This window comes from Gopherus evgoodei, chromosome 1 (genome assembly GCF_007399415.2).
Source record: "Gopherus evgoodei ecotype Sinaloan lineage chromosome 1, rGopEvg1_v1.p, whole genome shotgun sequence".
NCBI lineage: Eukaryota > Metazoa > Chordata > Testudines > Testudinidae > Gopherus > Gopherus evgoodei.
The window spans coordinates 159,333,182-159,452,272 of NC_044322.1; the positions used below are offsets into that span (position 1 = coordinate 159,333,182).

Genomic DNA, 119,091 nt, shown 5'->3' on the forward strand with positions numbered 1-119,091 from the left:
ATTCTACTGAATATAAATATATAAATTTCCGCTAGAACTAAGGAAAAAATCCAAGGAAACACTTTTAATTGGCTTGCTTTCATAAAATCAAAAGGGACATTATCAACTTGAAATCTACTTATTTTCAACTGAGTTAAAGGTTTCAGGTACTATACCCACCGAAGTCCCCCTGCCAAAAAATCACATTTTCCTATTTTCTGAGGACTCAGTTCTGCCAGCTTTACTCGTATTGTCAATACATTATTCTACTCATGTATGTAAGTATTTACAGCTCTGTGGCTTCAACTGCTACTAAACATGAACAAAGTTTGCTGAATCTAGCCCTAAAAATATTTTTCCTCTCACCTTCTGTCGTATGAAAAACATACACAGTACAATAGGAAAAAATGGCTCTACCATGGAAACACTGAAAATAAAGTGCTGGCAGAAGCAAACGGTAAACAAAGTGAAAAGATAGAGAAAAATATTTTTGCTTCCAATTTCTGTCAGTTATATTCATCTTAGGTATTGCTTGTAACAATAGTAGGCAAAATGTTTTCATACAGGAGTTTGATTTTTAAAGTTGACTGTGCCCTTTTAATTTTTGGGTCAAATTGGACTTGTCGGTATGCCTTAAATCAATTACATTATACCAGTTTTCATAATTAAATCTTTCATTATACATCTTAGTATTTTCTTTAAATTGCTCAGTACATATGGAAAGTGTATTAGAGGCAAAAACAGAGAAAATAGATTAAAACAAATACTTTAAAAACTTTAATAATTCTAACCATAATAATACCTCATTACTGCAGTTGAGTCAACAGGCCCAATTCATCACAGGCATAAGTAGGTGCTACAGGAGCGAAGTCAGCTGCTTATGCTAGTGGTGAGTGTAGCCCAGTGCCAGTAAAACAAAGTTTTTTTAAAAACGGTAACCTCTGAAAAATAAATTTGCCTTCTGTGTACACAAAACAATTTTTTAGCATCTCCTGTCAAGGTCTCTCTTCATGCTGCCTATAAATTGCTCAGTAAAGCAGACTTTAAAGCCCCAGTTCAACAAAGCACCTAAGCATGTGTTTAATTTCAAGTCCATGGTTTAACCCCACTGAAGTCAACGGGATCTAAAAAGGCCTGGTCTATACTACGCGTTTAAACTGATTTTAGCAGCGTTAAACCGATTTAACGCCGCACCCGTCCACACTATGAGGCCCTTTATATCGATATAAAGGGCTCTTTACATCGGTTTCTGTACTCCTCCCCGACAAAAGGAGTAGCGCTAAAATCGATATTACCGTATCGGATTAGGGTTAGTGTGGCCACAAATCAACGGTATTGGCCTCCGGGCGGTATCCCACAGTGCACCACTGTGACAGCTCTGGACAGCAATCTGAACTCGGATACACTGGCCAGGTATATAGGAAAAGCCCCGGAAACTTTTGAATTGCATTTCCTGTTTGGCCAGCAAGGAGCTCTGATCAGCACAGGTGACCACACAGAGCTCATCAGCACAGTTAGCAATGCAGTCTCCTGAGAATAGAAAAAGAGCTCCAGCATGGACTGCACGGGAGGTACTGGATCTGATCACTCTATGGGGAGAGGATTCCGTGCTAACAGAACTCCGTTCCAAAAGACGAAATGAAAAAATATTTGAAAAAATTTCCAAGGCTATGATGGAAAAAGGCCACACCAGGGACTCAGTGCAGTGCAGAGTGAAAGTTAAGGAGCTCAGACAAGCCTACCAGAAAACCAAAGCAGCAAACGGAAGGTCCGGGTCAGGGCCGAAAACATGCCGCTTCTACGCTGAGCTGCATGCAATTTTAGGGGGCTTGCCACCACTATCTCCACCCCTGTCCGTGGATTCCGAGGTGGGGGTTGTAATCTCAACCATGGCTGAGGATTCTGCAGAGGGGGGAGATGAGGAGGAGGAGGAGGAAGAGGAGGACTGACCTTGCAGCGAGCACACAGCACTCCGTTAGCCCCAACAGCCAGGAGCTTTTTGTGACCCAGATGGAATTACCCTCCCAGCCCTCCCAAGCCACTAGCCCAGACAGTGAAGCCATGGAAGCGACCTCTGGTGAGTGTACCTTTGTAAATATAAAACATGGTTTAAAAGCAAGCGTTTTTTAATGATTGATTTGCCACGAGGGCTTGGGATGCGTTCGTGGCCAGTAAAGTTACTGGACAAGTTTGTTAACATGTCTGAGGATGGAGCGGAAATCCTCCAGGGACATCTCCATGAAGCGCTCCTGGAGGTACTCCAAAAGCCTTTGCAGAAGGTTTCTGGGCAAGACAGCCTTGTTCCGTCCACCATGGTAGGACACTTTACCACGCCATGCATGTAGCAAGTAATCGGGTATCATTGCATGACAAAGTATAGCTGCGTATGGTCCTGGTGATTGCTGGCATTCAAGAAACATCCATTCTTTATCTCGCTGTGTTATCCTCAGGAGAGTGATATCGTTCATGGTAACCTGGTTGAAATTCAGGAATTTAAGTAAGGGGACAGAGATGGCCATTTTCCTACTGGGCTGTTGCTTAAAAGAAATCCTTCCTTGCACATAGCCAAGTGGGGGGAGGGGAGGAAGGATAGCACTGAGCTTTTTTGCGTTTGGCTAGCAGGAATCTTCCCAGCTACCAGCCACGCACTGGGGGGCAGAAAGGGAGGTGATTAGCAGCGATCTTCCATGATACCAGCCATGCGGTGGGGGGAGGGGTAAAGCAATCATCCTAGAGAATTGGATGGGCAGGGGGTTGGCTTCTGCTGCTGCATGTTAACAGGAAAGAAGCATCAGAGGGCACTGTGTATATGAAGGCTGGAGAAGCCGAAAGACAATGGTTTACCATGTCCGCATGCAAGCTGAATTCTGATGCCCGGACCTGCATCTGTGAGATCTGTAACACCAGAGTCGCAGGCACTCAATATTAAGGTGCAAAATGTGACCTTGTAGTGAAATCACATGTGCTATGTAAGGTGAATAGTGTTGTTCACTGTGAAAGCGTATAACCATTGTTCTGTAAAATGTATCTTTCTAAATACTTCTCTCCCTTTTTTCCCTCCCTCATGCAGCTGCACATTTTTCAAGCCTCCCTACTCCATCCCGAAGGCTATCTCAGATAAGACGGAGGAAAAAGAAGACGTGAGACGAAATGTTCTCGGAAATGATGGAAGTAACCCGCAATGAAAGAGCTCATTTGAATGAGTGGAAGGACGTGGTAGCAAAGTACAGGAAAGATGCCAATGAACGTGAGGGCAGGACGGACCAACGTGAGGATAGGAGGGATGAACGTGAGGACAGGAGAGACACTCAAGATGAGAGGTGGCGGCAGGAAGATCAGAGGTGGCGGCAGGAAGATCAGCGGTGGCGGGATGCAAAGCTGGAGCTGCTGCGTAATCACACTGATATCCTCTGACGTCTGGTGGATCTTCAGGAAGAGCAGCGGGGTCACAGAGTGCCGTTGCAGGCCCTGTGTAACCACCCTCACCACTCACCATGTTCCATATCTTCCTCACCCAGAGGTGTAAGAACGTGTGGGGGAAGGCTTTGTGCACCCGCCCACTCCACCCCTGTGGACAGTCCAACCAAAAGGCTGTCATTACTTTGAAATGTGTTTAATGGCCTTTTCCTTCCCTCCTATCCTCCTCCCAAACCACACCCGGGATACCTTGTCAGTTCTCTGCCTCTTTTTATAATTACTTTTTAATAATGAATACATGATTTTTAAACTATAGTGACTTTATTTCCTTAAGCAAGCTGTAATCGAAGGGGGAGGGTGGGTTGCTTACAGGGAAGGAGTCAATAAAGGGGGGGGAGGTTCTTGAAGGGGAAACAAAACACAGCAGTCACACCGTACCTTGGCCCGTGATGAAACTCGTTTTCAAAGCTTCTCTGATGTGCACCGCTTCCTGGTGTGCTCTTCTAATCGCCCTGGTGTCTGGCTGCGCATAATCAGTGGCCAGGTGATATGCCTCAGCCTCCCACCCCAGCATAAAGGTCTCCCCCTTACTCTCACAGAGATTGTGGAGCACACAGCAAGCAGCAATAACAAAGGGGACATTGGTTTGGCTGAGGTCTGAGCGAGTGAGTAATGTGCGCCAGCGAGCCTTTAAACAGCCAAATGCACATTCTACCACCATCCTGCACTTGCTCAGCCTGTAGTTGAACAGCTCCTGACCACTGTCCAGGCTGCCTGTGTATGGCTTCATGAGCTATGGCATCAAGGGGTAGGCTGCGTTCCCCAGGATAACTATAGGCGTTTCAACATCCCCAACTGTTATTTTCTGGTCTGGGAAGTAATTCCCTTGCTGCAGCAGTTTAAACAGAGCAGTGCTTCTGAAGACACGAGCGTCATGAACCCTTCCTGGCCATCCACGTGGATGTTGGTGAAACGTCCCTTGTGATCAACCAGTGCTTGCAGCACCACTGAAAAGTACCCCTTGCGGTTTACGTACTGGGTGCCCTGGTGCTCCGGTGCCAAGATAGGGATATGGGTTCCATCTATCGCCCCACCACAGTTAGGGAATCCCATTGCAGCAAAGCCATCCACTATGACCTGCACGTTTCCCAGAGTCACAACCTTTCGTAGCAGCAGTTTAATGATTGCTTTGGCTACTTGCATCACAGCAGCCCCCACAGTAGATTTTCCCCACTTCAAATTGATTCCCGACTGACTGGTAGCTGTCTGGCGTTGCAAGCTTCCGGAGGGCTATTGCCACTTGCTTCTCCACTGTGAGGGCTGCTCTCATCTTGGTATTATGGCGCTTCAGGGCAGGGGAAAGCAAGTCACAAAGTTCCATGGAAGTGCCCTTACGCATGCGAAAGTTTCGCAGCCACTGGGAATCGTCCCACACCTGCAGAACTATGTGGTCCCACCAGTCTGTGCTTGTTTCCCAGGCCCAAAATCGGCATTCAGGGGCTAGAACCTTCCGCATTGCCAGCAGGATCTCCAAAGCGCAGGGGCCCGCGGTTTGAGATAACTCTGTGTCCATGTCCTCATCACTCTCGTCGCCGCGCTGCCATAGCCGCCGCCTCCTCCTCACCTGGCTTTGCAGGTCCCGGTTCAGCACAGACTGCACGAGAATGGGCGAGGTGTTTACAACGTCCACTATTGCGGTATTGATCTGAGCAGGGTCCATGCTTGCTGTGCTATGGCGTTTGCACAGTTCACCCAGGAAAAAAGGCGCGAAATGATTGTTTGCTGCTTTCACGAAGAGAGGGGTGAGGCTGTACCCAGAACCACCCACGACAATGATTTTTGTCCCATCAGGCGCTGGGCTCTCAACCCAGAATTCCAAGGGGTAGGGGAGACTGCGGGAACTATGGGATAGCTACGGGATAGCTACCCACAGCGCAATGCTCCAGAAATCAACATTAGCCTCGGACCATGGACGCACACCATCGAATTAATGTGCTTAGTGTGGCCGCGTGCACTTGACTTTATACAATCTGTTTTATAAAACCGGTTTATGTAAAATCGGAATAATCCCGTAGTGTAGACGTACCCTAAGCACATGCTTGGATATTTTGTGGAACAGGAATGGCTTTAAGTAAGTGCTTACAGTTAAGCACATAACTAAGTGCTTTGCTCAATCGGTGCTTCAGATTTGAAGGTCGCACCCTTCTTTTCTTCACACTGTCCTGCTACAAGACTTCTTGAGTCTACTGTTACTTGCACTTAACAATGGGGAAAGACCAACTTTTTCAGCATGAAGTGTCAATAACAGGTGTTCAGAAATAACAATACACAACTCAAGATCTGTGGATAAACTGAAATGAACCATTATCACAAAAAATCTATTTTTATCACTAGTTCTGAGTTTGTTAAAAGACACACAAGGATTTTTTTTTACAAGCCTGTTGTAAATTCTGGTAGTGATGTATGTATTTGAAAAGATTCTTTATATAATCCATAAATTATATTTTTTGTATGTGGAAAAAAATTTCAAATTCAATAATATAACTGGGGTGGAAAAACTGGCCAGTCAGTTTTTCATTTTTAAAAATCAATCAGACTGAAAAAACAAACTATTAAGTTTCTCTGTTGATTACTAGAAATTTTGTGGATAATTGTACTTACTTACCTGAATACTTATTTAGCAAATATCTTCAGATACAGAGTTAAATGTAATTTGAGCATTAGTTTACACATATATAAACCAAAGTTTGACAATATCAAAATCCCATCAAACTGTGGCCCCTTCTTATGCTATTATCAAATATACTATACCACTATGGGATAGCAGAGAACCATGGAACACTAGCATTAGGCATGTTTATTAAATTTGGTCAAATTTTCAGAACCTTCCAAATAGGAATACTAAACATTTATTTTCCCCTTCTGGAAATTTTTCTCTCATGCTCAATACAGTTGTCATTCCAATTCCTACTGAATTTATAAAAATATTTTTTTTATCCAATAATCCCACCAAGGTAAAAATAGGAGTTTTTATAGCAAATGATAAACAAGCTCACTGACTATGAGAGAAATTAAACTTATTTAAACTGTCATACATTCGCTACTGAATCACACATCTCCATTTTCTTTGTGGGTGTGTGTTGTTGCCCACTTCAGACTGGCAGTTTTTAAGGTGCAGATGCATCTTTCAAATGTGTGTCTAACTTAATGATCAAGTGCCATATGCTTTGAATTTACATCGTTAGTCAACCAAGAGCTGTGTTAAACAACAGGTCTAATTGAAACTGCATAATTCTTTACAAATTGTAGCATTTTCAATTTAATGAGAAAACAAAAGGGGCATTTATGTGGTCATTATATTACTAGACACAATTTTTTGTAATTAAAAAAAACCAAACAAACCCAACCCCTCTTCAAATTCAAAAACACATTTGAAAGAAGTTGCTGCACCTGCAAAGACACTCTTTAAGCTTACTATGAAATACAAAAAAGTGCACCCTTCTATATCTACATATAAAACATATTAGAAATAAAACTTGTGTAAAATGTTTGCTATGCAAACTATAAAAACAGTCAGTCCATTCATTTTCCTACATATTTTGTCACATTCTCTTGCTTCCTACTGCAGAGAATCACTGTTATCCAAAACAAGCCCGCTGATGTTTGTTGTTGAGAGGTCTGCTCCATCATCTTCACCACTATCCACAGATTCATCCTCACTTTGTCCTGCCATCATAACTTGCTGAACAGCCAAAGTAGCACCATCAGATGACAGAGACTGGAGACTGTCTACATTCATGTTGACTGGAGCTGTAATTGTTACAACAGCTCCTGGAGAGGTGAAAACATGTATACAATTAGTAAACTGAAAACAATGATCAAATCAGAATTTAGATTTAACATTACACAAGAAAAAAAATGTTTTTAATAGGATACCTTGGAAATTACATATAACAACTAACTATGTTATTTAGGTTGCAAAGTCAAGCACTCAAAAAAGTTAGGAAATGTCAGAATTGAGATTGCAAGACTCTGTTTGGTCCCTCTGTGTGCATGCATGATACAGTCTTTAATTACATGACCACAAACTAATATTTCCCACTGTACCCCTACCTCATTCAGTGTACAGGCTGGAAGGTGCTCAGGGAATGAATCAGGGTTACTTAAACGGATGAAACTCCTGCCTTATTTAACTCCCATTGATGTCACCAATTAATCGCAGCATTGTTGTAGCAGTGTTGCTCCCAAGATATTAGTGAGTCCAGTAAAAGATATTACCTCACCCACCCTGTCAACAGTTACTGGCAGCTTTCCTATTGACTTCAGTGGGAGTCAGATCAGGCCCTTGATGCAGACACTGCAAGGTGAGTAGGGACCTGAGGCAGGGGACTGCAGGAAGGGAAAGGCTGGTCCTGTGGTTAAGGCAGTTGGATGCCACCCAGGAGCGACAACTGGGTCTATTCCTGCCTCTGCCACAAAGTTCCTATGTGATGCTAGCCAAGTCATTTAAACCAAAAGTTCAGTGATATAGTCCTCATTTCTCAGTGCCCAATGAGAGACTCTTGGGACCTGATTTGCAGCACTGAGCACACAACACTACAAGATAATTCAATGGGAGCTGTAGTACCTTGGGCAGTAAGGCAGGGTGGTCTGCAGGAATGAGAACAGCGTGGAGAGTCAGGAGGCCCCATGTAACAAGTTTGGCTCTTCCACTCTGGGAAAAATAATACATGATCATGTAACTAAAAACTATATCATAATATATATGCACCAGAGTGAAGAATTAAGGTTGCATGGACAACTTTAATTCTGCCATTTCCTAACTTCCGAGTGTTTGCCTTTGAGAAACCTAAACAACATTCTTGAAACACATTTTTTCTAATTATATTATATTATATACCCAAAATCCAAGTATTTAGCTAAAATTCTGAGAGAAATTTCTGTCAATTTTTTCCAGACTATCAACACTGTGGTTTAGCTACATCAGGAAATGCCCCAAAACATAACAACAAAAGCCACTTTAGTTCTACGCAATAAAGACATTTAAATAAGGAATTCATTTTACTATACATGTTCCAGCTAATTTTTCTTACCATCTGATATTGTAAGTTCATTAGATTGCTGCTGAGCAACTCCTGATGCAATGGAATCAGGCCAGAACCTCTGAACTGGTCTGTTTTGAGCTGTTTTCTTCTTTGTTTTTGGAGTTTCAGAACAGCTGGAATCTAGCATCGGCTGAAGAATTCGTCTTCTAGCATTGATAAACCTAAACATGACCAACAAAAAACCCTCACAGCTAATGACCAAAAAATGGTGAATGCATGCACATGCACGTACACACTGAGACTGTCTCAACCAATGTTTTATGCAAAAAATAAAAATTAAATAGAAATTAATATTTAAAATGAAAAATGCTATTTCTTAGCAGCTTGATTTCACTCTCCATGTTAGGGATGCACAAGAACCACTGAACCACACCACCTGCTCCTGGAGCACTGAAGTCTTTTGATATTGCAAATTTAACTAAGGAAGCAGCTCTCTACTTCTCCCTGGTTGGCAGGCTCTTCTTCCTCCCTCCTCTACTACCAACTGGTACAGTTCTTCTTCTAGCCAGGTGCATTCCAAGGTCCACCCACCCAATATAAGCTGTGAATCGTTGCAACACGGCCCAGGTAATGGACGTTCCTCTAATTAGGGTCCTCCCAGATAGGGCTCCTACTTAGGTCATTTGCTCAGGTTCCCTGCTTACCTGGCTCTTTCCTGTTTATCTCTGGTTTGTCCTTAGCTCTTGCCTGACATCCTTTGATGATCCCACTAAATCTCTCATGCCTGGCTCTTGCTCCAGTCAATCCACTCTCTTGTCAACGGTCTCTACCAAACAGATTCTCCACCTTCTTCCCAATTCCCTGTAACTACCTGCTCTCCTCCCGTTTACTTCAGGCCCCTCCAATTGCTGCACAGGAACCATCTTTCCCTCTCTTTCTGCTCCTGAACATAAATTCAAAAGCCTGACAAGTCATCAGTAATTAATTTCACTGTAGTTAGGTAAGGAAGGATTTTCTCATGACAAAGCATAGGGCTGTGAATGAGACCAGAGCTCTGTGCCAGATATGACAAAGAGTCCTGGTTTGTTGGACGGGTCATTAAAGCTCTCTAGCCTCAATTCCTTTATCAGCAAAATAAGCATATTACTACTTCCATATCTCTCGGGATGTTATGAGGTGAAACTCCTTAGTGCCTGTAGAGTGTTTTGAGGTCTTTAGGTGCTTTAAGTTTGCAGGAGTACTATTATAGGGAAGACATCCATTGTTTCCAGGCAAGTTTAGTGTAGAACTATAGATTTGACTCTAGATGTTCATGATTTTTTAGTTTAAGTTAGACTCTGAATTTTATTTCTATGTATTGTACACATGTGAATGGCACTCACATACACAGAGTGTACCTCCATACCCACACTCCAATTATGGACGTTACGCCAAAGTTTTGGATCTTACCAATTGTTAACCTGCAGTAGTGTCAGATTTGTCTGGGCTGCAATCTGCTTTTTCTCATCTTCTGTTGGATATGGATGCTAAGGACAAAAAAAAAAAAGGTATGTAAACTTTTTGCTTTCTTTAAAAGAAAATAAAACTTTCTTCATTACTATTGATTAAAAATTGCTAGAATAAAAAAAACACACCTGTTTCATTAACAAAATTTTTAAAACAAATTTTTACTGATACAGTCACTTAACAAGCAAAACTTTACTAAACAAAAACTGATTTTATCTTTATAAAGTGTATATGCCATCATTTAATTGCCAATGTCAAATTCAGAAAAAAAAATGCTTCTCACAGCTGCCAGACCCCTTGTTAGACAGTGTGATCCTTCACCAGCACAGCATGTGGTAAGATTTGATTAGTTACACTGTCTGACGGCCATGTCACATGAGAGTGCTGATGAGCCTTATGCGATTAAACAACAACTTCCCTCCCTCCCCTCCCCCAAATTAAACAGGGCAAGGAAACTGTATGTAACATAAGAAATGCATGTGTGATTTTCAGGCATAATTTATCAGTTGTAACATTGGTTAGCTAAAACAGAAGATAGAGCACTATAAATTAATGGAGTATTTATTACTAATAGAGACCTATCTTCCCCTTCCAGCGCAAGTATATGTGCACAGGGAAGACACTGTAGAATAACACAGAGAAGTTGGCACAAAGCAGTTGTTGGAAGGATTGGTGAAAATTCAATTCCCCATCACATATAATTTATACGTGATTGCTCCTAAGTAAACCATGCATTGGAGGAGTACCTGGCACTAAATCCTGGGCATCACTGAAAGAACAACTTCTTCTAGGAAATTTAATAAGATCTTGCAGTTCAAATGTTAAATATATTCAAAATTAGGGCTGTATCCAACTCAGATTAGAGTCAATGAAAAACTCTAACAGACTTCAGTGGAAGCTGAATTGGGCCCTTAATGCATATAAAGTAAGGCCAAAAAGTTTTATCTTCCTCAGGAAGTCTTCTCTGAATACTTATGACTGCTGATGATGTTTAATCCTTACCCCTATGTGCTGAAAGAGCCACGATCTCATCACATTAGTAGCGTGCTTTGGAAGAACCCCTCTCTTATTTTTTGACGAGCCATCATCTTGATGCAAGATATTTAGATCTTGGTTTAACTGTAACTGAAGCTGCACAAATAATTTGAGAAAAATGTAGACAGTTATAAAGTTACTTTAATGAATAAAGATATTGCACAAAAATTGTTTTTATCATGTGAAAGCAATGAAATAAATTAGCTCTATAATCTGTGTCAAAAAAGGGTACTTTATTTACCTGCAGCGGTAGTGGTGGAAGTTCTCTTGCAGTATTATCCTAAAGAGATCCATACTCTGGGTTACATATTATCAGGTTTCTGATGTTTTAGCATTTTCTAGAACCTCTTTCAAGAATTGCTGTAGTTGCCAGGAGGCTGTATTCACCGCATCACAGCTACCAAGTGCCAATTTATTTTCACTTACAATAAAATTCATTCCAGTGCAGGGGGCCAGGCCTAAGATCCTCCTTATCCTGTAAACACCATATTGAGAATCTGATTCTCTACTGACTTGCAAATTCATGTAGCCATTTATGCGTAGTGCACAGAGAGTGCAATATGCTATGCTTATTTGGTAGTTTTTCACACAGGTGTGACTACACAAGATGCAAGGTTGTGAAGAATCAGGCCTTAGGGGCTTAGCATGGAGCATAAGTAGCGTAAGACACCTTGTGCGGGTCTTCTGCACTGAGGTGAATTTAACTCTAAGACTCTTACTTCCCCAGCCTAAAAAAATACATCAAAACTCGCACAGACCTATTGTGCTTTGAATGTGCCTCAATACGTCATCATCTAAGAAGACAATAATGACAGCTCTCACTACTTAATGTTTCCCCCATCCCCACCTCCAGCCTCTAAAAACTACAAAGCTGAACTGGTGAGAGGTGCACACACCAACTCCTTAAAGAAAGCTATATAACAGATACAAAGAATATATGTATGACAACTAACTTTGTAAAATGAACAGCTGTCACCAGCTCCACTCTTAAGAGAAAAATTGACTAAACTCTGTCCTTGACATATGTATGCAGTTTCTTGGGAAGTGCATGCATGCATGTTCAAGTTGAGTTTGGCCTGATGAATTTAGATTATTGCAACAATAAGTTCAAAAGAGCATGAGAACCGAGTAAAATAAATGATGAAGTTTAACCGATTGTAGTGGAAATTCAGTAGCTCCTTTAGAAAGTATATAACTGTATGCAAAGCCACTGTATAGGGAGAATCTATTGCTTAAATTTACATGCTTAAAATACCAATTAATGAGGTTTTCCTCATATTTCTATCTATATGTGCACACACATTTTTAAAAACTACACTAAAGCAAAATTAAGTTTTAAAGTTTAAACGCACAAAAATCAGGAGATTCTGAATTAGAGTTTCCACACAAATTCTAACTCTACTCAGTCAGTAACCAATGCTGCACGCACTTGATTTATATTTATGCTGTACCTTTTCTACAGCTTCAGAGGCACATATTTAGTGTTTTGTTTTACCAACTCTGGGTTATAGCCTCTGAGGCGGTATTATATTCTCCATGTTCCTCAGCTACAGAGCATAACCAAGTTGCACCAGCTGTTTTAGAAAGGGCTGACTGGCTTCACCCATAAATGTTCTTGGTCCCCCAAACCTGGCTGGCCACTGCATGATTAAAAGGAGCACAGCATACAGACTTGAAACGAGACAGTCCTCTCAGTCAGCTGGAATCCTCTGAAACCGAAGTTAGCAGGATTTGAAAAGTCTGCACTTGGGATAGAGAACATGAAACAGATTTCAAAGCCTGCTGGCCACGTCTCCCCACAACCCCCAAGACATCTGAAAAAAAATAATGTTGTATTGTACTGTATCTATACTGTAGGATCATTTAATGGAAGACCCTAATGTAATGCCTACACGGGGAAGAGTTCAGGCTATTGTAGATCTGTAACAGCAAGTAAAAGCTAGACCTTAATGATTTTTAACATAGATGTATGAATCTTTCATAGGTTATCAAACTTTCCCTCTTTTGTCTCCTTTTTTCACTCTCAACTGATGCATCTAGATGTTCCCACATTGAAAAAATCTGCATCTATGAACAGTTGGAGAGATGCTCTTCACTGTTTATCCAAACATAGTAGGAAATAGCATAGAGCTCACATATGTTATAACATTTCGAACAACTGTGTTACAGCTTCATTATTTCTAAACCAAGTTTCTTCAAACAAGACAGAACACTGGTTCATCGCCAAGCATTGTGTATATGCTGAGTGTGAATCTATTTTTAAAAGGCTGTTCTTGAGCTAAGTGTAAAGTATCATATGAAAAAAAATTTCTCCTAGCCCCCAAACATTCAGAACTGACAACACACACAGCCAATTTCTTTAAATTCACAGCAATTGGCTTCTCTGCAGAGACCCATCATTGCATTTTTCAACTCCCACAAGATAATTTCTTCCCCACTCCCTCAGAAAGTTATGGAACACTGGAAATAGGAATTTAGGAAGTTCTATTTCAAGCCCAGGGGTTACAGTGGAATACAGGGTCAAAGTCAACCCACAGATGGACTTTGGAGTTCCAACTGAAGTCAAAGGAAGCTACAGGCATATTTGTGAATAAGTTGAGGTATTATTTCCCATTGGATGCCACACTTTTCCCATTCAAAGAAGCAATAATTTTCCCTCCCAACAATCCAGTTTATGCAAGCAATTTTACAAGTCAGGGGCATGGATACAATTCCTATTAACTCAGAGGTATATGTATCTGAGGGCAGACTTTGGCCAGGTACATGCTGTTACAAAGAATAAGTGAATTTTAAATATACTCTTTCATGAAAGAAAATCAGTGATTGTTAATGGACTTCATATTGTGCAGATGAATATTCCTGTTCAAATGTTTAACAAATTAATCCATTCTAGGGTCTTCTTATTCCCGGATGATCTGATTTACTACTTTCTGATACATGGACCACTATCTTGATGTTCTGATCTGAGACTGTCAATCTGTTATCATATATTTTACTTTCCTATAACCAGATTTCATTGGACTGTCCTATTCTAAACTGTAAATGGGCTTCTGAGCAAAAGAAGGCTGACCTCTCTCTTTCTTGAGTGTGATGTAATGCACATTATTTGGCTGTCACCCATTTAGTTCAACACAGTACTCTGAAAATTTGTGTAGTGAGAAACACCTCTTAACAAGTGTAAACTCTGAAATATGTAAAAATAAAAAGTTTTAAATTACTGGTGCTGGTAGCCTTTTTGCAAAGTGACACTTCTGACACTAGCAGTATGGCATCATAACATACCGTGTACATCCTTCCTGCCATAATACTAGTTCAGTTAGAAAGAGTTTAAAAATGCTTAATATTTACTCAGTAAAATGTTTTTCGTCTATACAAATACTTCTCTGCTATCACCATGAAGAAAGAAATTGATAGTTGATGTCATAATGCTTTGTCCTACCAAGGGAGATTTTTGGAAATCTTTGAGATCCTATGCCATATTACAAATGTGGGGATCTTTGCAGCAATGCTTAAAATTTTTTTTCTGTATTAAAGTAATTAATTCTACATTAATTAATGTTTATTTGTGTAATGCTCAGTCTGTCACTTTATCATACTGAATACATTACTACTACTTTACAAAAATAGGTTTTTTACTCCAAGAAACTATTCCATGAAGACCATGAAACAAACCTGTGAATTCTGGATCCTAATTGTCCCAGGTGACAGTGCTTGTGTCACTACTTGACCTTGTGGAGTGACCACAGTGACTGGCTGATACACTGCACCCCCTTTAAAAACAAAAACAAAATTATGATTATAAAGTATATGAAAGTGAATATTTGAAAAACATGCATTTCAACACTAAGATCAATATTAAGTGAACATCTTGATGGGAGTTATTTTACTGACAAACATCATTCTTGTACCATGTCTAATTTAAAGAGGGACAAATAACATTCTATTTAATTATTTTAATATTATTATTGCTGACAAACAGAAATGCGTTTTTTAGATAATTGATATTAACTATATTTTATTACAACTTCTCCAACACATTAAGATGCACTCTTTAACATTCAAGTTTCATTCATACAAAACCATAACAAGTTTGACTCAATTTCCATCCAATTTAGACATGCCACATCAGATGTTCATAGTGACCTTAGTGATAAGTCATTTCAAGTGTATTTCATCTTGAATGCCAGCCCAGCACAATGGTGCAGTTTGAAGTTGTCAGGATTTCACTGACTTCCAGATCCTGTTACCAATCTACATAATGCGATGAAAGACTTTAAAGCATAGCATTTCAATAATACATATTTTTTGCCTAATAGTATTTTGAAAAACAATAGAAAATATATATTCTTTTCAATAAGAGATCAAATAATGTTTTCATTTATAAAAGGACATTGCACAGAAATGTATCACACCCTTCACCCCCACTTCCCACTAAATCCTTTAGATATATTTCTGTGCAATGTCCTTTTTTTCGTTGCATACATATACCAGTGGTTCTCAACCAGGGGTCTGGGGCCTCCTGGAGGGCCATGAGCAGGCTTCAGGGGGTCTCCAAGCAGGGCCAGCATTAGACTCGCTGGGGTCTGGGGCACAAAGTCAAAGCCCCACCACATGGGGCTGAAACCTGGGGTCCTGAGCCATGCCACCCAGGGCTGAAGCCAAAGCCTGAGCAACTTAGCTTCACAGGACCTCCTGTGGCGTGGGGCCCCAGGCAAGCACCCTGCTTGCTACCCCTTTAATGCCAGTCCTGGCATTCATATGCAGAAAACCAATAATTTTGGAACAGGTGTTTTTATAGCATGTTGGGGGGGCTCAAAAAGAAAAAGGTTGAGAACCCTGGTATATACTATACTTAATTTACACAAAACACATGAAACCAGTATTCAAAAGAACAATTGGGACACTTGGTTGTATAACATTTGGAAAGTTACTATTATATGAGTTATTAATAATAAAATATTCCTGTCTTTGTACATTTAACAACTGTGAAAGAAAGCAAAACAAAAAACAATGTCAGTTTTTCTTTTCTCTGTCATACCTGCTACTGTTGCCATAGTTACATTTCCCTGCTGCAATGCTGATGCAGGCACCATAATCCCTTGGGGACTCAGTGTGCCCGCAATGGCACTTTGAATTTGCTATAAAAATAAAATAATTAGTTTTTTTAAATTAAGTATGCTCATGTAATTTTTAGTTGCAACAAATCTGGGGCTTTAAAAAGAGGATCATCTCCAAGAGAAAGACTCTACTCAAAGGTCATTACTGCAAACTGATCAGCTTGAAAACATTAGTCATTAAATAATAAATACATAATGCAGACATGAAATACCCAAATATATTTGGGGATAAAAAAGAAGATTTTGGATACAGAACTAAACCAGAAGTGAAACAACAATTTTCAAAGACACAGAAGATAAAGAATAGATACAATTGGTCTCAGGAGGTAAAATTACAAGTGAATTTGGAGGTTTAATAAATAACTTAATTCCTTCTGTAGCTTTCTGACTTAAAAATGCAATATGTACATGATACCTTAATATTATTTTAATCTAATTAAACTGTGTACTATAGTTATGTAATTTAAATTATGTGTGTAAACCCTGATCCTGCAAATATTTGTACATATCCTTAACTTTTCCTATGAACAGTCCCATTGTCTTCAAAGGAAGTACATGTGTAAAGTTAAGCAAATGTGTCTCTGCAGGATTAAGAGCTAGTAGCCATGCCACCAAAAATTGTTTTAAGTAATCTCTATCTAATTTCAAATCTTCCTCGCCACGCTTCAAAGTACCAAAAGCAAAAAGTGGGTTTTAAAAACTGAAATTTAAACCATCAGGAAAATTCATAGTACATAAAGTTAAACACGCACCCTAGACTGAAGCACTACTAGATAGTATGACATCATTGTCCACACTCAGGGAATAGGGTTGCCAACTTTCTAATCACACAAAAGCGAACACCATACCCCTGCCCACTACAGTCCCCCTTCCTTGGTGGCTTGCTCTCCCCCACCCTCACTTTCACTGGGCTGGGGCAGGGGGTTGGGATGTGGGAGGAGATGAGGGCTCTAAGTGTGGGCGGGCTCCAGGGTGGGGCCAGAAATGAGGGGTTCAGGGCACAGGAGGGGGCTCTAGGCTAGGGCAAGGAGTTGGGGTGTGGGAGAGGGTAAGGGCTCCGGCTGGGAGTGTGGGCTCTGGGCTGGAGATGAGGGGTTTGGGGTGCAGGAGGGGGCTCCAGGCTGGAGCGGAGAGATTTGGAATGTGGGATGGGGCTGTGGGTTGAGGAAGGGGGTTGGGATGCAGGAGGGGGTGAGGGCTCTGGGCGCGGGCTCTGAGGTGGGTCTGGGAATGAGGGGTTCAGAGTGTGAGCAGGGGCTCTAGGCTGGGGCAGGGGGTTGGGGTTGGGGGGTGAGGGCCCTGGTTGGGGGTGTGGGCTTTGGGGTGTAGAATGGGGCTCTGGGTTGAGGCAGGGGGCTGGGATGCAGGAGGGGGAACAGGCTCTGAGCTGGGGCTGGGGATGAGGGGTTTAGGGTGCAGGTGGGGACTCCAGGTTTGGGGGGGGGGGTTCAGGGCCAGGGCAGGGGGTTAGGGCTCGGGCTTACCTCAGGCAACTTCTGGTCAGCAGCTCAGCAGGGCTAAGACAGGCTTCTTGCCTGCCTGCTCACCCTGGCACCATGCTGCGCCCCAGAAGTGGCCAGCAGGTCCGGTGCCTACTAGATGGGGGGACCAGAAGCCTCCAAGCGCTGCACTTGCTCGCAGGCATCACCCCCCCAGCTCCCATTGGCAGGGAACAGGCCAATGAGAGTACAAAGCAGGTTCTTGTGATGAGGGAAATGCGTGGAGCCTTGTGGCCCTCCTGCCAATGAGCCGGACCTCCTGGCCGCTTCTGGGGCACAGTGCAGTGCCAGGACGGGTAGGGACTAGCCTGCCTTAGCCCCGCAGCACCCCTGACTGGACTTTTAACAGCCCAGTCAGTGGTGCTGACTGGAGCCACCAGGGTTCCTTTTTGACTGGGTTTTCCAGTTGAAAACTGGACACCTGGTCACTCTACAGTGAAAGAATAGTAGGTGTACCAAAAAGAGTAATAAAGCAATCATTATCTCTCAGATTATTTTATACAATAGATTAGGTATTGTAATCAGATAATTCAACAATCTAGCAAATACAGTGCACGTGTATAAGAATATGTGCAGCTGTTGATATTATAAGGTAGATAGAACAGACACGTGACATCTCTAAAATACTTTGACTAAAAACCAACAGTTAACCTTTGTCCACTCTAAAATGTTTGGATCAATTTATATGTTCAGTTTATATATACACATGGAGCCAAACCATCTTTTAATAATATAATGGAGCTATACCTATCTCATAGAACTGGAAGGGACCCTGAAAGGTCATTGAGTCCAGCCCCTTGCCTTCACTAGCAGGACCAAGTACTGATTTTGCCCCATATCCCTAAGTGCCCCCCTCAAGGATTGAACTCACAACCCTGGGTTTAGCAGGCCAATGCTCAAACCACTGAGCTATCCCTCCCCACTTTTCACCTTCAGTGAGGCAGATAAACCTGACAGCTCGGTCAAAGCTAAGGTGACATTGCCAAAGAGATGCAATGTATATTATGACAACTTGTGTCCATTCTCTTTTTTAACATCTGTTCTCATTAAGGCGGCACATCCAGCAAATCCAAGTTTTTTTTTAATTTTATTTTGAAGTTGTTGGACTGAGGTGAGAACTACAAGGAATGCAGGCAAACAGTAATTATGGCATGTCTCTAAGTATTGACACTTTTCGATAAACTTGTCCACTGTTCAGCTCCTCAAAAGAGAGGGTTGCTAACCTTAATAAAAACACAATCACAAAGAACAAGGTAAGCAGTGTATAAGTGAAATTCTTACAAAGTGCAGCAAAAAGGTATTTATAAATTTTGTGGTATTTCTAAGCAAAAGCTCATTTAAATTAACTTGAAATGTACCTGCGATGGTACAGGTGAATAAGGACTTCCAGGTTCTCCACTTAGTAGAGTTTCACTGTTCATTTTAGTTTTCAGACAGGCAATGTAACGACTACAGAAATCCTTGCAGAGTTCATTAACCTTTTCTAGCTCAAGCAGATGAATACGTAGAACCTGGATTGCCTTTACCATCTAGAGAGAAAGATGAAAAAAAGACTTAGAAACAAGGCAAGAAAATACTATTACCTGCATGAATAATTAATAAAGGGCAAACTTTAAAAACGTGTAAGAATATACTATTTCAATTACCAGAACACAGAATTACTGATGCAGAAGGCTGCTCACAATACTCTTTCCCAGGCTGTATTTTACTGGAGTGTGAAAGGCATGTGTTTAGAACAAAATCCTGTGTTGATCCACTGCTTAGGTAAACTGTCAAACAAGACAGAACAAACACAAATACAGCATAGGATTTTTCTTGTCTTGGCCACAGTCTATATTACTGTACAATTTAAAAAAAAAAAAAATGGTTCAGGCCGGTGTGGTGAACAATAGTACTCTGAACTATACCCAGAAGAATGGGTTCAATTCTTCAGTTCCGTTCCCTTCCTCCCTGGATCAGAAGAAACCATAAGTGCTATGGAAGCCTTGCTGAGGAGGAGTGCTGCCTATTACTCGGCAACTCAGGTGGCCAATTAATGCTGTCCTATTACCTAAAAGGACATTGGCAGCAACATAAGGCCTCAAGAACAGAGCTGTGAAAGTGAAAAAGTGGGAGAGGAACTTTCAGTTCTTAGACAAGAACAGAGCCTGTCAGCAAGCAAGCAAGCAAGCAAACAAATAAATAAATAGAAATAACCATTCATGCCATCCTTTGGATATAAACATATTTGTAATCATATGCTTTAAAATGCAGTTCTATTTCAAAGCAAGACTACAGAAAACTGACATCTTACTCAACAGATCTGCTCCTATGTGTATTCAGCCATATCTGCTGACTTTAGTAACAAAAACGCATTGTTTTTCTGCTTTTTATGCCAGTTTGCAGAGCTAACACATCTAAGAAAGAATCCTCAGCTCACCCTATTTCACCTTGTGCATCAACAGGATTGCTCACAAAGCTCCAATCTGTTATCCCAGTACAAACTCACTGAAGGTAAGAAGGTTGCACTGGTGACACTCAGGGGATAATTTGAAGACAATGGGAATGCATGTGTAAACTTATCCGGCCTACAGAACTGTATTACTTATAATGTACAAAATATAAAAAAAATCCTGTGGCAGGCAGGGTAAAACCTATCACCCAGAAGCCTTAGACAGGCTGAATTGTTATTTGGGCAAGTAAAAGCATCAGACTTCCTGTTCACCAAACAAGGACATGAGGAGAGCCAGAATGACATCAGACACAGCAGCATACTCCCTAATCAGAGGACAGATGGATGGGAAAGGGGAACAGAAAGAACTAAGTTGCCTCAAGAGCAGGGACAGAGGGGAGCAGTAACACCACTACCAGTGAGAGTGGAGGGGAGAAGATGCTGGGCAGAGGGAAGGGCCTAGCTGCTGTCAGCCAGATATGCAATGCTTTGGGAAAAGGGGCTGATACAAGGGAAAAAGCACACTACCGAGCATATCTGAGGATAATGTGTTGGATATAATTGCTCTGATCAGAGGTCTGTGCTGCAGTCAGGTAGTTCAAAGGCAGTCAGGAATCTTTGCCAAAAAGGGAAGCAATAGTTTAATTTTTCAGCTGAGCCAATGTAGTCTGTGTATTATTATTTATATTGTAGCAGCATTAGAGTCCTCAGTCAGAGATCGACACCATTGTGCTAAGCACTAGATGTACCTAACAAAGTCTGCCCCTGTCCCCATAGAGCTTACAGTTTACTCAAGCTAACTAAAATTTTCATTACTTGCTGCTGCTAAACACAATTTGATTTTATTTAGAATGGAGATGATCTCTCTCTAATACTCTGTTGCAGCCTTCAAACTGCAAATTTACTGCTACTAAGGACAGGTAGTCTGATTTTTCACAGCAATCCTTGATTTACTTAAGAAACATTAGTGTAAAGACTATCTACGCACCTAATTTTAAACAAATCTGAAAAGTGTCTGGAAGACATTGAACACAATGGTTTTGGGGTAAAAAACCAGCATCAGCAGAGCGCAATATAGAAGGCCCTGGGCCAAGTAAGAATAAAGCACATGACACACAAGAAGAATGAGATACTTAGAGTTAAATGCAATTTCCAGAATTAATTAAAAGCTACTACTGATGTATTTCATGTCAGAAAGATGAAATGTTCTGTGTAATTTGCAGAAAACATGTATCTCTCTGATAAGAGAACTCTTCTTGTAAGTGGGTGAAAAACCTTTAGAATTGATTTGCTACACATACATGATTTCTCTGCTGCTCATGCAAAATACACTGATGCAGAAAACAAGTTGTTTTGCCCCCAGTGAGAACCTGTTACTATATAATTTTCTGTAAAGTGTTAAATAAGGAGATCCAACAGTTTGTCACCTTGTTTAACATTCTTTACAGTCACTAAACAAGATTTTAGTTCTATGGATTCTGAGATTTTGCTATTTGAAGGCCAAAAGTGTCCTTAATCCTAGATTGGGGTGAGCAGACTATGGCCTGGGGGCTGCATCCGGCCCTTCAGATGTTTTAACCCAGCCCTTGCGCTCCAGCTGGGGAACAGGGTCCAGGGCTTGCCCTGCTACATGCGGCTCCCAGAAGCAGCAGCAGCAGCATGTCTCCACTCCGGCTCCTACACGTAGGAACAGCCAGGGGGCTCCACATGCTGCTCTCACCCCAAGCACTGCCCCCGCAGCTCCCATCAGTTGGGAACAGCAGTTGATGGGAGCTGTAGGGGCGGTGCTGGTGGACAGGGCAGCGCACAGAGCCACCTGGCCACACCTCTGTGTAGGAGTTTGAGGGGAATATGCCACTGCTGCCGGGAGCTGCTTGAGGTAACCACCATCTGGAGCCTGCGTCCCTGAACCCCTCCAGCGCCCCAACCCCGTCTCAGCCCTGATCCCCCTCCCACCCTCTGAACTGCTCCTGCACCCTAGAACCCGCACCCCAGGTTAGAGCCCTCACACCCTCTCCCGCACCCCAATCCCGAATTTCATGAGCATTCATGGCCCGCCATACAATTTCCATACCCAGGCCAAAAAGTTTGCCCACCCTTGTCCTAGATCAAATCATATTAATAACTATAGCATGGAAGACTTTACAAAGGCAAAGTCTCTTCAGGAAGTGCCTCAGAAATATATACAAATAGATAGCTTTGTTACTGTGCTTGCTGATGAATCAACAGACAGGTAAGTAACTGAGCAAGAGATGGTGAAATCTGATTTGCGCACGATAACAAATCTTGTACTCTTTGCTGATACAGAAGACTTGCAATCCGGGATAACTAGTGGTACTACTCAGGGAATAAAAACAGCGTCAGGAATTGTAAATATCATGGAAGAAAAGCTACAACCAAAACCAAATGGTCTTTCAAGACTGATTGTACAGTAGTGAATACAGGATGCTGAAGTAGTGTGCAGGCCAAATTCAGACACAATACTCCTTGGCTGGCTGTTGTACAGTGCATCATCTACAACACTGACTTGCTATTCTGGATCTCACAAAAGATTCGCCTTATTCTATAAAGTTTGGATTTCTTTTGTGCACTATTTTGGACGTATTCACCATGTACATTGATTTGCTTGCCTGGCCAGAGCACTGAAGCCAGTGATCAAAAATGATCATTTAACAGTCACCTATTTTGCTACATATGGCAGAAATTAAGCTAAGGGGCTGAAGTAACCTTAGTTAAGGGCATCTTAAGACAGGCAAATTTGTGTGTACAATGTTTTCCATGATGGATGGAACCTACATTGTGCCTGAAGTTTTTCTTACTCTTCAAGGAGAGGATCTCTTTCTTGTACGAAGTTTTAGTAAATCTAGAAAGTGGTATGTCAAAACTCACAGCAATGAAAGGCAATCCTAGCCCTTCAGTCCAAAACCTTATCTGTAGGGATGGCAAATGCTTCTGAGTTTTTAAAAGAAAAGGTGCAGAAAAATCAGATCCATGTGCTCAAAGTGTTATTTAAAATATTTATGCACATTCACCAGATTTCAATATTTTGACTACACAGAGTCCTAGTGATTAAAAAAAAAAAAAAAAAAAAAAAGCACTGAGCCATTATGAAAGTATACAACAGACAATCTTCTAGATCAATGCCCTCTTCCAGCGGTTGCCTTTAAAATTGTGTTTAAATACCACCAAAACCCATATAAATGATCATGAACATGCATATTGAACATGTTTAACCAGCAGGTCACCTGCTTTTAAGGGTATATTATTCTTGGTGGAAGAATTATTAAATAATTGTCCTGTAATGCCACAATGGTAGAATATGGATTTTGCACAAAGAACTTAAAAACAAAACAACCAGTGGCAAAGCAAGACTTGATGTAACTACAAGTAAACAGCCTAAATATAAACTTTTTTTAGCCTCACCAAACTATTCTCTACTGGCTTGAAGGCAGACCAGGAACAAAACACATTCATGGACAAAGTCACAATGAGCATACAACAGTAGGTAGCATTCACTGGAGGGCTTGACTAATGCTAATCTATAGGACCAGATGGACAGTACCCATAGTATTACCTAGGTATCAAAACTTTTACTTGTTTGAAATAAGTTACCTTGCCTCAGTTCTGACCCTCTGTCTCAGATTAGTGGTGATACTGTAATTAACATTAAAGCAAGGACAAAACTAATGTAAGATAAAGTGAGAGCTAGACACACTAAAAACAAGAGAATAAAAATAAAATTCTAGCACAATAGTCCAAAAGAGAACAAACAGACTATAGAGAAACGCTTACATACAATCACAGCAAAAATAATATTTCATTTTAATTCGCTTGAGAGAAAAAGAGACGACAGCCTGAAAATTGGGATGTGCATGTTTTCGCATGGAACAAGTACATCTGCAGTCTTAACTTCCTGTGGACAAAGCATTAGAATTATTTTCCCCCAGCATGACTGACTATTACATGTCACCTAACTATGGGTGTCAATAGCCATCTGATATTGTCTTTCCAGTTGCAGAAACAAATCTGGAACATCCACTAATGGTTAAATCCAGTAAGCAGAATAATTTCTCCATAGGTACCAGACAGTAAAAAGTACATCGATATTGTTTTAAGCAAACCCAGGCATATACTACAAAACAGGGAATAGGACTTCAATATCCTTTCAGTGAAACTGGCCAGCACCAGATACTTCAGAGGAAGTTGAAAGAAACCTTGTAGCAGGACAGTTATAAAATAAACTGCCCATGGAAGAAGTTTCCTTCTGACTCTCCACCATCTCAGATATCCTATCAGATTAGCTTATGCTCTAAAAGATGAGGGTTTATTGTTCTTCTAAAAAATTGTATCGTATCTATTGCAACTGTACTGAATCTAAACCAAAGTCAATTAAAGTCAATGGAAAGACTCCCATTGACTTCAATGAGAGTCATATCAGGCATATTATCACTACAAAATGTCTAATCCTTTGATGTCTATTAAGTTTGGCTTCAATGACAATGAATTCCACATGTTGTGTGAAAATTGTTTTTAAAAATGAGCCTTAAATGTGTTGCATTTGAATTGCACTGAAAATCCCTTGCTCTTGTATTATGAGAAAGAGTAAACAGGAGTGTGCAGATTCATTTTCTATATATTATTCATTATTTTGTCCACCTTTGCCATAACCCTTTTATTTGTCTCAAGATCACTCTTTCTATGGAAAGTTTCTCCTTGCCTCTAAATAATACCATAAATCTGATGAAGGAAACATGGACTGCTCTGAGTTTCTATGCTACTTCTCATATGATAAATAACTGCCTGGATTAGCAACACCACCTCCATATGTCCCCAACAGGGATATGTTGAGAAATATAGTCAGACACACTACTCGCAAGAGGCCACCTCAGTACCTTGGAGTCAGCAGACACATCAAAGATTATGTTACAAAAGAACACACGTACGCCTCAGTGTTGTCTTTGAAAAGTGTTAGCGTGCGCTTCTGAGTAATGCAACCAACTGATGATTCTAACTAATCTTTAATTCTCCGGATCAGTTCAAATAGGTGTAAAAATAAGTGGATAATGTTAAACTGCTAATTTGTTAAGTCTTCTTTTTAAATGTTGCCAGATAGCCTGTTCACTACTCTGGGTGATCTGAGCTACTCTAAATACTCTGCTTGGTAATATCTGTAACAAAAGAACTCACAAAACATACTGCTAACAAGTCTCATTAGTAAGCCCCTGTGGCTTTCTTAGTCGTGACCCAATAAAGAAATCTCATTACCCAGTGCAAACAATGGTTGTACCATTACACTGCATCTAGGATGAAAAGAATACAAGTACTAATGTGTATCTTCCCTAGGATAGATTACTTCAGAGTTGTTCACTGGGACCTGATCCAAACTCCACTGAAGTCAATGGGAGTCTTTCCACTGATTTCAAGGGTCTTTGTATGAGAGGATGTTCAGAGTGGCACCCTTTAGGATACTATGCCAATTGATTCAATTGCGTGAATCCTCTCAATTCAAATAATCAGACAGTGCTGAAATTTAATTTAGATGTCACTCTCAACTATAGGTGCACCAAGGTGGTTCTTGGAAATATTCCAAGTAAATTCTGCTAAACTTTCGCATGCTGAAATCTTTTGCATAGCATTAATGCAGGAATCCATCCGCTCACTTAAGAAGTGAGTAACCCTCATAGGATCAAAGTATTAGGAAGTCATCAAAATGACTAAAATTTACTAAAAACTGCTGAATCACTGTGCTTTAAGATTCTGCAACCCAATAAAGCTCACAATCCACTCCCATTTTAGCCAAACGGCTTCATTCCCAAAAGATCTTTGCCATGTTGGCAAACCGCTCTTTAGAGGCCATGTACACTTGATCAACCCCTTCCTTGGGAGTATCTCAGCCAGTTTAGGTGTATGAATCACCTGTAGGGTTCTGTTACTGATCCATGGGAGACTCCCAGACCATCCTTTATGATTGCTCAGAGTGTCCTGCAATTAGTGGATTAGCCTCTGTGCTGCCCTTGAGCCATATGGGTTTGCTGAGGACCATGGTCACAGTATCCCAATTATTGGGGAGCTACTGTGACCTCAGAACAGTCCTTGAAGCAACACTGAGTAAGTCATAAGAACATAAGAGTGGCCATACTGGGTCAGACCAAAGGTCCACCTAGCCCAGTATCCTGTTTTCCAACAGTGGCCAATGCCAGGTGCCCCAGAGGGAATGAACAAAACAGGTAATCATCAAGTGATCCATCCCCTGTCGCTCATTCCCAGCTTCTGTCAAACCGAGGCTAGGGACACCATTCCTGCCCATCCTGGCTAATAACCATTGATGGACCTATCCTCCATGAATTTATCTAATTCTTTTTTTAACCCTGTTATATAGTCTTGGCCTTCACAACATCCTCTGGCAAGGAGTTCCACAGGTTGACTGTGCATTGTGTGAAGAAATACTTCCTTTAGTTTGTTTTAACCTGCTGTCCATTAAGTCTAAATTCTGAAAGCTGTTCTCCCCCAGCCCCCAAAGTAAAAAGAAAGCTCTTTCACCTTGGCCAAGCTCATGGCTCTTCGTCTGTTGGTACTGAAATATGTGGCTTCTTTTAAATCAATACTGAAATGCATGGCTCTCTCTAATTCAGCTCTTATTCCAAGATGACACTGTACTATTGAGCTGGTATTTACCCCCAACATGTTTACGTGTCCACAGAAAATGGAACGGGCCTGGACTGGAGGGAAAGGAGCCTTGCAGTTGTGTGGCCCAGTCTGAGTCTCTCTGGGCTATCCTGATAACAGCCCCTGTTGGTGCCTGCTTTCTTTGCCTGGATGAGCTGAGGCAAAAGACAGAAGAAGAGAAGCTGGGGGTGGGTGGAAGGAGGAGGAGAAATCAACCTTGTAATTAAGGATCCTGCCCACTCCACCTGGGATATATAAATATATATTTTTAAAGGTTATAAGGGAGGAAAGGCTGCCATTGCAACCAGTTGCAAACCTCACTTGTGGGAACACCAATAATTCAAGGAGAGTTGACGTAAGACCCTGTGTCTGGTTGGTTCTTGGGGACTAACTCTGCTGCTCATTTCTTTGGTACCCTTGACTGACTGGACTGTATATTGACGTGCGACCAATACAGAATGTCCAATAATACCAACAGGTGGGGGAAGAGGTTACACTGGTCAAAGGTGTCACTTCTTAATTATCTCATAGTGGAAAGCTCCCAAATAGGGGAGGAGTATGGCTAACAGACATACCATAGAGAACCTATCTAAGGTATTTGGAGTAAGACATAAACAAGTCCACATGATCTATGGGCAAATAAGCTTTAAAGATTTTGATTATTCCTCTCAAAAGAAACCAGGAGCAGAGGGCAAAGGAAAACAAACAGTGTCTTTGTTAATATTAAAAAAGTTAAAAATACCTTGAGGCAGTATCATCTGATTTACTTCATGCAGAATAAAATGACTTTCATTTTTACTTATTTTGATGACAGAATCTAAAACAGATTAATAGAAGTCTGAAAAAAAAAATACCCCACAAGAAATGCTAAGATACCAGCCAAAAGCTGTGGCTGATATAGGAGCAGCAGCAGTCAGGCACTCCTTTGCTGTCAGTCCTGAAAGAACTAACAGAGGCATTACAGGCTAATAAACTGGCAGAAGTGAGGAAAGAAAAGAGCTGTCCCTCAATTCTAATACTATAAGAATTCCTGCCAGTCAATATACTAGGATCATGGACTTAAAAATGACACTAACACCAATGGTCTGTTTAGGGAATTCTGCTTACAGTTCTGTCATGTTATCAAGTGACAGACTCACAAGATCATGTACCATGTGACTCATGACATCAAAGACGACTGAATCTGAAATAATAGCTGCAATCTTTCTCAGAAAGAAATCTTTCTGGCTATTTAAAACCATTAAATGAGTTTCCCCCCTTGACAATGAACCTCATATTTAAACAAGATATTTTAATTGAAAACAATTTGAAGGTGTGAAATGTCTCCAGCGGGGCTCTTTCCTTTTCAAGAGGAATCTAAAATGGTGGTAACAATGTGGTGGGTCTTACAGAATGTCAGTAAACCTGCAGTTTTTCATTGGTTCAGCTATACTTTTCATATGATGGGAGAGAATATATCATTATAGCTCTTAATGAAGCAGTTATTATTATTATTATTATTAACACTTATGATAATATAGTGGTATGAGTACTTCACAAGGACTTCACTGGGTCATTAACATTCCAGTTAAAATGAACAAACACCATGTGCCCCTGCTGCTTGCGGCTTTCAAAAAGCCTCTAGAAGGACCTGGTTTATTTTCTCTCTTCCACATTCTGTCCATTATTTTTGTCTATGGTGGCAACAGCCACTCTACTACTGGATTTAACCACAGAACCATTATAGGATACAAACACATTTCGTCTTTTTTTGCTTGGGCAAATTATTTCACAATATCAATGACCTTTTCTTATGTAAATTACCCCAAACTTTGCCTCTCTGTTAGAGAGATACAAAGATCTCATGGTTGAAACACTAGACTGGGGCTCAGGAGTTCTGAATTCTATTCCTAGCTGGGACCTTGGACAAACCACTGAATCGCTGTGCTTCAGTTCTTCATCTGCAAAATGGGGATAGTAAGATCTCTCCACCTCACATAGGTGTTGATTATGCATTAAAGCCTCTGGGGTATTCAGACTACAGAGGAGTGCCACTGAAAGGCCTATAAATGAATATAATGTAAATATTTTACTAACTCCTTAACTGCTTCTCCATCTTTTTTGAACACAAACTGGGTCTTCCAATCTAACTCTGTTCAGTTACAAGTCACCAAAACAAACTTTCTACTTGACAATGGAAATATCCTCAGCTATCTATCTCCCTTTCATTCAAGTCTAGTCACGGAGTTGCCCTCCACCATGAGCTCTTCTCTGCACCTCAAACGTATATAATCGCCAAGTAAGCCTACCATAACCTTTCCAGTACAGCACATTCTCTCCTCTCCCCACAAGTAACTTAATTTAAATATGTATTAAACCCTTTCAATGTTGCCTCATACTTCACTCCCTGATAGTTTCTGATGATCCTTTCTGAATTCCTTCCAGTTTGTCAATACCTTTCTGGTCTTGTACCCAGAAAGAAACCCAGTATTTCAACCACAGTCACACAAATGCCATATAAATAAGAACTATTACCTACCTCCCTGCTCCACGATATCATGTCTTTCTATATGTAGCCAAAATTGACTTTTGGCAGCCAGGTACACTCATGTCTAATTTGCTGTCACCTCTCTGTCACTCTATCACCTTGATATCACCTCTGTGTCACTTCCAAACAACTTAGGTTTCTCCCATCTGTTTAACCCCAAAATAAGAATTTACGTTTTCCCCAGATGTATTGACTTGTGTCTCCCACCTTTTCCTTCCCCCAAGTTATTAACTGCATGTTTTTAATCTAAGTCCCTTTCTATTACAACATTCTTCTGTCCTGACTTGTTTCCTAATTTCTTTACATTAATAAATGAAACATGTTTACTGACTCTTCAAGACCGCTAAAAATGTTACCACTTGCTTTTGTGGGCATCCCAATAGACACCTTCCCCAATTCAATCTATTGCCATTTATCATTAATCTTTGTTTATAGTCTTTTAAACTTTAAAATATACTTATGCACACACTTTTAGAAAACAAAGGATAGGAAACTATCTTTTCTCCAAAGATATATAATACATCCCTACTTTGAGTCTCTAAAGTTCCAAGGCCATGTTTGTAAAAATACAGAACTTGCAACAATGTAGGAAGAATATAAATATACTGTATCAAAGCGAAAAAAACAAAAACAAAGTAAAATAGATCTTGATCAAAAGGTAATATAATAATCTTTTTTGCCTGCTTTCAACAGGTTCAATGAGGCGGACTTCAAGCAATAATACCTTGTAAAAATATGTCTGGAACTCTGTGTGGATGCCATAGATCACAAGCCAACATTCTTCTGACACTCATCGTTAAAAACACTGAAATCATAGCCCTACCAAGAAATAGCAATGCAAGCTGTACTACGACAGACTTCTGAGGATGAATTTACGGAGAAGGGTCTTTACTGGTGTCATAAACAGATAAGTAAGAGTTAATAGAACAAAACTGCTTCATATCTCTTTTGCCTGGAAAGGATTAACAAGAACAGTGAGCCTGGCTGTCACCTGACCTAAGGACCAATCAGAGGACAGGATACTTTCAAATCTTGAGGGAGGGAAGTTTTTGTGCTGTGCTGTTAGTTTTGGTTGTTGTTCACTCTGGGGGCTCAGAGGGAGCAGATGTGCAACCAGGTTTCTCTCCAATCTCTCCAATACAGGCTCTTATAAGTTCAAACTAGTGAGTACTAGGTAGATAAAGCGAGTTCGGCTTATGGTTGTTTTCTTTATTTGCAAATGTGTATTTGGCTGGGAGGAGTTCAAATGTGTATTTGGCTGAAAGGAGTTCAAATTGGTATTTTGCTGAAAAGATTTTAATTTGTACTTGTATACTTAGGCTGGGAGGGTGTTCCCAGTGTCTATAGCTGAAAGACCCTGCACCTATTCCATTTTTTTTTTAATTTACAAAGATATTTTTACTGTTTTTTCTTTCTTTAATTAAAAGCTTTTCTTGTTTAAGAACCTGATTGTTTTTTTATTCTGGTGAGACCCCAGGGGACTGGGTCTGGATTCACCGGGGAATTGGTGGGGAGAAAGGAGGGAAGAGGGAGAGAGAGGCTGATTTCTCTCTGTGCCAGGATTACTTTCTCTCAGGAAGAGTCTGGGAGGGGGAAAGAGAAGGAGGGAGGAAGGTGAATTGTCCTCTCTGTTTTGTGATTCAAGGAGTTTGAATCACAGTAATCTTCCAGGGTAACCCAGGGAGGGGAAGCCTGGGAGAGACAACGGTGAGGGAAAGGGTTTTCTTTCCTTGTGTTAAGATCCAGAGGGTCTGGGTCTTGGGGGTCCCCGGGCAAGGTTTTGTGGGGACCAGAGTGTACCAGGCACTGGAATTCCTGGTGGGTGGCAGCGCTACAGGTTCTAAGCTGGTAATTGAGCTTAGAGGAATTCATGCTGGTACCCCATCTTTTGGACGCTAAGGTTCAGAGTGGGGAATTGTACCATGACAACTGGGCTTGACATGTGTACGTGAGAAGCTAGCAGGACTCACTGACCTAGGTAGAATACAGAGAAAAGGTATCTCACTCTAACATAAAGTAGTCAAACAATTTTTGTGTGATGCATGCCAAAAAAGAGTCACACTGGCCTTTTTGGACCAGACAGTGAGTTCTTTCTGTGTAAGTTGGAATGCTCTTTTGGTAGGCTTCCTCTGAGCAACTGGGACTTCAGAGGTACTGAATCTCTGATCCTCTCTACCTGCAAGTACTCATCAGCTGCCTAATTTGAAGTTCCTTCTCTCTGCCTTGTCTGAAATGGCAGAATTCCATTTATTGCTATAAAACAGACACAACCTTATAGGACTCTCGATTTGAACAGCTTTTTACATAGGCCCAAAATACCAAAGTGAGTATCATTTAGAAATGCTTCTCAAACTGATTTATCATTCAACACAAACTGTTCTACTTGAATTTTTTTAAAAAAAGATTTCCTTATATTCCTATTGCATATGGGGCCTCAGACTTCTTTTTATCTATAAAAGTTAGTGGGCAAATTTTCTAACCTTTCCTCCCTCAGACTATGCAGATGCATCAGGGCAAAGAACACACAACAGGAAAATCTGACTAGATAAGATATATAGAACAGTGAACAAAAATTATCTGATTGTCTTCTGAGAAACTACTCTGCACAGTCAACTGGATTGTAGTGGGTATGTGTCTTAACTCATCTCTAAATATAATGTCAACCTCAGCCGTTTTAGGAGCACATATTGGAAACAAGTACTGAAAAATGTGAGGCAGGTGGTCAAAATGAAGGATGCAATAGATGTTTGTAGATAAGAAAAAAAGGATAAAAAGACAAACTAAGTTTACAGATTTTTTCTGATCTTTAGTTTCAGAATTCAGTACTTGCAATATTAACAATACACCATTGTAGGGTCAAAAGATTTGGGAATCTACCGAGAGCAACAGTTGAGAGAAGTAATTGGGAATAAAAGGGAGAAGTGTCACTTGCTTCATAAAAATACTTTATACTTACTAAATTATCAGTTTCTGGATCTTCACAAAAAAAGGGTTTTCCTTCTTTCTCCTGCTTCCTTACAAAATTTTCAATATCTACATCAAAACTAGCAGAGGTAGTGCCTTCTGAGCCCTGTGTAGATTGTTCACATTTTTCAAATAATAGTGCTAATAATGGAAACAGTGGGTGCCTAGGAATAAACAAATAATAAAATCAGGTCTGAATAAATATTTTTTTACTTTATATTTCCTACTTTATAATGTTAGGTATCCAAAAAGTAAAAACCTAACCACCATTCATCCAGAAAAGCAATTCCATAAGTTTTATGAAAAGATTATCTACAACACAACGGACAATATTAGCCAAAAATCCATGTTATTAAAAAAAAAAAAAAAAAGTAAAACTGTATAAGATTTAGACACAACTAAAACTGTATAATAAAGCATGACTATTTAATTGGACATTGATAAGAAGATATCATAATTGTAATTATGAAGCTATGAAATGCCATTTTATTAATTGTAAGTTAGTAGAAGGTGATGTATTAGTACAATGTATAATGGATTATGTGGCAAACTCAGGACAACTAGCTACCAGGAGAGGGGTAGTAATTAGTCCCAGAGGGGTTAAAAGGCCTCTCCCTATCCATTGAGGGGAGATAGCCATGGAGAAACAAGGTTCAGCTGGAACAGGGATTACTAGGGAACTAATTGGCTTCAGCTGGCCCCAATTGCTGGGGACTTTTTAAACCCTCCCCGGCAGGGAAGCCGGGGGGGAGGAGAGAAGTAGAGTAGCTGCCAGCGAGTAGGTGCAGCAGGACTCTGAAACTCTTCCTGCAAGGCAGATTGCACTCTCCCCAGAAGGAGAGAAAAACTGAGCAAGGGACTGACTGAGAAGGGATCGGCCAGACCCTGTGCGACCGGGAAGGGCTTTTGCTTTGCCCAAGCCTGTGGCTCCAAGGTGGCAAGGGACTGAGCCAGCAGAGGAGAAGCGGGTACTTTGTCACACGTGGTGTCAGGAGTGGGATGCATTAGGAGGGAGGCTCTGTGGCAAGCCATCACAGGGCAAGGTAACCCCCCCCCGCCCAAAATAAAATGGAGGACGTAGTGAAGGCGTTGATGCAGGCCACCGCGGCTCAACAAGAGGCTACCAGAGTACAGGTGGCGGCCCAGCGTGAATCAGTATGGGTCCAACAGGAGACAAACCAGCTGCTGATGAGCCAGGAGGCCCAAGATCGAGCCACCCTGAACGAAGTAGTGAACCAATTGAAAGCCCTGACCACGATGATGCACGGGGCCCAGGGGACCCGGCTGCTACAGGCGAGCAACTATTTACAGAAGATGACAACAGACGACGATACAGAGGCATATCTCCTTGCATTCGAGAGGATGGCACTGCGGGAGGCCTGGCCCCAAGACCAGTGGGCAGGTCTCCTGGCTCCATTCCAGTGTGGGGAGGCCCAGAAAGCCTACTTTGACATGACCACAGAAGCAGCTATGGATTACCCTCAGCTGAAGGTGGAAATCCTGGCGAGGGCAGGCGTGACGCTGGCCCTAAGGGCCCAGGGCTTCCACAAGTGGAAGTACCGGGATGACAAAGCACCGAGGTCCCAGCTATTTGACTTGATACACCTTGCTCGGAAGTGGCTCCGCCCCGAGACCCATGGGCCGGAGAAGGTGGTGGAAATCCTGGTATTGGACAGGTACATGAGGGGGTTGCCGCCGGACATACGGGGGTGGGTCCGCCAAAATGATCCCTCCTCTTATGACAAACTAGTTGCTCTCGTGGAGAGACACTTAGCAGCCCAGGAACTTTCTCGAACCACCGGGGAAGGAAGGAGCCAGAATCAGAGACCAGCCTCTGCGCCGAGGCCCCGGTTTGCCCTAGCTCCAGGCCGGAAAATGGAGGGGAGGCAGCAGGCGGAAGAGCAGCCGGCCGTCCTGGAGAGACTGGAGGACTGGGGAAGGAAGACTGGGGGGGGATAAATCCCAGCAGCCCAAAAAATAGGGGGCTGCCCCGGGGGGGAGGTACCAATGTTATGCTTGTGGTGAACTAGGGCATATTGCTGCCCAATGCCCTGATCTAGGAGAGCCTATGCAGTGTGAACTGGGAGATATAGGGGGACCATGCGAGCTAATAAGTCTAGTCGGGGTTGCGATGGTCCCTCATAGATACACACTTGGCCCGTTAAGATGAATGGCGTAGAGACCAACGCCTTAATAGACTCAGGAAGTGCAGTCACATTGGTCTCAGGGAAGCTGGTCAGGCCGGGCCAATTATCCCAGGCCAAACGCTCGGGAATATCCTGCGTTCATGGGGATGTCAGCTATTACCCGACCATCCCCGTACGCACAGAAGTTCTTGGAAACCCCACTAAGTTGACGGTGGGAGTCGTTCCGAAACTCCTTTACCCTGTCCTTATCGGACGAGACTTCCCGGGGTTTGGTGGCCTACTCCCCTGGGACGAGGAGGAAGAAAAGGTGGACCCTGGGACCCAACAGGTGGCCCAGATAGGGGACTCTCCCCCCGCCTTCTATGAGTTTAGCCAGGATGTATTCTTCCCACTGGGGAAGTCCCAGAAGACTCGGAGGGCAGATAAAAGGAGGGGGACAAGGATCTTGACCTGGTACTTGAAGTCTACACTGGCAGGGGAAAGAAGGGACTCAGCTGACAGCAGGACTGGGTCGGCCAACTACAACCCAATTGTTGGACCTGGTTCCCCAGGGGCTGTCCCCGAGAGGGAGACGGAGGTGGACCCCCCCCAAATTGGGGCAAATAGGGACTGCACATGGGAATTTTGGTCAGGATCAGGCCAATGATCCCATAAACAACAACATTTTTAAGGAAGTAATCGAGGTAAATGGGGTCCCAGTAGAGGGGAGAGCTAAGGGCCCAGGTCCCTATTATATGATTAAAAGAGATCTGCTATATAGAGTAGTTCGTGTCCAAGAGCAAGTCATAGAACAACTCTTGGTCCCCCGGAAGCATCAGAAAGCGGTAATGGATCTGGCCCACAGTCATCTGTTTGGGGCCCATCTAGGGATAGATAAGACTCTCGATCGGATTCTACAGAGGTTTTTTTGGCCTGGTATTTATGCGGCCGTCCGGCGATACTGTTTCATTTGAGCAAATAGCGATGGACATAGTAGGGCCATTGGAGAAGTCAGCCCGGCGCCATCAGTACATTCTGGTAGTGCTAGATTATGCCACCCGATATCCCAAGGCCATTCCCCTACGGAATACCATGTCCAAGACCATAGCCAAAGAATTAGTCCAGATCTTTTCCAGAGTAGGGATACCTAAGGAGATCCTGATGGACCAAGGGACCCCCTTTGTTTCTAAACTGATGAAAGATTTGTGTACCATGCTCCACATACGGACCCTTAGAACATCGGTCTACCATTCCCAGACCGATGGCCTCGTTGAATGTTTTAATAGGACATTGAAAAACATGTTACGGAAGGTGATTAGCTGTGACGGAAAAGACTGGGATGTCCTGCTGCCTTATGTACTGTTTGCCGTACGGGAAGTTCCTCAGGCTTCCACTGGATTCTCCCTCTTCGAGCTGTTATATAGTCGACACCCCAGAGGCATACTAGACCTGGCTAAGGAAGACTGGGAAGAAAGGCCGAACCCGGGGAGAAACATTGTGGAACATGTGCTGCAGATGAAAGACCGAATAGCCCAAGTCACCCCCCTTGTGCGTGAACACATGGAGAAGGCCCAAGGGGCACAACGGACGTACTATAATCGTCAAGCAAGGTCCCGGAAGTTCCAGGTGAGGGACCGGGTGATGGTGCTCATACCCACAGCGGAGAGCAAGCTCCTGGCCAAATGGCAGGGGCCATACGAGATAATAGAAGCTGTAGGAGACTATAAGGTCCAGCACCAGGTCGCCGGAAGCTGGAGCAGATCTACCATATAAATCTGCTGAAACCTTGGCAGGATAGAGAAGCTCCGGTAATGGCCCTGGGGGCACCATCCCCTAAAGGCAATCAGCCCAACCTGGTGGGAATATCCCCGGAGCTGACTCCAGAACAACGATCAGAAGTGATCAGCCTGATTAAGCGCAACCAAGATGTGTTCTTGGAAAAGCCAGGCAGGACTACTGAGGTTCACCATCACATCTTCACAGAGCCCGGAGTGAGGGTGAACATCAAGCCATACCGGATCCCGGAGGCCAAGAGAGAGGAGATTAGGAAAGAGGTCAGGAAGATGCTGGCCTTAGGAATCATCGAAGAATCTCATAGTCAATGGTCCAGTCCCATGGTTTTAGTGCCCAAGCCAGACAGCAGTATGAGGCTCTGCAACGACTTCCGCAAGCTGAACGAGGTGTCCCAATTTGACGCATACCCTATACCTAGGATAGATGAGCTGATTGACAGACTGGGAAAGGCGCGATTTATGTCTACCCTTGATCTTACCAAGGGCTATTGGCAGATCCCCCTGGCTAAGGTCGACAAGGAGAAGACGGCCTTTGCGACCCCAGGACTATATCAGTACACTGTTCTTCCCTTTGGGTTGCATGGGGCCCCCGCTACCTTCCAACGGCTAATGGAGAAACTGTTATGATCCCATGGGGAGTACGCGGCTGCCTATCTTGATGACGTCATCGTATATAGCCCCAACTGGGAGACGCATCTAGAGAAGGTAGAAGCCGTCCTAGACACCCTGCGAAGGGCAGGACTGACTGCAAATCCCTCCAAATGTTTGATCGGGTTAGTTGAGGCCAAGTACCTTGGGTATATAGTGGGGAGGGGTGCGGTGAAGCCCCAACTCAACAAGTTAGAAGCTATACAGAAGTGGCCCCGACCACTCCGGAAAAAACAGGTCAGAGCATTCCTGGGACTAGTGGGGTACTATAGACTGTTCATTCCCCACTTCGCCACCAGGGCATGCCTGTTAATGGACCTGACCAGAGCTCGGGGCCCAGACATAGTAAAATGGTCTGCTGCGGCTGAAGCTGCTTTTGCAGATCTGCGGACAGCCCTCTGCACAGAACCCGTACTAGTAGCCCCGGGGGGGGAGGAGTTTATCCTACAAACAGACGCCTCTGAAGTAGGGCTGGGGGCGGTGCTTTCACAAATGGTCGGAGATAACGAACACCCCGTCCTCTTCCTCAGTAGGAAGCTCCTACCTAGGTAACAGAAGTACGCCATAGTGGAGAAGGAATGCCTGGCAGTAAAATGGGCCATAGAAAGCCCCCGCTACTATCTACTGGGACGGAGTTTTACCCTGGTCACGGACCATGCCCCTTTGCAGTGGATGCACGAAAACAAGGACAAAAATGCCAGGGTAACAAGATGGTTTCTATCGCTTCAACCCTTCCACTTCACAGTCCGACACAGGTTGGGAACCCAACATGGTAATGCGGATGGCCTGTCGAGGGTGCACTGCTTTCCGACCCAAGTAGCCTAACCCCGTAGTGTTGAGCGGGGGTGGGGGGAGGATATGTGGCAAACTCAGGACAACTAGCTACCAGGAGAGGGTAGTAATTAGTCCCAGAGGGGTTAAAAGGCCTCTCCCTATCCATTGAGGGGAGATAGCCACAGAGAAACAAGGTTCAGCTGGAACAGGGATTACCAGGGAACTAATTGGCTTCAGCTGGCTGGGGACTTTTTAAACCCTCCCTGGCAGGGAAGTGTGGGGGGAGGGGGGGGGAGGAGAGAAGTAGAGTAGCTGCCAGCGAGTAGGTGTAGCAGGACTCAAACTCTTCCTGCAAGGCAGATTGCACTCTCCCCAGAAGGAGAGAAAAACTGAGCAAGGGACTGACTGAGAAGGGATCGGCCAGACCCTGTGCGACCGGGAAGGGCTTTTGCTTTGCCCAAGCCTGTGGCTCCAAGGTGGCAAGGGACTGAGCCAGCAGAGGAGAAGCGGGTACTTTGCCACAATTAGCACTGACGCAAAGAATGAAACCAGATTTAAATTACAAAAAAATAAGCCTGAGAGCAACCATCTGGTCTCCAATATGTGCCCCATTTCAATATAACAAAATCACCTTACAGTTTGATACAATTGAGAATGGCCTATATTTTGAGAGACTCATTGTGAAATTAGCTAACTTGGCTCAGGTCAGGACTAAGATGATTCTATCATTAACTCATTTTGTGATCTTGGCCAAGTCACTTACCCTCCTTATGTGTCATTTCCCCATGTGTAAACTGGCAATAACAGAGCCTTTGTGAAGCACTTTTGGCATGTCTACACTGCAAAGAGAAGATGTGATTGTAGGTAGGCATACATGGGATAGTTTTAATTTAGCTAGCATGTGTCACAATAGCAATGTACTCATAGCAGCACAGGTTTCAGAATGGGGTACCAACCAAAGTACAGCACACGCCTAGGGTCCATGGAGGGCTTGTACTCTGGTTGATAGCTCATACTAAAGTCCTTGCCACTATGTGTGCACTGTTATTGTTACCCACAGTAGCTAGATTAAAGCTAACACAGATATGCCGATCTGTGCTACAATTACACCCTCACTTTGCAGTTTATACATACTGATTAGTATCTTCAAAAAAGTGCTAAGATAAGTATTTTTGTATTACAGAGTTGTGAGAAAAGGCACGTTTTATTTATTTATTTTTAACCTAAAGAAAAAGTGGTACAGGTTGGATTGATCACAAAAATAAAATAAAATAAAATAAATGAGGAAAGGCCTCAGATACTATTGAAGCTAATTCTAACATATAAAACATAACGGGACAGTATGAGTTGAAGTCACTATTCTTCAATAACCTAAACAAAATACTATTGCTAACTTAAAGCTCGAAGCTCATTACAGCTACAGCAATATCTGGTTTTAATAACTGACATATCTCCACTTCATAATAGTCTTCAAGATCATGCAACGGAATTCTAAATTTGGGGAAATTTTTTGCCTTAAGTAAAGAATCTGAAAATGAAACTATTTTATTTGAACTTAATCATTATTTACATGCAAACTACAGCTCATCTGGTTTTAATCTGCCTAGTTAAAAGAAAAAAAAAGAAAAAAAAAAACACACCAAAACAATATTTTTTACCCTTCAAAGACACAACCAAAGTCCATAATACTACCTGTAAATGGCCTGCTTGTCTGCATCCATTGGCGTCTGAGATTCTACAGGGGCAGGACTCACTCCTTCTGCATCAGTTTCAGAGCAGTTTGGGTCTTGTTCAGTTTTTAACTCGGTTACTACTTGCATCTGTAGAAAAAGGAGGATAAGTTATTTTACGTCACCAAGCACAAAGATTTATTAGTTAGTACACTGTTTTCTAAGTAAATAGCAATGCAAAAAGCTAGTAAATTGCCAGAAGGTTGGTATGATTTGGCAATTATACAAAAAGCATAAGCAGTAACAAGAAACTCATTTAATCCTTGACACTTTTTGTTGGATAGTGTAAAGGTCATTTCAAGTTTCAGCACTCAGCTTTAAAATCGGAATGATTGATATTAGTGAACTGCTAAAGCATTTTGTGTCTCACAAACAGCTATTTTTGGAATAGGTTAGACATATATTGCTCCAAAAATTAGTTTATGAAACGGCTGGATTAACAGCCTTTGTGGTGAAACCACAATAAAAACTTTACCCTTCTATTGATTTCCTTCTCCCTTTCCACAGAGACACTGATGCAAATGGGGACCCTGGAGCTAGTTTCCTCATCTATTAAAATTCACACTTTGTTATACAGAATTGAAATATAGCATTTGTTGCAGTCTTTCACTAATCAGGAATGCAATTTCACCTTACAAATTTACCTTTAAACTTTTACATATACAGATGATATTAAACAATATAGGAATACCTACTCAATGTAAAAAGCAACAGAAAATAACAGTAGTTGTAGTTAAAGAGCAATATTGACTAGTTTTTCAGCAGAATGGAGCAAAGTAATTGCCATTAAAAATATTTTAACAAGGTATTTGTTTGCCAGTTCAATGAACTCATCTTCACACCCATGCAGAACCAACTTAATCAGCTTATAACAGAACAACAAATAATTAAAAATCTAGTTAAGTGAAAGATACCAGCCTAAAAAGGCATCCAATAGTGTGTGTTAGAGAGAGACTATCAGTCTGAACAGTTACTCAGCAGTTTATGTGGGAGTGCAGGGCACAAGTAAAAGCTGCAATATTAAGACGCAAGAAAAAGATGCTTTGGTGCTTTCTGTTATGCACCTTAAAAGATAAACCTAAAGAGTCATGATTTAAACATTAGTAACAAGATAGAGAGTCCTGTAATCTTTGGGTAGTTTTATGTTATTCCATGATCATATTGGGTATATTATAGCTCCTCAAGAACATTGTTAGAGTTACAGTACGGCAATTCAATCTGCACATACAGCACATCCTGAATGGCATCAATGGACTGGGAATGTCTTCGAGACTTTCTGATGGCTTTCTAAAATGAGACTTCCATTCTTCTTCACCTACAGCAAAGTATCTTTAGACTAATAGTCCGCTTAGCGGGGACAGAAAGATCATCCCACTTGAACTTATCCACCATGGAATCCAATCTTCCCTTCAAAAAGGATTGCATTTTTCTTCCCGCTTCAGCATTAGTCACATCCCCCTGGGGGCACTGAACCAGTGACATAGGAAGATTCTTTTTCTGCTTGACCATGGCAGTTTGTGTCTTAAGCACCACTATCACACTAGGATCAAGGCCTCAGAAAGAAAATGAAAAAGCACAGAAGGACCCACCCTCACAAGAGTTGTCATCAAAGGAGCAATCCTTTGAAGGAAGAGTCAGGCCCTTAGTAATTATTAGAGTAACCAATATAGACATCATCCTAGAGACAAAGCTGCACCTAATTCCACACACAATGAACAAAAAGGAATTTAAGACACTATCCTGGAATAAATCTTGCATAGGTTATTTGTACTTTGTTGTCTGACATGCCTGAGCCCTCTTCTAGCTCAACAGGAAATTTTGAGAAAATGGCAGAACTTCCTGACCCTTCAGAAGTTCTCCTGGAAGGCTTAGCTGATTTGGAAGCCATTATGCCTGAAGAAAGACATAACCGATGGACTTATTTTTTGGCTAACAAAAAGAAGGCTGGGCAATGGGAAAACAGACTCATGCATATAATCATAAAGGTCGGGCCATATTTTTGCAGAGTCTGTAGGTGAAGGGGTCTTAGAATCATAGAATATCAGGATTGGAAGGGATCTCAGGAGGTCATCTAGTTTAACCCCCTGCTCAAAGCAGGACCAATCCCCAGACAGATTTTTGCCCCAGATCCCTAAATGGCCCCCTCAAGGACTGAACTCACAGCCCTGGTTTTAAGCAGGCCAATGCTTAAACCACTGAGCTATCCCTCCCCCCCGACTTTCACCTTGAGTCACTGGAAAGAAAAAACAAGTTACCTAAAACTGGGGGATACATTCTTTCAGCTGTTTCCTGCTGATGACAGAAGACAAGACACATCAAAACCAGAAGATTACCTTGTGGCAGACTACTCCTGAGGTGCAAAACAAAAAAAAGAACCACTGCTCTGCTCCTGAGGAAATTCTGCACTACTGCACATGCACATGCACAGAAATCATGTGCAGTGCAGAATTTTCTTTTCTCAGCACAAAATACATTTGGCTGAGAAGTGCTGCAGTTATGCCTTTTGCCCACCAGGGGGTGCTGTGGCACCAGAACAGAGAGCAGATGCTCCTGGGTGGGAGCAGCCCCAGCTGCAGGAAGGGAAGAGAAAAGGCTCTGGTCCTCACAACGCCCTGCCTGTGGGGCTAGGTCAGGAGGCATGGGATATGTGGGGGGTGGACAGGGTCGAACATTTGGAGCTGCTAGGGAGTTACAGAGTGGGGTTCAGAAGGGCTAGTGGGGGGACAGACTAGGGTGAGAGCTGACTGGGAGCATGGGCACGGGGACACAAGGGGATGGGGGGTGGCTGAATGGGGACACATGGGGACAGAAGGGTGCAGTCTCACAGTGGGAGAGATGGCTGGCTGAGTGGGAGTTCAGGGACATATGGGGACAGGGGCAGATGTGCCTAATTGAATTAAAGAGGCTAGGGATCTGCACGGCAGAGACTCTCTAATAACCCTCCCACCCCACCCCCAAAAAACTGTTCCATACTTCTCCCACCTACACCCAACAACCCTCCAAGTTCACACCCAGGCTCCCGCCCAGCAATTACTTTCCTCTCATTCAACTCCTCCATTACCCTTGACTTCCCCAAGTCTTTGCACTGCTTCTGAGGGGTGCAAGAAATACATTTCTGTATTGTCGTTTAAATAAATTATTACTTATATTATGTATTTGCTGACAGGTTTTTTGAACTAAATTACCAAAACAATTTAAACTGGCATGATTATATTGTGTTATTTTGACAAAATACGCAGACTTTTGCCAAATTTTAAACTATTGTATATAGAATTTTTAATTTATGGAGTAGAATTTTTAATTTTTTGGCCGCAGAATTCCCCCAGGAGTAAACTGCCACCAGCCAGGGTGGATTTGATTTAAACATTAGTTAGGAAGACTTGATTTAATCATGGATTTCTACATAAAAGTGCATTCTTGTTGGTTGTTATAACCGTAATACATATTCTTCACAACTCAGAGATAGATGTAGGTTTCATTTTTAGAACGTACACACTATACATTTTTAAAGTGATTTATTTTGAAAAATTTTCAGATTAGTTTTACAGCTATATCAGAAAAGTAATGATTGGTTATTTCATTTACCAAAAGGTAATTGAAGCAGATATTTATGAAGTCATCGGGAGGTGAACCATCTCCAATTCTATTTACAAAGTCATTGGGAGGTGAACAGGTTAATCGTTAATATTTGGAGGATTTTCTTGCCCTGCTGTACTAGGAGGAGAACATCACCAAACAGACATCTAAATGTTTTTATTTAACTAAAACAACAATGTTCTGTATTCTGGATTTTTTTCTTCAACAGGAAACATCATGTTTTAACAAAACAAGCATATGCATTTTTGAATTTAAACATTCAAGTTTTTTAAAATCAGTTTTGTTTTTGTTAAAATTGTTTTACTGAAAAAAAAAAAACAAAAATTAAATTGACTATGTCAGCCAGGTCAACATGAGAAATTTAAAACACTGGCTTCTGCAGCTAACTCAGTTGTCTTCACCTTCATTTTCCTATTTGTTCGTTATCTGGAAAAGAAAAAAAAAACAAACAAACAAGCTTTTCTGCTTTTTCAGGTCCCGAACAATTTCTCAATTTGGAATGAATTAGTCCAGAGGAAGAAAATATTCTTTCTACGCTGGCAGAAGAAGCTACTGCTGTTAAAAGTGAGATATTCACTTCAACTGTCTCTGAATCGAAGTGCTTAATTGACTTCCACCACTTCACTGGTGTGACTTTCTTTAAAACATCATCAGCAAACATATTTCTTGAATGGTTCACCTTTAGCTCTGAAGGATATTATAGTTGGCATTATGGAGGAATGATTGCTGGATGTCCATGTCGTAGCCAACTCCTCTTCTTCAGCAGTTAAGGTTTGACCCTGGTACTGAGTATTGAGAATATTTGCAAGAAAATGAGCTGTAAATAGTGCTTGTCTCATTCGTTTTTTAATGCTTATAATTTAACTCTGTTATTGCATATTTTTCTTTTACAGATCTCACTCAGTTCCTTCCAAATTTTAACAGCATCAGCAATAAAACAGCTATTTCCCTGCATTTTGTTCAAGGCTACAGAAATAGACTTCAGGGTACTCAGTATATGTTCAACATTTCTCTTAAGTCCAATGTTGAGAACTTTGGCTGTGACAGTGCCATCTATTTTTTCACAATTTTGTTCACAAACTGCCATCAGATTAGGCCAGTTCTTGATACAGTGCTCAAAACAGACCACTACTGAGTTCCATCGCATGTCTTGTCGTAGTTAGTGTAGTTCCTCCCACATTTTTCAGAGCAGCTGCTGCAAAGTGGTTGTTACGGAAGTATTTTGCAATTTCAACAACATTAGCCTTTATTTCTGGAACACTGAAGTCTTTGGCTAGGAGGTGCATCAAATGAGCACTGCAACTGTATGTTATTAGCTTGGGACTCTCTTCACTCTCTTCTAAATAATTTCTTCTCATCTTGGATACATTTGCAGCATTGTCTGTGATCAAGCTGCATACTAGACATTTGAATTTTTTTCATAATTTGTTATAGTTTTTACTGCTACTTCTTGTAAATATTCTGCTGTGTGTGCATTTCCTGATGTATCAATTGTTTCAGCAAGGAAGACATACCCTTCTTCTGTTGTCACACAAGCACATACAACAGGATAATTGTGGACATTGCTCCACCCATCAAGACTGAGGTTAACAATTTTACCCTCTAGACCTTTTGCACACTGCTCAATTTCTCTCTCATATACTTTATCCAGCAATTTGCCTGTGACATCTGCTCTGTTGGTGGACTGTATCCTGGTTTTAAGGACTGAACCATGTTAATGAAATGTGGGTTCTCAATTATATGGAACGGAGAGTTTGTTGCATGAACAAACCAGGCAATTTTTTCATCAATTATGCCTTTTTGTAATCTGCTGGTTCTTATCACAAACTTATCTATGGTTGTTTCTGGATGATGGAGATTTTTTTCCTTTTTGCTACAGGTGATATACTGTGGCTAGGTGACACACATGATGTGACTACACTATCATTGGCAGATAACTCTGAAACTATAGAAAATGATGGTAATCTTGAAGGTGGGTAGTTTTCAGAATCCTGTATGTTGAGGATAGATTCTCCTAAACAAAACAAGTCAATGCCGTTATTTAATTACTACCACCATACTGCTCATTTAGTATTATTAATTGCATTCACTGACACTCAGTACTACTTTAAAGGTGAAATGGTAAAAGGAAGATCTACCTATTTCAGCTATTTATTTTATCACAACTGCATCTAAAATGATAGTAGCAGAGAGTAACAACTATATTTTTTGCTCAAACATGAGAATTCAAGAATAGTCCAGAAGGAAGATAGGCAGTCCTTAAGAAAGAAGTATGAAATAAAAAAAGTTTACCAACCTGAAGATCCTGCATGTTCAGACATGTTCCTTTCATCATCTTCAACGCAGCTTCCTCCTGAGAAGGAACACTTCTCATGACGTTGTTTCATGCAGGCAACCAGGCCTTGCATTTCTTTGTTGCACTGTTTGCATTTTGTACACATGCCTGTCTTACCCACAGGTAAAGGGACTTCATTAAAATATTCCCAAACTGGATCTCTTTTATGACCTGCTGCCATTATAGGTTTTTCCCTTCTACTGAGAGAATGGTATGGTAGATCTCAAATCAATGAAGACTACACTCAGAAAGACCTCAAGACTTCTGGAATATGCTGCTCAAACAGTTTCACTTTTGTTTCTACTGCCTGTCCCTCCCCTCTCACATTTATCTTCAGACTTCTTCTCCTTGTCCAGATCTATTCCACCCCCAACGATCTTCTATTCATTGAACTTTTTAAAACTTTTCACTTTTAGAGAGATGTAAGGGATTGACTCTGTGTACACAAATTTGCAGAGGGACAATAGGATTGATGTCTTACTTCTATATATTATGTATTTATTTAAAAACATTTTTGCTGTTAACAAGCATGTTATCTCTGGAGCAGAGACACAAATCCACAGTTTGATAACTGCAAAGCTAAGCATCATTATGGTATCTTCTAAACTGAGCATTGAGTTCCATTGGGTAGACAGAAAGATTAACCTAAATAATCTATACAGAAGCCCCTGGAGCCCTATAAGATTGGGTCCCTAATCCATGAACTATTGGAATTCATTTACAAAACTTTTCTTAAACATTACATGAATATACTGTCTCATACTACAAAATTAGAATGTATAATCCCTATTCCATGATGAGATATCTTTGAGCTATAATGTATGTTAATTAAAACTATCTTTAGATAAATGCTTTTTGAGGAAAAAACCTATCAAAAAAAATCCGATTAAAAAAAATCAAATCACTGATTTTTATTCATCCAGCAACCAGCTCTTTACCAATGCACACAAGTATTCTAAACTAAGTAAACCTGTCAAAGAAAAGAGTTTTTGGGAAAAAAAGCTCTCCAAAATAAAAGCAGGAGGTACTCCAAACAGAAGATAGCAATCTAGAGAATTGCCTCTTTTGAAATAAAAGAACTGACTGTTCAGCTAATCAGGCCTCTTTGTAGGGGAAGCAACAACTCAGTTTTTCTTCTGACAGTTAACACTGTCTCAATCTATTGGCAGGAAGATTTGTACCTGTTGCTCAGAGTGGCATATAGCAATAACGGAGAACAGGTCTTCAGAGTGCGGATCAATGGCATGACTTGGCCCCTAACTAATGTTAATTTAAATGCAGTTTGAGGAACCACTGCTCAAAGATGCAACATCATATCACATCACATAGAGCCTAACCTAAAACAAAAAAGGTCATTTTTCACTTGCTAATAGTAGTGCAATACATAGAGGAGAAAAAATGCTCTCACTTGTCCATCTTGATAGTTGTCTATACTTAATGTCTGTGTTGCCATCATGGTTAATGAAGAGTTAATAATGTCAAATCATCACAAGTGAGAACACATTCTAGAAAAGAGTAAAATATGTCAGTTACAAAAATAATCTTTTTTAAAATGGATTCTACACAATGCAAAAAATGTTACCAAAATTTCTGTGTACAATAGCAAAGCGAATCAGTAATTTAACTGACAATGCAATTCTATTCATTTTTTAGGCAGCCACCACTCTCACAAACAAAACATTTAAGTCAATTGAGCTAGGGCAATTTAAGGCTCTGAACCCTACAAGTTTTCCTTCTGTAATGTGCCTAGTCATCAGGAGTGCTTTGGTTGTTGCCAAATCTTTCTCCTACTCTTGCACATCACTGTAATATCTGACTATTAAGATGACTAATTATTCATTATTTTCCAGATGTATTCTATTTTCTAGTTATTAAAAATAGTCTCAAGTGGAGTTTTTTCATTGAGAAAACATTTCAGATAGTTTGAAGAATATTCTCCATTTTCATTTTGTTGAAGGGTTTTCATATCATGAATAGAGGAAGGTCATAGCTAAGAATACTAGTTAGTCACAGAGGTCACGGGAGTCACGGATTCCATGACTTTATCAGACCTCCATGACTTCTTTGGCTTCAGCTGTCAGGGACTGAAGCTGGGACTGTGGCTTTGGCCAGGGCTGTGTGCCCTGCTCCGTAGCTGAGGCTGGAGCTGGGACTATGTGCCTTCAGCTGGGGCTGTGTATCCCCTACCCCTTTGGCCAGGGCTTGAGCTGCAGTCATGCACAAACCCCTGCCCCCCAGGCCGGGACCTGGGCCATGCGCCGCTGCCGCCCTCCCATGGCCAGAGCCATCCATTGTTGTCCACTCCTCTCTCACCGCTGGGGCTGTGTACCCTGCCCCATAGCTTTGGCTGGGGCTGTGCACCACAGCTACGGCCAGGGCTGGAGCTGCGGCTGTGTGCCCCTGCACCGCAGCTGAGGCCAGGGCTGGAGCTGGGGCTGTGTGCCCCTGCACCGCAGCTGAGGCCAGGGCTGGAGTCGGGGTTGTGCACGCCCCCCACCCATGGCGGTGGGGCTGGTGCTGTCAGCCCATACCCCTCACTGAAGCTCCAGCTGTTATTCTTCTTTCTTACCCACGGAACCCTCCCCCAGCCCTGTCTCCTGGTTACTTTTAGTAAAGTCACAGACAGGTCACGGGCTCCTGTGAATTTTTATTTATTGCCAGTGACTTTTACTAAAAATAACCATGACAAAATCTTAAGATTAGTCTTAGCTCTTTGGGACAAGCCTTCGTATGTGTTTATATGGAACCTAATTGGGCTCCTATTCTGATTGGGGCCTCTGGGCATTACTCTACATTTTCACTGATTTTAAGGCCAGAAAGGTCCATTATGATCATCTGATCTTCTGCATAATGCAGGCCATAGAACAGTACTCAGCAATTCCTAAATCAAATCTTTATTCTGTGGTTGAACTACAGCATAATTTAAGAAAGACATTCAATTTTCTGAAGAAAAGGGGATTAGATTCATATTCCTAGATCCTTTAAACCTTTGTTTACAGTATTAATGAAAAACTAGGAGGAGGTTATTTTCTGGTTCTGGTCTGGAGACAGCAAAAATCTCATGAGAACAGGCATATTTACAATATTTCAGTCCAAGATAGTAGAAGCCTCATAAGAGCACCTGATCTTGGCAGAAGGTACACCATTCCAAGTCAAAAACCTCACAAGAGCAGATCATAAGATTCTGTCACTTAATAACTGAAAGCCTAGGCCTGATTTTGTATTCTTGGCCCTCTCTATTTAAAATGCAACCCTCCCTATACTCACCCCACACAACCCCAAAGCAAGCACTAAAGATACAAGAACTATTAATATTGCATTGCATTCTCAATAATCTAATCTATATAGATATAGGTGGGCAGAGATGCTGGAACAAAATTTTTATAGTGGGAGTGCTGAAAGCAGAAACCATGTATTTGGCTGCTATTACTACTTCAAGCCAGGGGGTGCTGCTACACCACCAACACTCCTAGTTCCAGCACCCCTGTGGGTGGGTCAGATATTAACAATATCCTTCATAAAACTTTTCCATTAGAACAATCTTTCTTACATAAAATTTCTCATGAGAAAAGGTATATTGCTATATTGCCATAAACAAACTTACACACATTAATACTGGGATAAAAATCAAAACAAGAAAGGTATTTTGTACCTAGATATTACAACACTAGACTTCTATAACATTTTCCATCTAAGGTAAAAGGGATCTCTGACACCCAGACATGGTAAAGAGGATGTAAGCTGTGGCCAAAGGCCTGATTGATAGTTGCGCCATCTGGTGAGGGAGGTCGTTCAGACCCTCAACCAAGCAATAATTTTGAAAATCTGGTTGATGTTGATTGTGATGTCAAGAATTGGGTTTGAGATGCTTTACGTCTCTGTGGTCTTTGCCTGTGCCTTTTAGGTTTGTAATGTCATTGCTGCTGATGCAGGAACAAGGTGTCTCTGCTGTGTTGGTATGTCCAGTACCGTCTTCATTTCATTGCAGGTGATATATCCTGAGAGTATGGAGAGTCACCTGGGAATCTTTTATTGAGTGGTGGTGGTGATCTTATTTTACCTCTGGGTGGGGTTAAAGGTCTGTCGTAATGAGTCCTGTATGCTACCCACGGGTCCCAGGCTGGCCATTGCATGGGAAAGGGCATAGGTGGGTACATCCATGGTTGACCATACCAAGGTTGCATGTTTTGTCCATAGGGAGCTTTGATTTAATAGGTCCCCAGGGTGGTCTGTGTTCTGTGGGTGAAGAGCGGTGTAAAGAGAAGGCATGCTTTTCCTGTTCATCTCATCATCACTCGAGAATGGTGGGGCAGTGAGCGAGACTGCTTGGTCTGATGCTGTATGCTCAGGCGAGCCATCGATGCTCAAGAGTGGTGACTGCAATGAGGTCGCCAGCACTGGTGGTGGAGGCATAGTCACTGGTGAGGGCCTCGGTGCTGTGTCTCTTAACAGTATGGTCGGTGCTTTAGAGGATGAGGCAGTCTTAGATACATGCCTTGACTCCTTGTCCTTCCAATGGGGCTAGGCAGAGGTCCCAGTGCAGACATTGCTGGAGGTGCACTGTTCCTCAAAAGTGCTCACCCGCGGGGTGGTAGGCACCAAAGACAGTGACCTAGTAGGAGACAGTTTCTTTTTATTCGTCTCTCTGTGGTGAAGTTGTGGCTCTTTTCCTTGATCTTTTAGGAGGAATGAGCGCTGCCCTTAGTTGAAGTGGATATAGCTGGGGAGCTCCCTGTGGAAAGAGTCTGTTGCCCTGGATCAGAGGCCAGCCGTAGAGATTTTTTCGTAACTGACTAAGACTAACCAAACACTAACTATACTAGGAAAAAACTAAACTATTTCTAATTATGTTTCTCTAGGTTTGTGAGAGATGCTGGGACACTGCCATGGAGCTCTGTCTCAGGCCAAGGATGGTGGAGAAGGAACTGAGGTCAGGTTGTGTGCACACTAGATGAGGCGCCAACGTTGCTGCAAGATGACTACTGCACATGAGTCCCAAATGGAAACTTCTCCTCAAAATGTCTGATCAAAGGCACCGGGATGCACTGACCCCTGAAATGGAGCCTCCACAGGGACAGCATTTGAAGAAGAAAGTATCTCCATTTTACAGATGGAAAAATTGAGCCATAATGCCGTTTTGGTGACCTTCCAACTCAGTCTGGCCTCATATTTCTAGCTAACATACGGAAGAAGGCACTGCTCTCCAGTCCACCTAAGGTGGAGCACCTATAGGGACACTACTCAAAGAAGAAGAGAAGGTTACTCACGCCGTGCAGTAACTGAGGTTCTTTGAGATGTGTCCCCCTATGGGTGCTCCACCTTAGATGTGTCTGTGTCCCTGTGCCTAGGATCAGAGATTTTTGGTAGCAGTGCCCATTGGACCACATATGCACCCCATCCCACACCATGAGTGGTGGCTATATAGCACTGTGCAGTCCAACTGCTATCAGTTCTTCTCTACAGCAGAGTCCATGTTTGAACTCGAAAGCAACGGGGCAGAGGGTGGGTAGTGGAGAACGCATAGGGACACACATCTCAAAGAACCTCAGTTATAGCAGAGTGACTAACCTTCTCTTATTCTTTGAGGAGTGTCCCTATAGATGCTCCACCTTAGGTGACTGTAGAGCAGTTCCCCTGGTTGGAAGGCTGGGGCTTCAGAGTTGTTTTTGTTACTGATGATAGGACAGTCAGCCAGCCTTAAAAGAGCCTCTGATGCCAAGTCCTGCTCAATTGTGTAGTGCACTGATAGCCAGGATGCTGCTCTACAAATCTCTGGTATTGGTACATTGTTCAGGAAAGCTACAATAGAAGGCTAATGCCCTACGAACATCTAGCATGTGGGAAAGGGCCTCTTGTTTATTTCTTTGTGGCTTAGAGAAGAAAGAGGGAACATGGATAGGTTGGTTCAGATGGAATGAAGATGGCACCTTGGGTGGGGTCTTAATGTGACATTATCTTTGAAGAGGACTGTGTAGGATGGGTACGCCAGAGGGGTTCCAATTTTCCCCATGCTACAAGCAGGTGTGATGGCTACAAGAAAGGCCATCTTCATTGATAGATGACTGTAGGAACAAGGAGTTCTTGACTTCAACTGGAATCGAGAGAGTTTTGCTTAGACTATGCCTGTGCAAGGCATATACTGTCTGAAGCCAGCCTTTAAGACATTGCATATGTAGTCTGGCATGTTTTACCACAAAGGTGGTCATGGCCACATGCCCTAGGAATTGTAAAACAGATTCTGGCTTGTACTGCAGCATTCAAATTTGCTAGGGTAGTGAATCTGTGTGCTGGTAAGGTGGCTTTGGCCTCCAGTGTCTTGAGGTAGGCCCCCATGAATTCCAGGTGTTGTACTGGTGTCACTGTTGATTTTTTGAACGTTTATTTCTAGACCAACTTGTGAGAAAAGGTCCACAGCCATCTGTGTAGCCATGACTGCGTTGTCTTGAGAGGTGGCTTTGATTAGACAATCATCCAATTATGGGACTATCATAATTCTGTGCTTTCTGAGGTGTGCCACCAGGACTTTGGAGAATACTCTGGGTGCTGTAGACAGGCCAAAGGGTAGTACCTTGTATTGGTAGTGATCTGGCCCCAGGATGAATTTTAGGAATTTCCTGTGGGAAAGATGTGTAGTAACGTGGAAATACACATCTTGGAGTTCAGGGGCCAAAAACCAGTCCTCCTGGTTCAGTACTGGAATTATTGTTGAGAGTGTGACCATCCTGAATTGTAATTTGACAAATCTGTTGACTTATCTTAAGTCTAGAATGGGTCTCCAGCCCCTGTTCTTTTTTGGGATTAAGAAGTAGCTGGAATAAAATCCTTTCGCTCTGCACTGGGTCGTAACAGGTTCTATTGCACCCAAATGCAGCAGATGGTTTATTCCCTCCTGTAGAAGGTGCTCATGAGAGAGGACCCTGAAAATGGAGGGGATGGGAAGGAGGAGGGAGAGAAACGGAATCAAGAAACCTTCATGGATAAGTTTTCAAGACCCACTTGTCCAAGGTGATAGTCTGCCATGCTGTATAGAACGGGATAGGACAGTTACCTGTTCCATAACTAGCATTCTTTGAGATGTGTTGCTCATGTCTATTCCACAGTAGGTGTGCTTGCTTGCCACGTGCACTGGTGCCGGAAGTTTTTCCCTCAGCAGTACCTGTAGAGGGAGCGCTGCTGCGACACCTGGAGTGGCACCACTATAGTGCACTATAAGGAGAGCTGTGCGCTCCCTGCACCATCAGTTCCCTCTTGCCAGACCAACTCCGACAGAGAAGGAGGGCGGGACATGGAACAGACAGGAGCAACACATCTCGGAGAACGCCAGTTACAAAACAGGTAACTGTCCTTTCTTCTCAAGTGCTTGCCCATGTGTATTCCACAGTAGGTGATTACAAGCTGTGTCTGATGGAGGTGGGTAGGAGTTCACAGATTCCCTGGCTGAAGCACAGCCCTACAGCGTCATCCCTGGTGTGGGAGACAATCGCATAGTGAGATGTGAACATGTGTACTGAGGACCAGGTAGCAGCTCTACAGATATCCTGGATAGGGACATGGGCTACAAAGGCAGCTGACGAGGCCTGAGCCCCTGTCGAGTGAGCCCTTACAATAGGTGGTGCGGGAACCCCTACTAGGTCGTAGCATGTGTGGATGCACGATGTAATCCACCGGGAAAGCCTCTGGGTGGAGATCGGTTGGCCCCTCATGCACTCGGCCGAAGCAACAAAGAGTTGCAAAGACCTGTGGAATGGCTTAGTCCACTCCAGATAAAAGGCCAGTGCTCTGTGTACATCGAGTGTATGGAGGCGGCGTTCCTCGTTAGAGGTATGTGGCTTAGGGCAGAGAACAGGTAGGAAGATGTCCTGGTTCATGTGAAAAACAGAGACCACCTTAGGGAGGAATGCAAGGTGTGGATGGAACTGAACCTTGTCTTTGTGAAAGACAGTGTAAATGGGGGTTGCAGGTCAAGGCACCGAACTCCGAGACCTGCTGGGCTGACATGATGGCCATGAGGAACGCTAGCTTCCAGGAAAGATGAGACAACGAGCATGTGGCCAGGGGTTCGAACGGGAGCCCCGTAAGGCAAGATAGCACCAAATTTAGGTCTCACTGAGGGACAGGGGTTCTAACATAAGGGAAGGACCAGTCCAGGCCCTTGAGTAAATGCCCGGTCATGGCATGGGAGAAAACTGAGCAGCCCTGCCCTGGCGGATGGAATGCTGAAATAGCCGCCAGGTGCACTCTGACAGAGGAAGGGGCCAGACCTTGAGTCCTAAGGTGAAGCAGGTACTCAAGGATAAGTTGGAGTGAGGCAGACATTGGGGTAACATCCCGCTTTCCCACCCACCTGGAGAACCGGTACCACTTTGCCAGGTAGGCTCAGCACGTGGATGGCCTACTATTTTTGAGGAGGACACGCCTGATCTTCTCCGAACACATTCTCTCCTCCACATCTAGCCACTGATCAGTCATGCTGTCAGATGAAGGCTGGCCAGATTGGGGTGGAGGAGGCAGCCCCAGTCCTGGGAGAGTAGGTTCGGGCGGAGTGGCAACAGCCTGGGAGGGGCCACGAGTAAGCCTAGAAGAGTCCCATACCAATGCTGCCAGGACCAAGCTGGGGCGATCAAAAGGACGCATGCCTTGTTCGTTTTTACTTTCTCCAGGACTTTGGCAATGAAGGGAAACAGAGGAAAAGCGTAAAGGAGTTGATTTGACCATGACAGGAGGAAGGCGTCCGAGATCGCGTTCCTCCCCACACCTGCCCTGGAGCAGAATCTGTGGCAACGGCGGTTCTGTCGGGTCACAAACAAGTCTACTTGGGGAGTGCCCCACGCTCGGAAGAGCTGATGAGTGACTTCTGGGTGGAGCAACCACTCGTGTTGGCAGAAGAAAACCTTGCTCAAGCAAATCGGCCTGCGTGTTGACGACACCTGGCAGGTGGAAAGCCCTCAGGGAGATGTTGTGGGCCATACAGAACTCCCAGAGGCTGAGGGCTTCCTGGCAAAGGGCCAAGGACCTCGCCCCATGGCAGTGTTGTCCGTGAGTACTCTGACCACCTTGCCGCGTAGCTATGAGCTGAATGCCACACAGGCTAAGCATATCGCCTTGAATTCCCTGATGTTTATGTGAAGGGACAGCAATCCGGTTGACCACAAACCTTTGGTCTGGAATGAACTGCAGCAAAGCTGGAGTGAGTAGTTCCAATGCACTATCACTGGTGGCAAGAAGGAACTGAGGGGGGTGGGAGCACACGGCTCCCCTTATAGCGCACTATTACGGCGCCACTCCAGGGGTCGCAACAGTGCTCCCCCTATGGGTTCTGCTGAGGGAAAAACTTCCAGCACTGGTGCACGTAGCAAGCACACACACCTACTGTGGTATAGACATAAGCAAGCACTCGAAGAACAACTGGTCGCCAAACTGATGGACACTGGTTGATAGTTGCAGCACATGGATCAGAAAGAGGCATCTCAGGGCCTCAACTAAATTCTAAAAACTTGTTTTGAGCTAGGTGGGTAAGACATAGCAGATTATGTTGGAGGCGGTCTCCATTTAAGTGGTCCCTGACAGTGAGGTGGCAGAGAGGTCAGGGATCCTGATTGTGGGGTACGGTGGCATCTACCTGGTCTTCTCCTCTGTGCTGGTCTATAAATGCTGAGTGATCTCAGTGTTGATCTTGAATCCTTTAGGGAATAAAGGGATTCATCAGTGCACTCAGCGAATAAGTTAGAGCCTTCAAATGGAAGATTCTCTGTTATAGCCTGCACTTCCCTTGGGAACCCTGACAATTGAAGCCAGTCTCATGACCACTGATATTGCTATTGATTGGGCAGCTGTGTCAGCAGCATCCAAAGACACTTGCAGTGCTATCCCTGCCAGCAGCTGACACTCTGTGATGATTGCCTAGAACGGTTCTTTTTTGTCCTCACATGATTTTACTGATTACTTCCCTAACTTCGAGTAATTTGTATGACTATAATTTGACATAAGTGCCTCACAATCAGCAATTCTGAATTACAGAGTCGCTGATGAGCATATGTCTTTTGTCCAAAGAGATCCAGTCTCTTCCAGTAGCGGGCAGAGGTCGATTAAGATATATTGAGGCCCTGAGCACAAAGAACATTTCCCCCACCCACCTTCCCTGCAGTGAGGCCCTGCATCCTGCTCCTCTCTTTCCCCCTCTTGGCCCCTCCTCCTGGCCTGGCCAGAACCTGGGTCATGGTAAGAGCTGCTCAGGGAGCCCAGGCAGCTGTGGGAAACCTAGGACCCTCCACCTGTCCTGGACATCATGCCCTGGGGGAGAGGGAGCAGGGACATGGGCCGGGTGCTGCTCTTGGGCACCTTGGCCCCTGCCCAGGGCAAGTGGAGGTAGGATGACCAGATAGCAAATGTGAAAAAATCAGGACAGGAAGTGGCGGGTAATAGGTATCTATATAAGAAAAAGCCCCCCAAAATCAGGACTGTCCCTATAAAATTGGGACATCTGGTCACCCTAAGTGGAGGATCCAGGGCTCCCCATAGCTGCCTGGGCAGCTCTTACTATAGCCTCAGGTGACCATACATCCCATTTTAGTGGGAACAGTCCTCTTTTTAAGCCCTGTCTCAGACATCCCAACTTTTTTGGGAAAACTAGGCATTTGCCCCATTTGCTCTTGCCAACTGATGATCACTTGGCAAGAGGAAACAGGACAAATGTCCAGTTTTGCCAAAAATGGACTTGGGGAAGGGGGGCAGGGCTCAGGCTAGCTCTGCTGGAGAGAGACGGGGGGGGGCGGGGAAGAAATATGCTCACTCTACTATAGCCGGGCTCCGGCTTCTGGCCTGGCCTGGGGGCATGGCCTAAAGAGGAAGAGGAGAAGCAGTGCAGCAGGGCCTCAAGGAAGAGGAGGAGCATGGGTCAGGGCCAGAGTTCTAGAGCTCCTGTGGGGGTGCCCAAATTGGTTGGGGCCCCTGGGCATGGGCCTGTGCGACAATCTGCCACTGGTAGGGGGTCATCTTGGAGTGATGTTGCTTCTCCCTTTCATTCACTTCACTGACCACCAGATAATTTGGTGTGGGATACATGAATAAGAAATCTATAACCTTGAAGGGGACATAATACTTTTTATTGGCCCTCTTACGTGTGTGGGGTATCGTGGCTGGAATCTGCCAGACAATCTTGGCTGGGTCTAAAAGGGCTTCATTGATAGGAAGCACTATCTTGGCAGATGTGGAGGTTCGCAGTATGTCCAGCAACTTGTGCTGTGATTCTCTCACTTCCTCCAATGGGATCTGGAGAGTCTGAAATTTTTTGGAATAGCTCTTGAAATTGCTTGAAGCCATCTACTGATGTTGGGGGTGGGTGGGGAGAGAGAGAGTGTGGCATAATTGTCTTGTCTGGTGAAGATAACAAGATGTTGGTCCGAGGTGTAGTTTCCTCTATTCTCTCCTGCTCCTCAAAAGATTGTCCTTCAGGCTGAGATCTGGATACCGAGGAGGATAGGGAGTGTCTAGGTCTTTCCCTCTGAGTACTCTCCCTCTGGGAAACTGTTGTGTAAAAGCAACTCATGAATCCCATCAAGGCCATTGCATGGGAACAGGCATGGGGGTGCATCCATGGGGTGCCCATACCAAGCCCTGAATCACGTCTGGTCTCCTGGTACCTAGTACGCGTGTGTGGTTCACACTGTGTAGTCCCATGATATGAGGGTGGAGGGTACACAATATCACTGAATACAGAACTTCATCATCTTCACTTGAGAAGGAACAAGCAGTCCCAGATGGTGATAGTGAACAATGTGGTACCAGTTGCACTCTGGAGGGACAGATGTGTACCGCTGGGAGCTCAGTGCGAAGCAGGGGTGATTCCAGAGTCTCAGAGATGACCAGGTCTTTTGGGAATCTAAATTCCTGCAGTACTGGCATCAACATTGGTACCATCCGAGACATGTGCATCAATGCCAATACTGTTGGCGCTAATGGTGCCAAGATGACTATGCGCTCTGTCGATTGTGAGATAGATAGGTGGTGGCAAAGTTCTTGTCAGTGCCAAAGTGCTTGGTACTGTGCGTTTAGGTGGTGTACCTCTGTGCTGTCTTTGCCTCTATCACCTGATAGTGCTGTCTTGTCTAGTCCAGCCTTCTTGGGGTCCTTGGACTTATTGGCAGTGTTGGTACTGGAGATCCCAGGGGAGTCAAAGGTACTGTGCTTAGTACCAGTTGGAGTGGAGGCTCCCAACCTTGTCAGGGAACTCTCTGGGATAGTTCTTTGGTAGGCAAACTTGTGGCCCTTGTCTTACTCTCTTTGTGAGAGTCTGCTGCCTTTCTCTTTATGGATAGTGGAGAGTGTGAGGCGGCAGATGTCGGTGATCGCTACTCTGGAGAAATGCCAGGGCTGGAGTCTGAGGTTGGCCGCAGCAAACTCTCCATCATAAAAAGTTTCAGATTCAATTCACGGGCTTTTTGAGCCCGAGTTTTGAGCTTGAGACAGTTGGTACATTTTTGTGGGAAGTGCATTTCTCCCAAGCAACGAATGCACCAGGAGTGCCCATTGCTCATGGGGATGGCCTCCCAGCAGGAGAGGCACCTTTTGAACCCAGGGTATCCTGGCATAACCCCATGTAGGGATAACTCCTGTGAAGGGAAGAATTTAGGGAAACTCCAATCTGACCTAAAGGGTAACAAGGAGGAAGAAAAAAAAAATTTTTTAACAAGGAGATAAAGGGAAAGAAAATGGAAGCAACTATTAATGAGCTAAATTTAAAAAAAAATTATAAAGGGCACTAAAGGCACTTGCCTAGAAAGGGCTCTCCAAGGACTCCATTTCTGGCCAAGGGCGGTTGCAAAGGAACTGAAGATTGTTGATCTAAACAGTGCTATATAGCTGCCGCTCACAATGTGAGATGGAGGAGAAGGATCTCATGTGCCGTCCAACAGGCACTGCTACTGAAAATCTCAGATCCTCGGTACAGGGACACATACACACCGAAGGTGAAGCACCCATAGGGACGCTACTCGAAGAAGAATCTATCCTTGCATGTTTAACTGCCATTTCAAATTTAAGACATATTAAAACAGGTTTAAGATTTTCTACTAAAACCTCTCCCTTCTCTGAAAACTTTACAATACTTCCAAAATCTATATTCTCTCTCCTCCTTTTCATGTATCCACTCCTTGTAATTCCAGTTGTTTCTTCCTCTTTAATATTTCCATATCTGTCCTTTTCTCATTATGACCACTGCTCAAAATATGTCTACACCCAATCAACCTCTTATCTTGATTCTTATAACTTTCAATTATTTTTTACCATTCCAATATGCTACTAATGTTAGTTTTCTCACATACCATTTGAATACCACATTTTATTCTTAAGAACATAAGAATGATCATACTGGGTCAGACCAATGGTCCATTGAGTCCAGTATCATGTCTTCCAATAGTAGCCAATGACAGATGCTTCAGAGGGAATGAACAGAATATATTTATATCAAGTGATCCATCCCCTGTCATCCACTCACAGTTTCTGGCAATTAGAGGCTGACGAGATCCAGAGCATGGGATTGCATCCCTGATCATACTGGTTAATAGCCGTTGACAGACCTGTCCTCCATGAACTTCTCATTCTCTTTTGAACCCAGTTATAGTTTTAGCCTTCACAATATCACCCTGGCAATGAGTTCCACTGGTTGACTTTGCATTGTGTGAAGTAGTACTTCCTTTTGTTTGTTTTAAACCTGCAGCCTATTAATTCTTCCATCCTTCCAATCTCTTGTTGTATAAAATTAAAGCTCCTTTTCATCACCTAGAAAGGTTTACATAATGTCTTCCACTTACATCTTTGCTCTCATTATTTGTTCTACCCTGAATTTCCCATACTTTCTTCCTCCTCCCCCTGAACACTTGCCTTCCTCCTTCCTTCGTCTCCTTCTTCCATTCTTAGATCTCTGCCTTCTAGACTGCCGCCAACTACTCCTGGAACAACCTCCTTGGCTTCCTCAGAGACATTCCCTCTCTGCCCTCCTTAAAATAAATCCAGCTTTCCTATGTCTTGTGCTTATCTGATCTTACTAAGACTAATCTCTTCAGGATCGTGAGAGTATTTATGTTCAGGAAAATGTTTATAGCACTAAGAAACAACTTTATTTTAATATAGATTTTTGCTATTTAATTTCTTAAATGTGGTGCTAAATATTGTGAGGCACCACTCATTAATGTAACAAGGACTAATAAAAGGTTCACATTTTATACTACTTTATAAATAACATGTTAGGAAAGGTCAATAAAAAATAAAATAAAAAAGGATAATGAAATTATAAAGTATTTAAATAAGGGTTTTATAAGCCAAATTTTCATTTATTTTCTTGGGAATTAGATCAACATGTTTTTTCAAATCCTTAGATACTTAGAGGCTTCTATTTTCTAACCCAAATGTACTAAGTAATGACTACTAGGTTAGTGTCATTCCACTATTTTATTACGGAATGGAAAGAATGAGGAACATTTCAAAGTTCTTGCTACATTTGTCTTGGGTTTACTATTTAAATTCCACTGTCCCATATATTTACTAGAGGAGAATATTTACCTTGAAGGGTATCAGTTAACTGCTATTCCATCTCCATAAAATTATAGATTTAGTATCTATTTTTTGGAATGGCAAAATATTACAGGCTTCTCCACTACAGAAGTTATAAAAAAGGGGAAGATGGGAATAGAAGGAATAAATGCACTTACTAATCAAACTTGTACACCGGACCCCGGCTAGAACGCGGAGTTTTGGATCCATGCGTGGTTCCTCGTTAATGCGGGGACCACGTTATAGCAGGGACCGTGTTACCATGGATTCCTTCAATTTGGGATCCATGCGTGGTTCCGCACTATAAGGGAATATTTTGTTACTGTACTGAGACACATGATTGTGAGGACTAAGCAGTCTTGTAATGACCAATGTTCATCTTACCAGTTAAAGTGGAGGTTTCAGTAAAAGGTGTATGATTCTGAAGGGCCACATTCTAAAGTAGCAGCTTTCTCAGAGTTTCATCATATCTTCAGGTGAGTCTCTTTCTGTTTTATCTGATAGTTTATGCTTGGGGAAACCATGTAGATGTCTTCACTTGTAAATGCAGTGAGGAGAAGAAGAACTGTACATTTTCCCTACTGTTATAGGCTACTCGCATTTCATGTCTGATGGCGATAGAGAGACAAATCAACATGGCTCTATAAATTTACATTGTGCCTCTCTGATCTCCTATAATTATTTGAATAAGTCAAATTAAATGAATAAAGGAGAACCAGAAGATATAATTTGGTAAAATCCTTTTGAAAGTTCATATTAAGTCCCTCACAGAAGGCTACTATGGAAACTATGTAGTCACAGAACGAGATGATGTTCTGTTCTTAGTAAGAAACTAGTCAAGACAGAGAAAACAGAAAATAGGAATAAATCATTAATTTTCAATGTGTAAAGAGGTTATTAGGGAGTCTGTCCAAAGGAATCTTTTTCAGACTAATGTAATTTCATATCATTATTAAAGGACCTGAAAATGAGTGTGAAGAGTATGGTGGCAAAATCTGCATATGATAAGTTATGTAAACTAGTCAACACTACAGAAGAACATGAGGAACTTAACAAGGTCCTAACAACAGCCTGGATGACCCCATCATGCCTGATTCTGACACAGAGAGGACTCCCCACATTTGCATCTCCCCCACCTATGTGGAAGGGGAGGAGGAAGAGAGATTTGGTATTTGGAAGCAGATCTGCAGCCCATTCCACTGAGAAGGGCTCCAACACCATCTCCTCTAAATGGAACATATGAGGAGGACTTTTAAAAGGAATCCTATCAGAGCTGTCCTCCCCATAGCCTCCTTCTGTGGATTTCGGTGGATGAGAACGATACTGGACAAGACAATGACAGATAAAAATTCAGCAAAGACAACTCCGAGGTAATGCAAACTGAAAAGAACAATTTGAGCTAATCATGCACACTGATTGGCTCTAAATTAACTGAATCCACCATTATACAAGGCACTGGTGAGATCTCATCTGGAATACTGTTTGCAGTTCTGGTCTCCCATGTTTAAGAAGTATGAATTCAAACTGGAACAGGTACAAAGAAGGGTGACTAGGATGATCCGAGGAATGGAAAATCTGTCTTATGAAAGGAGATTCAAAGAACGTGGCTTGTTTAACCTAAACACCCTCAAAAGAAGGCTGAGGGGAGATATGATTGCTCTCTATAAATATATCAGAGGGATAAATACTAGGGAAGGAGAGGAATTATTTAAGATCAGTACCAATGTGGACACAAGAACAAATGGATATCAACTGGACACTAGGAAGTTTAGACTTGAAATTAGAACAAGGTTTCTAACCAGAGAAGTGAAGTTCTGGAACAGCCTTCCAAGGGGAGCAGTGGGGGCAAAAGACATATCTGGCTTCAAGACTAAGCTTGATAAGTTTATGGAAGGGATGGTATGATGGGATATTCTAATTTTGGCAATTAATTGATCTTTTGACTATTGGCGGTAAATATGCCCAATGGCCTGTGACGGGATGTTAGATGGGGTGGAATCCGAGTTACTACAGAGAATTCTTCCCTGGGATTCTGACTGGTGAGTCTTGCCCACATGCTCAAGGTTTAGATGATCACCATATTTGGGATGGGGAAGGAATTTTCCTCCAGGGCAGATTGGCAGGGGCCCTGGAGATTTTTCACCTTCCTCTGCAGCGTGGGGCACAGGTCACTTGCTGGAGGATTCTCTGCACCTTGAAGTCTTTAAATCATGATTTGAGGACTTCAATAGCTCAGACAGAGGTTAGGGTTTATTACAAGAGTGGGTGGGTGAGATTCGTGACCTGCGTTGTGCAGGAGGTCAGACTAGACGATCATAATGGTCCCTTCTGACCTTGAAGTCTATGATTCTATGTCTATGAGGAAAGACTGAGTCTTCATTGTGTATAACTAAAGAAACATATCTGTTCATTATGCAGTGGTGGTAAAAACAAATTATGTTAGGTTTTATTAAGAAAGAGATAATATAAGAAAAACATAATATAGCGTCTTTATATAAATTGGCTGTACTTCCTCATCTGTAATATTGCACTCAATTCAAGTCAGCAAAAATATAATTCAATTAAAAAAAGGATAGCAGAAATAGAGAAGGTTCACAGAAGAGTAACAATGATGGTTAGAGGCATGGAAAGAGTTCCTTGTTTGAACAAGACCATCTATGTAGTTTAGACAGGAGATCAACAGGTGAGCTGAATCGGGTATATAAAATGCTTAATGGTATACAGGTCAGTAATGTGCTCCTATTTACTGTCATAATAAATTAAGAAAGTGGACACCCAATGATATTAACTCAAGGCATAACTACCTTGTGGGATTCATTGGTGCAAGATATGGCTTAAAGAGAGTTTTGTAGGATTCAATAAAGAAACAGATATAAACAAACAATGTCATCTGGAGTAAGACTAAATACAGCAGATAGTTATAAGAGATATAAAACCTCATTCTTTAGGGTATAAACCAAGCATTAGTTGTCTGGGGTCATGAAGAAACTTCTCTTACGGAATTATTAGTGCATAATTATTCCTTATAGGATTTTTTGTTTATTAAACTACACCTTCCTCTGAAGCATTTAGTACTGGTCACAGTTAGACAGACAGATAGATGTGGACCACTGACCTGATCCAGTATGACTAGTAGCAGTACCGGTAGTACCAATACTTTCTATACAACCATCCATGTTTTTGTGTTCATACACAGCAAAGTTTAAAAAAAAAGGTATTTCTCCTGCCCGAGGCAGGCTAGCGAGCAAAATATAATGGAATTTGCCTCCATCTGCCTGTTAAAAGAGGAGTTAACATGGTACCAGCCGCAAGGAAGCTGCTCACCCCTTTATTTCAACTGGATGTAGAGGCCATTGTCTTATTCCAGCAGATTGAATTCCAGGCTCATTGCTGCACAAGATAGCAGATACACACCTAGGAACCAATAAGGAAAAATTCAGATGGAAATAATAATTTGGTAAAGAGCTTATCAGCTGGAAATGAAATTTTCCCCCCAGAAAACAGAGTAATAAAAACAAGGGTTATTAAAAAAATGTAATGGTAAGATGTTTTTTTCTACCATTTCTATTGGGGGTGCGGGGGGGAAAGGACATATTAAAAAAAAGAATAAACTGCCTAGTCTTTATTGTTGACTTGCCCTCATCTTACAACCTCCAACATTGCTTTTGCTAGTGCAGGGGTCGGCAATCTTTCAGAAGTGGTGTGCTGAATCTTCATTTATTCACTCTAATTGAAGGTTTCACGTGCCAGTAATACATTTTAACCTTTTTAGAAGGTCTCTTTCTGTAAGTCTATAATATATAACTAAACCATTGTATGTAAAGTAAATAAGGTTTCAAAATGTTTAAGAAGCTTAATTTAAAATTAAATTAAAATGCAGAACCCCATGGACCGGTGGCCAGGACCCAGGCAGTGTGAATGCCACTGAAAATCAGCTCGCGTGCTGCCTTCAGCACCCATGCCGTAGGTTGCCTGCCCCTGTGCCAGTGCTTGCAAAAGAAAGCAAATATTGTGACTGCTGATCTTCTTTCCACTGTATGTGGAACCTTTGTATTTTACTCTCTGGATCAACATCTGTTTGCTTGGGCAACCCAAGGCAAAATAAATCCAAAATAAATCTAGTGATGGCAAATCAGAACAACTGTGTACTGTCTTAAAGAAAGCTCTTCCATATCAAATCAAAACACAGAGTCAAGAATTATTAATCAGCTTTTTTGATATCCTTAATTGTACTCTCTCAAAATACTACATGAAAAAATACGCAGAATATAATGTTAGGAATTATTCTTCCCATATGCAGAGAGCTAGTAGGTTGTATTATAGGTTTACAAAGCAGTTTAAAAAGCCTTCTTTAAATTAGCACTTAATATTGAATTATGTTTGACATTTTAAAACGATCATAAAACTGATGCAGAAATTATGAAAATGTACTCAGAAAATATGGTTCCTGAAAACACTATTGAAAAATGGCAGTTAACCCAGGAGCAAAATTTATGGTCAATAAAACTATCTCAAGGGAATGGTCACGATGCTAACGCCATACAGAGGTCGAGCAGTGAAACAGCAGCTTAAAAGCAGTGATTCTTTAATACACAGTTGTAATTTAAAATAAAACTATGTACTCAGTTATTCAAGACTCCATATTTCTAATCATATAGCAATTTTTCTAAAATGTAGCTAGAATGAAAAAAGACAAACCCCAAAAGTAAATTTTGGAAACTGAACTGGAAATGGTTGGATTTGAGATCTAGAACGTCAGTTGTGTTCACTGTAGAACCAATACCTCAAAGGGCCAGTTTTTTATTCCTGGGATAAACTATAATGAGGACACAGTGGTTCATAGTACTTTCTCCCTTATCCACCAAAGCCTCACCTCCCCCAAGCAGCTAGATACCCCTTGTTTTCTGCAACTCCTCACTGTTGTCTTTGTGGAGAGAGATCCTGTGGCCTCAGTACTGCAACTGCATGCAGTATGTCTGGGGATTACTATATTACCTTTATGAATGTTATCAGTACATATTATATGTATTGTTGTGGACTAGAGAGTGTATTCTACTCTATGGGAGAGGGTTAACACTGCTCCTCTAGGAATTAAAAACAGTCCCTTGACCCTCACTCATGTAAGACACCAAGTGTGAGCAGAGAAAGGTGCTTAAGGAGGACAAAATCTAGGTGGAAGGGTACTACTGAAGTGTGGAGACTGGATGGGAAAGGATGCTGTGAGAGGAAGTTGTGTTAGTATGGATGGGAGGAAATCACATGGGGTTGTGGTTGTGCAGTCCTCCCCATGAAGATACTTGAGGCATTAGCAGACAACTATGTTTTCCTCCAGAAGACATAAGATGAGAAAATGATGCAGGGAGGGTTGGACGAGGTTTGCATGTGCTGTCCTTTTAAGGATAAGAGATAAAAGGGCGGGGGAGAGAGAAGACTGGAGTGCCACTGGAAATCACTGAGCGTCCATAGGTTGGGACAGTGTGAAGCCTAGGCTTGAGTCTAATTTTGCTGAGGTTTTTTAAAACTAATTTTATTCCTCGAGTAGTCCTAGAAATAAGGCAAGATTTAAAGAGGGTAAAAAGAGGGAAGGTATGAGCACTCATACAGCACAGATTTAGCTGTTGAGAAGAAAATTAAAGGAACCAAAGGACATAAAGAGAAGAAATTCTTTAATTGCCTAAACACCAATGCTAGGATCCTGGTAACAAAAGGATTTGCTCATTTTTTTTCTGCTCATTCAGTCTGGTTAGTATTACTGAAACCTGGTGGTGATTAAAATGTTAAAATCAATGGTTACACGCTATTTTAAAAGGATAAAGTGGGCAAAAGGGGAGAGTGAATGGCGCACTAGGTCAAAAATAATATTATGTTTCTGAATCACTGACAAATTAGAAGAAAATGATCCTAAATATTTATGGATCAATGTCCTAACAGTGTTTCCCAAACTTGGGATGCCGCTTGTATAGAGAAAGCCCCTGGCGAGATGGGATGAGCCAGTTTGTTTACCTGCCGCATCTGCAGGTTCGGCCAATTGTGGTTCCCACTGGCTGCGGTTCGCCGCTCCAGGCCAATGGGGGCTGCTGAAAATGGTGGCCAGCACATCCCTCAGCCCGTGCTGCTTCCAGTTGCTCCCATTGGCCTGAAGCAGCAAACCGCAGCCACTGGGAGATGTGATTGGCCGGACCTGTGGACACAGCAAGTAAACAAACCTGCCCGGCCCGCCAGGGGCTTTCCCTACACAAGCAGCATCCTAACTTTGGGAAATACTGTACTAACAGATAAAGCACAAGATGGGGTATTAGTTGGTGTCTACTACAGACCAACAAAACACACTAGTGAACAGGATGACCAGCTCCTTACACACTTACCTATAATATATAGGGAAAAATGCTACATGATCATGGAAGACTTCAATTTGAGTGACATATTCTGGATGTCTCATGTTGCCAGCAATAAAATATCCTTGATTTCTAAATAGTATAGATGACAATTTCCTAATTCAAAAAGTGTTGCATCCAACATGGGGGAACTCTATATAAGACCTCATCTTAACACATAAAAAGGAGCTGGTCACAGAAGTAAAAATTAATGGTAGCTAAAGGTATGTCTACACTACGGGATTATACTAATTTTACAGAAACCAGTTTTTAAAAACAGACTGTATAAAATCAAGTGCATGCGGCCACACTAAGCATATTAATTCGGCGGTGTGCGTCCATGTACCGAGGCTGGTGTCAATTTCCAGAGCGTTGCACTGTGGGTAGTTATCCCATAGCTACCGCAGTCTCCCCTGCCCTTGGAATTCTGGGTTGAGATCCCAGTGCCTGATGGGGCAAAAAACATTGTTGCGGGTGGTTCTGGGTACAGCCTCACTCCTCTCTCCGTGAAAGCAGCAGACAACCATTTTGCGCCTTTTTTCCTGGGTGAACTGTGCAAACGCCATAGCACAGCAAGCATGGACCCTGCTGAGCTCAAGACAGCAATCATGGATGCTGTAAACACCTCGCGTATTATCGCGCAGTCTATGCTGAACAGGACCTGCAAAACCAGGCGAGGAGGCGGTGGCTACAGCAGTGCGGCGACAAGAGTGACGAGAACATGGACACAGAATTCTTTCAAACCGCGGGCCCCTGCGCTTTGGAGATCCTGCTGGTAATGGGGCAGGTTCTAGCCATTGAATGCTGATTTTGGGCCCGGGAAACAAGCACAGACTGGTGGGACCGCATAGCTTTGCAGGTTTGAGACGATTCGCAGTGGCTGCGAAACTTTTGCATGCGTAAGGGCACTTTCATGGAACTGTGTGACTTGCTTTCCCCTGCCCTGAAATGCCAGAATACCAAGATGATAGCAGCCCTCACAGTTGAGAAGCAAGTGGCAATAGCCCTCTGGAAGCTTGCAACGCCAGACAGCTATCGGTGAGTCGGGAATCAATTTGGAGTGGGAAAATCTACTGTGGGGGCTGCTGTGATGCAAGTAGCCAAAGCAATCATTAAGCTGCTGCTACGAAAGGTTGTGACTCTGGGAAACGTGCAGGTCATAGCGGATGGCTTTGCTGCAATGGGATTCCCTAACTGTGGGGGGGGGGGTGATAGATGGAACCCATATCCCTATCTTGGCACCGGAGCACCAGGGCACCGAATATGTAAACCGCAAGGGGTACTTTCCAATGGTGCTGCAAGCACTGGTGGATCACAAGGGACGTTTCACCAACATCCACATGGAATGGCCAGGAAGGGTTCATGACGCTCGCGTCTTCAGGAACACTACTCTGTTTAAACGGCTGCAGCAAGGGAATTACTTCTCAGACCAGAAAATAACAGTTGGGGATGCTGAAATGCCTGTTGTTATCCTGGGGGACCCAGCCTACTCCTTGATGCCATGGCTCATGAAACCATACACAGGCAGTCTGGACAGTAGTTAGGAATTGTTCAACTACAGGCTGAGCAGGTGCAGAATGGTGGTAGAATGTGCATTTGGCCGTTTAAAGGCGCGCTGGTGCACATTACTGACTTGCTCAGACCTCAGCCAAACCAATGTCCCCTTTGTTATTGCTGCTTGCTGTGTGCTCCACAATCTCTGTGAGAGTAAGGGGGAGACCTTTATGGCGGGATGGGAGGCTGAGGCAAATCACTTGGCCACTGATTACGCGCAGCCAGACACCAGGGCGATTAGAAGAGCACACCAGGAAGCGGTGCGCATCAGAGAAGCTTTGAAAATGAGTTTCATTACAGGCCAGGGTACGGTGACTGCTGTGTTTGTTTCCCTTTGATGAACCCCCCTCTCCTTGATTGACTCATTCCCTGTAAACTACCCACCTTCCCCCTTCAATTACAGTTTGCTTAAGGAAATAAATTCACTATCATGTATTCTTTATTAATTCATTATAAAAAGAGGGAGAGAACTGACAAGGTAGCCCGGGTGTGGTTTGGGAGGAGGATAGGAGGGAAGAAAAAGGTCGCTAAAAATATTTCAAAGTAATGACAGCCTTTTGGTTGGGCTGTCCATGGGGCTGGAGTGGGCAGGTGCACAGAGCCTCCCCCCATGCGTTCTTACACGTCTGGGTGAGGAGGATGTGGAATATGGTGAGGGTGGTTATACAGGGGCTGCAGCAGCACTCTGTGATCCTGCTGCTGTTCCTGAAGCTCCCCCAGATGCTGGAGCAGGTCAGTTTGATCACGCAGCAGCCCCAGAGTTGCATCCCGCCACCACTGATCTTCCTGCCTACACGTCTGAACTTCCTGCCGCCACCTCTCATCTCGAGCGTCCCTCCTGTCCTCACGTTCACTGGCATCTTTCCTGTAATTTGATACCACATCCTTCCACTCATTCAGATGAGCTCTTTCATTACGGGTCACTTCCATGATTTTTTCTGAGAACATTTTGTCTCGCGTCTTTTTTTTCCGCCACCTTATCTGAGATAGCCTTCTGGATGGAGTAAGGAGGCTTGAAAAATTTGCAGCTGCATGAGGGAAGGAAGAAAGGGAGAGAAGTATTTAAAAAGATACATTTTACAGAACAATGCTTATACTCTTTCACGGTGAACAACACTATTCACCTTACATAGCACATGTGATTTCACTACAAGGTTGCATTTTGCATCTCAATATTTAGTGCCTGCGGCTCGGGTGTTAGAAATCTCACAGACGCAGGTCCAGGCAGCAGAATTCGGCTTGCATGCGGCCATAGTAAGCCATTGTCTTCTGCAGCCTTCATATATCCAGCACCCTCCTTTACCAAATAGCAAGCAAAGCCTGTTCAGTGGTGCTTCTTTCCTGTTAAGATGCAGCAGCAGAAACTACCCCCCCATCCAATTCTCTGGGATGATCGCTTTACCCTTCCTCCCACCGCGTGGCTGGTATCATGGAAGATCACTGCTAAACATCTCCCTCTCTCCCCCACCGCGTGGCTGGTAGCAGGGAAGATCCTTGCTGCCCAAACGTGAAAAAGCTCAGCGCCAATCACCCGTCCCCTTTCCCCCTGCTTGGCTATCTGCAAGGAAGGATTTCTTTTAAGCAACAGGCAAACAGCCCAGTAGAAATTCCGGAATTTCAACCAGGTTACCATGAACGATATCATTCTCCTGAGGATAACACAGCAAGATAAAGAACGGATGTTGCTTGAATGCCAGCAATCACCGGGACTGGGACAAAGCTAAGGCTTTGTCATGCAATGATACCCGATTACTTGCTATGTGCACGGCGTGGTAAAGTGTCCTACCATGGTGGACGGAATAAGGCTGCCTTGCCCAGAAACCTTCTGCAAAGGCTTTTGGAGTACCTCCAGGAGACCTACATGGAGATGTCCCTGGAGGATTTCTGCTCCATCCCCAGACATGTTAACAGACTTTTCCAGTAACTTTACTGGCCGCGAATGTATCCCAAGTCCTCAGGGGAAATTAATCATTAAAAAACGCTTGCTTTTAAACCATGTTTTATATTTACAAAGGTACACTCACCAGAGGTCGCTTCCATGGCTTCATTGTCTGGGATAGTGGCTTGGGAGGGCTGGGAGGATAATTCCGTCAGGGTGGGTCCTCTTCTTCCTGCTCCTCATCTTCCCCGTCCGCAGAATCCTCAGCCATGGCTGAGATTACCATCCCCACCTTGGAATCCACGGACAGGGGTGGGGTAGTGATGGCGGACCCCCCGAGAATTGCATGCAGCTCAGCGCAGAAGCGGCATGTTTTCAGCCCTGCTCCGGACCTTCCGTTTGCTTCTTTGGTTTTCTGGTAGGCTTGTCTGAGCTCCTTAACTTTCACACGGCACTGTACTGAGTCCCTGGTGTGGCCTCTCTGCATCATGGCTTTGGAAATTTTTTCAAATGTTTTTTCATTTTGTCTTTTGGAACAGAGTTCTGTTAGCACGGAATCCTCTCCCCATACAGTGATCAGATCCTGTACCTCCCGTGCGGTCCATGATGGAGCTCTTTTTCGATTCTCAGGAGACTGCATTGTTACCTGTGCTGATGAGCTCTGCATGGTCACCTGTGCTGGTGAGCTCTCCAAGCTGGCCAAACAGGAAATGAAATTCAAAAATTCGCAGGGATTTTCCTGTCTACCTGGCTAGTCCATCTGAGTTCAGATGGCTTTCCAGAGCGGTCACAATGGTGCACTGTGGGATACCGCCCGGAGGCCAATACCATCGAATTGCGGCCACACTAACCCTAATCTGACGTGGCAATACCAATTTCAGCGCCACTCCCCTCGTCGGGGAGAAGTACAGAAAGCGGTTTTAAGAGCCCTTTATATCTATATAAAGGACTTCGTTGTGTGGATGGGTGCAGAGTTAAATCAGTTTAACTCTGCTAAATTCGGTATAAATGCGTAGTGTAGACCAGGCCTAAGATACAAGTGATCATGACTTGATTATTCTGTTTGCACACTAAATATGTAAAGTCCAGACCAGTAATATATATATACGTGGTACTTTCAAAGTGCCAATTTCACAAAATGTAACACACTTATGAGGAAAGTCAGGTGGAAGGAGGAATTTAATCAGAGAAATGTGAATGATAATTGGGAATCATTAAAAACACCATACTAAATGCCCAAAATCTCACAACTGAGGAAGAATGCTATATTAGTTAACAAAAAAACCCTACCTGATTTAGAGAGGACGTGAAGGTGCACACAAACACACACACACACACACACACACACACACACACACACTATATAAAAATGGAAAAAAGGAGAAGTTGATAGTAGTTAATATAAATCAGAAGCTAGGAATGGTAGAATATTGATAAGGAAAGCAAAGAGATACAAGGAGATATCTATGACTGGAAGAGTTACGAACAGTATGGAGTTTTTTAAAGCGTATTAGTAACTACAAGAATCCTAACAATAGTATTGGCCCAGTATTAGATGAAAATGATAGATTTATCAGTAGTAATGCAGAAAAGACAGAGGTGTTCAATATATATTTTTGTTCTGTATATAGGGAAAAAAAGATGATAGTTATATCATATGATAACATTCTTTCCATTCCACTAGTATCTCAGGAGGATGTTAAACAGCAGCTACTGAAGTTGGACACTTGAATCAGCAGGCCCCATAACTTGTATCCAGGAGTTTTAAAAGAACTGGCTGAGGAGCTCACTGGAACATTAATGTTGATTTTCACTAAGTATTGGAATGCTGAGGAAGTTCCAGAATACTATAAGAAAGCTAATGTTCCAATATTTTAAAATAGTAAACAGGATTACCCATGTAATTACAGACCTCTCAGCCTGACATTGATCCAGGGCAAAATAATGGATGAGCTGATATGGGTCTTGATTAATAAAGAATTAAAGAAGGGTAATCAATGTAAATCAACATGGATTTATGGAAAATAGATCCTGTCAAACTAACTTGGTATTTTTTTTTGATGATACTACAAGTTTGGTTGATAAAGGTGTGTTGAAGTCAAGTACTTGGACTTGTGTAACGCATTTGTCTTGGTATTACATGACATTTTGATTAAGAAACTAGAATGACTTAAAATTAACATGGCACACATTAAATGGATTAAAAGCTGGCTAGCTGACAGGTCACAAGTAGGTGTGTTTCTCACAGGGTCCTGCAGGGACTGGTTTTTGGTCCTATGCTTTTTAACACTTTTATCAGTGATCTGGAAGAAAATAAAATCACCACCAATGAACTTTGTAGATGACACAAAAATTAGAGTGATGAATAATGAAGAAAACAGGTCACTGATACAGAGTGATCTGGATCGCTTGGTAAACTGGGCGCAAGCAAACAATGTGCATTTTAATACAGCAAAATCTAAATGTATACAACTAGGAACATAAGAATATAGGCCATACTTACACGAGGGGGATTCTATCCTGGGAAGCAGCAACTCTGAAAAAGAACTGGGGGTCCTGGTGGATAATCACCATAACATGAGCTTCCAGTGAGATACTGTGGCCAAAAGGATTAATGCGATCCTCAGCTGCATGAACAGGGGAATCTTGAGCAGAAATAGAGAGGTTATTTTACCTCATGTATGGCACTGGTGAGACTGAATTGTGGACACCAGAACTGGAGACAAAAAGGATGTTGATATACTAGAAAGTGTTCAGAGAGCCATGAGAATTATTAAAGGATTAGAAAATACTATATGTGGTATAGTGAGACTCAAGGAGCTCAATTTATTTTGCTTAACAAAGAAGGCTAAGGGGTGACTTGATTAGTCTGTAAGTACCTAAAAGGGGAACAAATATGTGATAATGGGTTCTTCAAATTAGTTGGGAAAAGTATAACAATCCAATAGCAGAAGTTGAAGCTAGACAAATTCAGACAGGAAATAAGAACATTTTTTTTTAAAAACAGTGACAGTAATTTACCATTGGAACAATTTACAAGCGTCATGGTGGCTCCTTTATCACTGACAATTTTTAATACAGGGTTGGATTTTTTCTAAAAGCTGTGCTCTAAGACAGCAGTTCTCAGCCAGGGGTCTGAGGCCCCCTGGGGGGCTCTGAACAGATTTCAGGAGGTTCACCAAGCAGGGTCAATGTTAGATTCCCTGGGGCCCAGAGCAGAAAACCAAAGCCCCATCGTGCGGGGCTGAAGCCTGGGGCCCTGACCCTCGCCACCCACAGCTCAAGCCTTAGCTTGAGTCATTTTGCTTGCTGGCCCTGTTTTTTATATGCAGAATAATAGTTGTTGAGGCAGTGGTGAGCAGTGGAGCTTTTACAGCATGTTGGGAGGGAGGAGGCGGCCTCAGAAAGAAAAAGCTTGAGAACCCCTGCTCTCAGACATATTTTGGGGAAGTTCTAAGGCGCATACTACAGGAGGTCAGACTAGATGATCACAATGGCCACGGAACCAATGAAAGCCAAAATGGAGACTATTTTAGCTTGATACGGTCAGAAAGGGTACAGTAACTTGGCAAGTGTAAAATACTGCATATCCCTATAGGTTAGGAAGTCAAAATCAAAGGCAGTTTGCTTTTGTCACTTGAAAAAGGCAAAGCACCACTGAGGTTTTGCGAAAAACCAAAACAAGGTAACTTGAGCCCAGAGGCCCAATTCTATAAAAGAAAGCACACAAAATAATATCCTACCATTTTAACAGAAGAATTTACTTTGCACATTCATTCTCTCAGTGCCTACTTCAACTTTTAAAAACACGAAGACCTGTGCACACCTTGACAGATGCATACATTAAAGATATTGTTTAAATCAATGAACTTACTAATGCAATAATATAGCAACATAGTGTACAAGGGTGTACTGTATCACAGGGACACACTTATTCCACTGCGGTTGAAGTGATTACTTGTCTCTGACTTACCTAAACACTACTGAGCATATACTACAGTTGTTCTGTGTCTGTTGTTTACAAGATAGCTAAAAATATTGTAATCTTTGTTTGTCTGAAGGATGTATATGGGATTCCCAGAGCATGAGCTTGCAAAAAAGAGCTTGTCTACAGGGAAATTGACTAACATATCTAGAGTCAAATAACGATTCTACCATAGCTATGCTGGAGTGACTTTGCAGCATGGCCATTCTATTCCAGAGTGTCACTTTTATTCCATAATAGTATGCCCACACCAGGGAGTTATAACAGCACAGCTATAGCAGAGTAATTATTCTGCTATAGTGAAACAGTTATTCCGCTATAGCTATTCTAGTCAATTGCCCCATGTAGACAAAAGTCACTGGTATGATTTTCCATTACAGTAAGAGGAAAATTTGATGTTATATAACTTTTCCCTTATCAGAGGGGTAGCCGTGTTAGTCTGGACCTGTAAAAGCAGCAAAGAGTAATGTGGCACCTTATAGACTAACAGACGTATTGGAGCACGAGCTTTTGTGAGTGAATACCCACTTCGTCGGATGCATGTAGTGTGGAGTGCATCCGACGAAGTGGGTATTCACCCACAAAAGCTCGTGCTCCAGTACGTCTGTTAGTCTATAAGGTGCCACAGGACTCTCTCTAACTTTTCCCTTGACTGCTTTGGGATCCAATCAAGCCACTACCCCACACAGACATGAAAAAGAGCATAAGACAAAGTTAAGGTTTGAGTGCATCTTATCTTTCAAGAATGTTAAATTGGAAATCAATGTTGGAAATGTTACGTTTCTCAAACAAGGCACCCAAACTCTGCCCATAAGGAGACAAAAGCTTACCTTCATCATTTCTTTGCACGTGGAGAGCTAAAAAGATATGCATTACATAACACTGGATTTATGTTTCATAGAGACATTTCCACTGTTACTTTGTTACTATATTAATCTTTGCTTTTTTCTTGTAAATAATCTAATGTAATAGTCTGGGCATGCTAAAACTGCATATGGATCATTTTGTGTCTAGTGACACTTGGCCACATGCCATCAGAGAGACTGAGCCTATAAGGTACTATGCATTTCACATGAAATGTTATGTGCCCTCAGCATTTGATGGGATTAGGTCCTTAGTGATGAGTGAGTAAAGACTGCCTTCAATATACAGTCTGTCAAATTAGGAATTTGTAAAATCATTTTATATGTGCTACTTATGACTAACAATGTTGTTAAGTGGCACAACCACTGTATGATTACATTAACTTTGTTTTTATGGTCACTGTTAAAATGAAACTTTAGTATGGATGGATAAGGAAGTACAAGCTTTTAATTTTCTAAATGCATCACTATGAAGGAAGAATTAAACAAGTTAGGATGCTTCATTTAAGAAGCGCAATGTAACTCTACATTTCCTTTGTTTTTACATTAGCATTCTTGAGGTAACATTCACTTAACCCAAATATATATACCTGCAATCTCCATTTCCCCTTAAAAGGTCCTGGGTTTTTAAAAAAAAACCTTAAGCTAGCTGGAGGAAAGCTCCTTTTTCCTATGGACTGAAGGGGGTCCAAAAATTGGAAGGTCTCCTGGAGGTCTGGAGTGAATGCTACCTGGGGCTGCTGGCTACAAAGTCTCCAAATAACCAGTATCCCCACACCCATCTGGTGAAGAGAAGTCCTGTAACTCTATAAGGGTACTCAGAATCAGGGATCCTCTCCTACAGAACACAACAGTTCCCTTCCTCTCAGCTTCCTACTGAACACAGGACTTGGGCTGTCCTCCTAAATTCTGCAGGAATGGTGGTGAGGAATAAAGCGGACTGGAAGGAGACCTGAAGTTCAGCAGTGGGCAGGGGTGGGGAGAAATCTCCTTATCCTTTCTTTTGCTCTCAAGACCCCATGAAAGGGATCTCGGCCATAGGTGCCTTTCCTCACTAGTCTCCAGGACCCCTTTAGGGTTTCCTGGTAAATGAATTTTCCCTCACCTGCTCATGACAGCTTCCTTACATCATGAACCTTAGAAAGCTTGTGACCTCCTGTCAGTGAACCTTGGGATGCTCATCATTGTCCTCTATTCCCACTGGCTTTAGCAGCTTCACTTGGCCTCCAGTTAGCCAAATTAGGTTCATATGGGACTAGCATATGCTGCTTTTTTAATGGGTAGTTATTCCGTATTTTATTTTAGCCTTGTAATTCAGTGTGGCCCATACACTATCTACTTCACTTCATCCAAAGCCAGCACAGAATAAAGAATTATTAATCTCTTAAAGGTTTTTCTGCAGTGCACTCAATTTAATACCTTAGTTCTTTACAAACACTAATGAATTTATCTTCACAATATCCCTGTGAGATAGTATCCTCATTTTAGACATGGTGAACTAAGGGACAGAGACCAATGACAAAAATGTCAAAAGTGTCTACTAATTCTGGGTGCCCAACCTGAGAAGCCCAAGGCCTGGTTTTTCAAAATACTTAGTATTTTATAGCAATGAATAGACTCAGACTGGAGCTACCATTGACATCACTTGTAATCATGAGCTCTTCACACTTCTGCAAATTTGGCCCAAGATGTCTCTTGTTGGACACCCAGAAAACAAAGCACACCCAATAAGCATCTAACTGTGAAAATTCTGGGTTTAGTAACTTGTGCAGAATCACAGAGGAACTACGTTCCAGAGGTAAGGATCGAATCCAGTTCTCTAGTGAAGCATTCAATTGTCTTAACCACAAGACCACCCTTTGCTCATCCTGCAGTCCCCTGCCTTATTCAGAGCACACCTTCCAACTTCTGCAACAAATGAAGCAAGGGTCCTAAGGACCATAGCCTCATTCACTACAAAACCCAGATGCTTTTCTAGAGCACAGTCTTTGTGTGGACTGAATAAGTCAAGAGTCCAGCAGGGTTCGGATGGTTATATCCACAGCACAGTTGTCTGGCATGAGATAATGGAGTAACCAGCAGTAGTAAAAGACTATGTTCTATGTGGTCCTGCTACTAGAGGGAGGTGAGACAAATTTTGGCAGTGGCTTTCACAACTATTTTGTAGCTAGCAAAGGAATGTTGAGTCAAGAATAATGGGTTTAATTCCAGTGTGGTGTAATGGTTAAAGCATCTTCTGCTCTTGTCCCTAGCCTCTCCCTATCCCCTTCTGCTCCCATCTTGGCCCCTCCCCTTCCCTGCTGCCTCCACACCCAACTCCTCTCCCTCTCCCTTATTTCCTCTGCCCCCATTAGTTCCTATCCCTCCATCCCCTTTCCCCTCTTTTGTCCTATAGAATCTTGCCCATTGCCCTTGCCTGACTCCTGTTCCCTTCCCCACCAGGTTCTTATCCTCATTACCAATTCTGCTCTTTACCCTTCTGCATTTCACTTAGGTTGCTTCCTCCTTGCTCTTCTTGCAGTCTGAGCACCAGTAGGAGAGACGCTCAGTTCCTGTGCCTGGTACCACAGTGGTATTGGTAACTGGGAGAAACAATTACAGGGAAGGTCCTGCTCAGCCCCTATAGTCCTGGGATGCTGCATGCTCAGTGCAGAAGGAATCTTTATGGAATTTAGCTGCCGAACTCTAACAAACTGCTAATCACTGTAAACTTTTTCCAGAGGCTTATAACTCAAATAAATTTGGGCAAGTTTTCACAAGGGCAGCAAAAAATATAATCCTGGCACAAATGCAATCACTCTATCAAATTTCAAGTCTCTGCATCCATGTCCCTCAAAACAAAGACTATAAGGTTTTTTAATTGGCAAAATATATTTTTCCCTCATCTCATTCTCAGAAATGGTTGAACTGTTTTAAACTGAATCATTTTGGAAAGTTTCAGCTAAGACAGCCCAAACGGTTTACATTTGCCAAAGCTAAAAGCAACTGAAAAAAGAATTTTATAATGGAGAGTATCAGACAACCTTACTATAGGCACTGTTACCTTCATCACTTAGAATATATATAAATTTAGTGGTTATGAACTGACTGACCTGGAAACATAAGTTCGTTAGCTAAACAGGTACAGAGTAAGCAGTGCGTACATACATGCACCCACACACCTCTCACTCCTCTATGTTCTATACACACACATATTATGTACTTAAGTTCCAACTCCCGTTTTAGAATCCCCCATGTTTCTTATATAGGACATATACTTGAGAGAACAAAAACGAAGCCTGTGTAACTGTTTTCCCTTCGCTTTAGTCCATTGTTTTTAACTCTAAAGTAAGTAAGTAGAGAGGGCCTAGCCCACTGTGACTACCCCCAAAGCTCACTATATCCTCAAAATGGCAGAGAAACTATTCTGAAAGCCCACAAACACAGGTTTAATCTGCTGGTGGTGTAATTCATTTTTATTTTATTCCACTAGAAGTAAATCACCATAACCCTTTTATTATCAGCAGTAGGAACTGCAGAAGGTGGGGAGTTCCACCAGACAGAGCCAGAGAATGCCAGTCTAAGGGCAGCATATGACTATTACTTAAACTGGTATTTCTATCCCCTGTTGTCAAGATCTGCTTTACAAAGCCTGGAATGTAGACCCAACTATTACATATTTTTTATAAAGTATTTTTCTGAGTTATCGGTTGAGTCTTTACTAATAGCTTCACCAGTAAGAGACAAATGAGGAATAACAAGGGGTTTTTGCTTTTTTAATACTGCAGTATGAAATAATACAGTAATTTAAACACGGCTTATTACTGCTGATGCATACCACTGAATTTTAAGAGTTGGGGTTTTTATAAATTGTTTAGAAAATTCACTCTTTAAATCAGTGATACTGAGATTAAGGCTCGGGAGACACAAGGGGCTTCTTATTGCGTCTCCTGAGGCTCTTTGCAGCACATGATATTAAAACAATATGATTTAATTATTAACCAAACAGAATGCTTTTACTATGTTATTGAACAATTGTAGTTCATAAAATATCTGGTCAGTCTTTTTGCTGTGAGAATAATTATATATGTATAGAAAATGAAACAATGAATTCATACTACTGTGGCTCTTTGAGTAATGTTGATCACTACTTTGGCTCCTGAACCACTGAGTATCACTACTTTAAATTATGTACTAAGTTGCTGACATACAGAGATTGTAATAGAGTGTCATTTCTGTGTTAGAACAAGAAAGACTGTCTCAAGAAACAACAATCTGAGACCTAGCTAAACTCTCAACTTGAAAACCCTTCCCTCTCTCCCTCCTTCCCATGCGGTACCCATCAAAGTCCAGTTATTTAAATTAAGATTTTTTTTATTGTACTTTGCCACTTGGAACTGAAATGAATATTTAGAATAACCAGCTACTCCTTTATCCTAGATCACATATCTATCATATCAAACCAGTGGTCCACAAACTTGTTCTGTACATGCAAGGAGGAAGAATACATGTATGTAAAGATGATCTAGGTTTTATTTCCAGTTCTAACATAGGGCAATCTTGGACATGTCACTTACCTCAGGTTATGTCTACATTAGCACTTTTGTCAGTCAGGGATGGGGGGAGGAGGGGCAAAAAACATCCCAACCAACATAAGTTACCTTGACAGAAGCACTAGTGTGCACAGCACTATGTCAGCGGGAGATGCTCTCCTAATGACAGCTAGCGCCACTTGTTGGGGATGATTTAATTATGCCAACAGAAGAGCTCTCTCCCGTCGGCATAGAGCACCTACATTGATACAGCTGTGCTGCTGTAAGGTCTCTAATACAGATGTAGCCTCAGTATCCCCATTCTAGAGAGGAAGAAACTAAGTTGTTACTGTTTACTTACCTCGCAGGTTTGTTTTGAGGCTTATTTAGCTAAAATTTGACATTGTCAGATGAAGGTTTCCTTGTATTTTCTCCGCTTCCCCACTTTCATTCTAGGCTACCAATGTGCCATGCTTGTGACATCAGAATCACTTCCATGATCGTGAAGTGTGAGATCACAAACAACAGTACCGGCGAATGAACTGAGTAAAAGGAAAAATTTGCTTACGCATAAAAATATTTTAGTATTCAGCAATCATGGGAAAAGATATGATGGCTTTTGATAAAATATTTTGTAATACTTGTCTGGGTGCAACCAAAACAAAGAGTTAAATCTGAAGCTCTGTCTTTAACTTACTGTTCTGAGAATCTTACAACACTTAGAAAAGCAGTTGAGTTGTACATTTCATACAATCCAGATCATGGTAAGACAGTAAAAATGGAGAAAAATAATCCCTTGATAGAATTATTCTTTTTAACCATACACAACCCTTAAGCAAATGAGGTAAAAGGCACCAGCTACTGCAAGAGATTAATAATATATCTGGAATTTTAAAACTACCTAAAATAGTTCTAATTGTTTCACTTACACCAACAAGGTAAAGACATTAATGTGCTTTATTGCAGGAAAACAATTCTGCAAATTCAGGTGCATGTGACAATTTTGCATAAGTGCCTCTTCACTGCCAGACCACTAAGTACAAATCCCACACATTTTTGATCCCCATCTTTTTGGCACTAAGGATATTAACAGTACTATTACAACAGACAATTTCATGAATGCACTGGTACTGTGTGTCATTCATAATTGGTTGTTAGTATATGCCATTCAATATAAATCAAATGATTATGTATGGTAATGCCTTTGAAACTATTTCCAGTTTATTTATACGTCAGCTATTAGACCCTTTGTCACTTTATTATAGCATTACATCTGCAGTGTGGATAAAATAATATATAAAAATTGGTTCTTGCACAGTAGTTATGTTTTTTCTCTTTGGAAAAAAAACATAGCAACTAAAACTAGCAAGACACCCAGTTTGTAAGAATCTGAAAAATCTGAGATTGAACATGTATTTCTAGTATACCCCAAACTCTTATCGATTTAAGTGGGATTATAGGGAATGCAAGATCAAAGTCTGTTTTTAAAATATAGTATTTTTAAACAGAATGCCTCAAAGGAGTACCCATGCTTTTACAACTATATTTGACATGGAAAATAATACAAACAATAAAAATCTAAAAGTTACGCCTTTTACTATAAAGAAAATGAATGTAAGCCAACAACCTGTATGCCAAATTGGACTTTCCAAGTGTGTATCACAATTTCCATTGTAACACACCACACAGAGTTCTTAAACTTCTATAAAGCATACAGCAAATGGTAACTAAATACTGTTCTAGTTCAGCAGAGCACTTAAAGCAAGTGAGTAATGAATAAATAAATATCTATTTCACAGATGAAAGGCAGCAGGTATAATTAACCCCCCTTTAGAAATGGAGAAACAGGTGAAGTGGCTTGCCCAAGGTCACTCAACAGGTCAGTGATAGAACCAGAAATAGAACTGCAGCTCTCTTGAGTTCCTCTTTAGTGCTATATCCTCTACACCACACTGCCAGTGAAGTCAATGAAACTATTCACATGCTTAAAGTATGTCCTTAAGTGATTTACTAAATTAAGAACTTGCCATAAAGTTTGCATTTTAATGTTGACATTTGTGCCCTTTATTATAAATCGGGGCAGGGGAATATCTAAAATTGAAAGTATTCATGGTGACAGACTAAACTGAAGATATGTTTGGAACACAAACTGAGCACTGAAATTATTCTCATTGTAACAAAAAATAAAGCTGCACTAATTTTGTAACAAAAATTAAAGAAGCACTAAATACTAAGCTATAGTAAAAACAAAGATAAACTCAAAAGACACACTGTTCTATTTCACCAAATAAATGTGATTTGTTGTCTCATTTCTCAGATAGTTTCAATAATTTAAGACAGTTCATTATAACTTTTTGTACTTACTAGTTTATAAATATAAAAAATTTCTGCAATTTTTGGCAGAGGTATTAAGAAAATGTGTCCACAATATATTTTTATTATCTGCTACCCTGGAGATTATGGGTTTGGATCAGGAAATTTCTGATGCTCCAGCAGTCATTAGTTTTCTGGCCTGCAATATAATCTGAGAGATTAAAGTATCCTGTATACACAATTAATATTCTTGAAAAACATTTTAGGGCTTGTCCACACACACACACAAATTGTATCACTTTAACTATACATGTATAGTTAAAGAGGTACAAGACCCCTATGTGGACCCAGTTATGCCAGTACAAAGGTGCTTTATATCAAATATAGCTATTCTCATATAGGTATTGTTTATTTCCAATCCCATATAATTAGGGTACCAACTAATATAACTCCTTCAAAGTTAAAAACAAAACCAAACCCCTAACTGAATTAGGTATACCAGTACAAAAACTGAGTATAGACCAAATATTGGAAATGAGAGCAAGATCATGGATTTTAGAATAAGCAAGCAGCGATAACTATGTGCAAGAAAGCTTTAAAAAAAAAAAAAACAATAAATCAATCAAGTTTTAAATAGGACATTTTAAATTAGATGAGCCTTTTATAATAAATTGACCCACAAAAAACAAAAAAAACCCTCTGTGATTCCCAAGTTCTCCAAAGAAGTCTACAAACTAAGCCAAAATGTGTTTCATACTCTCTACTCCAGTAAGATATTTAAAGGAACAGACATTATTAGAGTCCAAGTAGGGTCAAGGGGGGAAAAAAAAAAAAAGTTTTGCCTGGATTGCTCTATGTGGGAAAAATAGTTTATTATGTAGCACAACATTCCTAATTCATAAGGCTATCAACATAAACCTGGAACCTCACTTTCCCTCCTGAAACCACACCAGTTACATTTCTGTAGATGACTGGGACAAAAGGAGAACATTAATTGAAAGATGCATACAAAGCCAAAAACAGCAATTGCATCTTCAAGAGCGTTGGAAATATTACCTGCTGGGACACCATTGGACAGATGAAAAAATTATCTTTAATAAAATAAAGCAAGACATGCAGAGAAACACATAGTATAAATGTTAACCATTGGAGTTTTAATTGGTGAGCTCTGGGTGATATCTACTGGTACACAGGACACACACTTCCACATTTCCATAGACTCAGGATGTGTGGCTAATTGAGGAAATATTTCAGGATAAAATGAGGTACCGATATTATTACTATGTATATGTAGTACAACAGTGGCCAGAGGCCTCAGTCAAGTTTTGGGGCCAAATTGTTCTAGGTGCTGTGCAAACATGTAGGAAGTCATGCTCCATGCCTCAAATTGCTTATAATATAAAATGAAACAAGCTGCAACTATAGTAGCTGGTCAGTTTAGCATAAAGCTAATAAGATCAGCCACTGCCCAGCCTACCTATGAGCACAACTTGTAATTTCTGAGTCAGGCTGCCAGACCACAATTCATTAACTGGCTGATTTCTTGTGGGTGTCAAGGAAAAAGTGGAATTCAAGATGAGATTTAAGAAGGGCTGTGAACTATACAGTAGGGACCTTTGTTGTTTATGTGGGGGCCTAATAACCCACTCCTGCAAGCCAGATCTAGTGGTGTCAGGCTCAAGTGTTTAGACTGTAGGCTCCTTGGGGCAGGAACCCCAGTCAGCTTTTCCAGCTCCTACAGTGAGGAAGCAGCCTGGTGCTGATGGCGGCCTGGGCCACAGACCAGATGATCTCGTGGGCTCTTCTGCCTTGAAAAACTGTAACTCAGACTCTCAGCACCCAGCAGTGACCCGACCTATCGGGCAGGCGGCTCGCAAGCGGCCGCGGTGGCACGTCAGGGCTCGGCGGGGACGTGGCGTGAGGTTTAGCACCGCGCGGGCCAGGTCTCACCCAGGGGCTGCCGCGGCCCGGGATAGGCCACACCGACCGCAGCCCCCTCCCAGCCCGCAGCCCCCGCCGCCACCTCCAGAAGCCCGGCAGCAGCTCCGCCGGCCCGGCCCCCGCGCTATCGGAATCCTCGCAAAGGTCCTTTTAAATATCGCTCTCCCGCCGCCCTCGCGGCACAAACAGCTGTTACCCGTCCCTTCCCTCGCGCCGCCTCCCTTCCCCCGCCCCTCGGGGCGCGCGCGCCCGCGCCGCCTCCCTCGCGCTCCCACAAAGGCAACGGTTAGTCGGCGGCTGTTCCAGAAATTTCCTCGCTCCCCCCTCCCCGCGCCTGCCCGCCACCGCCCCTATCCACCCCCCCTCCCGGGTTGGCTATAGAGCGGGTGCCCCCCTCCCCGCTGCTCCGTGTGGCGGGCTCTCGCTCCCCCCGCTATCCCCGGTCTGCTTGTGTGTCTGGGCCCGGCCACCCAGCGGCGGCGGGCGCGCCGTGATGGATGGCTGGCTGGGAGCGGGTTTGAGTGACAGCGCTTACCTGGGTGCCAATCTTCGTCACACTGACAAGCGGCTGCAGCAATCGGGACCCGCACCGCCGCGACACGCGTCACCGCGCACACACGCACCCGGCCAATCGCCGTCCGCGCCACACTATACGACAGCACGCTGCGCATCACGCCTCATCAATATTCACCAAGGAGGCGGGGCGAGCGCCGGCGCAGGGCTCGCCCACCACTACGCTCGCTGGAGCAAGTGGGCTGGGCGGGCCGCACGGCTCCTCCTCACGCCGGCGCGCCGCCACACGTCCGCAATGAATACTCATGAGGGGGCGGGGCGAGGCGATTGCGATCTCTGTCACGCCCCTTTCCCCGCCTCTTCTGTGTGGTCGGGGTGAGAGGGAGGTGAAACCAACTCCCAAGGGCGGGCGAGTGGGGGGACGGAGATACCAAGTGAAGCGGGGGCGGGGGGGAGCGCATCTGCCTCGGGGCCTGCTACAGCTGTCCGTAAGGTTCCGCCCTGAGCTGGCGAGGGAGGCCTGGCATTTGCTGCCGCTGCTTTGCTGCCCCCAGGCTCCCAAATGCCCCTACTGCCAGGGGGCCCCTCCCTCCAGTCCCTGGCAGGTGTGGTGCCCTCAGACCCCCTTGTGTGTGTGGCTTTGCCATCCCCTGTGTCCCAGTTGCTCTCCTGCCCCTATTCCCCCCTGTCGCCAGGCAAGGCCCTGGTTCTTGCCCCCCCACATAGCCAGGCCCTCGCCAGGGCCTAGCTGCCCACGGTCAGGGAGGCAGATAATAAAAATATATCGTGGACACATTTTCTTAATACCAGTCGGTGGGTTTTCGGTATAGGGTGGTGGTAACGTGACCGTCATTTATTTGTACCATGGTGTCTAGGAAGTGGACCTACCATGTGGAATGGTCCAGGCTGATGCTGATGGTGGGGTGGAAGCTGTTGAAATCGTGGTGGAATACTTCCAGAGTCTCCTTCCCATGGGTCCAGATGATGAAGATGGCATCAATGTAGCATAGGTAGACAAGGGGCATGAGTGGACGAGAGCTGAGGAAGTGTTGTTCCAGGTCAGTCATAAAAATGTTGGCATACTGTGGGGCCATGCGGGTGCCCACACTTGCTGTCTGGTCACCCTAGGGTGTGCACATGTGTGGGTCCCAGCTGCTCCCTACTCACCTCATTGAAGCAGGTATGAAGGGTTACTGCCCTGGGAACTGCAGGGCACCAGTGGACATGGGGCTGGCTAGAGGCAGGGCAGGGGCTGACTGGAGGTAGGGTCTGGCTGCAGGCAGGGCAGGGGGTGCGGGGCTGGTGCGGGTCAGGCAGGGGATGCAGGGCTGGCTGGAGATGGGCTGGTGTGGGGCTGGCTGGAGACTGGGGCTGGCTGCAGGCAGGGGTTGCAGGTGCAGGTACAGGGGGTACAGCCCATCCTGTACAGTGAGTGCCCCCTCCCCCACCAGAGTAGCAGCAGCAGCCCAGGGCTCGGGGGCTATTTAAAGGGCCAAGGGCGCCCCTGCTTCCACCGCCTCGGGCTTGTAAATAGCTGCGGGAGCCCTGGGGAAGCGGCCGGGCTCCAGTAGCTATTTAAAGGGTTGGGGCGGTAGAAGTAACGGAGCCCCAGACTTTTTAATTAGCCCCCAGAGCCCCGCAGCCCTACCTCAGGGCTCCAACAGTGGGGCTCTGGTGGCAATTTAAAGGGCCTGGGGCTCCATTCCCTGCTGGGAGCCTCAGACCCTTTAAATTGGCTCCTGGGAAACTGGGCCACCCTGGTATAGCACACCAGCTCTTGCCGGTATGCCATACTGGGGCTTGGGTGCAGGGCCCTCTTAGGGATGGGGCCCGATTCAGGGGAATTAGTTGAACTGGCCTAAAGCCAGCCCTGGTTCTTAGTTCCTGGGGGGCTGTGGTCCCCTTCCCCCACAGAAATACATACAATCCCTTAAGAGTGCATAAACTTGCACTTTTAATCCAATGAACTGTTAAAATACTTAAGCTTAATTTGATAAGGTTTAATTTAATTCAATATGGTTTGCCCAGGATATTGTCATAGCTGTCATAGTGTTCAATGCTTGCAATTACAATTTGCAAAAAGCTTAAAATGACTGGCAATACTAAAGTTTTGCAGTTACAAGTAATTAAATACCAAGGTTCTCATACTAATTTTAACTTTTTTTTCACACCGGACATATTTAGTACAAACTGTATGTGTAGTTCTGAGAACAGAATTGGGCTTATTATGTAGTAAGGCTACCTTTAATAACTTAAGCCTCAGTCCTGCAAACACTTATGCAGATGCTTAATTTTACTACCATGAGTAACCCTAAGGATTTTAATGAGACTGCTCATGGTTGTAAAGTTAGGTATCTGCATAAGTGTTTGCAGGCTCAGGACTCAAGTTATTAAAGGTAACCTTAATAGATAACAAGCCCAATTCTGTTCTCAGACATAGACATACAGCTATAATTTTCTGAAATAGGACTTGTACAGTTGTATCTGAGGGCAAAATAGGATCCTGTATATACACAGTACACCTGTTAAGGTTACTGTGACATCCTTAACTTTTGCAATTCCTAAGTTCTGATTGTTAAAACTGTATGCGTAGTATATTGATGTAAGTTTTGTACTTAACATTTTCAAACAGAAAAAAGGAAACATTTCATTTGACAATAGTCTTTATTATGTACTTTGAAGCTTTTTGATATTTAACCATTAAAAGCTATGTTTTGAAAGTGGTGTTGGGATGGGTTAGTGTGTATGTGGCAATCACTAATGTGCATAACATTATACTGAATAAAACCTTCAGTTCCAATGATCAGGTCGGCATAACACTGTCATAGTGTTTCACACAGGTTTCCATTACAATGATGTCAGTTTCTTAAGTGCTGAGCTTTAACAAAGGAAGGGCTCAACTGCTGCTCTCTTTTGTTACTAATGGGGAAAAAATCAGTTAAATAATAAGAGATATATGTTAAGCATTTTGATGTCCTATGGCTATTTGGAGTGCATTCAGAAAAGCAGCCCTTGTATGTCTGTCCATGTATGCTGAACATTCATATAGTCTACTAGAGTTTTACATGGCATAGTAACAGTAGTGGAAAAAAAACTTGTGACTCGTTGTACAATAGATGTAAGACTCATGTTAATACTACTAATAATCTATTTATGTTAATATTAATGATTTAACTGAGTCTAAGTAGATATTAAGTCCATGAATACAATATAACTCAGTTGATAACATTCCCTCTAGGCAAAAATGTTAAAAGATCATGTTCCACAGCAGGCTTTGGGCTCATATCAAATGCTAGCACTGCAGTGCAGTACAGCTCAAAGGGAATTCTGCACCCTGATCAAGATGTAATTCTTTGGCTGAGATATCACACGGTTTCATTTAGCCATCTCTGTTCAGAGAAGAAGTAAAGACCTGAAGGCATTTCCCAAAAAGAGATAGGAATAAATCCTATCTCTTTCTTAGCATTCCCTCTCTCATTAAAACAAATTCTAATTTCCAGGGCTGTAAATTAGCTGAATCACTGGCTGCATAATAGTTATTCCATCTATTTATACAGTTGAGTCATTGCATTACCAGTATCACATGCGTTATTTGGAAAGAATGTTAGGCTATCTTGAGTATAAAAGGCATTTTATATATATATATAATATATATATTTCATTCTATATGTTCTCCAATACTTTGACACCTTTCACTCCCGTTTTAACAAACGGCTGAAAAGTTAGCTGATAGTACCAGCACAACAAATACAGCAGAGTGAATAGTATTACAAAAATACCCCAAAACAATGCTATATTGCCTTCCTACCTACAATACTCTTTCCTGCAGGAATTTAATGGTAATAGAGCTAAATTATTTCATAACTCAGTACATTTATTTTCCATTTGAGATATCATAAATTATGTAGACAGAGTTTGAGGGGAAATTATCTGTTTTTTATTGGTGCCAAGGAATTGTGGATATTTGGTCACTTGATTGCAAACTTTCTTCCAAAATATAAAACTGTTTGAAAAGACACACTAAATTTTAAACCTAAATTTTATAATTTTTTTTAAAGGGGGGCAGGGAAAGAGGAAGAGCTCTTATATGTATGATTTAAATATAAAAATTAAATAAGAACAATTTATTTAACTGTTACCCTGTAGTGTTGGGAATGCAAACAACATTATTCTAGTCAGTGCATGAGAACCTGAGAATGAAACTGACTAGAAATAAAAATAAAACCAATTAGCCTACTTTCACTTTCCAATAAATGGGCCAGATCCATCTCCCAAATCTAAAGTCTGTGGAAAGACTCCTTTTGGCTTCAATGGGAAATGGTTTGGGTCCCAAGTGAAATGCAATAAAATGCAAAAAGAAAACAAACATCAGAGGTTCTCAAACTAAGGTCCACAGAACACTTCCTCATGATCCATGGAGACCCGTCTTTACTCATTTCCAGCTTCTTTTACAGGTTTCCAGGGTTTTTATAGCATAGAAGAACTGGGAGACTTTCCAAAAGCAGCTGGGAATGAGGTGAAGGAGCCACCCAGCCCCTGCTGTATAAATGGAACAGGAGGGGAACCAAGAGCTATGCTTAGCATCTAGAATAAAACATGGGAGCGGAGTGACCAGGGGAGCAGAAGAGAAGAAAACAAGGCAGCTGGGTGGTATGTCCAAAAGACCAGGTAGCTGCCGGAGATAATGTCCAGGAGCAGGGCCAGTGCAGGGATATTTTGCGCCCTAGGCGAAACTTCCACTTGCACTCTGCCCCCCCAGTAACATCAGTTCATTGAGGGGCAAATCCCAACGAGCCTTTATAGACCCCAGGGGCAAGCCGTGCCCAGGGGCTGCTCCCCAGACCAGGTTCCCCCCTCCCTGCCCCCGGAACTCCCCTGGAGGGTCCACAGCCCCGTGATCCCTCCCCACCCCGAGTCCACTCACTGGCTTTGCTGGACTTGGGCCGCTGCAGGAGCTCGGCAGGGAGGAGCTGCCTTCTGGGGGCTCCTGCAGCAGATGCATACAGGCAAAGGCCCCCGTGCACTCCCCCCCCCCAGTCTCCCCTCACAATGCTCGGGCTATGCGGCTCCCGGGAGTGTGAGCTGCAGCCGCTGCCCCTCCTGAAGCAGGCTCAGGGCCCTGCGTCCCTGCTCACATGCCCAGGAGCCGCAGAGCCTGAGAGTGGTGAGGGAGGGAGTGGGGGGCACATGGGGGCCTCTGCCCGCATGCATCTGTTGCAGCCTGCAGGAGCCCCCCAGGGAGGCGCCAGGGTAAAGATTGGGCAGGAGAAGCAGTGGGTACAGCTGCTCCCCGCTAGAAGTGCCGCCACCTTTGCGGGGCTCCTGCCCCCCTGCGTCGCGCCAGCTCCTCCATGGCTGGGGCTCACCGCTGCTGCAAGCTGGACACTCTGGCTCTCTGGTGCCTCCAGGAGGCTCCTCCCTGTCGAGCAAAGGCACCGCTTTTTGGTGCCCCCAGGCCCGTCCTTAGGATTTATGGGGCCCTATGCAGTATTATTAAACTGGTGCCCCTATGCCTGATGGCAGCCTGAGCTTGCAGCCCAGCAGGGGCAGAGAAACAACGCAGAAAGAATAACAAGACGCCTGGCCCGCCTCACAGTGGTGGAGAGTCACAGTTCCCCACAGAGACTCCTGTACCCTCTCCCTCACGCAGAATGGACATGCAGAAGGTACCTAATTAAAAGCACTAAACTTGGGAATAAAAAATGTCAGTCACAAGTTTTTTGATATGCCTGAAGTTTGTCAGACATTTATTTGCAAAAATTTTGTAGTAAGGGTGAATCAGCTGTCTTGCTGAATACAACATTAAATATTATGGAATACATGATGCAGCTCTTCTCTCTTTTACATTTTCTTAATCAGTATTTCTAAGCTGATTTTATATTTTAAATGTGCTCTTAAATGTACTCATTCCAGATTACTACATATTTAACTTACTGAAACAGACATTATTTTAAATTAATCAGTCAGAGAGGTTTAGTGTGTTCATAATAATGTTCATTGCTTTTAGAAAAAGGGAACACTAATTTACTGCGTGTGATCTCCATAACAATACACCAGTGGTAGGCAACCTATGGCATGTGTGCCGAAGGTGGCACACAAGCTGATTTTCAGTGGCACTCACACTGCCTGGATCCTGGCGACCAGTCCGGGGGGCTCTGCATTTCAATTTAATTTTAAATGAAGCTTCTAAAACATTTTGAAAACCTTGTTTATTTTACAATACAACACTTGTTTAGTTATATAATATACAGATTTATAGAAAGAGACCTTCTAAAAACATTGAAATATGTTACTGGCACGCAAAACCTTAAATTAGAGTGAATAAATGAAGACTTGGCACACCACTTCCAAAAGGTTGCTGACCCCTGCAATACACATTTATGAAATTTCACCAACTTTAAAAAATATGTTTCCAAAGATTTTCAGCATAACAAAGGATTTTATATCTTACTGAGGTACTGATTTTGTTTAAAACTAGTTCATCAGATAGTCAGAAGTAAAGAAAGGGAAACTCTTTGTCCAGCTATCTGGAAGTAAAGGGCTGTTGCTTCCTTTGGTGGTGGGGGGGTGAAGGGAGAAATGGATGGACAGAAAGGACAGGCAGAATTTGCAAGCTTTTTCTACTATAGTAATTAAAATTTGAATTTTGATGCTGCGGCTCAACCGTCTTTACCAAGTCTCACATGTTCTCCTGTGGAATACTGCATAGATTTTAGGGCACAGATCATTTCCACTGTAGAACTAGCATATAGAAGTGAAACACCTGAAATTCTCCAAAGGTGTGGGAAAGGTAGGAATTAAAAAGGTAGCAGGCAATCAGAAAATAATTTGATTAAAATTACAAATGTTATAATTAAGTAGCTTTTATGTGACAGGATTTTAAGTGCTTTAAAAACTATCCATCGAGTGCCACTGAAATAGTCACATTTCGGAGGGAGGGTTGGCACCAGCTAGTGTTCATCAAACTGCACAGTGGTTTGTGGGGACAGAAAAATATTATCTGCTAAAAACCTAAGTATCAATCTTACTGGACCTATATGATACAATATACAGTACACTATGTATAGTGTACAGTCGGATGCTGTAGACCAACACATGCATCAGATGGGTGTCATTGTGCCATATTTCCCACCACCACCGCCACCATATAGTGTGGTTTTCTCCACTATTACATATCATAAAAGTGCTTCACAGCACTGAGTAAGGGTTTGATTTCCAAAAATAACTGAATGTACACTGTCTATCAAGGGGCAACAGCAACAGATCTGAAAAAGTACACTGGGAACTCTGTCTTCCTGAAATAAAAATTTAGGATACATCTCCAAAACCATGAAGTGTATGCAATTTTTTTTGTTTTGTTTTTAAAAAACTATTTAGGAAGAGTAGAATTAGAAATGGGAAAAATCTGGAAAGGATGTTGATGGGATATTTTAAATAAAATGCTAATCCCCACAGATGATTGTCATCTAAAAGAGGAGAAAGAAAATTATATATAAACACTCCATCACTACCCCTGCAAAACCTAACCAAAATATTAAAAGAACACTAAGGTAGCAAAGTCAAGCACTCAGAACTTAAGAAACATCAAATCAGGGTGGCCTGTGTAAACTTAACTTGCTTCCCTTGTGCATATGGATGTGATACAATCTTAAATTACACAATTGTATGCTACACAATGTAGGATAGGGACCTTAGACTGTAAATTCTTTGGGTCAGAGACTGTCCTTTAATATGTGTTTGTACAGCATCTAGCACAATGGGACCGTAATCGTGGTTGGGGCCTCTAGGTGTTCTGGTAATACAAATAATTCAGCTTCAACTCCCTGAACTTCTAGCCCAGGGGTCGGCAACCTTTCAGAAGTGGTGTGCCGAGTCTTCATTTATTCACCCTGATTTAAGGTTTCGTGTGCTGGTAATACATGTTAACGTTTTTAGAAGGTCTCTTTCTATAAGTCTATGATATATAACTAAACTATTGTTGTATGTCAAGTAAATAAGGTTTTAAAAATGTTTAAGAAGCTTCATTTAAAATTCAGAGGCCCCCCCCCCAGACCGGTGGCCAGGACCTAGGCAGTGTGAGTGCCACTGAAAACCAGCTCGTGTGCCGCCTTCGGCACCCGTGCCATACGTTGCCTACTCGTTCTAGCCTATTGGGGAGGATTCCAGAACAAAGAACTGGTAAGGCTCTGAAAACAGGTCCCTTACAAGCAGCACACTTGGGACAGCATGAAGATACAGTCCCTCTGCACAACTGCCTGAGCCAGCATGACCTCTTCAAGTGTGTAGTTCCAAGTGGATAGAACATTCCACAGAACTGGCATTCCCATTTTGCCACACCTCTCCAGCAGGCTCAGACAGTTTTGGCTCTCATCTGCCAGTACTAATGGAAGCGAGAACATGAGCTATTTGAAGAGTTACCCATCTTCCTCAGACCTTCTTAAATGCTTGGAAAAGGTCCTGGTATTTTCATTATCTTTTTGCTGCAGACAAGAAAGAGTCACCTTAATGCACATTTAAAAGCAGCTTGGTCAATGGCAAGACAGGGTTCAAGACTCACGTGCTAGGGCTAATGCAACTGTTCAGAAAGCCATTTACTTTGAACATCCATGACTGTTTTTCTGCTCAGCTGTTCAAAACATGCAACACACTTTGGAAGAAATTATCTTAAACACTATCAAGTTAAAAGACTTTTCACCTATTTAAAACAGGTCTGAAAAAGACTACTGACTTTACTACTGCTATACCTGTTTACTGGGTTTGAGCTGGATCTCAAAACAAAAAGTCTTTACATTTCTGTTATTCATATCTTCAATAATTGCATCTGAATTAAAAAAAATATTTCTTATTGATTTCTGCTGTTTATGCATCTTAGACAATGAAAATAAACCAGTTTCACTTTTAGTTAGAGTCTAGTGAGTTTCTCTTACATTCTCATCTACTTGCACAATGCTACATTTAGATTGCAAACACTGCTTTTAAATTTGTATTAGGAATTTTCTGCTGGGTTTTGTAGAACATGTTTTGGGCCTAATTTGTTTTACTTTTGGAGGTGTAACAGAACTGTATAAACATCATAGGCTAAAAGATTTTTGGTGGACACGTCTACCTCTGACAAATGTCTAGAACAATGGGACACAATCCTGACCTGGATGATGTCATATTACATATCACGTACTATAAACAAATGATAAAAAAGTGACAGGTTAGAAATTTGTAAATCTTTTGATTATATCACATTCTGTTTTCAGAACTAGAGGTGCTTTGAAATTAAACTACATTCAGAAAAGAAATGCAACCAGTCCTTCTGTAACAAGCAACTACAAAAAATCTAATCTGTACCGACACACTTTTCTACAAAAATCCAGGAAGTTATATTTTTATGGTGATGGTAGGAAGCATAGGGCAGTTTAAGGTCTCTTCTCTTCATTGTAAAATACAACACTGACTATAAGACAACATAGTATTAGGGCATGTGTTGATAGAATTGTGAAGTTATTCCAATTTTGACCTTTATGGCCTGTGTTATACAGGAGGTCAGACTAGATGACCACAATAGTCCCTTCTTGCTTTGGAATCTATGAAAAGATGTGGAGAATAGGGTCACCGTCTGAGTTACTTGAACTGTGTCATACAGTACAAAAGGACATTCGGTGTGTGTGTTGTCTCTGCTACTCTTCTTTCACGATGATAGAAAGCTAATCCTGTGCACACTGATTTCTGTGCCAAATTCCTATTAATTTGAAGTACAGACTAGGACTTAAAGGAGTTTCCGCTCTACTAGAATCCATTTATTTTTAGCAGATCCACTAAACTATGTATAATTTACCCACTTCTAAGGCTGACAGTATACTTAATAAGGAGCACGCACAATGAACAGTCTTGGCCCCCAAAGAGATTACAATCTACAACATTCCAGAAGACTGGAAAGGGGCAAATATAGTGCCCACCTATAAAAAGGGAAATTAAAACAACCCAGGAAACTACAGACCAGTTAGTTTAACTTCTGTGCCAGGGAAGATAATGGAGCAAGTAATTAAAGAAATCATCTGCAAACACTTGGAAGGTGGTAAGGTGATAGGGAACAGCCAGCATGGATATGTAAAGAACAAATCGTGTCAAACCAATCTGATAGCTTTCTTTGATAGGATAACGAGTCTTGTGGATAAGGGAGAAGCAGTGGATATGGTATACCTAGACTTTAGTAAGGCATTTGATACAGTCTCGCATGATATCCTTATCGATAAACTAGGCAAATACAATTTAGATGGGGCTACTATAAGGTGGGGGCATAACTGGCTGGATAACCGTACTCAGAGAGTAGTTATTAATGGCTCCCAATCCTGCTGGAAAGGTATAAAAGTTGTGTTCCGCAAGGGTCAGTTTTGGGACCGGCTCTGTTCAATGTCTTCATCAATGACTTAGATGTTGGCATAGAAAGTACGCTTATTAAGTTTGCAGACGATACCAAACTGGGAGGGATTGCAACTGCTTTGGAGGACAGGGTCAAAATTCAAAATGATCTGGACAAATTGGAGAAATGGTCTGAGGTAAACCGGATGAAGTTCAATAAAGACAAATGCAAAGTGCTCCACTTAGGAAGGAACAATCAATTTCACACATACAGAATGGGAAAAGACTGTCTAGGAAGGAGTATGGCAGAAAGAGATCCAGGGGTCATAGTGGACCACAAGCTAAATATGAGTCAACAGTGTGATACTGTTGCAAAAAAAGCAAACGTGATTTGGGGATGCATTAACAGGTGTGTTGTAAACAAGACACGAGAAGTCATTCTTTGGCTCTACTCTGCGCTGGTTAGGCCTCAACTGGAGTATTGTGTTCAGTTCTGGGCACCGCATTTCAAGAAAGATGTGGAGAAATTGGAGAGGGTCCAGAGAAGAGCAACAAGAATGATTAAAGGCTTTGAGAACGTGACCTATGAAGGAAGGCTGAAAGATCTGGGTTTATTTAGTTTGGAAAAGAGAAGACTGAGAGGGGACATGATAGCAGTTTTCAGGTATCCAAAAGGGTGTCATCAGGAAGAGGGAGAAAACTTGTTTACCTTAGCCTCTAATGATAGAACAAAAAGTAATGGGCTTAAACTGTAGCAAGGGAGATTTAGGTTGGACGTTAGGAAAAAGTTCCTAACTGTCAGGGTAGTTAAACACTGGAATAAATTGCCTAGGGAAGTTATGGAATCTCCATCTCTGGAGATATTTAAGAGTAGGTTAGATAAATGTCTATCAGGGATGGTCTAGACAGTATTTAGTCCTGCCATGAGGGCAGGGGACTGGACTCGATGACCTCTCAAGGTCCCTTCCAGTCCTAGAGTCTATGAATATGAATTTATAAAACATTGTGATTGTATTTAGCAAATCTATGACCCACATTATTATTAGACTGTACTTCATTTTTACTTTTACTCTATGCAAATATCTGACATGATCTACAGATTCCATATGTAATTACAAAACTAAAACCATGGTTTGCAGATATTTTAGCACTGGTATAGTTCTGTATTATAGGCCTGACATGAAGTGCATTTAGGACTCAATTCTGCTCCCATGTCAGTCAAAGACAAAACTCCCACAGAATTCAGTGATGTCCGACTAGGCTTTTCAGCAGGAAAACTCACAAGGTTACTTTTGAAGACACACCTTTTCATGTTTATGTTTGTTAGTAACAGCACAGTCCTTTCTACCTTACAGATACAGTATATATGGTTTCAGAATAGGACTTGCTGTCCCAGTGAACCCTGATGTTTCATTAATGTTAGTGTCAACATTATTAGTATAAATGTGCACGAAGAGTAAACACATTGATCTGTATTTTCCATTTGCTGCTTTTTAAATTTCACAGTGTAGTTAATGGAGGATTAATGTGCATCTTACCTTCATTTTATTAGCAAAGAAAACAGTTCTCTTGGTTCCTAACTTAAAACGCTAAGCAACAGATTCATGTGGGCCTCTTGCTCATTCTTACTATGGTTATAAAATGCTTTTTAAATTAGTTTTGGTGGGTGAAGATATAAATAACTGTTCTATTAATGGCACCCAGGGATTTGTGGCCAATATCCAGATTGTCCACTGGCTGACTTCATTTTCCCTTTGATCAAACTTGTTCTAGTGTTTGTAAAAGTAAAATCAGGTAATGGAAAATTCTGGGTTTGCTGAAAAGCACATTTCTTGAAGGCCAATTAATTTTTAAAAGAGAAAGAACAAGAAAACTAGAGTGGAACTAAACACACATAGGCTGGCAACCATCAAAGTAGTAATCACCTTCCATCCACTGTGAAACTAATAAGATAAAAATATAAAATTTACTAGTACCAATATAAATTAACACAGGATTTATGAATTGAAGACTACTCTTCTCCCATCACAGCACATTTTTTGTAGATTAAGTGAGACTCAACAGCTACTTTTACTTTTATTCTGAAAGAACAGTAGGAATTTAAATATGGTCCCAATGCTATGCACCAAAGCTCCTAGCCCATCAGCACAAGGAGTTATTAAATACACAATCACTGTTGCTTTAATTATTAAATATTCAGTTCTCATACATATGGAGATAATACCCATAAAATTTTAATTGATGTAATGAATTAAGAATTGCCCAACTGTTGTTCCCTTAAATATTAAATAGCTTTTTTTTTTTCAGAGAACCTGCATAGAACCAGCTAAAGCTGTAATTAATCAGTTTTATGGGTGCCCCTTATTTGCTCTATTACAAATTCTAGGAGTGTCTCCATTTTGTATGTTAAGTAAGGAGACAAGGAAAATCTATATTACATGCTTCTACCAACAAGGATATTCTTTACCATAGCCCCATCTTCAACCAAAGGCTTTAGTTCTCACCTCATGCAGCATGCATGAATTCTTTAAAGCAGTGATTGTCTTCTTGTATGAAGAGAACATCACAATGTGGACACTAGCAGAACAAAAGTAATAAAATAAACAATAATACAAAGAGGCATATAATGGACAAACAGATGCACCTTAATTGATTTCCTTCAAAAACAAACACTGCTGTGAATCAGATGGTAGGATCAAGGCCAAAGTTTAGAATCAGATACCTAACATTTGAGATGTAGTCAATTTAGACCAGGGGTGGCCAAACTTATTGACCCTCTGAACTGCATATGACAATCTTCAGAAGTTCAAGAGCCAGGGCATGGCAGGCAGAGCAGGGCTTCAGCCCTGCGGCATGGCAGTGGGGCTAAGGCTTCTGCCTTGTAGGATTGGAGGGTCTCGGGGCTTCAGCCCTCCTCCTGCTGAAGCCCTGAGCCCCAACAGATGCCTCCCATAGGGTTGAAGTCCCGAGACCTCCCTCTCCGTAGGACAGAAGCCACTACTCCCATCTCCCCACACCAAGGCAGAAACCCCAAGCTCCACCCCCCAGTCTGATAGGCAGAGAATGGGGGGCCCTCCATGAGCCGCACTTTAAAGTGTAAAAAAGCTGTATGTGGCTTGCGAGCCACGGTTTGGCCACCCCTAGCTTAGCATCTTGTGTCAATATGCACTAGGATCTAGAAAAGCTAATTAAGAAGAAGTCAGGGTGACTAATTTGTAACTCGCTAATGGATTCTAACACAACATACCTCTCGGGAGGTATGCTGCCTGCCGGGGGCCTATATCGAAAATGTTACAGAGGCATTGTCGAGGATTATCCGGTCTTCTGACTACTACCCCATGCTACTCATCCATGTGGGCACAAATGATACTGTGAGGTGTGACGCTGAGCAGATCAAGAGTGACTACAGGGCTCTGGGAGTACGGGTGAGGGAGTTTGGAGCACAGGTGGTATTCTCTTCGATTCTTCCTGTCAAAGGTAGGGGCCTGGGCAGAGACAGATGCATCATGGAGGTGAATGCCTGGCTGCGAAGATGGTGTCACCAGGAGGGCTTTGGCTTCCTCGTCCACAGGATGCTATTCGAAGAAGGACTGCTAGGCAGAGATGACGTTCACCTTTTGAGGAGGGGAAAGACCCTATTTGCACACAGACTGGCTAACCTAGTGAGGAGGGCTTTAAACTAGGTTCGACGGGGACAGGTGAGCAAAGCCCACAGGTAAGTGGGGAACATGAAGACCTGGGAGATGGGTCGGAAACAAGAGGGTGCGTGGGCTATAATGGCAGAGAGAAAGGAGGGTCAGGGCAAAACTGGGAGGCAAGATCAAACCAGTATCTTAGATGCCTATATACAAATGCGAGAAGTATGTAATAAGCAGAAAGAACTGGAAGTGCTAATAATAAGTACAACTATCACATTGTTGGCATCACTGAAACTTGGTGGGATAATACACGATTGGAATGTTGGTGTGGATGGGTATAGTTTGCTCAGGAAGGATAGACAGGGGAAAAAGGGCAGAGGTGTTGCCTTATATATTAAAAATGTACACACTTGGACTGAGGTGGAGATGGACACAGGAGACAGAAGTGTTGAGAGTCTCTGGGTTAGGATAAAAGGGGTAAAAAAAAAAAACCAAGGGTGATGTTGTGCTAGGAGTCTACTACAGGCCACCTAACCAGGTGGAAGAGGCTTTTTTTAAACAACTAACAAAATCATCCAAAGCCCAAGATTTGGTGGTGATGGGGGACTTCAACTATCCAGATATATGTTGGGAAAACACCACTGCGGGGCACAGACTATCCCATAAGTTCCTGGACTGCATTGCAGACAACTTTTTATTTCAGAAGGTTGAGAAAGCTGCTAGGGGGGAAGCTGTTCTAGACTTGATTTTAACAAACAGGGATGAACTCGTTGAGAATTTGAAAGTAGAAGGAAGCTTGGGTGAAAGTGATCATGAAATCATAGACTTTGCAATTCTGAGGAAGGGTAGAAGGGAGTACAGCAAAATAGAGACAATGGATTTCAGGAAGGCGGATTTTGGTAAGCTCAGAAAGCTGATAGGTAAGGTCCCATGGGAATCAAGACTGAGGGGAAAAACAACTGAGGAGAGTTGGCAGTTTTTCAAAGGGATGCTATTAAGGGCCCAAAAGCAAGCTATTCAGATGGGTAGGAAAGATAGAAAATGTGGCAAAAGACCACCTTGGCTTAACCACAAGATCTTGCATGACCTTCAAAATAAAAAGGAGTCATATAAAAAATGGAAACTAGGTCAGATTACAAAGAATGAATATAGGCAAACAACACAGGAATGCAGGGGCAAGATTAGAAAGGCAAAGGCACAAAATGATCTTAAACTAGCTATGGGAATAAAGGGAAACAAGAAGACTTTTTATCAATACATTAGAAGCAAGAGGAAGACCAAGGACAGGGTAGGCCCACTGCTCAGTGAGGAGGGAGAAACAGTACAGGAAACTTGGAAACGGCAGAGATGTGTAATGACTTCTTTGTTTCGGTCTTCACTGAGAAGTCTGACAGAATGTCTAACATAGTGAATGCTTATGGGAAGGGGGTAGGTTTAGAAGATAAAGTAAAAAAAGAGCAAGTTAAAAATCACTTAGAAAAGTTAGATGCCTGCAAGTCACCAGGGCCTGATGAAATGCATGCTAGAATACTCAAGGAGTTAATAGAGGAGGTATCTGAGCCTCTAGCTGTTATCTTTGGAAAGTCATGGGAGACGGGAGAGATTCCAGAAAACTGGAAAAGGGCAAATATAGTGCCCCTCTATAAAAAGGGAAATTAAAACAACCCAGGAAACTACAGACCAGTTGGTTTAACTTCTGTGCCAGGGAAGATAATGGAGCAAGTAATTAAAGAAATCATCTGCAAACACTTGGAAGGTGGTAAGGTGATAGGGAATAGCCAGCATGGATTTGTAAAGAACAAATCGTGTCAAACCAATCCGATAGCTTTCTTTGATAGGATAACGAGTCTTGTGGATAAGAGAGAAGCAGTGGATGTGGGATACCTAGACTTTAGTAAGGCATTTGATACGGTCTTGCATGATATCCTTATCGATAAACTAGGCAAATACAATTTAGATGGGGCTACTATAAGGTGGGGGCATAACTGGCTGGATAACTGTACTCAGAGAGTAGTTATTAATGGCTCCCAATCCTGCTGGAAAGGTATAACAAGTGGGGTTCCGCAGGGGTCTGTTTTGGGACCAGCTCTGTTCAATATCTTCATCAACGACTTAGATGTTGGCATAGAAAGTACGCTTATTAAGTTTGCAGACGATACCAAACTGGGAGGGATTGCAACTGCTTTGGAGGACAGGGTCAAAATTCAAAATGATCTGGACAAATTGGAGAAATGGTCTGAGGTAAACCAGATGAAGTTCAATAAAGACAAATGCAAAGTGCTCCACTTAGGAAGGAACAATCAGTTTCACACATACAGAATGGGAAGAGACTGTCTAGGAAGGAGTATGGCAGAAAGAGATCCAGGGGTCATAATGGACCACAAGCTAAATATGAGTCAACAGTGTGATACTGTTGCAAAAAAAGCAAACGTGATTCTGGGATGCATTAACAGGTGTGTTGTAAACAAGACACGAGAAGTCATTCTTTGGCTCTACTCTGCGCTGGTTAGGCCTCAATTGGAGTATTGTGTTCAGATCTGGGCACCGCATTTCAAGAAAGATGTGGAGAAACTGGAGAGGGTCTAGAGAAGAGCAACAAGAATGATTAAAGGTCTTGAGAACATGACCTATGAAGGAAGGCTGAAAGAATTGGGTTTATTTAGTTTGAAAAAGAGAAGACTGAGAGGGGACATGATAGCAGTTTTCAGGTATCCAAAAGGGTGTCATCAGGAGGAGGGAGAAAACTTGTTCACCTTAGCCTCTAATGATAGAACAAGAAGCAATGGGCTTAAACTGCAGCAAGGGAGATTTAGGTTGGACATTAGGAAAAAGTTCCTAACTGTCAGGGTAGTTAAACACTGGAATAAATTGCCTAGGGAGGTTGTGGAATCTCCATCTCTGGAGATATTTAAGAGTAGGTTAGATAAAGGTCTATCAGGGATGGTCTAGACAGTATTTGGTCCTGCCATGAGAGCAGGGGACTGGACTCGATGACCTCTCAAGGTCCCTTCCCGTCCTAGAGTCTATGAATCTATGAAAGTGACTCTGATAGACTCAAAATCATCAGCATAAGTTACTGGAAGTTTATTTATTTTTTACAATATGGACAGTGCAGCAGTGTCAGAGCAATTCATTCAAATAGGCTTCAACATTTGTTTTCATCTTGGCTCTTTTAGTGCCTTGGTGACAGCCTTCCAGAAGATGGCTGAGGCTGTCTGAATTGTGAGAGCTCCACATCAAAATCCACAAAGGTATACATGTTATACTCATGATGCTGGAGGTTCTTGTAGGTAGAATTATCAAATTCCTCCTGTTCAGATGCAGCAGCTGTTTTGGTCTCTGTGGAACAAAAATAAGACTAGTCAATCTAGTGATGCCAGAACAGAGATAACACTCTTTCTGACTGCATCAGTTCCATACAGTTGGAGACTTCTCATTCATTTAAGAATAAAAAAACAAAAAAGTCAGCAGCTACAGTGTAAGGCTAAAGTTGCTAAACTTCTGTTTGTATCTTATAAGATATCAAGGAAGCACATCACACGTCTTTAAATGAAAAGACAGAACAACAGATTACTTGAATCAACTACCACAGGATTCCAAATATATGACTCCCTTACAATGGAAAACATTAACAACAGTGCTTTTATTTCAACACACAAATAATTTACTATTGATGGAAATGAGTCTGTCTCTCTTGAATGTAGCCTAGTATATACTTAATGTCACTTAGCTTTATTAGCTGGTTCTCCCCACAGCCAGAACATTAGGTGACACTCTTAGCAAGCCAAGAGATGCAAAAGAGCATTAATTACACATTTATATCTATCTGTCATGTCCGACCACAAAATAAGGATATTAAAACAAATTAAGCTGATGATCTCTCTCATAAAAACTTAGTTACAAAAAGGACTTCCACAAATTATTTCAGCTGTGGCTGTATCAGAAAATATATCAAGGACTTTATATTTCAATCCCCCCCCCCCCCACATTATGAAATTCCTTGTATACTCTTTATTCTTTTCAAAACCTCACACTGGCTTTCTTTTCTAAAAGAGAGAATTCTGAATGAATAATAAAAAGCTTAAATTTCTGATACCACATATACTAAAGCTGACATTAATTTTTCTACTTTAGAAAAGATTACACTAGTTTAAATAAGATCTTTTATAACAACATTACTGTTCAATTCACTTTACCACACAGGGAAATGCAAAACGTATTTCCTATGCTAGCCTGTACTTTTATATAAAAAAGAGTTGACAGTCAGAAAGAAAGTTTAGCGCAATCTAGCAATAAAAGCTTGTGCCACTTGTATGCAGTGGTTTGCATTTGTTTATTTTATATCAAAACCTTTACCTTCTACAGTTATTTGTTTTTTTTGGTAATGCGACAGTCTCCCAGAAAAATAAACAAACAAGAAATAGAACATTGTGTTTTCTCCTTAATCCTCCTACACTGGTGCAGTGATACCATATGTTTCAACACATGTATCTGTTGCATTTTATAACTGAGACTCTTGCAAGTGTAACAAATCACAATTTTGTTTAAATGGCAGGTAGAACTATGAAGGTAAATAAATAGTGCCTTCTATTCAGTTCCTAGCAGGACACATCTCACAACAGAAACCACTACATACATATTTGAACTAGGTGTTGCAATCTTTGCTGGAAAGAGCCCAAAGAATAAGCAAGCCTAGAAAATAGTACAGTCAACCTGCAAGACAGGGTCCTTCTAAGTCAAGAGACAGATGTTCAGGAAAGAACAATCCCATTTTTTCCTGCCCATGATGCACTGCACTTGGTTCCTCAAAAGAAGGCTTTAGTCCTGAGTTCTCCCCCCATACTTCAATCTTCATATGCACTCTCTCTCAAGCAGAATGAGCTTTTCACATGATGTTCTTGTTAAGTGAGTCGGAGGTACACTTCTGAGTTAACTTTGCTGGTAATTTTACTTACCAACAGCTAATGGCACATTTGTTTTGATGGATGTTTAGCATTCCTATTCCACTTTATGGGATGAAGCAGATTTAAAGTACAGATTTCTAAGTAGGAAAAATGTATAATATGTCTTGCAAGTTGGTCTGGCTGCTGTGTTTGCAGATAAATGAAAGAAGAAACAGGAAGGAAATGTAGGTTACATAAAATCTGTGACCAGTGCTGTTAACTATTGCTCTTCTGTTTATTAAAAAAGACCAGCAAAAGACCAGAAACAATTTAAAAATTGTTAAATGAAAACCAGATTTTGCTGGTTTAAATAGGTGTAACTGAGAAGTAGCTTCTCCATTTACTTTAATGAAGTTACTCTAGATTTACTCTAATGAGTGAAAGCGAACCCAGGCCACTGTTTAAAATATGAACTAGTTAAGAAAATGGTGCATACTTCACTTTGATGCAGCAGGGCCTTTTAGAATAAAGTCTTTCTCCAACTCACCAGAGGTTAACTAGACCCATTCCTTTAATTTTCTAGTTACTTTCTAGGTGTTAGCTACTGAAGGGAGTGACTAAAGCTACAGGGCTTGGCTGTCTAAAGATAGTATTGTGGGGAAAGAGAAGCATCAAATGTAGACAACCATAGAGAATGGTGTTTTTCGGCTTTTATAAGCGCCTTCCGTTGGCTGTGCAGAAGAGCAAAAAGTTGGCAAGGTTAATCATAACAGTGATTGTATTTCAAAAATATTAAGGAAATATCCTTGGATTCTAACTCTGAAGGTAGGTCAAATTAGTGGTTGACTTTGCCATTAAATAAAACCTGCACCCCTTTTGCCCAGCACTGTCTCCTGAAAATATACATGCAAAAAGCATTACTTGTCATATAAGCCTCTTGCAAATAATTCTGATCTTGCAAATAGTCCTTATTTGTGCTTTCATCCTTGCAAGTAGGCAGGTTCTTTATATTAAGTGTGCTAGCAAAATGGTAGCCAGATTTTTGAATGTCAAAAAACAGGACACTTAGCATTCTGATGGGCTGGAGGAAGAGAAGGATGCACCACAGAAGGTGTTGAACAAGTTTGGATGGAGAAATTTTTCCTTTTATTGGACTATGGGGAACACAGGAAGAATTTGGCAATGGGGCTGACCGTGTGGGATTCATGCAACTTGAGGGTGGGAAACTGAATTGTTTAAGGAGACTAGTTATAACCAGGAAGGTTAGGCGAGATAGAGATATATGGCTGGGAGATGATTTGGGGAAGGCATGATGTGTGATAGAGAAAGACATCAGTGCCCCTTTCTCCCCAGGCTATCTTATTGATTTAATTGGGTCCTTTGCTGGCCTGACATATTGCTCACCTTACAAGTCCACCTGTCTCACAGCTAACTCCTGCTCCTGTGATCTTCCTGTGCTACCCAAATCTGTTGCAATCTGTGGTATGGCAAAATTGGGCTAGACAGTGGCAGCATTTGAGCAACTGGGATGGTGGCACATTCAGCTCAGCAGAAAGGCAGCTACTGGGTTTGTTTGCAGAAGTTATGCAGGAAGAAAAAGGAGAGAATCCAGAGGTTGGGCACAGGTCGCTGGCTGTATGTGATGTGGTTCTACTGAAAGCGCAACAAAATCTTGATTTTATGACAACAGACTATGACTAAAACAGTCCCTCGAAACTGGAACAAGCTTGGTTTCCTTATCTGTTAACAAGTATAATGTTGATTTAAGAAAAAAGTAAGTACAATAAAAAAATATGTTTCCTTTCACCATCATAACTCGAAGCTGCATATTAAAAAGAAGAAAGTTTTTCAACGTAAGTAGATACGATAGCAAGAATTTATCACCAAGCTGTGACTATTTCCTCCACAATGTGCTATATCAGCTAGCTTTATAACAGAATATGGAGAATCCAGACCAAAGATATAATTAAAAATGTCATTTCAAGCCCCAGCCCCAGAACCAATATAGTTCAAACAATTTAAAGCTGTACCCTGTGTAGTGCCTTGCTCTTCAGTCTGAGCTCCAGCTTCTTGAATGATCTCCTCCTCTGTTGCAGTGTTTACCATGAAGGGTGTTTCCTTCAAAAACTCCTCTTGTAGTTTAGGAGAAACTTTTTCTTTTATTTCAGTCTCCTGTACCTCCCTTGTCTTGGTTTCTTCCCATCTCAAAGTCAGCTTTTGTTCCACTTCTTGCTGAGGCCCTGGCGGAACTTTTAGCTGTGCTGCTGCTGGTTGGGCTCCAATGGGAGGCTCTGCCAAGCGTCTAGATTCCTTAAGTCTGACGGCTGTTGGCTTTTGGCTTTCTTTAGCCTGTGTTTTTGAGATTGACTTCTGCAAATCTGTCCCTTTTGGGCTTTGTTTCACAGAAGATTCTCTTGTTTCTGACTTTAATATTTTACTGTTGGCTGTTGCTGTTTTACCAGACTCCATCTGCTTGATGTGAGGCACTTCAATTTCTGGTCTGGGCTTCTTCTTAGGTATATATTCTTCATCTCCTTTCTGGGACAAGCTCTCTTCTGCCAATGTCATTACCTTCACTGTTCCGTTCTCAAAAAAGAAGGGATCTCGTCTTGGAAACTCTACTCTGGTTTTAGTGGAAATTCCTGAGGCACTATCTTCTTCATCAGAATCAGAGCTGGAATCTGATTCAGAGCTGGATGAAGACTCTTCCTCAGCCAACTTCTTGCTCAAACCTTCTCTTGTTGTGATAGAAGCCTTTTCTTCAAGTGAGGAAAGTGTTACTCGCTCAGGAAATGCTACCAAAGTTTTTCTTGACAAGAATTTCCTCACCTCTTCATCCGTTAGCTTTAAAGCTTCATCATTGCTAGTACTAGTTATGGTCTTGGTCTCAACTTTATTTGCAGATGGTGGGTGAGAACTAGGAAACAATTTTTTAGGGAATTCAACTGTTGTTTTGGTGGCCAGCAGTTTGGTGCTCTCCTGAGGTGCCACCACATCTAGGAAATGGCATAAAGAGGATTATTATCATTTCTGACACTCCTGTTAATTTGGAGATCCTAAATATCCAACGTTAAGTTTCTGAACTGCTCTGGTATAAAAATCAAATTTGAAAGTGTTATTTCATTAATTGCACAACCTTGGAAGAGACTGCTACATTTTCTATATTGTGCATATATCTGAAGTGGTAAAAATAAGAACTTTACTTAGCACCAGACATTCTTTACTGCTACAACTGGAACTCATATGAGATCTGGCTTTTGTTCCTTGCTATGTTTGAATTCTTGTGAGAACTCTGCAATGTCACTTTCTTTCTCTGTGCCTCAGTTCCCCATCAGTAAAGAGGGGACAAAAATATCTTCCTATTTCACAAGGGTGTTGGAAGAAATTCATCGCTGCATGTGAGGTGCTCAGGTACTACAGTGATAAATATTATATATAAACCTAAGAACAAGACAACAAAGAATAATTACTGAGTGATCATTTTGATAATCATCACAACAGAATAGCTATCTTCATAAGCAACAGAGGGATAACTCATGAACGTTGCTTAGATGGCTACATGTCTTTCCCTTGTTCAAGATCTCATATACAGTATAAAGTAACTGGTTGTAAAAATGTCCCCATAATTTACCTGCTGAATTGTTACATAAAACCACAAAATGATGCCCCTTCCTCTTCTTGAGCTTTTCCACTTACTATTTTGCCTTCCTGCCTTCTTCCTCTCTGTTTGTTTCTCTGTGCTGTGAGTTCTCCACATGGACATTTCAGTGGATTTCCTGATCCTGTCGTCAGCTCTCTGATTATTCCATATTGGGGACTGTAACAAGCTAAGAGAAATTGCCAGCCCGCCATTCTTTCTCTGAGTAGAGGTGGATACTGCCACTAAATTTTACTGTCCAGATTGGCGATGCTGGAAAGAAAGCAGTAACTTCTAAACTATTACCCACCCATGGGCCTTAGGTACTCAAAGCAGATTGCGTGGCTTGCTGGAGGAGTGGAAGACCAGTGACAGAGACTATTCTTGTGAGGACAGGGAGAGCTTCAGGAAGAGCTGGCAGCTGCCATGCAGCACTACTAAACTCTCCCACAAATAGCTACATGATTCCCACTTTGGTGTGTAGTTTAGTGTAGCTCTGCCACATAACTTGGAAGTCCATGCTGCGTAACTTGGATCTAAAGTACCGCATAGTTCACAGGGTATTGATTATTTCTACATATACTTTTTCCACCAGTTTTACAGTTATGGAGATTAATTGGGATGTATGAGAAATAAGCGATTCCGAGTACAGTTAAGCCTTCAACAACATGCGAGTTAAGACATCAGTAAAGTCACAGATGCAAGAAATTTAAAACATTTCATGAAGAGAAATATGGTAATTTTATTCATATTTCAAATACAGTAGTTTAAATACTGATTTATTATATAGGTATTATTTACTTTAAAATAATTTCAGAGACACAAAATGTATGTAAGGCACAGCAAAATCAAATACTGGGTCATCAACCCAGACATCATGGTCTACAGACATTGTCACTTATATTTGAGAAAGTTTATTCAAATATAAAAAGATCTTGTACTAAATACACAGGAAGTGGCAAGGTAAACACAAGTGTTGGGGGAGGAGGGGAGTATCAACAGAGCAAAAGCTGGAGCTGTGTTCATGCTGGGAAGTCTTTAGAAACTGAACAAAAGAAGGCAGCAGCAATATTGAAATGGAGCATTAATTCTGGGCATCATTAAAGATTGGAAACAAAGAATATGATTTAAAATTCAGTGAAGAGTGAAATATTATATTTGTCAGCATATATCATTAACCATGCGATCAAAGTTTCCTCTGCGCCACTCTCTCCTTCCCTCAGGGCATGCTGGGAACTGCAGCTGCCAGGAACCCTCTAGCTCAGGAGATCTCAAACTGGGGGTCAGGACTCCTCAGGGGGTTGTTAGGTTATTACATGGGGGGGTCATGAGCTGTCAGTCTCCACTTCAAACCCTGCTTTGCCTCCATCACTTACAACGGTGTTAAATATATATAAAAAATTGTTTTTAATTTATGGCGGGGGGGGGGGGTCGCACTCAGAGGCTTGCTGTGTGAAAGGGGTCATCAATACAAAAGTTTGAGAACCACTGCTCTAGCTCCGTCTCCCTCCCCCCAGCAATGTGTTCTATGTGCATGCTGAGTCCAGCAGTCTCTAGTGGCAGCTAGCAGCACTGCAGCCCATTTCTGTGGGAAAAAGGAAATTCTGCGCACGTTAATATCTGCAAAATTCTGCATTGCAGAGTGGTGCAGAATTCCCCCAGGAGTATTAAATGTATGTCACAAGTGTCCAAAGTGTGGAAGTCCTTTAATATGGATTACGTTTAAGATGAAAATCAAAAAAAAAAAATCGATAAAATTGCCCCTCCCCCTTAAGATGTATAAATAGTTACATGACATCGAAGAATAAATCAAAATTTGTAACCTGGACATTCCACAGACTAAAAAGCCATTCAAATTGCTTCTTGTTAAATACCAAATGAAAAATGACGTTTCTATTAGCTGTGCACCTATTTTAATGTGCTTATATACATGACAAATGCACACAACCATCAATTTAAGAAAAATAAACATCTTACTCTTTTCTTGACTTTTTTTAGAGCCCTCTGATTTGGTGCAGAGAGAAAGAGATGGAGAGAGGCTTCGGAGTCCCCATGCTTCTAGCTGTAAAGTCTGCAAAATTAAAATCAAACAAATCTCTTATTTTTTTAATTAGATAAAGCTTTGATTTTTCATCTGCAGTGTTCTTCTGATTTACTGTTAACTACCGTTTTGCGTAAGGTGCAAAGAGGGATGACAGACATGAATTCCCTGGATGCAGTACAAAGGTGGTGGTGGAACGGTTACCTCATTGGGATTTCTCTCACAGATAAAATACTGATGCTATCTATGTATACCACTTATACTAAGGAATAATACAGTTAAACTAAGCAAACATTTAAAAGTATGGAAGGAAACAGGTAACGCTAGATAGTTAAACATACTCAGCTCATAGAATCTCTTACAGTATGATTTTATAGACCAGAAACCCTCATGACATCCACTCACCCTATCAAATACAAAAATGTTAAAATAACATTATTTAGGTTGTAAAGCCAAGCACTCACACTTCGGGAACTGCTAGATTTACCATTATCTGTGCTCCTTGCACATCCAAACTGTATACTGAAGAGGAGACTGTGGAAAAGACAGTATGCTAACATGTAACTGCAAGATCCTAATGCATCTGCACAAGGAAGCCAAGTTAAGGTTGCATGAACAACCATAAATCTGTATACAGTGTTGTTGAAGCAGTGTTGGTTCCAGGATTTTAGAGAGACAAGGTAGATGAGGTAATATCTTTTATTGGTCCAATTTCTGTTGGTGAGAGAGACATGCTTTCTTCACAGGTCATGGTTTGGATGGAGCCCAGTCTTTTTCTCTTTTTCCCGCCTGGAAGTTGGAAGGGCTTCTACAACAATGGTGCCCCCTAGGAGGGTATGTGGCATGAGACACTGGAACCACAAGCTGGGTCTGGAATTTATGGAGGGAACCCAACTCCAGCCTCTCTCCACTGCCCTGGCTACTCTCATAACAGCTGCTCTGGCAGCAGAGTATCTGCTGCTTGTTCAGAACTCAGGCCAGGTTCTTTGTAATGGTCAGGGTTTCTGGTAAGCCGCAAAAAGGATCCATTACATTCTCTATAACAGAAAGCATTTGGCAACCTTGGGTGACCAGACGTCCAGATAAAATCGGGACCGTCCCAATATTCAGTCGTTTGTCCTACGTCCTGACGGATGTATGGTCGGGATGCCATTTGTCCCTATATTCTGGTCCGGGGCTTTTAAGGGGGGGCTCTTTAGCAGTGCTCCAGACCTGCCCCCCCAATGTGTCCCAATATTTTGTTCATGTAATCTGGTCCCCCTCAGGCAACCTAAATATAGAGGTTTCTACCAGCTCCCCCTTATGCAGTTCAGTGCAGGCTACAAACTCTATTAAGTCACGACTCCCCTGCTTCATATAGTCTGGAGTTCCCTTCAGTCCCCTCAACATTATTAGCCTGATACACCAAAATTGTGCTTTTTACTCTCTCGTATACAGGCCAGACAACATTCCTCCATCACAACCACATTTTATTGTCTATTCTCAATACACATTCCAGAAACACCCTATAGGATATTATTAGATGGAATTTGAAGGGGGCTGGAGAGAGATTGGAGAGGCAAAAAAGTCCAATCTAATTTATCCATGCTGCTTATATGGATTAGAAAAACCATTACACCATCCCCATTTTGAACTGGAGACCAACACCTACCACTCACATATAGACCACATATTTACCTACATCAAATCAATTCTACACAAACACCCCAATCATCAACCCCGACTACTATGGCCAGAATAAAAGAGTGTTTCCAATGTGTCTATAAAATGTATCACATTTTCATTTGCAGACAACTATTGCAAAAATTTCTCAAAAGTTGTGGTTATGAAATATGTATATCAAAAGCCGGATGCAGGCAGTTAGGACTGTTCTGAGCAAGGGCAATGTGATTTTACACATGCATCCGTAAGATTTTATGAACTGTGAATACATTTAAGTATTTATTTACCTACCCTTCACTATTTATTTCCTTGCTTTTAAGATATTCAGGAATTTTAGGAGGGCTAGGGGGAGGGGGAAAGACTAGAAATTTTAAAAAAACTGGTAGTGTTCCTTAACTTACACAGTAGCAAATTTCATGTTCATTTAAAAGAAAACAGCTATAGAGCACTTACAAGTTTAAAAATGTCACATGTTCATCGCTTCCCATAGCTCACTCTGCAAATTTTAAACCGTACTGTAAAACCAGGTCAGGGGACAACTATTCTGTTACCGGAACCTCTGACTCAGTTATTTATATAGCACAGAAAGGGCCAAAATGCGCTTCCAAAACTAACATTATTGGCATTATCCAAATTTTGAGTCCAAAGAAAATACCTTTGAGTTTTACTCCTTTTCTGTTCAAGAAGAAATTTCACTAAACAACCTTTTGCACTTACACTTCTGGAGACTATCTATATTAGAAAAAAATAATAGTACCCGTACTGCAGCAGCCAGCCAACAACAATGCTTAGTCCCAAATTTCATGATACAATGATAAAAATGCCCCTCCAGGCCAAAGCTGAAGCTGTTTCACACAGCTGCTGTAATACAGGTACTTTTTTTTTCTATTTTAGACAAAACTGAACCGTCTGCTGGAAAGGTTTCAAGGGCTTCCCCTGCACCGCAACCAATTAACCATTTTTCCAGAAGGGTCAAGGTAATGCTGCCCAGTATGCATTCAAACATTATAGTCTTATTCTGTAGAGCAATTATTTGTTGTTTACACTGTTTCCTTCCAGAATGACATTTTTGGCCGTATTGGATCATGTTTTACATTCTGCCATACTGTGTCCTAGTTTATATTATGTTGCACTAAAAGGAAAAAAACAGAAAAAGCAAACAGCAAGTAAAGCTCGAATATTTGTTGATACTGTGGGCTACACTCAAAGTATGCAGTAGTGAACAATCCTGTTTTGGTAGAAAAAGATACATAGGTTTGGCAGAAATCAATTTAAAAAATAATAATTTTGGAAGATAATAGTAATGTTTATTTTTAAACATTTTTATCTATTTAAATTTTCACAATAGCGGGATATTCTGAGGGATGTCGGATAATAATTATTTAATGACAGTAGATGTTCAGATTCAAAAAGTTCAAGCATTGTAACTGTTACAACACCAACTGTCAATATCACACATCAAAATATACAAAGCATATCCTTAAATCTAACTAATAAATTCTTACTTTAATAAATAATTTTGTACTTTGCCTATCTGTACATTTCATCAATAGAAATATTTTTGTCAGTTTGTGTGTGTACACTGAAATTGACATTTACTGATTAAAAATCTAATCCTTCCAAGCCTAAAGATACATAGCACTTTTTACTAACTCTGTGGTCTTATCTACATTACCCGCTAGATTGACGGAAAGCGGGGATCGATTTATCGCATCTAGATGTGATAAATCGACTGCCGAGCGCTCTCCTGTTGACTCCGGTACTCGAGCAGGGCGAGAGATGCAGGCGGAGTCGACAAGAGAATGTCAGCCATCGACTTACTGCTGTGAAGACATCACGGTAAGTAGATCTAAGTATGTTGACTTCAGCTACGTTATTCATGTAGCTGAAGTTGTGCAATTTAGATCGACCCCCTCACCTCTCCCCACCCCCACCACACACACACAGTGTAGACCAGGCCCATCTCTGAGGCACATGGAACAGAATTTGAGATCTGGTCATGGACTATCTACCTATGTATCTAGCCCAGTGTCAGACAGTAGCCACTACCTGTTAAAGAAAGGCAAAAATCAATTTAAACACACACAGTCAAATGTAAAATGAAGTACAGTATGTCTGTGTAGGATTTTCTTCCTGATGCCAATTATAGTCAGTTTACCTTTTGACGGCATGAGATTTGTTTTCACCTTGACCTGTTTCTTGCATTATTGTGTAGAAACATTTAAGACTCGTTGCAGAGAAGCCCTTGCATACTAGAGCTTATAACTAGGATTGGCAGAATTCTATTTTTTTTTAATAATTTTGACAGATAATATTGATGTTTATTTTTAAGCATTTTTTATTTTTATTACTTTTTATATTAATTGGTTTAAATTTTCACAGTTGCAGGAAACTGGTGTGGAGTCAAACAATAATGATTTAATAACAGTAGATACTGAGATTAAAAATTTAAAGTTTTATAATGATTAAAACACAAATTGTCAACATCATGTCAAGAACTATAATTGATCTTAGCCAAAAAAAGCCAAGAAGCGATATCCTTAAATCAACTCAGACGTGTTGTTATTATTCTTCATTCACTAGTCTATTTGTAACAAGCCTAACTTAAAAGTCTAAATTACTGGATTTTTGACTGTAATAAGTTCTCAGGCAGCATTTTTCCTACATTCCCTATCTATAAATTTTGATTATTATCGATGGAATATTTTTCATCAGTATATGTATGGACAGTGATATTGACATTTACTGGTAAAAATCTAATCCTTCCAAGCCTGCTTATAGCTATGTTTGAAATAATTTTCAAGCACCATTCTAACAGATTGCATCAAACGAAGCCCAGTCTGCCTGAGCCTTGACTTCATGAGGAAGGCTAACAAGCATTAGACTGGGGCGGGCAAACATTTTGGCCTGAGGACCACATCGGGTTTCTGAAACTGTATGGAGGGCTGGCTGAGGCGGGTGTGCCTCCTCAAACAGCCAAGCCTGGCCCAGCCCCCGCCCCCTATCTGATCTTCCCCTGCTTCTTGCTCCCTGACTCCTGCCCCACCCAACCCCGGCCTGCTCCCTCACCACCCCTGGAACCCTCGTTCTTAACTTCCCCCCGCCTCCCTATCCAACTCCCCTCCCCATCTTCCTGACTGCCCCCCTGGGGCCCCTGCTCCCATTCAACCCCCCCATTCCCCACCCTCTGACTGCCCCAACCTGTGACCACCACCCCCAAACTCCCCTGCCCTCTACCAACCACCCCCCACCCCCCCCACACACACACCCTGCCCCCTTACTGCACTGCCTGGAGCACCAGTGGCTGGCAGTGCTAGTCATGCCTCCTAGAGCACTGGGACAGGTAGTCATGCCAACTGGCTGGAGCCAGCCATGACACCACACAGCCCGGCAAGAGCTCACAGCCCCGCTGCCCAGAGCATTGCGCTGCTGTGCAATGAACTGAGGCTGCAGAAGAGGGGGTCTAGCCTCCACCAGCCAGGAGCACAAGGGCCAGGCAAGAGGGTCCCACAGACCAGAAGTGGCTTGTGAGCCATAGTTTGCCCACCTCTGTATCAGACACACCTTTCTCCTGTGGTGTGGGCATGACCAGACTCGAAGCCTGGGCTCTGCTAGGAAGGACAATAGCAGTCCTGGATACTGAGACATGCTGACAGGCAAACAAGCTGGAATGTTCTGAAAATTTGCAGTGACACATTCTCCAGATAGGCTCCAGTGCAGAGGGAGGCCTGTCTACAGTAAGGTACTGGGGCACACCACTCAGGCTGGGGCCAGAAAGGGCAGTGCAGCTCTATGCTCCTAGCCACAGCACTTCTGCGTGCCAGCAGGTCTCCCCATAGGGTTGCCAGGTGTCTGGTTTTTGGTGGCTGGGAACTGTAGCCAATGGGCATTGTGAGGGCATCACATAGAGCCGCCTGGCCGCAACTCTGCATAGGAGCCAGAGGGGGAACAAGCCACTGCTTCTGGGATCTGCCTGAGGTAAGCACTGCCTGAAGCCTGCATCTCAATTCCCTGTCCCAGCCTTGATCCCCCTCCTGCTCTTCAAGCCCCTTGATCCCAGCCCAGCGCACCCTCCTGCACCCCAAACCTCTCATCCCCAGCCCTACCCCAGAGCCCTCACCCCGCATGAAAATGAGCCAGGGTGGGGCGAGCGAGCGAGCAAGTGGCGGGGCAGGGTGTTCTGTTTTATGCGGGTGGAAACTTGGCCACCCCAGGCTCCAGAGCAGAGAGGCCTCACTGCCCTGCCCAGCACAGGGGCAGCCGCCTCAGTCTCTCCCCTCGGGGTGAGCAAACGGCTGCGCCCTCCCAGCACATGCACAGACCTGCCCCCGCCGCAACTTCCCCACGCCCAAAGACGCATGCGCAGCACCTATGGTGCCGCCCCATTGTGTACAGGCTCGCTCTGGGAAGGTGAAGCACGGCCAACATGACGCATGCGCACTAGCCTCACCCCGCCGCTTACCCCGGCCAGGAAAACTGCCCCCGGGGGAGTGGAACGGCAGCAGAGCCCGAACGCATGCGCAGCTGCTGCTCTCCTTGCGCCCCTACCCAAGGAGTCAGTGGCCCCTTGAGACAGTGTGCGCGGGGGGCGTGGCTGAGTTCTGGCGCATGCGCCGCTGGCAGGAGCCACAGCCCTGGGTTGATCAGAACGGGAAGCTAACGCCAGCCGGCCAAGTGGGGACAGGTGCTTGCGCCTCTCCTACCCCCGCCCACGGGAGCGCATCGTCCCCGCCGCTCACCTTGCGAGTCACGGCCCGGCCGCAGCCCAGCAGCGCGGAGGCGGCCATGTCTGTGTCCCCCGAACCGGCCCCCCAACGCCTCGGGGAAACACGGCACCAGCAGCAACGGTCCCCACCCCTCGGGGATCGAGTTCTGCGTGTCCCCGCGGCGTGGGCGTGGCCTCGGTGCAGAGCCTCCCTCCCCGGCAGGCAGCGTTCCGTCTGCCCCGCCCGCCGCCACGGGAGCCAGCCCCTGGCCCCGCCCCATCCCCAGCTCGCTGGGGCTGCAGGAGTGACAGCCCCACCCACGTGAGCAGCCCCCTCTCGCGGCGGAGGAAGCTGAAGCCCAGAGTGCAAGTCAGGGTGACCTGGCCAAGAGCACGTCTAGCGAAACAGGAGAAGCGCTGGGATCCTGTTGGGTCCTGGGAAGTGCATACTCCAGCCTGGTGACAGAGGGGTAGGAGGACTTATGTCCCTGATCCTGCGGTCATGACTTCACATCCCCGTGCTTCAGCCACAGGACTATCCTGCCCCCTGTATATACTAAGTGCCAATCCTGAAGCATCCAAAGAATGGGAGAGAAGTGTTGGCTATGATCGTTTGTAAAGACAAAGATTTTCCAGCAAGACACTGTTAGCTCTTTTCAGTGTAGTTTTCTAAGGCCTCAATCCTGCAAAACACCGACTACTAAACAGAGGGCTTATTACCGCCAGTATTAAGTGTTGTGCAAGATTAGATCTTAATTTTGCAGGGAACCAGTATATTAGCAAGGAGCATGCCATATAATTAAATTTTTGCTTGGAAATAGGAACACAGTACATAAAAGTCTAAATAGCTTGCAATAACAGGTGAAGGTGCAGTGACATTTTAAAAATACCTTAACTAGTTATAGTGATATTAGGAAAACATTTTTAAACAGAGTGCTAAATGAAATAAGTATTATCAATTACCTTTTAGGACTGTATGCACACAATCAACCCCTTGAAGTTTCCAGTGTTACTATCTGAGGGCTTGTCTACATCACAAAGTTGCAGCGCTGGTGAGGGGGTTACAGCGCTGCAACTTAGGAGGTGTACACATCTGCAGGGCATCACCAGCGCTGCAACTCCCTGTTTGCAGCGCTGGCCGTACTCCCGTTTTGTCTCGGGTGTAGAGGATCCAGCGCTGGTGATCAAGTGTAGACACCAGCGCTTTTCTTGACCTCCGTGGAATAAGCAGGTATCCCAGCATACCTGAGGAAGCCTCTCTGGTAATCAAGCAGGTCTCCTTCCCCGGTTTGCTCTCGCATTCCCCGAACCCCAGTGCAAGCAGGTCTCCTTCCCTGCGGTTTGCTCTCGCGTTCCCCGAACCCCCGAGCAAGCAGGTCTCCTTCCCTGCGGTTTGCAGGGGGGTTTGGGGAACATGAGAGCAAACCGCAGGGAAGCTGGTCTCCTTCCCCGGTTTGCTCTCACGTTCCCCGAACCCCAGTGCAAGCAGGTCTCCTTCCCTGCGGTTTGCTCTCGCGTTCCCCGAACCCCCGAGCAAGCAGGTCTCCTTCCCTGCGGTTTGCAGGGGGGTTCGGGGAACGCGAGAGCAAACCGCGGGGAAGCTGGTCTCCTTCCCTGCGGTTTGCTCTCGCGTTCCCCGAACCCCCGAGCAAGCAGGTCTCCTTCCCTGCGGTTTGCAGGGGGGTTCGGGGAACGCGAGAGCAAACCGCGGGGAAGCTGGTCTCCTTCCCCGGTTTGCTCTCGCGTTCCCCGAACCCCCCTTGAAGCCGCCCAACAGCGCTGCAGTGTGGCCACATCTAACACCACTTGCAGCGCTGGTTGCTGTAAGTGTGGCCACTCTGCAGCGCTGGCCCTATACAGCTGTACTAATACAGCTGTAACAACCAGCGCTGCAAAATTGTAGATGTAGACATACCCTAAAGAATGAGAAAAGATGCATCCGACAAAGTGGGTATTCACCCACAAAAGCTCATGTGCCTATACGTCTGTTAGTCTGTAAGGTGCCACAGGATTCTTTTCTGCTTTTACAGATCCAGACTAACATGGCTACCCCTCTGATACTATGTAGAATGATAATTTCTAACATTTATAGAACATACACTAGGACTCCTTTTTAAAAATACTGTTCAAACATTAACCAGTGGTGAGCTGGAGCAGGTTCCCACAGGTTCCCAAGAACCGGTTGCTAAAATTAGACCTCCGTGGAGAACCAGTTGTTAAAGGGCCAGAGAATGGGCAAAGAACTCCAGTCCATGGGCCGGACCATCCTGTTGCTCCCAGGATTCCCAGCTGGGAAGGCTGAGGCTCCCCGGCCCCTCCCCTGCTTCCCCCCAGCTGCAGTGAGGCCAGCCCCCAGCACTAGCTGGGCAGCTCAGCTCAGCTTGGGAGTCATCCTGCTGCCGCTTTTTGAGAGTCCCGGCAAGGTGGTGGGGGGGGGGGTCCTGCTGCAAGCTCCAGGGCTGGCCAGAGGGGAGGGGAGAGGGCAAGTGTGGCCCCAAGAAGATGTCTCCCTGGGGTCCTCCCCCGCCGTGAAGAGCCACAGCATGGCCAGCAGCTGGGCAGCTCAGCTGAGCTCTGGAGTCATCCAACCTGCTGCCGCTTTTTGAGTGGCCCAGCAAGGTGGGGGGCTCCTGCTGCAAGCTCCAGGGCTGGCCAGAGGGGAAGGGAGGGGGCAAGTGGGGCAAATTGCCCCAGGCCCTGCAGGGGCCCCTGGCATGTCTCCCCCTCCCCCCCCTCTTAAATCAGAACTTTTTATAGGGAACCGGTTGTTAAGATTTTGGCAGCTCATCACTGACATTAATAATTATCAGAGTACATGTCAAGTAAGTACACATTGTTATCCATAATTTACAAATGGGGAAACTGAACAATCAAGGCCATAAATTCTCTGTCTCAAAGTTCTCAGCATAGTTTGACAATTTACTTTCATGCAGATTCCTGTGCATAGAGCTCTTTGTAGGATCAGAACCTAAATTACTTGGCCCAGGACATATGGTAAATATGTGACACATGTAGGGTTTAGAACTCAGGAAAACTGCCTTCTTAGCCTTAGTTCATACCCCTAAACTACACTGCCTTCTGAAATTAGACTTAAACAAACTGTTACTTTCAGAGACTTTTATAAAGAAAAATCTAGGCACTGAAGTGTAGCAAATTTAGATTGAATCAGTTCTAGTTTATATAGTCATAGTATAATTTGTATTGATATTAACTAAAGCTTCCTGCTTTTTAATAAAATCTTGCCTTTCTATAAAGCTTTGCCCGATGAAAGTTATAATTTACATAGACCAAAAGTAGAACAGACTTATTTGATCATCTGAGAGAAAATACCTTTGATTCTTAGGCCCCACTTCTACAAACATCCATGTATGAGTAATTTTACAGACATGAATTATCTCATTAACTTCAGTCAAACTACTCATGCATAAATTTAAAGTGTCTGCAAAATCTGGGGTATTAGTCAATGTTTAAGGGACGTTGTCAATTTGCATTTTTGATTAATTTTAAAATATTCAGTGTTCTTGTAGTAAGTCTACACATAGTATGTCCTGATATGTTCTAAAAGATTTTTTAAACTATGAATATAAAGGCTTTCCTGTTCCTTTCTTTACATTTATCAGAAGGGAGCTTTGGTTGAGCATGGGATCCAGGATGCCAAACATCCTCAGGCCCACTCTTTTTTTACCTCTTCTCTTTCTCTTTGTGCTACTTGTTCTGTTTCAACTGTCCTGTGACTGTTATTGATGAGCACCCCTTGCAAAGCCCCGGAGAAGGGCAAGCATTAACAAAGCAGTCTGTTTATCACTAAGTAATCACAAATGTGTTAAGGGCTATTTTGCAATGTATTTAAAATTATTTCACATTGTCCTCAAAACATGAGAATAGAGTTCCAAATATGGCATAGGAACACAAAAGAACAGTCACACAAAACATACGCTGCAGCTTATTGGAAACCCAACAATTGGATCAACTGATTTGGCTGCCAGCCACATATAACAGTATAGAATATAACCAGCAATTTGTGCTGAAGACAGCATCACAGAGAAGTTTGGAGTGTGTATCTGCATTACATTCACACAGGTACCTTATTCACATTCCAAATTTTTGCAGGTATTTCCTTAATATTTTCTTCTTCAGAGATCTGCAAATTCCTGTCAGAACTCAGAGGAAATTTTTCCCCTAACTTTTTAAAAAATACATTTCCCTCAATCTTAATGACCTCCTCCTCCCTCTTCTGTCTTCTTTGTTCAAATTTCTCATCGGATGCAAAAGCAGCCTTTGTACATTGGATGGTTTTTAATTGCTTGAGTTATCAGAGAACACAAAAGAATTGAAAAGGGACATCTGGCAAAGGCTTCAAAATTTTCAATAAACTTATTGCACATAATACAGCTGTGCCATTGTAGTTCTGTAGCACAGATGCTTCCTACATCACTGGAAGGGGATTTTCTACCTTTTTGGGTGGTGGTAGCTAGCTCAATGGAAGAACTTTTCTGTTGATCTAAC

The 119,091-nt window shown here is 42.6% G+C and overlaps 2 protein-coding genes across 13 annotated transcripts; both read right to left on the reverse strand.

Moving 5' to 3' along the window:
- Nucleotides 1–6,232: 6,232 nt before the first annotated feature.
- PKNOX1 (PBX/knotted 1 homeobox 1) lies at nucleotides 6,233–83,789 on the reverse strand. Of its 12 annotated transcripts, XM_030576927.1 has the most exons (17): nucleotides 83,692–83,789; nucleotides 63,061–63,150; nucleotides 60,121–60,344; nucleotides 59,895–60,037; nucleotides 46,598–46,694; nucleotides 45,151–45,207; nucleotides 39,220–39,347; nucleotides 32,179–32,350; nucleotides 18,957–19,127; nucleotides 16,021–16,120; nucleotides 14,655–14,752; nucleotides 11,224–11,262; nucleotides 10,950–11,078; nucleotides 9,891–9,967; nucleotides 8,490–8,662; nucleotides 8,024–8,110; nucleotides 6,233–7,227 (listed from the first exon to the last, which is right to left on the reverse strand). In XM_030576927.1, the coding sequence occupies exons 5-17, from the start codon at nucleotides 46,643–46,645 to the stop codon at nucleotides 7,016–7,018; spliced, it is 1,491 nt and encodes a 496-aa protein (XP_030432787.1). In that variant the 5' UTR covers nucleotides 46,646–46,694; nucleotides 59,895–60,037; nucleotides 60,121–60,344; nucleotides 63,061–63,150; nucleotides 83,692–83,789; the 3' UTR covers nucleotides 6,233–7,015. The 12 variants fall into 12 exon arrangements, with proteins under 12 accessions (XP_030432787.1, XP_030432797.1, XP_030432757.1 ...); XM_030576937.1 differs by lacking the exon at nucleotides 60,121–60,344; XM_030576897.1 differs by lacking the exons at nucleotides 59,895–60,037; nucleotides 60,121–60,344.
- Nucleotides 83,790–100,719: 16,930 nt separating this feature from the next.
- On the reverse strand, nucleotides 100,720–114,788 carry NDUFV3 (NADH:ubiquinone oxidoreductase subunit V3). Its single transcript, XM_030577015.1, has 4 exons — nucleotides 114,620–114,788; nucleotides 108,155–108,248; nucleotides 104,571–105,536; nucleotides 100,720–100,996 (listed from the first exon to the last, which is right to left on the reverse strand). Exons 1-4 carry the CDS (start codon nucleotides 114,665–114,667, stop codon nucleotides 100,830–100,832), a joined length of 1,275 nt encoding a protein of 424 aa, XP_030432875.1. The 5' UTR covers nucleotides 114,668–114,788; the 3' UTR covers nucleotides 100,720–100,829.
- Nucleotides 114,789–119,091: the final 4,303 nt, after the last annotated feature.

Coding starts and splice junctions, on each gene's coding strand:
- PKNOX1 (XM_030576947.1), bottom strand. CDS start 46,645: ATGATGGCAACACAGACATTAAGTATAGACAACTATCAAGATGGACAA. Junction 19,128..32,178: donor ATCCAGAAACTGATAATTTA/GTAAGTATAAAG, acceptor CTTTCTCTCTAG/ATGGTAAAGGCAATCCAGGT. Junction 11,079..11,223: donor TTCCACCACTACCGCTGCAG/GTAAATAAAGTA, acceptor TTATTTGTGCAG/CTTCAGTTACAGTTAAACCA.
- NDUFV3 (XM_030577015.1), bottom strand. CDS start 114,667: ATGGCCGCCTCCGCGCTGCTGGGCTGCGGCCGGGCCGTGACTCGCAAG. Junction 108,249..114,619: donor GCCGGGCCGTGACTCGCAAG/GTGAGCGGCGGG, acceptor TTAATTTTGCAG/ACTTTACAGCTAGAAGCATG. Junction 105,537..108,154: donor TAAAAAAAGTCAAGAAAAGA/GTAAGATGTTTA, acceptor GCCATTTCCTAG/ATGTGGTGGCACCTCAGGAG.